Source organism: Falco rusticolus, chromosome 15, assembly GCF_015220075.1.
Source record: "Falco rusticolus isolate bFalRus1 chromosome 15, bFalRus1.pri, whole genome shotgun sequence".
Taxonomy (NCBI): Eukaryota; Metazoa; Chordata; class Aves; order Falconiformes; family Falconidae; genus Falco; species Falco rusticolus.
The window spans coordinates 16,297,737-16,441,915 of NC_051201.1; the positions used below are offsets into that span (position 1 = coordinate 16,297,737).

Here is a 144,179-nt window from a genome sequence, read left to right on the forward strand (position 1 = left end):
CTGAGCCAGCACCATGCTTTCCGTGCTCCTTGGATGAAGTTCTAGAAAACCTGTAGTTTACAGTTTGGAGCTTTTCTGTTTAAGTCTTGTGTAATTCATCACCAGGACTGTCTGTAAGCTACAGGCAGCCAGGGTCTGCTCTGTGTCCAGTGGAGCACCGCTCCTCACCTCTATCGGTTGCCGTATGCCTGCTGCATCACAAGCTTTGCATCAACACCATTCCTTAGTGTACACAGAGTATCTGTGGGGAAAATCAGTAGTAACCAAAGATTCCACGTGTAAGCAACTTACAAATAGACCTGAAGGTTTATTATGTTGTATCTTAATGTTCAGAAGGTGGCATTCTTTTATAGCCAAGTTTATTTTAGAATGATAAAATACTTGTGGCAAGTCACTGGTGCCAGATTTGTACAGTGACATGGTGGCCCAGACATACTTTTTAGAGTAAAGTTTTCTTTCCCAGTATGATACGGTTATGAGTGAGTTTGCCAAAACACTTTGGAATTGTTATAATTCACCCAGAGCTTAAAATATAGTTTTGTTAACATTTTTTATACTTTTCAGACATCTATTAAGTTAAGCACTTCTTATGCTTACTTATTTGTAAGCGCAGCACCAACCCTGCTTACTATAGCAACAGAACTTCAACAAACTTTATGCTTATTTTAAAAAAACAAGCAAAACTAACATAGAAGTGCTGTGCTGAACCAACACACATTGAATTCAAGCCTTTCACATTTAATGAGAATTTTGCAAAGGCTATCATTGAAAATCAGGCCTGGGTGTCTGTCAAGACTTATAAAATGAAAAATGAAAATAAAAATCCAGCTTCATGTACTTTAAAAAAACTACCATAACATTTAGCTAGCCACAGTAGAGTGGAAGAGCTCAGCTGGCTTATCTGACAGTAGCCATTTGCTTTAATGCAAGACAAGTTTCTTTTGTCCACGTGCAATGAGTGTCCTCTAGAATGGATATGAAAAGTAACAGGGAATTGTATGATTTAATGGTGACTCTCAGTGCCATGCTTTGAACAGACCTATGCTGTCTGTGTTGTCAGCTGTCAGGAGCGAGGCTCTCGTCAGTCATCAAAGCATTTAGCAGAGTTTACAGTCTGCTGTTTACATTACTGGCCAGTACTTTACTTTCCTGAATACAGTTTAACTATTCCACCACCCCCGTGATGAGTATTCTTTTCAGCAGCAGCAGTCCTCACAGCCTTGGAACATTGTTTTTGGACACAAACATACACAAGTTATTAGAACACAAGATCAAAGGAGGTGTCCCACTGTCTTCCTTTCAATGCTCCCATTGTGTTTGTATGCTGAAGCCTGCTAGAGAGTTAGAACCGGAGAAGGGGGAGAAGGGGGGAGGAAACCTTTGTACAAAGGTACTTGTCACTGAGAGAAGCCCATAAAAGATGATGTGAGAAAAGACACCAGGTGGAGTATAAACCACCCTTATTGTTAAGAAATGCAAATAAAACCCCTCTCCTATATTAAAACTTTCTTACTTGTCATTTCTTGGATGCTAAGGGAAATGTTCTGATTATTGAAGTCATGGCATTACTTTTTGCCTTGCTTCTTTTCTTTTCATGTGTGGCACACTGTACAGGATGTCGGCAAAAGTTACTTTTCCTCTTTCTCTGCATATTGTTATAGCTGTTAGCAAATTTCATCTCAGCAAAATATTCACTGGAAAAAACCCTCAGAAAAATCACACTTTAAAATATCTCAAGGATTGCCTTTTTAATGAAGGATATCCTTTCTATTTGTAAATAAACTGCAAGTTAATTTTATTTGGATAGAAACTATGTTTTCCTTGGGGGAACTCTGACAGAAAAATTCCTGGTAATTCTGTATGATCTTTGAATTCTTTCTGGTGGATCTGCAGCGAGATTCCATGCAAGTAGATTCTAGATCCAACACCCATTAAAATCCACTGAAAAAGCCAGTTGCTTCTAAATTGCTGTAAGCCCTGGTCCAGCTTCCTTCGCTATAGAGAGATATATGGTAGCAACAGTATCTCAGTTGTTCTGAGGCACCATCTCTTGTTTTTTTCACCTTTCCACTCTTCTGATGAGCTGAAGTCAAGATTATTGAGTTGGCTATGCAAGGTCCTTTGAAAGAAAAGGTACAGGACAAAACAAGTGACAATTAGCAGTTCACAACAACAAAGCATTTCTGACAGAGAAGTCTTCCAGCTGCACCAAAACTCAGGCCCTTTGGTGAAGGCAGTTGCTGATGTGGACTTTCAGAGTAATAGATAGCGAGAACAAAGATGAACCTGGCATGACCCTATTTCCTCATCATTGTGGATTCTTCCATGTTAAATGTCTTAGATTAATTTACCTGAATACAATGCAAAGAAGATATGATACTACCTGAAAAGGAGTATTTTAATGGAGGCAGTACAAAGGACACCTAGCTAGCTGTCTCTTGGTGGTTGTTGTGGGAAGCAATTAATCTGCTGAATCAGCACTTGTCATCCTGAACTACCAAACCTTAAACAACTATCTGTGCATGATGGGTTTTCTCCCCTTTGAAGAGAGGTGAAAGAGGAAATACTTTGATGATGGAAACTATATCCACTGGAGTATGGAGACATAGTGTTTTAACAGTTGAGGACCATGAAGTTTGTGAGGGTTTTCTCCAGCTAATCATCACAGGCCCTTTGAAGAAATGTAGGGATAATCTTGAAGAAAGCCTGGAAAAATTTCTCATGGTATCTGAGCATGTGCAATATCTGGCACGCTTACACAGAAGGACAAGTGATGTAGTGAATGTGCTCATTTGTGATAGACATCTTCCTGCTGAACAGACAATGTTTGAACTTGCTGATCAGTCTTTCTTCCCCCCTAGGGTCAGGGCAGTTGCTGACATCCTAAAAAAACCCAAAGAAAACCTGTGAAGCGAGTAGGTTTGGAGTTGAAAGGATGCCACAGTGCAGACTCATGCCAAAGCTTTGAGGGAATAAGCCAAGGCTGCAAAGTTGCTAAAGCTAGTAGGTGCTGACATGCCAGATTGCAAAAATGCCTGAGGCAAAAGTGCTGAAAAAACTGCCAAGACCATAGGTACCAAAGACAAAGACCCAAAAGCTGAAACTGTGTCTTGTGACAGGCATCCCATTTGTGTGTGTTGGGAATGAAAGAACAAAGCACTCATATGGTCACCAAAACAAAATTTAAATGTCATTAGAAGGATCATTCATACCTGCAAGAGCAGGATTGTGACACTAAATGCATCAGCAGGATAGTAGCTGAAGGAATTGTGAAAAGGTATAATTGCTGCGGGCACTTCATTAACTGAGCAGCCTTCTATAAAATATAGACATAGATTCACAGAATCATAAAATGGTTTGTCTTGGAAGGGACCTTAAGGATCATCTAGTCCCAACCCCCCCCCCCCCCCCCCCCCCCCCCCCCCGCCCCCCCCCCCCCCGCCCTCTGCCATGGGCAGGGACACTTACCACTAGACCACATTGCTCAAAGCCCCAGCAAACCCAGCCTTGAACGCTTCAAGGGATGGGGCATCCACAGCTTCCCTGGGCAACCTCTTCCAGTGTCTCACCACCATCACAGTGAAGAATTTCTTCCCAACGTCTAATCTAAATCTCTCCCCTTTCAGTTTAAAGCCATTCCCCCTTGTCCTGTCGCTACATGCTTGCATAAAAAGTCCCTCTCCAGCTTTCCTGCAGGCTCCCTTCAGGGACTGGCAGGCTGCTGTAAGGTCTCGCTGGAGCCTCCTCTTCTCCAGGCTGAACAACCCCAACTCTCTCAGCCTGTCTTCACAGGAGAGCTGCTCCAGCCCTCTGATCATCTTCATGGCCCTCCTCTGGACTCTCTCCAACAGGTCCATGTCCTGATGTTGGGGGCCCCAGAGCTGAACGCAGGACTCCAGGTGGGGTCCTCTATGAGAGAGGAGCAGAGGGGGACAACCACCTCCCTCGACCTGCTGGCCATGCTTGTTCTGATTCTGCCCAGGATACGGTTGGCTTTCTGCGCTGCAAGCACACGTTGTTGGGCCATGTTGAGGTTTTTGTCCACCCCAAGTCCTTCTCTGCAGAGCTGCTCTCGACCCATTCTCCACCCAGCCTGCATTGGTCCTGGGGGTTGCCCTGACCCACGTGCACCAGACCTTGCACGTGGCCTTGTTGAACTTGATGATGTTTGCTCAGGCCCACCTCTCAAGCCTGTCAAGGTCCCTCTGGGCAGCACCCCTTCCCTCCAGTGTGTCAACCACACCACACAGCTTGGTGTTGTCAGCAAACGTGCAGAGGGTGCTCTCAATCCCGCTGTCCACGTTGCTGACAAAGATGTTGAACAGCGCTGGTCCCAGTACCGACCCCTGAGGAACACCACTCATCACGGGTCTCCACTTGCACAGTGACCACTGACCGCAACTCTTTGAGTGTGACCGACCCAGCCAATTCCTCACCCACTGAGTGGTCCATCCATCAAATCCATGTCTCTCCAGTTTAGACACAAGGATGTTGTGCAGGACTGTGTCAAATGCTTTGCTGAAGTCCAGGTAGAGGTCATCAGTTGCTCTTCCCTTGTCCACCAACACTTTAACCCCACCAAAGAAGCTTTAGAGATAATTTAATTATATATTATATATATGGATTTTATATATTATATGTACATATAAATTACAAACTATAGATTATTTAATGCAGAGGAGGAGCAGCACAGTTTTCACTTTACTGTCTCTGTGTGCAAAATTTGTTTGAGTTACATGGTTTTTTGCACTTTAAAAAGCACAGGTCTAGCATGATATTGTGCCACTTCCAGGTGGAAGAGAACTGCACCCAGCTGAGACCTTGGGGGGCCAATGCCAGACTTCTTTCATCTTCAGCTGGATAGGATCATGGCAGAAGAGGGGAAGAAAAAGGAAGGAGATAAAGCTGAAGAGCTGGAAAGCAGTATCCTATCACTTACCTCATTACCCAGACAGGAAAATCAGTGTGATTCTTTCATCTATCATATGTATTCGTCCTCCTCCCTCTGCTCCTACAAGTAGGAAACAGCCACCTGGTGGAGGGGTGCATCACTGCTCCCCTGCCTTGGGCACTGAGAGGAGCCGTGTCAGTGGTTCTGGCATGTGGCTTGTGTGCTGTGCAGGGCTGGGCCTTCTCCTCTGGCCCTGTGGACTCTGGGTGTGTCAGCAGAGCCTGCATACTGGGGAGGCGGATCCCATCAGCTATTTATGTTTGCTATGATACGCTGCGTCTCCGATACGTCTACGATACGATCCATGTCTTTGTGATCTCTGACTAAGTTTACCGGTCTAAAGCCAGGTACACCATTAGTGTGTAGTGTACTATTTCTGCCCTGGCCTCTAAACAACTGGTTTTAGGACACTTGCTTTCATGCAGCCTTATACCATACCTAGTTATCATTAGGTCATGTTGAATTGAATCCGAACTTCTTCAGTGCTGGTCTACTTTACCATACACTAGGCTAGCATGTAGCTTTGCCCGCTGTGCTGTAGCTAATATGCAAATACAGAATAAAACTAGACGTGTTGCTTTGGCTGGTACCATTGCATAAAGTACTCCCGGTCAGGATATCGGAGAAACCTTCACTGGCACATACAGGGCTCTTCTCAATCTAACTGACGATATAACTCTTTCTGTTGCAAGTGTTGTCATCAATTTCATTGCACTATTGAATATTGAAAATTAATTTCCAGAGTGGTCTTATTCACTTGTTCCTTGGCTAAGATACATTTATTTCCTATCATCAACTAGTTTATAGTATATCAACGTTCAAAAGGGTTTTCCATCCTCTGAAAATGTCGAGTGTAGTCAGCACTAATGAAAGGGCAATGAATAATACTCTACGTCATGGCTTTCAAACTTTAAGAATTCCACTGGGGTCACTGGGTTGAATTAGAGACCCTTTAATCATTAGTACAGTTTTATGAATGGTGTACTTTACTCTGATATTTTACAAGACGTCACTACTTAACACACTTCTGGCTCCATGGAAGGAAAAACAAAAGCCTTTGTGTGCCTCGAGGTCCCTGTAGTTTTGAGGATCATTATAATTCTACTGAGTCAAATCCTGAGGTCCCTGTTTAGTTGTTATACCATGCTAAATCCTTCTGGAATCAAATGGAATTTGTCTGAGCAAAACCATGCTAAGAATCTCCTGATTTGGCCATTTAAGAGTAGCTAAAGATTTCTCTTTCCCAGATGGAGGAAGAAATAGCTGCAGTTGTGATTCCTACTCAATGTAATGTAACCAGCTTGTATTTGTGTTACTCCTGTGCCCAGGCATTGCAATCATGAATCCCGTTGTATGTGGCACCAGTTGCTGACATTTGGAATTCTTCTGTCAGATTTGCTCTCCTGTGAAAACCTTGGTCTTGTGGGGTGTGTCATTGAGTGTAATTACAAAGGGCTTGCTTTAAACTCTAGCAAATGTTGTGTACGTGAAAGCAGTACTGTACAACAGCGGATGTGTTACAAATGCAAGTCCCTTTGTCTCCGTAGCTGGGACACAAGTGGACCTCTGTAATCTGCTGTGAAAGTGAGGGCTTCTTCCCCTAGTCACTTGTTCAGACCTGCTGAACTCATGACATTTCCAAGGCCTTATTTTGTTCCGAAGAGCTGAATGATGAGGGCACCATTTCACAAAATAAATGAATAAAGCTGTACAATTTCAGGGGTGCTTCCACTGAGGTGTTCTCTATGTCATGTAAAACACTGAAGATAAGCGATATGCCAAATAAAACATTTGCTGATGAAATTACAAAAGGGCACTCAGGTATATGCCAAGCTGAGGAGAAAATAAAATTGGTATTACAATTTTGAAGTTCTTAATATGCATCAGAGAGTTTTTACAGGTTTTCATAGTCTAGGTGAGGCTCACACCCCAAGGAGTCTGCTTCATCTAAATCACTTTCTTCCCCTCTTTTTCCTCCCCAAAACAAGAGGCAATCTTCAAAGGAACAAATATGTCACTTTAAATACACAACATAAAAAATGGGCCAAATAAATTATTAAAATACATAAAAAAGAGATTCGCAAAAGATGCATGTTATTAGCTATTTGACAAGCAATTGATGCTGTTGCAATGGCTGCATTTCACAACACAAGTGTTTTCTTTGCTAGACAGATAAATAGTCAACATAATGTGAGAAATGACTTTGCAGTCATCCAAAGAACAATTTGGCTTTAAATAGTTCATTTAATGGCTTTCCACTGGCTGTGCTGCGCAGTCATTTCATACCAGACCTTCACCACATCCATGTGCTTTGGAATTCCTTCTAAAAATGAGCTCCAAGCCTGACCCTCCTCTCCCCGTCCCAATTCCCTGCAGAAGTGTTACCACATATGCTTTGAATCTTTTTTTCAGATGAGCTCCCAAGTCTAACTCCTTCCTCCCTGTGCTTGAAACGTATGGATTTGAAAGCACTGATGTAGCCTTGAAGTTTTTGGACCAGGCCCATCTGGGTCAATCCCTATGTAGTTTGACTAGTAGTTTCTGGAGTAAAATTCTCAGAAGCCTTCATTTTTTCTTGTTCTGAATCTACTACGCACTCCCTTTTATCTCTCCTAGTTGAACTACAAGGATCTCAAGGGAGATGTGATTTTCATAAACAGAAAAATAATGACCAGCCAGAGGAAGGAAACAAATTTTTAATGACTGGGAGAATTGTCTTTATGAAAAAGTAAGTTTCCTTTTAGTTTATTATATATGTAAAAAAATACATCATTCATCAACTGTAGAAGAAGGGGAGATTTCAAATCTCATCTACTCAATAATAATGATTTTAAAAAGCTCATAGAGACTTTGTCCTACTGCTGCCAACATTTTGAATCACTGAGAAAGGTTTTCCAATCTGCCCCTGAAAACTGCATATTGGCATTAACGGTGACTTCGGAAGGATCACCCGTGTGTGCAGAGATGCCCGTGAAAAACAGTTTGCAGGACTAAGTCAATAGAGCAGCCGCTTTTCCAGGCATGCAGGCTTCCTTCGCAGTCAAGATGCTGCTAAGCAGGGACACGAGGGGCTTCCGGAGCGCTTCAGCACCGCATCCGCGTACCAGGGGCGATGGAAGGCAGTTTGCGAACGGCGCGGAAGGCGTGCGGGCTGCCCGGTGCCCGCATCCCCTCCGCAGCCCTGAAGGGGCGGCCGAGCGGCAGCCACAGAGTCGCGGCTGGCCCGGCGACCCTTCGGCCCGGGTGGGAGGGCTGCTCCGCCGCCGGTACCGGGGGCAGACCCGCGGGCGGCGAGCGGCACCCCGCAGCGCAGCCTGCGCAGGGCGGCGCGGCCCCGGCAGCCCCCCGGGCCGGGCAGGGGCAGCCGGGCGGGAGCAGCTGGGCCGGGGGCCGGCGGCAGCGCGGGGCTCCGCGGGCGGGCCGGGCGGGGGCCGGGGCAGCGCGGCGCATTGTCTGCCCGGCGCCCCCGGGGCTGCGCGGGGAGCGGAGCGGAGCCGGCCCCGCCACCCGTGCCTGGCTGGAAGTGAAACGCGCCCCGGCTGCTCCTTTTTCTTTCTTTCTTTTTTTTTTTTTCTCTCTCTTTTTTTTTTTTTTTTTTTTTTTTGAGCCTCCAAAAGGCTCACTCGCCCCTTTCATCTGCCGCCGCGGCCCAATGGGAAGGCGGAGGCTGCCTGCAAGTGGTCTAATCTCAATGAGGTGTCAATCATGTTCCCCGGTGGGTGAAGTAAGGTCTTTTGTAACCGCCTCTGTCTTTGGGAAAGAGAGGCGAGAGGAGGAAGGCTGGAGCGGAGAGGGGGACGCCGGACCGTGCTGCAGGAGAACTCAGATTTGATCTCGCTTGTGCGTTAGCAGGGAGAAGCGGAGCACATGGATTTCTAAACACGCTGGGATTTTTTTTTTTATATCTACAAAAATAACAACAAGCGAACCTGACCCTACTGAAAACAGTCAAATGAATCGTAACTGCAGATCAATGCAGAGAGATGGGGAAACTTCACTCGAAACATGGTTAGTTCCTTTCACTTGCTACTTCCTTAGTCCCTTCCCCTTATTCGGCTTGTTCTCGGTTTGTTGCTGTGATTTCTGTACTGGTGTCTAATGATCTTCCTTTATTATTTCCCCGCACACTTTCCTCCGGATCTGCCTAGCTGCCGTTTGTAAACCCAGAGAAAGTCCAGAAGGTAGGGATGGCTCTTTACTGCTCGTAACTTTGAACGTGTTCCCCCGCTGCGGGTGGCTGCCCCCGGCCCCCTGCCCTCTCCCCTCAACTTTCCGGCGCGGTTTGCGAGCTGCGTGCCGGGTCCCGGCTCCGGTCCCGGCTCCGGCGGCGCGCTGGCCGCGGGTCCGGGCGGGCTCCGCGGGCGGCTCAGCGGCGGCATTGTCTCCTCTTCTCTAGGTGATAGTTTTGCGGTGAACGCCTCTCTGGCTCGCAAAGGGCTGGAGGACTGGATGGTGAAGCAGAAATACTCCGGGGGCAGCAGCAGCGGAGGCAGCAGCTCGGGACTCCAGCAAGGCTGCCAGCACCGGGCTGTTTGCAGGCTCTCCAGCGCCAGGGTATGTCAGCTTCCTCGCTGCTCCCACCCCCCCGCCCTGTCTTTTGGAAATAGGGAATACCAAAAGCTCTTTCTACATCCCTCTCACCCTCCCAAGGGTCGGTTGTGCAAAGGAAGGGTTTTCTTTGCCCTAATGCTGCTCCAGGGGGCTGCCCCGTGGGTGGTTTCCTTCAGTCCTTTGATGAAGTTAGGAGCTGCAGAGCAAACTTGGTGCTGGTACAAAAGCCAGAGGAGTAAAGGGACCTGTCCCCTAGTGTCTGGGCAGCGCGATTAGAACAAAACCCTTCATAAACAGGAACAAACGGAGAATCTCTGGGAAAAGCCCAGAACCCTGCCAGCGTGTGTAAGCTTGTGAACCCTGATTGGTGCACAAGTTTGTCTGTGACTTTTTGGCAGAGGAATTCAGGAAAGAAGTCGTCCCCGAAGAGTGTATTTTTATTTACTTGCTCTTTGCTAGTAATGCGTGGCTGACTTTATCTGTAAGAGTTGCTGCACATGTCCCTTGCCCTGGCTGTTACCAGACTGGTCGCTTTCCACCCTTCCTCTTTCCTCTAGTCCTCCTCCCCTGTAAAGCTGGGCTGAAGGAAATGTGTAAATTACCCTCGCCCCCCGCCCTTAATGTTGTCTCTTTAAACAAAAAGGCATGATGGGAGGTAAACAATTCTTAGATATGGTCCTCATAGTGTTTCAGGGTATGATCCAGAGCTTATTGATGCTTACTGAAAGACTCTCATTGACTTCCGTGAGCTTTGGATCAAGCCCTGAAAGCTTCATCAGTGGAAAAGTAACCTGAGAGATGGGGAGATTGGAATCTGTGGTTCCCAGCAAGGAATGTGGCTCTGAAAGCACAAGCAGAGCAGGGCCACCAAACCTCCTGCAGGCTCTTTGCTTTGTTAGCCACCAGTTTTATTGTCAGAAGCCTGGACTTCTCGTGTCTCAGGAAAAATTAACTCGCAAGTGGACAATACTTCATTTAAGGTGGGGTGTTGAAGTGCATAGAAGATGTATAGCTTGGGAAAAGCTAATGATGACTTTTTAGATTTCACCAGTATTGTATTTAGAGGAGGATAAATTGGGAGTCACTGGAAGTAAGGCAAAGGGGGTAAGATAATGATGTGTTTGTAACTGATGAGCATAATCACTTCACATTCAACTTGCAGGTATGTCTGGTTGAAATGATTCTTAACGTGCTTTACTTGGAGACAATGTGCCAAAGAAAGAAGTTCTCATTAATAACGGTACATACATGTATGATACAGCTGTGAAGAGTAAACCCGTGTGCTTTTAATTATTTTTCATTATGCCCATTTCTGTGAGTCAAGCTTTTTTAGATATATTCTGCCTCTCACATAATATTTTCTAGGAAAGAGGCTCAACTTACCAAACTAAACATAGGTTTAAATTCAAGAGTTAAAGGTCAAAAACTCTGACTTCAGCTTTGTGAAATGTATTTTCTTCCACAAAGACAGTTTGCTTTTTGAAAACAAGAAAAAAATATCTTTTGTCAAAGATACTTTGCTATACACTGAACTCTTCAGTTTTCAGTTTCATGAGTTCTGCTCAGCTGGAATGGCAGTGGAACAGTATTTCTCTTCTTACTCAAGGTGTCCTCCTCATGATAGCTGAGCAATTAGCAAGCCATTAGCTAAAAATTAATCTACTGGTTTAGTACATTATAAAACTATAAATACATTTAAGTATGTTTAAAAGCACTGTTCCCATGAGGCTTTTTACTGTCATCCTGATAGAGTTGTTTGTGAATGTTTGAAAATATTCACAATTTATTGCCTAATATATTTGGTAGTATCTGTATGCATATATAGCCTGCTAATAGTTTTATTTTAATTGTCATCCTGTCACAGGCACACTGTGACAGCTACATTAAAGTTCCTTTAAAATACGAACTTTTGGTACTATGGAGGGATGCATTTCTAATCCTCCATTGGAACCAGATGTGCCATATGTACAGTCTTTTTGACAAGGATTATGGAGTCGCAGCTTTTGACTCCATAGCTGGGATTGCATGACTGTTTCCTCGTCTGAGATCTTTGATCTCTTGTATAATTATACCAAGATACAAAGTGAATTGTAGTCTAACCTCTTGGCTCTTCATTCACCTCAAGATGTAAAAATACTAGTTACCTCTGCTAATGGTTAGTTACATGGGATTGTGTGGGACAGTTGTATATTCCCCAATAATGTAGTACTGTTACGTTGAATCGACCAAGGGCTTTTATCCTTACTATTTCAGAATACCTCCTAAAATGTTCAGTTAGCTTACAAGGCTCTGTGGAACAGTACAGTTTTATTGTGTCACAGTTGAAACTTTGGCTTCTCATTAAAACACGTTTTTTCCCCCTGAAATAGTTCCTAATTGCTGTGTTTGTGACTTATGGCAGAAGGAGTTAGATCAAACGCTGATGAAAATATCTGCATTCAGAGAAATAACCAGTTGAGCTTAAAAAAAATAATGGTCCTAGAAATAATTTTCCTCCTAGGAATCCTTAACCTGAGTTTTGTTGATGGTGGTTTCATTAGTATGCAGGGCCCTATTTGGTGAAATCCAGCATGCTTCCAAAGACCTGTTGATGGGAGGGGAGAGCACTCAATTGCTTCCACAGCTGAAACTTCAAAGATTTTAATAATTTTGATTAGAACTTGAATGTAATAGTGAAATTTTACTTACATTGCTGTATATAAGCCAAAAATTCTGTCTTGGTTGTAGTTGGAAGACTGTTTTCCTCAAGAACAGAGACACTGAATTGTTAAGTTAGTCATCCAGGGGAGATGACACTGAACTTCAGGGGGATACATGTAGCATTTTACAAGAGGAATGAATGACTAATACAGGAAAGCCATAAAATTTCATTTGTGCTCCTCTCTAAAATGATTGAATTTACAATAGTTCTGGAGGGGAGGTCATTATGTTAGTTCACTGAAGGGGTGTTTGACACAAGGCGAGGGGATTCAAGAATACAACACTTTTCCTGAACTCAAGTTTTGAGAGTTTCTTGGTTAGAGCAGATTTCCCTCAGCAGATGTATCATCCATGTTGTATCCCATCCATCCATGTCTCCCCCTTCCAATTCACTGGAAGAACAGTAACTAGTGTCCAGCTATTGCCAAATGCATCAGACATCTGAGAAGGATCTCATAGTCAATTGTTGGGTGAAGGCAGGAGCCAGGGGAAGGGGAGTGTATCTGAAATATGCGCTTCTGGTGCATATACAACTTTTCTGTTCTAGCTAAGAGCTCTGATCTCATTAAACCATTGCCATCCACCCAGCAGGGGCTGCTCTGCTCTAAATGTTTTAATTACTGTGGAGGCTGAGGGCTGGGCTGCAGCCTTCCATTCCACATCACGTAGAATTAAAGAAAAAAGGAATTCTGTTGCATCTACGAAAAGTATGAGGTCCAGAGTCATCTTCTAGTTTCAAAGCTAATTGAAACCACTGGGGCTGTAAATCCGTTGAGGCAACCGAATACACTTATTTTGCTGCTTTATGAATGAGTTAACTTGTGCCCAGAAAGGTTTTCTGACACTGTGGATTATCCCATATAATTCTTAAGTTTAAATTTATTCAGTGTGTTTACTTTTACAAACTATTTTTGGAGATCATCATTGTTTGCAAATATTCATGTATTTATTTATTTAGCTGAAAAGTAGTGCTGTGCTAGAGGGGAAAATATTAAATATGACATTTGCTTAGTTCAATTTACTTTTATCTTCAAAGCCATGAGAAATTTTACTAGTTTCTTGCATGTCTCATTGAGATCTGTGCTTGGGATTGGAAAAAAAAATCCTATTTTTAATTTAATCTCAAACCAGCTCACAGTAAGCCAAGTTGTAAGTAATCATTTTAGGTAAAATAGAGCAGTCTTTAACTTACCACTTCTGCTGGGCTCTGGTACTAGTGATCTTCATGTTCAACCCTAACTGATATTACAGTTGAGTATCTGGTCTGGGAATAATACAGTATGAAATGCTGAAGCACATCACACTACTTCAGAGGTGGGGCTTGTTCTCCATTTGTTCTGTGCCTGTAACTGCCAGTGACATTAATGGGCATTCCTTGCATGGCTGAGAGGAGACTACACCAGTGTCAACTTCACTGCATCTCTAGCATGCTCTTTCTTAAATTAAAAAAAAATAAAAATAGGCCTTTCCCAGTGCCTTTCTGTTAAATAGCATTTGTGTGTGTGCATGTAAAAATATATAGCTTTATGGAAGACACAGCTGGGTAGGTCATTCCTCCAAAATAAAAATAATGAAAGGAAAAGAGACTTTTTTTAGCGATATGTATATGCTATGGCTTAAAGGCTGTTGAAGTGGAAGATTTAATTGTAGCACTACTTTGGGGTCATCTCATGGGTAGAATGACATTTGAAAGACTGCCTTCTTACAGATATGGTGACAAGAGCAATTAAAATTTCCTGGGGTGCTATCTTGTGTTACTGCTTGAAGTAATCTTTCAAACTGAACTATTTTCAAGTACATTAATGTCAGTATTGTATAGACAATTATTTGTATTGACTCTGAGGATTAAAAGAAACAACAGACTCAACAGTGCTAGATACTGGTATGACTAAAAAAAATATTTTGATAAACAAAATATTGTGTATGGCATTTAAAATAAATTGCCAAACTTTGTATTGAAAGAGAGAAGCAGAATCTTATTTAGTGTTGAAATTTGGTGCCAACAAACCAAGATAATTTAATTAGTGGTGTACATAGTATATCTTGACAGCTCTGGTTTGGGAAAATTATAATATGAATATTAACAATCAAAGAGTCTCTGAAAGTATTAGTGCCATGGTGATGAGATTAGTGAATTGGCCAATACTGTAGCAGAAAGCTGGATTCCAAGGGAATTATCCTTGAATGATACCAGTTGGTGCAATTAAAAGCCACAATTCAGTTGCCATATGGAAAGTGTTAGGCATCCTTACATGGTTTCAAAGCTATGTGCCGGAGGTTAAATTGACATGTGAAGAAAAGCATAAATTAAATATTTTGTGTTATGAAATTAAAAGTTGACTTTGCTTGAGCCATATGGAGGAGGTGGATGGAAGACAGTCTGTATTTCATCAGGGCTTGTTTTATAGGTGTTTCAGATTTAATGTGGCACACTTTTAATTTGGCATGTTGATTGGAAAGCTGAATGGCCCGTGAAGTTTCTGCAAACAATCTCATTAACTTTTTTTTTTAAATCTCTAACAACCCTCTTTCTCCTACCCCCTCTAAACTGGAGTTACTTAGGTTGATGTTTGTAAGAAGAAAGTGTATTCTGTATAGTAGCGGGGTAAAGGCCTCATCTAATTATTACACGCTATGTCTCTTGGGCTACTGATAGTCCCTCTTGGTTTAGTGAAACCTTAATTCTTCTGAATGAGAAGGCCTTGGTTATGGAGGACATTTTCTTCTGTATATTGGGATGAAAAGTACTAACAGTATATTATATTCTTTAATGACTTAAATGTAAATAATGTAGTCCAGACTTTACACTAAAACTTCGGTTATAACAAAAATGGGAAATTTGTAGCACATGATTGTCGACATATGGGAATGTTCTTTACAGCAGCATTCATTAACAGAAGGGTTTTCTGTAGGTTTTTGTGAGATCTGTAATAAGACCCAGGAGGAGCTCAGTAAGTGGCTATTTGTAGGCACCCTTCAGAAGAAGATCTTAGTTGACTTTTATGGTTTCTTTTGAATTGGGTTATGAACAGAGAAAAGAGAAGTCTCATGAGTATTGAAACTTTGTAAGAGTTAGTTTTTCCAAAGTTGGGGAAATAATTGTTCAGTGATGATATTTAAATCAAAATGGAACATTGCTCCCTGTGCTGCAGATGTTGGCCTTTATAGAAATCCTTGTGGATGGATTTTGCTTCGTGAATGTCAGCATCAAAACCTGGTTGGAAAGTAAATGGTAGCTGTTGAAATGTACAAAATACTTGAAGCATTTTTTTGTAACTAAACCACTTCTCTAGTTAATATACTAGTTACTCTGAGTATTTGTGAGTTTTCAGACTATGTGATATTTATAGATATCTTTTCATGGAAAATGAGGTATAGTTTTAGTTAAAAAAATTACTGTGAAGAAATGGTGCAATGGACTTTCTCTGTGAATTTATTTAGTCATATCTGCCAACATTGGCAGCAAAACTAAGCTTGTATTTACTCCTACGGAGTAACTACAGCTATGGGAGACTTGAGTTGGCCTGTATGCCATTCAAGAATTATTAACCAAGTTCCAAATGCAAAATCTTCATTGTGTCTGATTTCTTAGCCAACAAAGCGTATTTGTGTTGGAATATCTCATGACATTTGTCTTGCAGTGGTGGAATGCCAGTGGTGTTAGCTGTGGTGAAAGGGCTGTGCTGGCGCAGATATTTTTACTACTGCGTAATCTAAGAGAGAGGGGAAGTTGGCTTGTGTAGGTTCAACTATTGCTGTCCTGGTCTCTGCAAGGGGTACAGCCATACAGTGCACTTGCTTTTTGTGAACTTCTGGATTTATTGTCATCAGAGCAATATGGCATATATTTTGTCTTGTAATTTGCAGAATAGCGATGACACTTCTGAACATGTGAGACATCCTTTCTCGACTCGGAAAGTCCTGTATAGTTAGTGTCCTCCAAATAGACTACTGTCATGTAACCACATGTCCACAGTTCATTAAGGACCAGTCCACTGGCTTGCCATGGGAGCTGGCATTCCAACAGGCTTACATCTGCAAGTAAGTGTTCAGCCAGATCCCTTAATACTTATACATGTGTGTCTCACATGACCTGATATGTGCCTATCGTATGTGAGAAATACTTCTGGTTTAGTCATACAGAATCTAATTGTTTGAGGAAGGGAACGATGCAGTCTCTTGTTGGGAGGTCCTATAACAGCTGTGAAATTGACTACCCCTGGTTTTGTTTGTGTGGTGTGGCCTATTGTATATTATAGGGCAATAAATGACCCTATTGTTTTAGTGTATAAAACTTCTGGTGGAGTAAGTCCTTTTGCTCCTCAGAAGACCAGACTGTGGCCATAGGAGACTGAAATGCCATCAGTGCCTGAGAAGCTCCTTAATGGCCAAAAGGAGCCCTGTAAAAATATACCTAAAAGATCCCAACACTAACCCCTTGGCAGCAATAACGAAGGACCCAGTGGTTCCCTGGTTCAAATCAAGGTCCCTACCAAATGTGAATGAGAAGGAGTTATTCCTTGAATGTGAAGCTGTTGTTAATAAAATTTAATACTTGTGAACAAGACTTATTAGGCAAGCAGCTTCTCTGCTTTTTGTCAAAGTTCTAATAGTTTGATAATTTTCTCCCATAACCCTTCTTGAACTGAAAATTCAGTGGAACTCTGAAACTCAAGTTGACTGTGAAAGGGTGTCTTTTTTTGTACCTTGAGAAGTGCCATCTACCAGTCTTGCTTTTGGTTTTAACAGGTTTGATTTAAATGCAGGCTGAGTGGACTGGTCCATTATGTCATTTGTAATGACAATCCCTTGAGAATATGAGATCCTTCCTTAAAATGTGGGAGGAGATCAGTTATGGTTTGCACAAAATTTGTAGCAGAGAACTTTTGAAGTGCCTGGAATTTTCAGCCACGTATCCTTGGACTTCAAACTAACAAATGCGGGCAGTATATGTTGCTTTAGCTCAGAGATGGATTGGCATGTGGTCAGAACAGTCTACGGACTGTCCATCTAGAGAAATACTTGGTGTTTTGCGATTAGGGTGGAATTTAATGCATTTGGGGGCATTACTGTGGCAGCTTTCAAGGGATTAAGTATATTGAAGTTCCTATTAAAGTATAACATTGTGATTCAAGATCTGTGAAAGAAAATCATGCATGGGTGTTTGATCTTGGGGTGCAGCCACACATGCTGTGAGGCATAAAATAAGGGGATAGACTCAGTAGGGAAGTGACAGAACAAAGTACTGTCTTGCAGGAGAAATGGGATTTGGGAGCAGCCTTGGATCTTTTGATCCATACTCTGATGCGAATGATGAGTGGTATGGAGGTGACAGATTTGTCTTGGGGGAGGAAGGAGAATGGTGGGTAGTGTGTCGCATTGCCCTCGGAGATAGTTTGCTGTCTGATTCCCCAAAGGTTTGATGTGGTAGGTAAGGACTAAGCTGCTTCTTGTCCTATCATAAAAATCTTTTATAATTCCAGAACAGTTAGTTTCAAGAGAGTCAGGTAAAGAAGGTAGTAGCTGTAAAGTTAAGCCTTATGCATTACATGCACCTAAAGAACAAATGCCTGTTTGCGGGAGCAGGAATTTTCTCTGAGCATAGAGTGCCCCAGTCCTGGGCTTACAGAATAACAAGCAGTCTCTGTGTTGCATAAGATGCTGTGGTTAAGCCTGTATCAGTGTTTCTGTAATAAACTACTCTTTTTGAAACAATAAATAATAATTTTGCTTGTGAACTTCCCAATGTTCACATAGCGTACGTGTGTATATACTACAGACACTCATTCCCCTATGAAGAGAGAACATCATAGTCTAGCAAACAGAATATCTGTCATTCCAGCTGAGCAAAGGTCTAAGGCAATAACCCAAAATATCCTGGAAGAAATTCTAAAAAGCATTGAAGAAATCAATCGTCTGATCCTAGAGGAAGGTCTTTGATGTAATCCTGGTAAGTTTATACTGGGAGCCTGCCTATTTCTTTATGGTCAGCCCTAGACTTTCTATATGAAAAGTGGATCAAATAATTTCATATGCTCCTGCTTTAAAAAAAGGTGGTTGATAGTTTTCTAAAGTGTACACACTGTTTAAATGTAGATTGTGGCTTTTAGCCGAAGCCCAGGTGGGGAGGAAAGGCTTTTCAAAACAAGTACTTACAGGAAAATAAATAATACTTTGATATTTTTCCCATGGAAAAACTGTGCCTCATTTAGCCATCACGAATATTTAATTTTATTTTGAGGATAAACTTCATAGATTATCTCAGTTAAAGCCATTTTTATTTATGCAAAGCTTATGTGCATGGTCTTGTTCCTGATGTGGATATGTATGTAAAAGGAGTTTTTCAGAATACCATAAATAAATTACTTTTAAAGGTGTACTTTTAACTAACTCAATGCAGTTAGGTAAGTCTGGTTTTATCCTCTTGAAAAATTCTGCAATATTTCTCTGTTGTGTTTTGATGCAAAAGTCCTGCTGTAATAGAGGGAAAACTTCTCGTTGCTTTCAGTGGTTTTGTATCAGGTTCTCGGCCACATCAGTGGGAGATGAGGGAAGGTTCAAGTGGTGAGACTAACAGTCTTTTTATGTAGCAGCTACATTGCTGGTGGAATGACATCATATTTTCCCCTGCAGATGCAGTTTATCTGATCGTTTTATGACAGGTTCACAAAAGTTTTTCCCGGTTGTACTGCCACTTAAATTCCCATTTGTAATTAGCAATGTAATTTTGCAGAGAGGTTTAAAAGCATGTTTTGAGAGAGGCTATTCCCACAGCACTGCTTAATACCCATTAAAATACCACATTTTTATTATATGAAGGTGTTTTTTTATCTAATTAGGTTGGTTTATTAATGTACTGCACCACAGTCTCATTCTCTCCACCCCTGACCTCCACTCGCCCTTTAAGGCTGTTTTTAATTGTTTATTTATGACCAATAGGAAGCATGCAAAATCTTTAACACTGGACTAACGCACAGTGTAAAGAAGTAAATGAGATATCTGCCTGTCTAAGCTATTGTACAGGGCTTTTCTTTGAAAGACAGTTGCTCTTGGATTAAAACATGGTGATGTGTTACAGAGAAGACAGGAAAAAAACCCCAGCATTGGAAAGGAAGTCTTGTATTCATTGATGCTACATAGACTTCACTGGAATGTGGTCATCAACCTTACCATGGCACTTTTTTCCAGATGTGCTGTTTAATTTCTGGGGTTGGTTTTTTTTTTTTAAATTCAATTTAGAAAAAAAGGAATGAAATAATTTTCTGTGAGAACTGTGTGATGAAAGTCAAAAGTAAGGCATGTTCAAGTAGCTCTGTGTCCTTGGACATTTGCTGTTATCCAGGAGGGACTAGTAGTCTGCAGCATGCAGGTGTTGCCTGTGCTTTGTCAGTGAACATACATGTGCTGTTTAAACACAGAACAAACCTCTGCTAAACCGATTTATTCTTAATCTGTGGCCACCTCTGATTTTCCCCATTTTGGAAAGACTGAAACCGAAGGCACTGCAGTGAGAAGTTCCCTAGATTTGCCAGTAAATGAATAACAGACAATGGGTAATGCCCTGTGGGAGCAGCAAAAAGACTGTGAGGTCCCTTATTAGCTCCCCAACAGGAATCTGACCCTCCTGGTGCGTGTCTGATGGCAACGCTGACAGTCTTGGTCTCCTCAAAAAATGAGGAGGATTTCACCACCATTGGGGAAAATAGGAAAGCTTGTCACATACAGAGCAGAACAGTTAGACAAGAAAAATGTTAATGTCATGCCTTTAGGGGTATGTTTTAAGCAAGGAAGGAGTCCTGGCCTACTGCACAGTCAGAGTGTCTCCTCGCATCAGCAGGAGCCCTGTCCAAAGGCCGGGTGAGGCTTCCTCCTTCCGTGCTCTCCGTAGACACGGGGTCTAGTCAAAATCTGCTGTTCTTGTGTATCCATTCCAATAGCCAGTACTCGCAGGAGAGGATAACCGGTTTTGCTTTCAGTCAGAAACACGTGCAGAGACTTTCCTGAGAGGTGTGCCAGCCTGAGCGACATGCCAGATCAGGGGCAGGATTTGGCTTTCAGCTGCGTTGGCACAGCTTACTGATGCCGGCAGGCGGGGAGCTAATAGCTGACGGCAGGACTGGGTGGAGGGAAGTAACTCAGCTGAAAAAGCAGACTGGTGATGTTCAGTCTTATCTGTCCCTACGTGTCCCCACGTAGTGTGTGTTACCTGGACTTGGCCGTTCACAGCCAAGAATCTTTCTTCTCATGATGATGGTGACTAATGGTGAGTATTTTTTGTCACACTTGGCTGCGTGCCAAACTATATTAGAAGTTTTGTGCACCACTGGTTTGCAGTGGCCCTTCTGGCGGAGTGACACACGCCTTCTGTGTCAGTGCTGCTTCGTCCAGGTAGAGCATCCTTTCTTCTGTTGACCAGGTTCTCCTTTAGCAGCAGGGTTTTCCCAGACTTTCACATGCCTGTTGGAACTGCCTGCCTGTCTTGTACAGAGGGTGGAACGGTACAGGGTTTGCCACACAGTTTTATGACTGTATGCTATTGATAGGACAGATACTGGAGTGAGTGAACTTTGTGGAATATAAAGGGTTACGTTGTTGAAGTTACACAGGCGCCAATCCACTGGCACACCGCAGGTGATCTCAGAGTGAATGTTGTTTAAAGCGCCTGTCCCACGGTTTCACAAATGTGCTCTGACCAGAGGATGTTTTTCTAACTTCAAAGGGCTTCTCAGGCTGGCTCGGTGCCTCACAGACTGAGTCCACAATTCCTCTCTGCTCGTGATGTGTTCTAACCATGTGTGATTTTTTTGGTATGCAATGTTTTCTTAAAGCGGCATTGACCTGTGTTCAACTGAAACTTGCTCTTAAGCTTGTAAACACAAACTTGTCGTGTGGGCAGTTTTCATCTTAACCTGATGTGTGTATTTTTTTTAAGAGCAAGAATAGACATCAAAAGGAGGGGTAATTTATAGGAAAAGAAGGAAAAAAAGAAATAAACTTGCAGCAGCCTTTTGAGTTGCACCATCCAGAGGCTTTTCCTTGAAGATCGAAGTGTGGGTCCTTTGCTGGCCACGAGGAGAAGAGCATATTTCCACCTCAGTACTGGTAGTGTTACAGTAGGCTTCTTTGTCTGAAATGTGCCTCTGCACAAGGGGTGTGCAAAGGAGGGGAGAGCAAGGCAAAAACGAGTAGAAAGTAGAAAGAACCTAGGACACTTAGCAGTGACCTGATTTCCCCCCCTTCCCTCTTTAGCAATGTTATATTAAAGTAAACTTTTAGGAACATGTTTTTAAATATTAAAGGTTTCTTAGGTTTCTTTTTCTTCTGTAGTACTTTGTAGTGTAGTTTTCTGAAGGGGATTATTTTCAGGTTAATGCAAAATACACTTTAATGCTGAGAATTAGAAATGACTGAATCTTTATGGGCCAAATTCTTTTACTGTTGAAGTCCAGTAACCCTCCATTAACTCTGCTGAGAGCAGGATTCGGCCCTGAAACATCTCCTGAGGTACGCTGTGCTACATGAGCTGTGGTTGTGAATCTGGGAGGATGTCGTGTTCCTAAGTTGCATTGGTGGGCACTGGTTTTTGCAATGCTTGTGTGTTTGTTAAGGCTAGAAAAAGTAGGCTGGTTTGAGATTTTGAAGTCATCATTTTTAGTTTACTGTTATTGCTATTACGGATGGGTTTGAGTATATTTAAAAAAATCAAACCACCAGCAAAACAAACCGTTTTTTCAAAGGAAACAATACCTTACAAGTCAGGCCATAATGCTTGCTGTTTGCCAAGGGATTGAAAAGGATCATCTGCTGTGGGAATAAAACATCGTAGTGTGAATGGCATGCCGTGAACAATATATCTCAGCTGTGCAGTGAGTGAAGTTTTGCTCCTCATGAGTAACAGTACTGCGATCTAGCACGTAATAATTAGTCTAGCTTTCAGATGCAGCTTGATCCCAAGGTCCTCATCCGGATAAGATCCTGGAGAAGTTAGTGATGTCTAGGACCTAAGCCCTAACAGCAAACAACCTGTGCTACCCTGCCATCCCATGGTTATCGACAGGAACCATCCCACCACATTTATTTTGGCTAGTTTTAAAGCAGGTGGCCAGGATGAATTCCTAGTTTCAAAGTCACAGCTGCTGCTTTGAAATTGTGTAAGAAGGGCTTTGGTTTCCTAACACAAGATAACTGAGCTGCTGTTTGGTATTAGAGCATCATTATTCTGGGAAATGCACTCTTAATTTTAAAAATATCTTCTGTATGGAAATTGAAAGTTTATACCTTACGATTCTAAGGGCAAAGAGTTGAAAAGATTCCTTGTTTGATTGATGATTGTAAATACTTTAGAATTCCTCAGTAACCTGAGTGAATGGAATCTGAAAGTAGTGTTAAAAACTAATATCAATACTAGAAACACAGAGTTACTGCAGGGATCTCGTTTGTTGGTATTAATTAATTAGTGGGGGGTGGGGGTGTAACTATAATTTAAGATTTTTCTCTTTTAACTGGATGTCCTTATGGCAATTACCCCCAAAATGATATGTCTTTATCATTAAATTGATTAAAAGGACCAAGTGGACTTTGTACCATCACAGTAATGATGATGTGATTAAGTAGAAGGAAATGTTTAGTTACAAATCCCCATTTCCTCTCCTTGTAAAATTTTATTTTAAAATGAGCCTTCTTGGGTGACTTTTTCAGTAGCGTCAGCAACAGTGTCAGCAGAATGGTGAATTTGTGTCGCTGGAATTATAAAGAGAATTCAGAAGGAGTTTGTGTTAAGCATAGTTTTCTTTTTTTATAAAAAAGGATTCTGTTCACTGTGGGTTTTTTCTTTTGTATTCCTTTCCATCTTATGATATTATAATGTTTTTTGCCTACTTTCAAAATTTCATAGATCTATATTTATAAAAAATATATGTCATGTAAGCCTTTTTCAGTGTAAGAGAAAGTACATTTTATGCAAGGTACACAGCATGGGGTTTTCTGGGCCTTCAATCTCATATGATCCTGTCTCACAGTAAATATATGAAACAGGAATAAGCAAAATGCAATCCCCTCAGGCTGGGTGAAAATGTGCTCTTAAGAAAGAAGATGCGGGAGGGCTGTTTAGAGGCAAGTCTAGACCTTTCATCCAAAAGGAGGCCTGAGAAAAGCGAGTAGGCAGAGAGTGGAGTGTTTCTTTAGCTGATGTAGACAAGCTTGGTAAAGGGTGGAAAAGGCAAAATCAGAGTTCAATTGGTATTGGGGACATGGTCAAAGAAATGAATGTAGGATTCACGCATGCATAGGATATAACAAAATTGTTAACAACAATTGGTTGTTAAGGGGAAGAGGTGAGAATGGGCACATTGGTACAGGCAGTACAGATGAGATATCTGGGCTGTGCCCTTAATCATCTTCACTTGGATCACAGAACAATTTTTGTTCATATTTTTATCTTGTAATAGTAATTGCTGGTAGCTCTCTTGTCTGTTGGAAACTACATGTTCTAGTGCAGCACTTAGATTTATCCATTAACAAGTGGTGCTGGACCATATTTTATGTACAGGTATGGCAGAAAGATCCCCAATAAATTAAAGCTGTCAGTGGTTAAAACGCGGGCTTACTGTGCAATCAATCCTTGCATCTCTGCTAACAGGGTGTGCCGTTGGGGGCTGGTGTAGCCCTTGGGTCTCTACGTAGTGGCTGGGATTTCCTTGGGTAGGATGTCAGCCCTGTTGTACTTAAGGGTAATAGGTTAAATACAGCTTTCTTAAGCACTCTGAGTCACAAGGTAGGTAGGCTTTGAAGTCATCTGAGATTAGCAGACTGGTCTGTGGGCTTGGATGTGAAGGTGGGAGGTGTTTGTGATGTGGGTGATCAGAGATGGATAGCCATTGCTGTAGTGCTGCCTGGTTCTGAAACTCTGAATTAATGGCTTAAGACTGAGATGCAGGAGCCGTGTATTCTAGTCTAGACCCTACCTTTAGCTGTATATCCTTTCTCAGGTTGCTCAAATGTGAATCTTCACAGAGACCCAAGATAGCTAGAGCACTTGCCACTCATTTAGTCTCATTTGTCTTCTCTTTGAACCTACCAGTTTTATCCACTTCTTCCCACTTCCTCATCAGGGAAGTGGGGATAGGTCTCATCCTGTTACCTACCCATGCTGTTGAGGTAGACAGAGAAGTATTTGAAGTTAATGAAGAACTTCAATGCTAGCTGTAAAGTTAGTTCATTGCTATGTTTCTATGAATAAGCCAGGTATTTATTACCTACTTTCCTGAGCAAAGTAAGAAAATAAGAATGAAGAAGAATGTTTGAATTCCCCACAAAGTGTATATAATCCCCGTTTGCAGAAAACCCTCTTACATTGTTTCTTCTTTTGCTCTACAGTAATCTTCCTAAAGTCCTTTTGGAAAAGGGCCTTTCTGAACTGCCCAGCTCTCATCACAATCCAGTGGCCCAAAAAGCCTAACTCTATAAAAAGGGATTTTAATATACGGAGAAAAAGACATTTTACTTCCCGCTCATCCAAATGAGTTTGGACAAGGTTAGAAAGTGGTGGAAGGGACATGTCTTTAATGTATGAGCTGAATCTCCACTCCTTGTGGAGGCCTGTCCAAGGATACGTGCATCCAAGTGATGTAGACTTCCTGCTTATTGCTGTACCTTGCTTTTGGTAATGCATATAAATTCAGTGCAAGATGAGCAGGAATGTAGGGATAGAGCATATGGCTAGCATATGTATAAATCATATTAGGTAAATAATATAGGATGAAGAGAATGCCAGACTTTTACCACTGTTACTAGATGAAGGGGACTACACAGACATAACTAAAGGGTGAAGGGAAACATTTGTTAAAAATTCGACTGAAGATGAGCTCTGATGGACCATCTAGACTTGAGGCTTTGCTGGGGGATGAGCTTTTTCCTGGTGTTTACTTGAATAATGAAATTATCCTCTCTTGAAGGTTATTCTTTGGAGCAGCAGAGTTTGCATATGAGTGAAATGCATGTCAAAATGTTTACAATGAACTGAAGTGGAGCACTGAGTCAAAGCAGCAGGCTTTTGTTTGCACTGGCTTTGTAATGGAGAGCCTTATAATGAGGGTGATCTATGCCTCCTGTTCTGGTGGGCCTTTGTACTATCTGGAGCACAAAGTGGAGCAGGTTTGCAGGTTAATGAACACCTCTTCCCTCCTCCTTGTGATGCTGGCAGTGATGTATCGCCCACAGTCATGTTTAGAAATGGTGACTGATGGTTAGTGATGGATACCTCCAAGCTTTTTAGTTGTTGCCACTGAATTCTCTGTTGGGAACATCATGTGTTCTCTTAAACAATAGAGAGCACGGTTAAATGTATGGTGCTGAAGAGGCACATATTGTCTGATTAGCCTGGCAGCAATGAGCACACCCATACAGCTGTGTGTTTGCAGCCAGGGACATCACAGCCTGTAGCTCCCCTGCTCCCCCCTCCTTACAAATGTGAAGAGAATTCAGGCAAATTCTGCCCGTCTAAAGAGGAGTTAATGGCATCTTGGAACCCGTTATTATGTATTTAAGGATGATTTCTCTGAATATTGAAATGTAAGGATGACTTTAATCTAGTGGCTCTGTGGTTTTGGACAGTTTGGTCAGTCTGGCTGGAATTGTACTTCAGGCTGTGTTGGATATAGGCACTTGTTGGTTTTTTTTTCCTCTCCCTTTGGAGACTTAAAGTTTTCTTTGTCACCTGTTGCCCATGGATGATACTTTCTCAGCAGCTGCCCAGTGCTTCTTTCTTTCCCTCCGAGTTCCTCTAGATGATATGTGTTAGATACCTCTATTTTAACAGCTATTGCCTTTGCCTTACCTTGATTTAAACGTGACATTGTTCAGAAACCAAATCTTGGCGGAGAAACAAAGCCATGTCATGGTCTGACTAGCAGGGTGCATGTCTGGGTGTGGAATATCGAGAATCCTTTTGCCACCTTGCATTGGCTGTGCTGTAACGTTTGAGGCAAGTGTGCACCATACATACTGCCTAATCATACCGTACCCGCTCTACAGATTGCTAACAAAAACCATGTGTAGCATATATGTATTTTTGGAGCTTAAAGAACTTCTCACATCTCCTACTTCCTTACTTGCCTGTTTGTAAGTGGAAAGACAGTGGAGCGGAGCCCAGCTCAGGAGCAGAGTCATGTTGGGAAGAAGACAGTGCAGACGCAGTGCTTGCTGTCTTCCTTGAGGCAGCAGGGAAATTGGAAAGGAAACTGTGATTCAGTGAATCAGTCATCTCTCGGACAGCTCCAGGGGCAGTGCAGCTCTCAGCTGCTGCCTTGCTCACAGTGGATTATAGGGTCATAATACAGCCCACTGTGCCGAAGCAGAAAAGCAGTAAATTCACCCTGGGGAGCTGCTTTATGTTGTCTAGAAATGAAGAATTCCTCTGTAAGAATGTAATGCTTTTTATCCAACTTCCCAATTCCCATGCTTCAGCAGTATATTTATCTTCACCGTTTTCATGCTGTGAATAGAGGAAGGCCAAGAAACATGTATAAAGGACTTCCTTTACAGCCAATGATATGTACAGTATAGCATCCTATAAAGTTAACAGGGATTAAGGTGAATGACCATGTGAGCAAGGGAGGCATCCCATCAGGAAATAATGTCTCTTTCTGTGTAGCAACTAAAGCAATACTATCTACAGACTTTGAATCAAAGGCTTGGACAGCTAAACAAAGCTAATCCCCAAAGATGTACTATTAAACTCATTTCCTATGTATGGAACAAATATTGCAGGAGTTTTGAAAAGCATTTTCCAGATATTGTTAAGAGAAGAGTTGGGGTGTGAGCTATAAAATTCTGATCCGAGTTCAGACTTTCTCCGTATTTGTGGTTTTGGTTTGAGCCTGTCTCTAGTTAGCAGGGATATAAATGTTAAAATTTACCCATGTGGTTTGAGAGCTGTGCTGTGTTAGTAGTGTAAGTCTTGCGTTTTCAGTGCGTCCTTATTTTAGAAAACTTTTCTTTCTGCTGGAGTCATATCCTTTCTTTTACTGGGCAAACTCTGAATATTCTGGCAAATAAGGACAACTTGACTAGACCTAGTAGAGCTGCAAACGTAAAGTGTTATTGTCTTTGAAAATTTCTCTCTCATAAATTTGCTTGAGGTGCAAACTCAGTTTTGTATGCCCTTACAGAGAAGACAGTAAATGTTTTATCATGTTATCTTTTTAGGAAAGCTTTTATTTCTTTATTTCTTTGTTTCAGCTTTGATAGCTTGTTATATTTCATTACTCAAGCAATTGAAATTAATTGGTAGATGTGAAAAGGTTTAAACTGAAGAATGAATATCCTTGGTTTTGGAGAACTTTAAGTGAGAATGATGAACACGTAAGAATTGGGTCCCATAGTGAATGGAACTTTTTTTATATTTTACTTTGAGCCTAAATGCAATAGCAAGAACAACTCTCGCTTTGGGTGAAAGAGCTGTCTGCTCAGATCTGTTAGGCTAGATTTGACTGGGCAGTATGTTTACAGAGTGGGAGGGTAGGGCTTTAAATTTAAATTCTTGTCAGAAGACATAATTTATGAATGGGGCAGTGAGAAATGTTTACCCACATGTGAATAGAACAAATAAGCTAGGCATTGAACATGCTTTCTTCTAGGCTGCTACCCATTGTATCCGTAGCCTGGTGTGTGGCACTTAGTGTAATTTCAGACTGGCTTCATTCTGAGCAAAGGCTGATAATGTGTGAACATGTGTGATGGTCCTGAGATGATGGCAAGCAAGCCCATCAGATGCTGCATGGTGTCCGTTTTCAGAGGGGATTTTGGTGCTGACTTCTGTAGAGGTAGGCTCCGGCAGGCATAATTGCGTAGCAGAGGATATTACAGAAAAGGGTATACAGGCGCTCTCAAATGCTTGGCACTTTGTCATAAAGTTAATCTATTTGCATATTTCCTGTACCTCTGTAAAAACAAACCAGTGGGCAGAGTTCTGAAACCATTTTCTCAGGCAAAGTTCCAGTTGATACCAAAGAGGTCAGGATCGAAAATAATCACTTGTTTAGAAGCATTTGAATGTGACCTTTAGAGAAATCCTCTTTCCTTTTGCTGACTTTTTGAACTCCTCATTAGGGAGTTACTGAAAATCCGTAGGATGTTTCAACGAGTTCAGGCTACAACCCCAAGCTGTCTTTTGTTCCTTTTGGAGCATTGCAGGGGACATTGCTTCTTCAGAAACTAGCATAGACCTACAGCATTGTTACTCTTCACTGTTTCTCATTCCTTGTCAAATTTGCAAGTACTCCTCTGTTAGCCTTGTTAGATCTGGTGGGTAAAATTTCAGCATAGATGCTGAGGCCAATCCAAGGCTGGTATTTTGCATGCATGTAGAGATCTTATCATGGAACCAGTATGGGTATATGGTTCTCTGCCACCATTACAATATCCTTTTGTTTCCAGAGAAACCCCGAAAAAGATATTGGGTGAGCTTGAAGAAATTAATAGAAATGCTAAGGGTGGTTGATCTAAGGTGGCTGAAAGAGTAAATTATTCACTGCTTCTATACTTAGGGAAACTGATAAGAAGGCTTATTGTTACAGACATGGAGTGAAAGAATCAAAAGTACTTTTATTTGTCAGCAATTTTTGTGCTTACTTGTACACACTTGTACAGACTTTTATTGTCATACAGAGTGTTTGTGCAGCCGCTGTTCTGGAATATCTATTGCAATCAGTTTCCATATGTAAACATGCCAGTAAATACTACTGAAGCAATGACCGAATGAGAATTAAGTCTGTATTTTTTGAAGCTTAACAAAGATTATTTAGAACTGTGAAGAAGTGTCACTATGAATAGCAACGGGGAACTTCAGAAAGATTGTGTGTAAAGACATGGTAATTGAGGTCTGTTTGAATGCTGAATAATTATTGGAAAATGGTATAGTTTTTTTTTTTCTCTCAGAATTGATAAAACTGCAAAGTTTAGATCTCTAACTTTCTGAACTATGTAACATATAAAGGTCTTCAAAGTTGAGTCAATTGAACTCAGTCCATTTCCGTTTGTTCTACTGAAAACATAGACTAATCGTGTGCATCTACATCAGTAAAATTGAGATTTATGGAATTTTTCTCCCTTTCAGTGAATATCTTGTGCATGATACCATTCAACATAGAAGTGTTGTTACATTAGTCACGTCTTTAGCAGATTATGCAGACAGCAGTTAGTTGTAACACAGAGCTCTGTCCTTTATAAAGATTAATGATCCTTGAAATAATAAATATATCGGAAATGCCAACCCTGGAAGTTGTTTTCAGTTAATAAATAGAATTGTTTGTGTAACAGTAGACATCTTCCCCTGCTATTTCCTATAAGAGAGCAGAAGTAAAATACTAGAGCAGTAAGGTTTCAGTATCTCAAAGGTGCTATGGGAGAGAAAAGATCCTTTCATGAGGAATATATGTGTTGGGAAGGGCAGGAAGAGGGTGATGACAAGCCATTTTGCAATATCACCTTTGCTTATGGCTTACGGGGAGTGCTGCAAAGAGCTTGAAGCTTTTAACACGTCTGAGTATTGTTGAGTTTTATTCTGGTTGCCATCATTCCGTAGGCAGAAAACAGGTCAGCAGGCACAGGGACCAAAAGCTTGCCTTCTGTGGGTGGGCATTGTTTTGGTGGAGAACCATTAACTTATTTTTAAGTTTGTTACAGTATAGACTTAGCAGTAAATTAATCATGACATTAAGAAAGAATGTATGTATAGACATTACTTCACAGAGTTGTCATAAATTCTGCTCTTGCCATATTTTAATTTCCAAAGCTTTTGAATCTCAGACAAGGTGCTATAGATGTAGTTATTAAATTCTGCAGAAATATTTTTATTGGGTAAGACATTGCTTGATGATGTAGCTGTGAAAGCCAAATTCAGAGACTAGCAAAAGGTTCTTTATCCATGCATTTAGGAGGAAAAATATTATTTTGTAACACTCACTTATTGAAATACTTCTTTTAAATTTACCTTCTTTTTCCTGAATATATGTGTGCGTGTATATATTGTGTCACAGTCGTGACAGTGTAGGGTTCATTCTCTTTGTTATTGGATCATCAATAATGTTGTCACCAATAACACATAGGTGGGAGCACACCTTTGGAAACAGTGATTCTAACTCTTGTGGCTCAGCAGACGCTTGCTACTGTAGAGTGACCTGAGGACATACTGCCCTTTTTCAGCATTTTTGAATACTCCTGGGAGAAGACACTGGGTAGGATATAAAGGGGGAAAAAAGCTCTTAAAAGGTTTACACAGTGTACTACTTTCAGTGCAAATGTTAACTTATGTGGGGGCTGAGTTAGACTAAATATTGCTGAAAAAACAGTGTCTAGTTCCCTGCTTTTCCAAGATTTTTCTTTCATGTGCACTGAATGGAGAAGCCATTTCTCTGCACCTTTCTGCACAAAAACACGTCGCTAACTAGTTGGTTTCTTGTGGGCCTGTTCTTTTGGGTGGTGGTTTGCCTTTCCCTTCAAGCATATAGGGACAGAAAATGTGAGAGGAATCTTAAAATAGGTTGTCTGAGCAGAGGATGAATTGGCAACCAGGCAAAGCATGGAATGGCAAAGTGCTTGAAGAATGAAACCCCACCTCATCCCACCTTATCTGTGTAGCAGACTGTGCCTGGCTGTGGTGGAGATACCTTAGGATCAAGTACCTTGAAGACTGATATGAGGATTTGGTTGCGGTTTTGGACAGATGGTCTCTGGATAAGTGAAGCTGTGGACACACCAGTAACTGGTTGTTCCATGGGAGTCCTGTCTGCATTCCCTCATACCCGTGGTAAATACAAGGTAATTTGAGGCAGCTTATGCCTTATTTATCCCAGTGGAAGTGTTGACATGAGCTATTACTGTGGAATGCCTGCCATGTAGCCATACTCTCAGATGTCCTAATGTTGAGAAACTAGCCCAAAGCACTTGGTTGACGTTCATCCAGCGAAATTTCCTAGCTCTTAGTCATTTGCTCCATAAACTGTGATAGCAGAGCTGTATCAGTTGGCAAAGTCCTACGGCTCCTTGCTTATGGCTTGGAACAAAATTTAAGAGTTATGTATCGAGTTTAATTTGATGTAATAATAATATATATAGTGTAAACACACTAGATATATATTCTGTTGCTGGATTTAATCAGGAAAAAGTCATGTATGTAGAATTCCCCTCTTCATCTTTCTTTTAAAACCACATGCTTGCTCCTGGTTTGTATTTAACAGCACTGGTAAATGAAGTCCTCTGCCACAAAACAGGTGCAAGCCACCGTCCTGCCCTGCCAGCACGCCTCTGTCATTGCTTGGAGAGCCAGAGCTTGGCCTGTCTGGTGAAACTGCCAGTTGTGTTGCGGACACCTACTTAACAGAAACTGGAAGTGAAATCACGTTTTAATTGAACTTTGGCCACCTATTGGATAATTACTTTCAGCCACCATAAGACTGGGCTGGATTTGAAACAGCAGCCTGTTACTGAAAGACACCATTTCCCTTTCTGATCTGCCGAGCCAGCTCGTCCTCCAGAAGCATTTGAAAACATGCGAGCGGAGGGTGAGAACATGAAATTTCCCTGCCTCCTCAAGTGTGTTTGCCTGGGTCTCGTTCTCACACGCACTGTGTAAGCCTTCAGTTCATTGTTTGATCTTTAGTTCTCAGGTGCTGGTCGACACCAGTTTTGATACAAAATTCTTGGAAATCAGAGATGATTTGGAAGGGGATGAAACCCTTGTCCTACCAGACTCTTCCTGAAGCAGGCGGATGGTTTCCTTTCTTGTAAGGAGCAAGCGAGTACCTCTGAGCCTGTGAGAGCCAGCTCGGTTCCTCGCTCTTGACACACACGAGTCAGGACACGTCTGCCAAGAGTTTTACTTGCACTTATGTTAGCGGAAATGTCCCTGATAAGAAGTAGTCGTCGTTGAAGTCTCATCGCTTCAACTGTGAAGGCTTTTCATTTTTTTGCATGAAGACTGCCAATCCATTTATATTTTTTGTTGTTGTTATATAAAAATGTGAGTGAGTGTTTATCTTTTCCTTTGAGATGTATGGAACTAGCTCTGGAATTGCTTCCAAGTTTACAAAACAAGTCTGTGGTTTAGACCTCTCTGATAAACATCTTTTTGTTGCTGTTGCAAAGTTGGATCAGACTTTTATTGTCATAATGGTTGGTGCACTTGGCAGCTTGCATTTTAAATAATTAGGAGATAAAATTGGACTGTGCTTGAAATCCAGCATATCTGTTGTTTTCTTGCTTTACTTGGTGATGTTTTTAATCCCCCTTTTAACTTTGAAGACTAATGTAAAGCAGTTAAGAACTGAGGGTTGATAATTTTTTTTGTCATTTTTGAAACCTAGATCCAAGCCAGCTTCTCTTGCAATTTTTCAGTCTCACCCTCCCAGGACACTCTGAGATAAATCAGTGTCTTTATCAAAAGAAGTAGGCCTTTTGTGGTGGTAGCATTGTAACATAAATATTCATCCTAATTTGCAGAGTTGAGACAATTATATTGAAGTTCCTGATAAACTTTACTTTGGGTTTTGAAGATTTAAAAATATGCTACTTGCTTGATTTCATTCATCAGTAGCCAGTAAGAGAGATTACTGCTCAGATGCATGAGAAGTGAGATGTTCTGAAAAGCTTGTGGAAAATCTTCAGCGCCCTTCATGGCACATGGAACAATGTGACAGAATGAAAGGCAGGCATTGGAGTTCTGAGAGTTTTATCTTTTTCTCTTATTTTTTTCTTGTCCTCTTTCCCTCTTCTTTTTGCTGGACACTGCCATGGGGGTGGTGAGGAAGGAAGCACAGCAAAACAGCAGGCTAAATTGGGAAACATTCTTCCTGCTTAAGGAATTTTCTGTGTTAAATGTATATGTTGAAAATATTCTTTGTATAATTTTGAATCCAGCACACTGAGGAAAAGGATCCTCATTTGCAATATTGTTCAGCACCTTTTAAGGAGCTATTGGTTGCAGTTCTGGTCTGGAAGTGGAGGCATTTTAACAGCTGGAGAAGTAATTTGCTGTATCATTACAATCAAAATTTAAAAAAAAACAACCCACAAACAAACTTGGTTTAACTAACAATAATTTGGCAATATATTCTGCATTCAGCAGAGGATTAACAAGACAAAATTTGTGACAGTGTGGCTCAGGCTGTATCTTCAATATCCAGGCTTGGGAAGAGAGGTGTATTTTGGAATTAAGTAACATACACTGCAAGCATAGAATTCTAACTCATATGCAGATCTTTTTTTATTATTTTTTATTATTATTATATTTTTATTGGGCAGCTTGTGGGAGGAGATCCAGATGCATAGGCAACTGGCAAAGCAGTTTTGTTCTGCTGCTGGTGGCCTTAATTAATCATGTCTAGATTAATTAGCTGATCCATTTGTGGATGCAATGTTTGGGGAAGAAAGTAACTGGGAGTGTTGTGAGCCAACAGTTAGGGCTCTTGCCTAATCATGAATAAGAAAACATACACTAGCTGATATTCTCAGAGCAAATGTGGTCCCTCTTCATGCTTCCTTGTGCATACATATGCAAATTTTAAATGGTGAAAATAGATGTTAAAAAAACACCAACTGAAATTTGAATGATAAAAGTATATACATAAAATCAAGCTGTTTCCTTGTGGAATGCGACTTCTGGGGAGGAACACCCAAGTTTTAAACTTCCTCCTTCAGAATTTATGGAAGCCTCAGAAACTTTACTTTTTTTTTTCCTTTTTTTTTTTTTTTTTTTTTTAATACATCAGGATCTCTTTCAGGATTTGACTTTTTTTAAAAAAACGTGTATAACCACAGTACATTTCACAACTTGATTTAATGCAGCTTCCATGTGTCTTGAATACAATAGTAAATTCTGAAACCAATATTTCTTTAGAGAGCAGTAAAGTTGTTTCTTCATGACACCAGTAAGTAGTTCTCTTGCCAAGAAGTATATTGTAAGATTTATTAGACTCTCCATTGCCCTCCCTCAAGTAACCCAGATTTTAGCTTCAAGTAAAGCAAACATGTTCAAAAAGTACTCTTTAACTTCAGGCTAGGCGGATACAAAATAAAATCCTCCAGGGGTATATTACAACTAAAAGATTCACAAGCCCTCCAGGGGGTTTAACTTTTTAAGTAGGCATTTCACAAGTATTTGTTGCATAAACCATTATATGCTCCAGGCTGGAGTTCCTGGAGATTTTTTTTTTAATATAAGACATGCAGCAATAAATGTATTTTTGTGAAAAATAATATCTCATCTTTGCTTAGAAGTGATGTTCTTTGCTTTAGAGCATGTGTTTTCTTGGTTTAATGTTTAATATCAAATTTCTTGGACTGTCATTTTAGTCCACTCAGTACCTTGAGGTGCTGCTGTATGGAAGTGGGGAGCACACATTCCAACTAACTTCCTTCAGTCGTTTTTCGAAATCAAATGCTTTTGGTCTACTGCAACTCCATCTTTGGCAGTTGGAAAAACAAGTTTTGGAGACTGCAAAGGCAAGTGACAGCCATTTATATGTTGGTGTCACATAATTGAATAGACCAGATGGGCACAAATGCTCTGGAAAATATCACATTGGAAAGAGGAGATAGGTAGCCTTTCAGTTTTAGGAGATCTGACCTCACTTTTCATATCTGTCAGAGACTTCCTTGTAAGCTTGGACAAGTCGTGTGTCTGTATTTTCCATGCTATTTATTCTTCTCACAAAGATAATTGTCCTTTATTTGTTTCTTTCAATGTCTAACTCCTGGGGCAGAGTCCCTGTATTCCAGTACTGTAATGTGCAAACCATTGTCTACAGTTTCATTGGAACCTCCAAGTGCTACTGAAATGCAAATGACAAATAAGAATATGAAGAATGGAAAACAAGTAATGCAAGACAACAAAAGGGTCCTTTTAAAATTGTAACAGAAAGCAATATAAGAAGTTTAATCCAACTTTGAGCCTTCCAGAAGTGAATGAGGAGCTGTAACTCAAAAGAGATGTTGGAAGAGAAGCCCTTGAGTATTACAGGCTACCAAGTGACTAGGAGGAGTCTTGATTGGCTTTTTAGATACCTTATTAGTGGAAATGGTGCATTTGAATAAGAATGATGATCAGTTTGAAGTAGAAAGACTAATAGAAACCCTTGTAAAAAGGGAAATTATGTGTCTGTCAGAACAGTGATATTCAAATCGTCAGACATGAAGGATAAAGACAAAATACCGAAAGCTTCAGAAAAGCAGGAAGGGAATGTAAATCCCAGCAAATTTCTCTCTTTCCAGATCTGAGTCCCTTACACAAGAAAAAGGAGAGCCCAGATACCTGTAAGAATGCCTTCTTGAAAGACGGATTGAAGCCAAAATATTGTGTTCATCAGAGCTGAGAATTATATAATAGGTTAGCGGTTTGATAGACTGACAGGGCTCTTGGTGGACAGAGATAGTCATCCTGTATCCAGAGATATTTTGAGATCTGGCAGTAGGAGGATAACTACTAGACGTTACTAAAGTGAAATAGTATTTGTCTTGAGACTTCAGTGTTGGAAAGGCACTCGTCAACACAGTCTCTCGAAGTGGTCACTCCCTACACCTCCATTTTCCAGAAGAGACTACTTCTGCCTGTTTTTTGCAGGAGCATCCTTGTCTCCAACAGGAGCTCATCAAGCTCTGACAAGACAGCTATAAGTTTGCTTCGATCAACCACTGCTTTCAAAAATCGAATCCAGGAACAATGCTTGCTTTAAAACCCCAATTTGTAGGAGAAAGATGAAGCTCTGCCTGCACTACAGTTCAGTACTTCTGCACCGGCTGCATAAAGTTTAGTGCTCTATTGCTGATTGCCAAAGGGCTTTGCTTATGCTTTGTCTCACATAGAAATTTGAAAACTGTTCATGAGAGAGCAGATTTGCACAATTATTGATTCATTCCAAACACTGCATACTTTTTAAGATGTATTTTACATAAAAGCACATGGCTGGTACAATCATGAAGACCTCACTAGTTAATCTAGCTGGCATGGTAACCTGCTGGATTTGTGCACAGCATAAATATGATTGGCTTTGGTGCCTGGAAAAGTATGAAATTTTTCCTGGTGTGGGCATGTGCTGACTGGGGAGGAAAGAGGTGGCAGTAGAAGGTTACCATTAATTAGAAGATGGTTTGATTTTTTTATTTATTTTGTAATTATTTTTTTTTTTTTAGTAAAAGCACACCACTTGTGATAAATCACTTTTTTCACATCCCATCCTCTGTACTCTATTTTAAATTTCCTGCACTGGAGGAGTTAATTATATTAACAGGCATATACTCAATTATTTATATGCAAGGATTTTTTCTGTAATTTCTGTAAATGTTTTGATGTCTATTGCAGATAGTCTTTGAGGTTTTAGTGTTCTGGCTCTGTCATTTCCATTTGCATTCTTCTATTTGGACCTGACAAATGATATCCTTTTCTGTTGTGGTTATAGCTGATGCTGGTTTTCCATTTTATGGGCCCAGTAAAGTCCTTGGATGCATGTGTGCAGTTCAGTCATCTATATATTTTTTTACAGTCTTCTTCCCCCTTCAGATGCTCATCATTTCAACATGACAGTATTCAAATGTTGCAGCTTCTCCTGGTCTCCTATGGACTAAATAAAGTGAAAATGAGCCAAATTCTTTTCACGTTTACACAAACACAGTGCTTCACTTTGGGAGTGAATGTGTGAAAAAGAGAGATTTGTTTCAACATGCCTGGGACTTTTATGTCTCATACCTGTTCATACAACTTGGGCAATTTTTGCGAAGTCTAACTACATTAATGACAGAGCAAATTTCATTATTAGGAAGCAGTGCTGTTAGTCACATAATATGCTGGAATCAGACAGTTGGCAATAATAACTGGTATTGTTTCAACTCTTGTCTCACTGAAAATTACTAAAGTGAAATGTAAATTACATAAATAAAATTACTAGAGGGCCTTTGAGGGCATCATTGTTACAGAGCAGTTCATTCGTTGTTCACCTGGGATGGAAAGAAATGGATTTGAGAGGACACATATACTCATAATTCAAGCTGTCCTGCTTCACAGGTAGAAAGAAGGCATAGCCAGCTGAGGGCTGATCTACTTGTTTATTTATTTCTAGTGTCTTAATGATCCTCTGAAAGTTTTTTAATTTTTTTTTTTTAAACCAGATGCTAACTAGAAATAAAACCCACTACTAACACATTTACTTTGCATTTAGATTGGAGAGTGTGTTGTTCATGACATAGTTTACAGACAAATTGGAGATCAGGACGCATGATCAGATTTTCTCCATCTGTGGGAAATTCATTGGAAACTTAACATGGAAAGAGGCAAAAATCTTAGATATCTTTCTGGTAGCTTAGATATCTTAGGCATTTTCCTTGTAGCCATAGAGGTGCTAGGATGCTGCTCCGTCTTTGGTTCCTGATAGCTCACCAGCTCCTCTGTAGAATGTTGGGATAGTCCTCCTAGAGAGCTGATGGAAAATCTAAACCAATGTTAGATTGCGTTATCTTTTCTTTGGGGCTAAAGAAGATTTGGAAGGGAGCCAGGGTGATGAACCATCATGGGTTTTCTTTGATCTCTTCCTGACAGTGTGATATGAAGCATTTCCTTATGACTGCAGAGCAGCAGTCAGTCCTGTGGATGCAATTGAAACTCATTTTTGTGTTGCAGATCCAGCTAGTCTCCTTCCTACATTTACTTACAGGAAAAAGGGAGAAGATTAACCTCATTTTGCTGCCTGCATATTACCTTGAACAGGATGGACTGAAATCTGAATAGTGTGCTGTTGAATTCTTGCTGGTTGATTTTTGTGGAGAGCCTGCATGACTTATTTTAATTTTGCTTCATTTTTTTATTTTTCTTTTTCCCTTGATTCTTCCTTTTTTCAGTCATTTGAAATAGGGAATGTAACTTGAAACTGGAAGCAAAAAATTTGCTTTGAGAGATCAAGAGTCTTTTAAGCAGCTTACTGGATCAGCAGTTGCAAAGTTATCATGAGGCCTGAACTCTTTCTATGGGTTTAATGGAAGCAGCACAGTGCAAGAGCAAACATCACAACTCTGTATCCTCAAGGGAAGACTTAGTGCTTTACACATACAAGCAGAACTAAATACTGTACTTTGATGTACTCCTTTTTTTTTTTTTTTTTTTTTTTTTTTTTTATTAGTTTCAACCTGTTGGGAATAAGTTTTTCTGCACTCATGGTGAAGATTTACCTTGATGTTTTGTGGATTTCATAAACATTATATAAAACTGGAAAGAAGGACACTTCTTGTAGATGGTAACCATCCTAATAGCTAGAAGATACAGATTTGTGTCAGTGTGAGTTTGATACAGTTCCATGTGTAAAACTGTAGTCATCATGTGACGAGATTATTGCAATGTGTAGTATTTGGTCTTTGCCTGGTACTTTTTTTGCTGCGTTTGGTGAAAGCAGAATGGATGCCCGGTGTCCATTTCGCAGAGGTGGGCTGAGCTGTTCCATATGCTGAGTTAGACCCAGTGGGTCTCTGATCGGATACAGTACCAGGACTCCAGTTTTCAGACTGTATATGGTGGGCAGTTACCACAGCACACTGAACTCTGGTGCTAGTCATTATATTATCTGAGTGTAAATCTGGGTGTTGACAGGTGAGATACGGTGGGCTTCACTCCTGTGAGAGTCTCTTTTTAAAATTCTGGGTACTAAGTTCTGTGAGCTTTCTCAAGGCAGGAGCACAGTGCTTCAGCTTTACCAGAGGGTTGGCTAAGCAAGGTCAGCAGCAGCCAGGGAGCGACTCTATCTAGTTTGCCGTATGTTTAAAAATCTTGTTTCTCTATCTAGGATGTCTCATGTGCATTGGGAAAAATGAGGCAAAGAGCTGGTGTAATCCTCTGGGCTGTCAAGGTTATCCCCTGTGGTTCCAGACAGCCATGCCATATAAGCACATTTATAAACTGACCAAGATCCATTACAATAAAATAACCCAACAATGCTCCAGGGTTTTTGATTGTTCATTTTGGGGGTGAAGGGAAGAGAAGATTGCCCTGTTTTTCCCATTGAAAAGGTGTTCTGTTGCTGAAATATGGGTAGCAATGACGTCTAATTGCAGCCTAAATTAATTACCCTGAAATACAGAAACACACCTTTTTAGCAGCAAAAACAAAGCCTCAGAAAAGGAAAACTAATGGCTCGTTCATAGAAGCATCAGGTTTCAACCACTGAAATGCCCTGACACAACAGATCCAAATCCTGGTAATGCCTGTGCTTATCCTTCAAAGGTAAATAAATTAAGCACCATGGACTTCAGTGGCTGGAAATCTGTCATGGAAGGGTAGAATTTCCTTTTGTTCATCTTCTTTAAATACAAAGTGTCTCGATGTGCCTGATGTAAATTCCCCCCCCCCCCCTACTTCTCCACTGTATAATGTACTAAACTGATTTCATCAGCTCACTAAATGCTATATGTCAGATTAAGGTATGTTTAAAACTTTCATAAAAACTCCCATACCAGCTGGTACACTGTGGAAATTCAAGTGCAAAATAATAATTTTAAAAAAATCTTTGTTGTAACAGCTGAAATACTTGTATTTGTGTCGACATAACAAAAAGGTATTTTGAACCTTTCCTAGGGTTTTTGTGGAAGGGAAAAATCTGCAGTAAAAAAATCTGTAGGTATTTCTTGTGAGGTTCTGCAATACGTGCAGTACTTCTTCATATCTGGAAATCTGGACTTGAACCAAATTTCCTACTGAAACCAATAATCGTGGTTGAGTAATATCAGTAAAGACAGGGGGACAACCCAAAGCTGGTTTGGAATCCTACTGTGAATTTTATTTCCTAGACAAAGACACACTGTGATAAAACTTAATTTCAAAAATAGTCACATTTTATTCAAAACTGCTGAAATGTTTGATTTTTATGTGTATGAAAAGAATATTTCTAATGTTTGAGCAATTTTTTGTTCAGATATTTCATTTATAGCAAGTAAACAAGCAGAGAAGGTTGAAATTGAAACTTACGTGTTTGAAAATTATCTAAATAAATATCTAGATGCTTTGAATGACCCAGGAAGACTTTTTAGAAAAAGATGAATATGTCACTTGTGGCTTTTTTTTTTTTTTAATCCTTCCTTGAGAGGTAATTTTTCTGAAGTTTTGAAAATTGTTGTCCAGCTCTCCAAGGTTTTTAGCTCACATTACATTTATGGAAGTCCATGTTTAAAGTCTGCTTTGATCCTTCCTTGTGTATAGAACTATATGCTATGAACATTTTACAGTTTGTTACCCAAAATAATTGGGACCTGCAATAATTGTATATGCAACAGCATTGTAGTGAAATAATGCTGAACTTCCCATGTGCAACACAAATGTTGCCTCAAATCCAAGGACTCACGTGACAGCTCTTCAAGAAGGTTTAGCAATACTTGGCTTTAAAGGGTGTCTTAGCTAATTAGTGTATTAGAGCTCATGGGCCACGGCTTGTGAGTTCAGAGCTTCTGCTAATTAAGTTTTGAATGTAATTTTAGTTAAACTATTAAAGCTTTGTCCCAGGGCTGTTCTCATTAAGCAGCACTCCAGCTCTCCTGGATTTTCTTTGTTCAGAGCTCTCTTGCAAGTGCATGGAGGCACATCTGGTACTGGCTATGGCATTCACATGGGTCTAAAACTGCTGCAAAAGAAACAATGCAATGAAATTTATCTGGGAAAACAGTGAGATCACAGCATAACATTTCCCTGGAGAAAAGCCTGAACCTTTTTTATGATCTGGCTTAGTACTTAGTACAGTACCCTTAACCATCAAACTCCAGGGCGTATGAAATCTCAAAGGATGGAAATGGAAATATTTTTTTGTTTAGTGAAGGCTAGAGTACACCAAGATAATGATTTCATCTCCTCCTCCAGGAATCATTAAGGGCCTAAGCCCCACTGAGTAACACGTACATAAAAGAATAGTAGGTAGGTAGTTCCTGCAAATGGGTATGGGATCACATACCATGAACCACCTGTGACTTGAGTTACACTGAAACTTCGCAAATCTCTGTTACATTTCTGGTGTTATAATATCACTTTGTTTACCAGCTTTGGGCTTTTAATTAAATTTTACAGGATACTTGCCCACAATATGGATTAGGCCCATTATGTTACTTGGGGGGAAAAAAAAATATTACCAAACTCGAGGCTTTAAAATTGGCAGTTGCTCAAATTTATTTTTTCTTAAGACTTAACAGGCATGTCCAAATGAACATGGCAATTTGTTTAGAATAGAAATGAATACACTGTTTTGTTGTATCCGAGATCTGTGTAATAGACTGTGACATCTCCTGCTGTGATACCAGGTGAAAAATCTCTTTGAAAAGGGCCAAACCCCACCCGTTCCCATTGGCCTATAATGCATCATTTTCTAGCTGGTGGCCATAGCCCGCTCGCGTGCAGTGGGGGAGGCTGCAGCCTGCTGAACTCGTAAGCTGGCTGCACTTTCACGCTAGTGTTGCTGCATAGCATGCAGATATGGAAAGGTAAGTGGAAAGATAAAACTAAAATGGATACTTGGGAGGTGGCATTCTGTGGAGGTGAAGGGAAGTAGAGGCAAAATTTTTCTCTTTGCATCTCAACAGAGCACCCTATGTAGCAAAAGATAACCTGTTGTTACTGTTTTTCTGTCTCCTGATTTATTTTTTTCCCTCTCTATCTGCCTTTCCCCCAGTCTTTCTTTCCCCCCCCTCTACTTCTCATTTTTCCTTTCTGTCATCATTTCTTGTTGCTTATGGAACAAGAAGCTGCAGGAGTGACAGGACAGAGTTTGGACTGCTGGGCTAGGGCTGCAGCTGCTGGTCACTGCAGCGGTTCACCACTTGGAGGGAGCTGGAGGCAAACTACCAGCTGGGAAGTGGAGAGGGAAGCCAAGAATGCGTATTTGGTTTGCCACACACAAATACTTTGCAGCAAACAGTGCCCAGCACCTGTGCATGGAGATCCTACCCTGTAGAGATGCTGATAGATCTTTACCTGTTCCTGGGTATAACTTCACTAGGGTGTTTAGCTGTGTTTCTGTGTGTATGATGAAAGTGAGATTTTTCTTAAGTGTTGGGTTTGGCTTGGAGTTCCTGGATTGGGCCAGTCTGAAACTCCAAATGAACCTCAGAAGCTTCTCCCTGAGGAAACCATAGCCATGGTCATGGTTTATCTAAACAGTGGGAACTTGGAGTAGTAAGCTCTCAGAGAACCTTTCAGTCATGTTCAAGGACAGTATTTGCCCTTACCCCTGACTCGTGGACCTGTCCTTTTAACTTCTCTTCCATGCCAGTTATAGTCCTCCCAGTTCTTCCTGGGGCAAGAACTCCGCCTGAGCACCAGCATCATTTCAGATTCCAGCTGCTCTTCCTGTTGTTTCTCTGTTGAGAAACTTGTTGAGCAGCACTTGTTGAGACTGTGGCATGTTTTACTCAAATCCTGGTTTTCTTTTTTACCAAGGAGAAACCACCATTCCCTCAGTTGGCTTGGCAGGCTACCACAGTGAGTTAGCAGTAGGAAGCTCTGTAAGGCTCCTGTTGCAGCTCAAATTTTTAACCCTTTTACTATGTGTCAGGGAATAGTTGCTGCTTTTGAGACTGTAGCAAGGTAGCTCAGGGCTCATCCTGCTAGGCTGATGGACTGGCTTTGCATGTCTTTGCTTCCTCTAAATCAACACCGTTGAGAAAGTTTGTCAGATAAGGTTTATCTATGTCACCTTGTATTAATTTTTCTTTTCACGTACCCCAAGCTAAACATCAAAAGGAAGATAATGGATTGTGGGCATAGTTTAAGCTGTAATAAGTCTTTACTTATGTCTTTGCTATTAATAAGCTTTGATTACTTCTTTTGAGGGGAGCAAGTTTTCATAACCAGCAGAACTTGGTGAATGTGAGACCAAACGCAAGGACAGTGCTTATACTTCTACAAAGGAGATTCTTTGCATGATGGATACGTTAGTGTGTTTATTAGATGTTGCGTTGGTATGAGGCTATACCTCTTGGAGGTAATAAACAATTCAGCTCTTATTTCCTGTCAAAGACTAGCCCCGTGGGAAAAGTGAATGCATCAGCAGATATGTGTTTTATGTAAAATCCAGTTACTGTATTCTTAACTTGCTCTAATGGTTGCTTCTAAGGAGTGTCATGTCTATGTTGAGGCAGAAGCTTAGGTTAATTTGGTGGTGAGATTATTACTAATAGTTGTATCTAAATAGTATTTGGCATGATAGCCTGAAACGGTGAGTGGTGTGGATGATAAGAATGCTACTGTGTCTGGCAAAGAAAGTAATTTGAATGGCTACGATTGTGGTCAGAATGGGCCAGCATACACTTGTATGCTGTCCGGACTTTTCTAATGTAAACTGCGACTTGCCACGGAGAAAGAATGAGTTTGAGCCAGGCCTGTTTCCCCAGGCTTTTCATTCTCTTATTCCTTCCCCCCACTACAGTAAAACACTGGATATAGCAGTACAGCAGCAGGTCTCTCCAACGACTTGATTACTGTGAGGCTGCTCATCCCTCACCATGCTCGGTGCAGAGCTGTTTCTTACAGCAACCCGGTGTTACTGGCTTGTCATTGAAAAATGGGCCACAGAAAAGGTAATGCCTTGCTGAAGTTGTCTTGGGAGCCTAGTATTAATAAGAGAAGTTATCCTAAAGCTGTGGGCCAATACTTTGTTTAGCTATATTAGGTCTTTGAACTGGTATTTCCCTTTCCTATCTGTCCCCACTTTTTGTAATTGTTTTTTTCCAGCTCAGCCTCAAACCTCAGACTGCCTTGGACATTTCTTTTTCACTTTGTGTTCTATGTTTGCTCTTTTCTCTCCATGTTCATCTGCGTCCACATCTTTGTTCTCTGAAAAACAGCAGAATTTCTTCTGTGTCCTAGAGCAAAGTTGTACCGTAAGAGATTTCTGCTCCAACACCACCAAAGCTAGACGTAGGTTTGCCTTTTCTCTCTTCCTCATAGACACAACATATCCAATATAGAGATGTGCAAAAGAAGAAAAGTTCAGCTTTTCTTTGAATAATGCTAAAACTGCTTGGCATTGCCTGGCATTGTGTCTGTGTCCATTCAAGAAGGGTGACAAAGCAAGTATTATATGGAACATTTTATCATACTTCTGCAATTATATACAGCCTTAAGGCCATCATTCAGGAAATGGGATGAGGGGACTTCTACACTATTTTCCGTGTTCTGTTGAACCCTTATGGGACTGGGAATAAGTAGTTTCACTTCTTTTGGATCATTTTTCCATTACTATGTTTACTTACATTTCTCACCTATTAAAAATGTGTAGGGCAGGATATATCTTCCACTTGTATTTAGAGTCTGAATATTATTTGGATTTTTAGACACTTTCAAAATGTAACTGGTATTTTCAAAGTTTGCTTAATTGTGTAATCAACTGCATATCTATGATCATAAATTTCTCTGTTGTCTTAGCCATGAAAGATATCATTGAATCTCTCATATGTTCTGTTCATTTTGGAGGAAATAGACTCCCTTTTGTATATATCAGATTTGTTTAATGGAATTAGCTGTCTTCCTTACCAGAATTATTTTGATGATTTAATCCCTATGGAATTTGATAGGAAATGTAATCTTGTTCTTGTATGTAGCACTTTAGTTATGATGTTCACAGCTGTGAACTGGGTTTCCCTTATGCCTGTCTTACTTCCCCTGTCTTTGTTAATATGAATTTGGCCAAATGTGGTTTATAGTTAGATTTCATGCTCATTACAGTGTGACATGAACTGGTAGCCTGCTGAAATGGGCTTTCAGAGGTTTAAGAGATGGGAAGCCTTACTAGTGTGTTCGAAAAATAAACACTGCAAGGAAGTTTCTTCATTAGATGGTGCTGGGAACTAAACCCTGGGAATTTGAGAATTATCTATGTACATATCTGAGCACTTAGAGCTAAACCAGGAAAGGTGTGAGGTTTCAGCTTAAGTCATACCTGTCAAGGGTTAATGGGAGTTGAAGCTGGGCTACTTCCTTTGCAGCAGTATCCTTTTACATACCTGCTTTTAAAAACCTGCTAACCAAATACAATCTGGCCCTTCCTCAAAAACCCGTTCTCACTTTCCTAAGGTTTAACTAGGGCTGTCTGTCCAAATCTGCTCACATAACGTTTTATATCACATGGGAGAATCGTAACTACCAGTGGAAAAGGCCACAGATTTCTCCTAAGAGCAACGTCTTCCAAGAGTCCGTATCTTACGTGACACCTGAGCTGAGAGCTCAGGATTATACCCACTTGGAGACATTCATTTGTAACTTCAGTTTCTCTTAAATTTGGTATTTGTATATGAACATGCCCAAAGTTTTATAAATACATTTAAAAAATCCTTTTTTTTGGTGTGGTTTCCAGAATTTGCCTTTATCATATATGTTGCTCTGCTTATTCATTTTTAATGAGGACATCTGATTGCTTGCATGATTGACACAATGAAAGGAAAACTCAAAATGGAAATGCAAAAGCACACAGAAGTTGATTAAAAATAAGTAGATTCTAAAATGAATTAAGAATTGCTTTTATTTATGTATTTTCATTTAGGAAAGATATTTTAGGAATTTAGGAAGATATTTTATTGAATGGGGGAGTAGGTTTGTCTGTTACAGCCTTCTCCTATGACTAACTTTGCTTAGAGGCAACTGTTCTCTTTTAAATCAGATCCATGCCTGTTGAGAAGAGCCGTTGGCCAGAAGAAAATTGGGTTGTAAAAGTAAGAGTTCTACAGGTTACCAGATGTGTGTGAGTTCACCCTCATTTTTAGGTCTGAGGTTTGATAAACCCTCCTCTGTGGCAGGTATAAATGACTGCTCAAATAATTTTGAGGGATGCATGTTAAAATCAGGCTGGCTCGCTGTTTTTCGTTACGGTGAGTGGCGGGTTAGCCTCTGAAGCCCGTTATCTTACTACAAGTCCAGGGTGTGCCAGAAAACGTGTAGTGCCTGAGTGTACCTCTAACCATATAGGGATAAGAGTTGTTTTCCCTTTTGTGAACTAATTAAAGATTTTCCTTCCTAACTTTTTTCAGGCATCTTGTTAGTTCAAAAAAGTTGCTCAATGTTTGTAGAAAATGAGAGGGAGTTTGACTTCTGCCTTCTATTTAACCACAGCAGATGCTCTGAACTGTACTCTTCTTCCCAGTAAAGTAATTTACCTTGAAGATGAGAAGTGGAAACATATTGTTTAAATAGCTGACTTGATTACTCAGAAATGAGGCTGACCAAAATGAGTTGATGACTTGTACCTCAAGACTAGGCTATTAAACAAAACTAAACATACAATGGTATCAGCAAAAGTCTGGGAGAATCAGACCTCATTGTAATGGGGACGTTAGGAGTATTTTTTTAAAACAAATAAGCACGCTGAGTCAAGGAATAATGAAAGTGATGCCGCAGTTTGTCTGCAAAACTGCAATTGGAGGTCAGGAGTGAAACTAAGTGGGTAAAACAGCAAAGTGCCAAAAAAGAGGGTACTGGAGGCATGAATGTTGTCTAAAACAATGAACAATGAAGACAAATGTGCTGCATATGACACAATACAGGAAATTATTCTGAATTTTTTAATGACTTGAGCTATCAAGAATGTTGTAAATTACAACTAAGCTGGAAAAGTTTCAGATGCTCAACTTAGTAAAGTTGAGGTCAAAACCTGCAGTACCGACTTGGCTAAATTTCCATAGTTATCTTTCTAAGGTATTCTAAGACTTCCAGCTTTCACAAATAGGAAGTTCATTACTAATTTGGTAACAGTTTGGATATCTTATTTAAATAAAACAGGCATAGGAAAACTTGCAGATTTTATACAGCTTGCATGCAAAATCTGCATTTTATTTATGGTTAGCCTTTGTCTTGCTAACACCCCTTGTCACAACTGCTGAGGCACCGTGCAAGTACTCTGTACTTCTTGTCATGTCCTGAGCTCAGTTCATCTTGGCTAACTTTAGATGTCTACAAGGTAAATGTTGACATCTGAGCTAGTCATGCTGGCTCCTTTCATCAGTGGAAAGAAAAAGAACCTTAAGTGAGGTCAGTTTTAACACTTGTGACTCTTTCTGGTAAGCCACGTGAGCAGGGATGTCTATTTTGCTGTTTGTGTTACGCAGAGCAGAATGAGACCTCGTCTCTGACTGGCTCCTCTGGGCAGTACTGTTATATATAGACCATGGGTGAGAATTTTCTTATAGCATTGAGGACGTTGTTATTTTTGAATATATAGCAGGAGGTAAGTAAGGTAGGATTAGCTGCTCAGTGTCTAGCTGCTTTGAAATTTTACAGTTAGTTGTGCTATTTTAACCAGAGGAGATATATCAGGTTTCTAGGGATAGACTTATGTCCACTGTGTGCGCTGGAAGTCACTGCTGTGTCCAAAATTGTCACCTTCTCTCAGGAAAAACAAAAACCCCAACCATGTTCAGTGGCTGAGAAGGAAGAAACTTACCAAAAGAAACACTGCAATAAAAATCTGGGAGAGGGTATGTGTATGTATAAAAGGAGAAGAGCAGATGACAGAAAAAGGAGAAAGGAAGGCTGCCGACTGTCTTTATTCATTGCTGCTTTAAGGAAGGCCATTAAGCTAGAGAGCAAATTGGAATGTCAGCAGCAACATGCAAGCATTAATCTTGCATATCTGAAAGGGAGTAGATTTAGGAACCATTGGCTGTGAAGCTTGGCCTCTGTTGCACTTCATTAAGTGTGGGTGTTTAAGGGACAGCGTGTTTGTGTGTGCATGTGTCAGAGAGAGAGAAGACAGAGGCCAAGGGGCTTATCTTGGCAGAACCAGAACATGACACCCACTATCAACAGTGGGTGCATCTCCTCTACAGATAAGAGGGGGTTTGTCCCTTGATCATCTTGTTCTCTGTGTTTTCAGTGTTTGCCTGTGTGTCACAGCACTGGATAAGCACTCACAGTACTTCCCAGCCTTGTGCTAAAACTATGAATTATCCCGTATATCTTGGTATCTGCTTTTCATATTGATCAGACAGAAAATCCTTGGTTTTTTCCCTAGTGGCACAACTCAAAGTAACAGCTCCGTTATGTTAGAGGTGAGATGTGTGCCAGTAGGAAGAAGTGTGTGTATGTGTAAATAACTTGAGCAACTTTTTAACTTTTCCAGACTGGTTCAAAATATTGAACATCTTTTTCACCATATGTACAACCAGCATAAGGAGCAGGTAGTAACCCTTTCACTCTCCTTTGGAAGGATTATTGGCCAATGGTTACAAAGTAGGTGAGGTTATAAGAAGTCCTGGGTTCTTTGATCAGTCCTCTTGAGCTCTTTAACTTCTGTGTGCCATGCTTTATCTGTCTTGAAAATACCTTTAAAGTTTTTCAATCCGCCTTGTGTCTCGTACCATCCTGTCACCTGCTGCCACTGCTCACCACCACAGCTAGTTGTCATACTTATTTTACGAGGTTCTGTTAATATCTATAAAGCAGTTTGTACTTACTTTCACTCATGGATTTCAGTGTTTTCTTAGTATCTTCCTGATGGCATGGTATTTAGGGACAAGGCTTTGTCTGTTAAATAACTTTTCATTTGAGAGTGAGTAATGCTAGTACATGAGACTTTCTTGAACAAAAGATGATGTCAGCCTCTTGCAGGAAGGAAGAAGCCTTGCCTGTATTTTAGTGGCACAGATAAGAGGAGGGGAAAAAAAAAATATCCCTTCCCTGAATACTTGTGCTTAAAGTAGAAGGAACTGCTATCACTCAGATCTTGAGCTGCTTTATTGTAGCCTGGTCTTCCTCTTTGATGCCTTTTTTTTCCTTTAGAGCCCTGTAGTTAATTAACTCACTTGATTAAAAGCAAAATGTCCAAACTCACGGGTCACCACACTTGGGAAGTTTAGATGTCCCATTTAAAAATAGGCATCAGCACCTGATATGCCTTTTGAAGACAGCGGGAGCCAGTCCTGCATGAGCTGGCTAAATATAGCGGCAGCCCCACCACTTGCCAGAGAGATTAATAAAGAAATTCCATTTGAGCAGGTAGGGTGCAGTAGATCCAGAAGATCTAGCTGTACTGTCTGGTGGCATGGGCTCTTGGAGGAGAATTGCTTTGATTTTATTGTTTCAATATAGCGGTATAGAGAAACTTGCTCAGTCAGATAGTCAAGTTGTGAACGAGAAGGATTTTATGTACCTTTTACTCAGTTATTACTTGGACAGCAGAAGTACTTGAAAATGGCTTTTTTGCTTCACAGCTGCTTGCACAGCTTAGCCCTGTGTGCAACCTTCACTTAGTGAAATAATGAGAAAGCTAAATGATCCCAATTGCACAGTGCACCGTGACTCCATGTTTCAGCTGTCCTGCATTTTAGTTTTGTATTTACTATTCCACATGCACTATTTTTTGCTTCATTTGTGTTATTGTAAATGATTGGCATCAGCTAAAAGGGATGGTGTAAGTCTAGTTAAAGGAGCTGGACTGGCGAATTACTTAAACTAAAGTTTAATTCCACAAATTTATTTCTTGTGTTCCTTGGTTTAGGCATATGTTTTAAGTCTGTGAGATTTGGAAGGTTGGAAGGTTTTGATGTATGTTGATTTCTGTACATAAACACAAGCCACCAGCTGTCCAAAAAAGGAGAAGCTAATCCAGTGAAAAGGCTAAGATCTGAAATGTGAAATAGAAACAGTGGGTAAGAGGAGAAAGCGGAGAGATTAGCCAAGTTAAAGATGCAGGAACAAATTCTGAAGGCTGCAGATAGCTTTTGGAGTGCTTTTGCTCCACGTACTTACACTAAGTAATCCATCCTCTGAAATGAAGCCTGAAAAGTTTTGCTTGCATCAGTCAAAAAAAAAAAAAAAAAAAAAAAAAAAAAAAAGCTTTAACTGAAGGAGAGGAGAAGTACTGTTGTGGAATCGTTGATCTGTATGATCAATATAAACTTCCTTTGCTTGACTGCAAAGGTACCTTCCAGTTTTGGACAGGGCTCTGCTGAGTGTAATGTCTTAATATCTGCCTTGGTCTGCAGGCAGCACCAGAGCTGCTTGTTGCTGCCATTGTACTCTTACATTTCAGAAGTGTGAACAGGAATTGTCCAGGACAGTTTGGAACAGCATCAAACAGACTTCTGCTGCTTAGGAGAAATTTGTAATTCCTTCGCGTGTCACTAAAGATGTAAAGTAAATTCAGTGTTGACCAGATTTTGACACACACAATGTAATAGTCCACTGTTAAAATTCAAGTTCATCAAAGATCAGTCAAACACAGCAAATATCTCCAACACAGGAGGCCCTGAAAAGCTGCTGGAGATAGTGTGCCTCTGGGAGTGTGGCACCTCCAGCAACTGAGAAAGAGAAGGTTGATTCTGTACCATGACATTGTGTCTGTACAGGTATAAAAACTTGTTGATACCCTGTCATTAGACCTTATCGCTGCATTTGGTGTGTAGTGAGCAGCATAGGGTTACCATGTATGCCTTGTAATTATAAAGCAGGTTCCTTAGGAAAAAGTTGTATCTGAAAAGCAACTTTTTAACCTTGATTGGTAGGGTTAGTATTTCAAGTATGTGGTATTAATAGATCTTTCACCTTTGTAGATTATTTCATCTTGTCTCCAAAAATCTGATACTTAGAAACACACCCACTTACTGCATACAGATGTTCTGATCTGGGGACCCTCTTCAGGTAATAATTTGGCCTCTTTGAACATAAGAGCTTTTTTTTCCCCACAGGCCACTTGAAGCTGAAACAGATGCCTGCCTGACCAGGAGGGCATACTGATGAACACCAGACTGTCTAAATACTAGCAAAAGAAGGAAAGAACAGTGACTTGCAAGAGTGGGAGAAAACATACTCTAAAAAACCTTCTATGGCCTCTGTATCCATGGTCAAAATATGCTGAGAATTACTCAAACACACCTAACACAAAGGTGGCACTCCTCTCAGTGAGCTCTGTCCCGTATTTCGTCCCAGTAGGTGTGTGATGCAGGCAGGCAGATTCAACATTTCAGGTGGGGCTGAGAGCCAAAATATCTTTGCTTTAATTTCTGAGCTCACATTAATGAGCCTCAGTATCAGTTGCTGATGGAAAGTGTTTACCAATGTCACCGTCTCTCTCCACACTGAAATAATGCTGTTGAAATAATGCCTTTTAGTAATTAAAATAATAATAAAAAAAGAGATATGGAGCTAATTTTGTTTTGTCAATATTGTTGCTAAAGATGGGTCGTTTCAGCAGTTGCAGGAGAGGCACAGGATCCAGATGAGTACTGCAACTGAATGGAGAAGAGGCTGAAAGAAGTATGTATTCCGTAGAAACCCATCAAATAATTCTCACCCCTCTCTCTAAGAAGGAAAACAAAAGCATATTCCCCAGATTCTGCTGCCATTCTCTCCATTCTCTATATATTCCTTTAGTATGGAAAAGATAGAGAAGCTCGTTCCAACAACCTTTTGCATTAGGCAAAAAATAAATTTCTTTTTAACACTTGCACTGCCCTGGGAGGGGCTTGTCTCTGGAAAGCCTCATGTAGAGATGCTCCCCTCGGAGATGATCTGGTGAAATTAAGGCAGGGAGGTGCTGATTCCTGGGGCTTGCTTTTTGTGGGGGATGGCAAGGAGTCCTTTGCACACAGGACAGCTAGAAGCCCACAGGCTCGTTTAAATGGTAGTTCAGTGCTTAGTGCAAGTGGGTTCCAGCTCATCGTCGGGGCATGGAGGCATAGCTGCGATGCAGATAATTATTGTTACTGGCCTGTCACGTTTGTCGTGGATCTGGCTGGGCTAGAGTTAATTTTCTTCCTAGTAGCTGGCACAGTGCTGTGTTTTGGATTTAGTATGAGAATAACGTTGATAACACACTGATGGTTTAGTTGTTGCTAAGTCGTGCTTACCCCAAGTCAAGGACTTTTCAGTTCCCCGTGCTCTGGCAGGGAGCAGGGGCACAAGAAGCCGGGAGGGAGCAGAGCCAGGACAGCTGACCCAAGCTAACCAAAGGGATATTCCATACCATAGAACATCGTGCTCAGTATAGAAACTGGGGGGAGTTGGCTGGGGGCCAGTGATCACTGCTCGGGGACTGGCTGGGCATTGGTCAGCAGGTGGTGAGCAACTGCATTGTGCATCACTTGTTTTTCTTGGGGTTTATTCTCTCTTTCCTTCTAATTACAAATTATTATTAATATTATCATCATTATCGTTATCATTGTATTCGACTATTATTATTTAATGATTAAACTGTTCTTATCCCACGGGTTTTACTTTCTTCTGATTTTTCTTCCTCATCCCCCTGGGGTGGGGGGGAGGGGGAGTGTGTGAGTGGCTGTGTGGTACTCAGTTGCTGGCTGGGGTTAAGCCACAACACATTTCAAGAGTAAATAGAAGCTAAACGCCATATTAAGTGAAGTTTGAAATAGAACCAGCAAGGAAGAGCTCTACAGCTGGTGTTGCACAGGGGACCACATAAAATCTTGTCTATCTCATCTGCTTTCAGGGGTCTTCCTTTGTGCAGTATGTTTGTACAGAAAATTATCTATAAAAATCTACTTGTGTTTGAACCTTCTGGACTCTTTTTGTTAAAAGCTTTACTGTTGGGAAACTTGAAGAGGGGAAAACTCCCTTCCTTTTCAGAGTATATGCCAGTAGTGTCTTCTGGATACTCAGTCGCCTCATTCTTCCCCTGTAGTTATGTCCTTTCCCCTTTTGTGGAAGAGAGATATTTTAAGTGTGTTGTATTAATTTTTTTAAAGAAAAGAATATGTGGTTGGAAGTAAGCAAATTTCAGGTGGGCCTGGGTGGTTGTTATTCTCCTAAGATGTTGACTGTGTTTCTAATGTCGGGTTCATTTTTACACAGATATTATTTAAAACATAAAAAAAACCCCAAACTTTCTAGTTTCTTCAAAACCATATTGTCCTTCTGCCTGTATTTCCCTTAAAAGTTGTCACCCAACTCTCAAGTCTGAAACTGCAGAAAGTAATTGTTTCAAACAACATCTGGTCTTAAGAAGACATTTTCTATTGTCTGTGCTCCATTAAAAACAATATTTCCCTTTCTGAACTCTTCAGCTGCTTTTCTTTCTGCTGAAAAACTTGGCCAAATCAGATTTAAGGGGAAGATTAACACAAACAAGAGGCTAGAAGGTCAAGGGGGAAGGAAAGTATTTAGTGGTATCACCAGTTTTAAGAGCGTTGTACAGCGATACTGTTGTATCAGTCTTTGGGTAGTCTGTGCTCCTGTGTAGTTTCTAAATGTGTATATCGCATGAGTTTACAGTAAGGAAACTAATTACTTAGTTTAACAGGAGTTGTTTCTTTGGAGTCTTCCCCAGCTTTATTTTGGGTCCTGAAGAAGGTGGATAGAAGCTTTTGGAAATCTGCAGCGTTCCCCTATGCTGACTGTGGAACAGATAGGTAAATCCTGACAGACCAAGACAAATTACATGCACTTGCCTGTCTGTAAGAGACAGTAATATATTGGAAATATATTTCTTTGCCAGCACCTTTCCCACATTGATTCATCTCGTTCCAGAAGCTTAATCATAGCCATTTGAATGTGCCATTGCAGATATTAATTCAGTTTGACACATCCATTTTCCATACACTTGGGAAGGAAATCTCTTTCTACTGGTTCCCTACTTTAAGACACAAAGCAAAACAAAAAACAAAGGAACGTTATGTGATTGGTACCAGCACCAGTTGCTCTATTTGTTTGTAAGTTCTTGTTCTTTTTGAAATAAGCTTTAGTGGCAAGAGAGGCCTTTAGACAATCTGGAGGGGATATAAAGAATGTGCTTTGTTTATACTGAGCAAAAATAATTGGGCTTTTCTGTTGCTGCCTGAAAGCCATGTCTCCTGTTTCTGGGACCTGTTTACTGTGTACTGTACAGAGAGCCTGCAGCCTTTCTGCAGCAGATCGGGACTCCCCTAGCCTTTCTGCTGTTTCCTTTTTTATGGTTGGGCTTTTGAGCAGCATTGGTATGCCCCAAACACCTGCCAGATTTGCATATCATTCTTGCTTGGCTTGAGCATCCACTGCAAAGTTGGCACATGAACTGTGGAGAAGCAGGGCTAGTGTTTTGATTGTATGCCAGAGCCTGATACTGAAATAGGCAGTGGGAAGGAATCCAGTAATTGTTGGCCTCTGATCAATGAAAACTGTCATTAGGCCAGTAAATCGTCGGTATGTGGGCTTAGTTCTATATATCATCTTTGGGCTGGTGTCACCCTGACTCCAGGACGAGAACATTATCAACATGTCATCAAGTCTGCCGGGAGCTTTTTATTACTTTTTCTCCCTTTGATTTATATCCATTCTCAAATTTCACACAGGTCAGGTTCGACAACACGCTGGAGGGACGTTGAGGGGATTGTTTCTTTGGTGCAGAAATAGATTTGCGAGCGCCGACTAGCAGGGAGCCCCTCTCCCTCTCCCCTGTACACCCCAAGTTGCTGCCGGTAGAGCTGTGGCCTGGCAGAGCCTCCCTCAGTCATTGCTAATTGCTGTGGCAGGAAGCAGAGCCTTCCATTATCTCTGCTCGGACCGTTCGCTGGGGTTGTGGCGAGACAACACCTGATTAGCTTTGGCCTTGTCCACACACAAGAGTGGCACAACTTCCGTTTAAATAAAGTGCTACTTTAATTTGGATTCAATGGTGAAGACTCTGTTGCGGGCATTAAGGATTCTGGCTTTTTTGTTTGGCTTGAAATGATTCTGAAGCAATTAAGCCAAATAAAAATAAACCATACGAAATAAATGTCCACGTAGCTTTTTGCACTTTAAAGCTAAGCCTCCAGTTTAAATCCAGCACAGCTTGCTTTTGCAGACAAGCCCGTGCCACCTGTGGTGCTGTGGGAGTAACGCTGGAGCAGCCCCCCTGAGCAGTGCAGATGTACCAGCTCAGGCAAAACTCTCCCATCTTGCCGCTGGGAAATTTAAATCTGTACTGGCCACAAAAGCTGTAGCTTCTGTGGCTTTGCTTATATTTTTCTAAACAGAAAAATGGATGATCATTACTATATGTGGATGTGGGGTGATGTTAATTTCTTCATTAAGGTAGTTGTGAAATAAAGACTTATTCTGCAGTAGCACCTGCAAGAGGGAGATACATTGCTAAAGCAGCAGCAGAATACTCGTAATTGTGATGAAGGCCTAAACCTGCTTTAAAGGAAATCATGAATGTTCTCAGTGTAAAATACTGGCCTTCTCTTTGAGCTGGAGATGGGGAACTAGCAGGTGTTTCCTCAGTAACCTTTTCCGTTAGTCCTAACTATCCTGTATTTTCAAGGCAAAGTAAGGTTATTTCTCAGTTACTGCTCATGAGAACGATTAGCGTTCAAAAGGATGTGGTGTAGGCAATTAAAGCCTATTGTAGTATAAAGTTCTGAATTCAACTCTGAATTGCAACTGAATGCACGTGGTGACTGAAATCTGGAAAAGATCACAGCTGAAAAGAATTTGGCCAGAAAATATGGAAGTTGCCTGTTGGATTACCAGAGCAAGACGGCACATTCAGAGTTAAGGCTGAATGCACCAGTGGCTGTGGTGTACCAAGGGGTTACATGCTGCTGCCTTCTACGTACAGGCACAGCGAGGCCCGATACGGTTAAGAGTCCAGGCCCTGATTTTTCCCACATTTAGTTGAACTTATGTTCTATTTAAAATACCTCTTTGTGGATGCCTTCCTTATATGTCAGATAGCTTTATTTAAAGGCCAAGTTAGATAAAAAGTTGCTGGTTAAGGTGAATGGCTAGCTTTCTATAGGCTGAGTGGCTTTTTTGGAGACCTTTTATTCTAATGAGTAAATCCTCATTAAGGGACATTTTGTTTAAATGTGATCATGGCCCCATTTCAACAAAGCACTTAGCATGTGCTGAAGTATGTGGGAAGTCAGTGAGATTACTTGGATGCTTAAAGTTAAGCAAGTGCAGTACTGAATCGGGTGTGCATGAGCACAAGATTAGTTGCTACACAAGTACAGACCTTATTACTCAAAGTTAAATGTTTTGAATTCTTTTTTAATCTTCTTAATGGGAAAGTGAGTAGGCTGCCTTGAAACTCCTTTCTTGCCAAATTCTGTTTCTTAAATCAAAGCTTGCATTTGAGTTACATGACCACAAAAAGCATTACAAAGTAATAAACCTCTGAATTTGTTTACAGTTGTGTAAATTGAAAAACAGAGAAACCAGCTTAAGATTTCTTTGTTCTTATTTTTGCTTTTCTTCTTCTTTTAGTATTTCCTTTCAGGCTTGGGCCTTTCAACTGTGTTCTTTCCTTGGCTGCATTATGCTCTTCCCTAGGTTGAGCAGGCAAGGAGGGCTTGTGACAAGCTGCCTGTACCGAACTACACAGCTAGCCTTGTTACGTCCGAGCACAAAAACTCTCTTCAAAGGAGCCAGTGTCTTCTGTCAGTACAGTTTAATATGTACAGAGTGACGTACCTGCCTGGCCCAGTCTGTTATCAGAAGGCTTAAATGCAGCCCTGGTCATCGAGGGCTGCACAACTTCTTCTAAATGTCACAGTGTGGTGACTTACTCTGTGTATAATTAGGAAACTTCTATTCTCCCCAGTTCCCCTCCTGCTTTGGTGAGAAGAGCAGAACGCACGCTGTAAGTGCAGAGCTAAAGGCTCTATGTGCAAGGGCATAACAAAAATAAATACAGTGATAATACATTCAGAAAAAAAAGGCAGAGGTCTCTAAACAAGCTTTTGTGTGTTATCTCCAGCAAGCTTATAAGAGAATTCACAGCGTGAATTTGTGTATGTGTGTGATCATTGGCGTGATCATTGGCTTGAGTATGTAGGTTTTAAAGTCTGGTACAAATTGTATTTGTTAGTATTGTCTCTTGTCCTAAATTCTATCCAGAAAGTGAGATCTTCAAGCTATGATAGTTTCTTGTTCCATTTATTTATTTATTTTTAAATCTTTTAAGTTTGTTACTCTTAAATGGAAAAGACACCAAAGCAGAGGAGAAGGAGCTCTGCCCATCAAAACAGGCCTATGGAAATATCCCTAGCTAAAATAAACAGAGGTTTATTGGGCACATTAAGGATTCAGTCAGGATGCAAAGGAGTACCCAACCCATAACAAGCACAGCAGCTGCAAAGTTTGCTTTGTAGGCACTGTGTCAGAGATTCACAAAATTAAGCTGTTAACAGAGATTCTGCTGCCACATTACAATTGGTAAATATTGGGTATGCATACTTATTTGCCATAAGGGCAGAGAAACGTGAAATGAAATGGTCTGTTAATAGTACAATGTGAGCAAATGGAGAATACCTCGGACTCCAGGGCAAAATCCATATGCTGCCAGCCTGTGCGAAACACCTCAGCCCATCCTAGGGCAGAGACTTTTTAAACTGGTGTGCTGAAACTATCCCAGCCACTGTGCTTTATGATCGAAGCCAGGCTGCAGGCATGTTTCCTGAAGTCAAAAGCTTGTTCCATGTTAACAGACGCTCTCCTCCTAGGCTTCCCTGCAATATTTGAGTCTACAGTAGTCATCAATTCAAACGGACCAGGAGGCTGTGTAAAGCTCTGTTCTGTGCACCGCACACCCCTCTGTGCCTTGTTTGCAGAGCCTCTAAGTCTGCAGCAGGTGGCTTTTTAGGGACACTGTCCTCTAGCTCAGGCTGCTGGGGCTGCTGCTGTGGCCCTGGAGACCCTGGAGAAACTGTACAAATAAGGTTTACAATGAACATCTGAGAACTGCATTTTTCCATAAAGTTGGTCTAACTTTCAGGGCCTTCACTTCCATTACGAATGTGTCTTCCCAGCCTACCTGTATGCACTGTTCCTGCTCCTCAGGTTTTTGCTTTGTTGTTTTCTAGCACCCCTGTTATGGATTATCGCCTTTGAGCAATGTCACTAGAGACAGTTTCTCCTTTCTGCCTTGTACAACGCATCTGAAGGGAATGTCTATACTATAAACACTGGTGTAAGAGCAGCTCATGTAGAAACTGAGGATTGCTTTAAAATGTTGCTCAGGACGTACAGGCAGTGCATGGCAGCACGGTGGAGCTTGGGGGGGTGAGATACTGCAGTCAGCTGGCCACACTCCTGCAGCAGAGTGACACTTTGCAGAAGTTTAAATGGATGGAGAATTAACCTGCCTTTTTTTCAATAGTACAGACTGAAAAAGCTTCACTGAAAGACATCATCCACAGATTTATCTTCTTCATACCCAGTTTTCTTTTAAATTCTTGATTTTACTTCTTGCAATGCAGCTCCATGTGTATGTGTGTTGATACCTAACTTTATTTAACATATACACGATCAGGGAAAAGTTCATTTATATGTTAAAGAAACCTGTCTCGCTGGGGCGGTGTTCTCAGTGCTTTCTGAAGCAACAAGGCAGCAGCACATCTTATTTCTGTCAGATAAGCAGTAGAACATCTCCAGAATTTCTCAGAAAACCCAGTCTTCACTGGATGTCTGTCTATGCATTTATGCATTACACCCCATTTTGTCCCGTTCCCAGCAATTCATTCTCACTTGGATAAAGGCTGTGGCTGTTGGAGTCACATTGTAAGAAAAATGAAACCCTGAAAGGGCTGTGAGCTGATGACTAAATCTTGCAGATGCACACGGGTGTGCTCATTCAGAAGAGAAGCCCCTACAACTCCAAACCTAGGAAAGTGTTTTAAGAGTTAGACCCAGGTTATCGTTGAAATTCACAGCAATGGCCATAGCTTTAGTCTTTTCATCAGGTGTTAAATGTTTGCAGGTGTGGCCCTGAATTAGGGGATAAAGACATCTGGGCATGCCCTTTCTCTTCACCCATCCCATTATTCTTTCTTGCTGTAGTCCTGTCTTCTTTGCCTCATTTTTTGCTTCAGTCTTTCTGATTGCTCCCTTTTCACTGTGTTTTCACTGCATATTCCATTATATACCTTAGCCTAGTTTATATTATGCTTTTAAATCTTGCCTATATTACCATTTGGATTTCTTGTACCCTTTTGAAGTTTATTTTTAATGAGGGATAATTAGCATTAGTATTAGTTTAATATGATATTTCATATGCTGCTATTATCTTACAGTGATTTTGTATCTATTTTTCATTGGTTTTAAACATTCTTTTTGTATGATTGATCCTGCCAACTATAAAATCTACCCAATTATGGAGTCAAGTTGGTTTCAAAAAAACTATTCATTTCAGTAAGCTTTAGTGTCTGTGTTAAGGTTTCCATGACGGAGTACTTTTAATTTCTTCTGTGCATGCTTTCCAGTCTTCTTTTGTCATTAAGCCTTGCCTCTAACTTCTTCTAAACTCAATGTCTTTGGTGTTTTTAAAAATAATAATGACAATAATTATTGTTATATATGTGTGTAACTTCCTCTAGATTTCTTACTTTATCTTCTTATGTTATCACCGTCCTGGTCCGCGAGAAACTGCCTTGCTCCTTCAGGTCAGTTGGTAGTTTCAAGTAATAACTGTAAGATAATTGTTAAAGCATATAATGGCAGATTTACAGTACTTTGGGGTGAAAGACAACCATAGTCTAAACTGAGACCTGAAAGGCATGACATATGTTCTGGGATGTTGATCTGCAGATGGCCTATGCTATGCAATGGAAATAAGGTCTCCTTCCATTAAAATAAACGGCAAAACTTCCATTTACTTAAATGGGAGAAATAGCAAATCTACAATGTGTTTTTTCTATAATTACACACATCGGTGTGATTCAGACATTCAGACTTCTGAAGGAAATACCTTTTGAGGAAGGTATGTATTTTCCAGTGCAGTGCACAGGTAAATTAGTATGATAAGATTATTGGTGGCTCAGCTAGGAGAGTGTGGAGGCAAGCAGCAAGGTTCCAAGTTGTGCTCCTCCTTTTCCACAGTCCTCAAATGTCTGCTTGCTCCACTCAGCCATTCCTCTTTTCCTCCTTCTCCCTCTCATAACTCTCTTTTGTAAGAGGAAGAGGAAGGCAGGCTTTTATACAAAGCAGATAAGTAGAACAAGGTCTGCAAAACTCTGATGCTGATCGTGGTGAAGAACGCTAGCTTTGACGGCTCAGGTATTGTTGTCCTCTGTTTTTTAAGACCTGAAAGTGGAATTTATGTAAGAAATCAAACATTTGGTTAGGGATAAGTGTTGGTGAGAAGCTGTGTTGGAGCTATGTCTACCTTTCTTCAGTTATGTCTATCAGCTCCAGAATAATTCTTTGTACTTTCTATAACCCTGTGCTCACAAACCAGATTGTAGAAGGCTTGATTGAAGTCAATAACGAGATAAGAAATCTTTCAGGCAATCTAACAGTCTTCAGTCCGTGTGGGGAGAATTGACCTGTCCTTGTTCTGCTTTTCCCATAGAACACTGAAGCTTATGCATTTGCAATATTGAATCTTAAATTCTGTGTCCCTCTAAATCAAATCTGCAATTAGTTGAAAATGCCGGTGTATCTTCAGTTGGAGAGCAATAACCTTTCAATAATCCTTGCTGGGATTTATGAATTAATTTTATCTTAAGGCAATACTTTGTTTAGCTATTGTACATGGTTACAGCCCTGGGCTGGGGCATTGTTAACACTAGTGCTGGGACAGCTGATGTAAATCTTAATAGCATCAGTAGGAAAGACTGATCAAAGTTTTAGGTTTTTTGCAGCCTTGTGCTTCCTTCTTGTGTATCAGGAATTTCTTACTCTCTGCCTTCTTTCTTTTTGTTTGCTGTACTTTATGGTCAGAGAGGAACTGTAGCGTCACAAGAGGTAAAAAAAAAAACAACAAACGAGGAAGCTCTTTAGTGACTAGCATGAGCAGACGACTGTTTAGATAATGAGGTTCATTAAATATGGTGCAAATAGTGGTGCAAATGCCTTCGTCAGTCAAGTGGCCCTTTAGAAGACTTTAGAGCCAGGATATTTCCTTTCATCATTGGAGCTTTGTCAAGGTGCACTGTTGATTAGGGACACGAATGTCAGGCTGTCAGGGTGCTGAGTTGGGAAAGCGTGTCTGAACAGACTTCCAGCAGGAAAATCACTGAACTACACTTAATAGGTGAAATAAGGTGGGAACGGAGAGAGAAAACGGCTGCCACACAAGGCAGCTGACTAGAGAAGAATAGTGGTAAAACCCCTCATTATTATTATCATCATTATTATTATTATCATCATTATTATTATTATCATCATTATTATTATTATCATCATTATTATTATTATCATCATTATTATTATTATCATCATTATTATTATTATCATCATTATTATTATTATCATGATAATGTCATCTTTTCTCATTGCATAGTAAGTGTCTTCTGAGGAAAGACACTGCACAGTAAACAAAGTTCACTTTTTGCACCTTCTCTAAGACTGCACCAGTCACTTGTGCAGATGCTTGGGATGCTCTAAGAAAGCCTTTTTGCAAGGTGCCTTTCTCCATTATACATTTAGCATGTAGAGCGGCTGTCCTTGCAGACTGTGAGAATTACAGACACTGCTGCACTGCCTGGCTACTCACTAAACTTACATATGAGGATGAGTCCTGAACAATACAAGGTAGTAGGACTTCAGAGTCTTTTAAGGTCAAGTCCCATAGTTTAAAAACAAAAACCCTGTTGTATGGCTTTGTGATTTTCACTGTGTGTCAAAAAAGAATGATCTACTAGCTGCAATTACTTTGTAAATTTAAAAAAAAAATGGGTGGCACAATTTTTCTAACACAGAGTCATCAAAATGCAAACCTTGGTACTGGGGCAAGGTGGTGTGCCTGGTGTCTGTGCCATTGCTCGTGTCGTGTTACAGTATGCTCAGATTGTAAGGCTGCTACATGTGGCTGGCAGGACAGAGTCTAATACTCACCTGTGCTGTCACATTCATGGGTTACTGTGTCATTTGGAGGTACGGACTTATCTCTAAAAGTATTTCTGTCCCCTGTTATGCAGTTAGAACCAAAATTTGGCCTTGTAGTTGAGTTAGCAATATGAAGTGTTGCAGACCAGAGCACAGTCGAGTGCTGTTTACACTGAGATCATTTTATGGGATCTTTAATACAGGTATCTTAATCTCTCTGCTTGCTGCTTCTGACTTCTTTGGTTGTGTTGGCCTGTGTGCACCTCTGGCCTTGTCAGTTACTAAATAACAACCCCCCAAGCGCAGATGGCAATCTGAGCCATTAGGCCATGTGCGTGGCAAGATAATGGCTATGACACACTTGAAGTGGAGATGACTCTTTAGTCTTTGTAAGATAATGAGAACACGGTGGCTGAAAAATCCTGCTTGTTAAACCACCCTCCCTGTCTGTGACAAGTGTGGCAGCTGAGGTGCTTTGCAGTGGCTTCCTACATCTTCCCAGCACGTGTTCCTGATTGCGCAGCAGCAGGCAGAAGCCCAGCAGACAGTGTGAAAGGCCTGGCTATGCCGGTGCTCGCTGTGGCACGTGTGCTGTGCTGTGACCATGGGGCGGACGGTTGTGGTGGTACCAGTAGGGTGGGCTGCTGCAAGGGATGAGGGTTTATACAGCAGCTTGGATTTGAAGCAACATAAGGGTGTTGGCTTTGTGCATGTTTAATGGAAACAGCTTCTTCAAATGGCTCCTAGCCCTTATTTTAGTAATTTTTAAATAAAAGTTTTCCATTTAAGAAAGGATGTTGCTGTCTCTTTTGAATGCACCTATTTGCAGAAATGGTTTTCATTCTCATCTGCTTCTCCCTGCCCTTTTTTGTTGTGTGGTTTGTTTCTTTGCGTTGTTTGTTTGTTTGTGCCAAGATCTTTTTTTCCTTTGCAATTTGATTGATCTTCCTTCTTTCAATTCCGCATTGGCTGGCTGCGTATGGAACCCTGCCTGGCTTTAGCCGAGACAAAATCGACTGCACACGATTTCTCTCTGACAGCTTGTACAAGAGCAAACATTTCCGAAGAGCTGAAAGTCTAGAAATTCAATCAGCGGAAAACCTACTGTGTGGAACAGCTTTGCTAGTGCTACAGCTCCCTGCTGGGTAGAAAAGCAATCCAGTTACAATAAATCCTTAAGAGTGGAGTCATTTGGGTAAAAGGAAAAACAAAAGCTGGTTTATACAAACTGATTGAAGTCAGACGTTTTGACTTCCCATTGAAAAAGGAGTCAAGGCCCGGGCTTGCTTGGTAATTTAAAGGGGAGATTGGCTCCTTTCATCTTTCTCTAGAGCAGGGTTCTTAATGTTTTGCTTGTGGAAGAAATATAAAGAGTTTTCAACTTAAGTTAAAATATCTACTTTGATACCAATATTGATGCTGTAGCTGACTATAAAATGAGTTGGTCCTGAATGCTCCAGCAAGAGGTAAAGGCACAATTTTGTTTCCAGCCACTCTGATTTTGTTCTACTGTAGTTACAGAACTGTGAAACTAGGGTAAAACTGGGATGGATCAAAATCAAGGCTTGGATGCCATGCCATGCCAGCTTGGGCAACGATTTGTGCTGTGTTGCTGCTGTGTCGTGAGCTTATGAAGCTGTTGATGCGCTCCAGGCTGCATTCTAACTTCTACCGGAAGTTAAGAGTTGTGCCTAGTGAGTGAGATCTGTTCTGTTTATGTTAATTTTCTTTCATGCTTTAAATACAAGGACTTAAAAATTAGCAGCATTAAAATAATAATTATAATGTAACCTGAGATGCCAGTAATGACTGTAAAGAAATATTTCTCCTAGTTTATATTTAAAAAATTAAATGAAGGTAGCTTGGGGGTAGTAAATTCCCCTGTCGTTTTCCTTTATTTTAATAATTATTTGCACCATTCCTCTTTGTGCACCTTTCATACTGGAACACGTTAAATTGACCAACAGGCTTGAATCGAAAAATTAAGGAAACAATCTTCATAAAGTCAACTGAGCAGAGTGAACTGACTGGAAATGCTGAGGTTTCCTGCCTCTAATGCCTTACAGGTGTTTGCATAAGACTAGGTAAAATTTTTCTGGGCAAACGTGAATGTTAAGATGCTGCTGTCCCTTTAATAGCTGCATAGGGTCGGTCAACCGTGCAGCTCTGCATATAGTCTTCATTCCGCTGTCATCTCTCCTCCCTCCCCTCCCAAATGCATCTGGTCCTCGTGGAAAATATTAAAGATTGTATAAACATTGTAAAGGATTTCCACTGGCCTTGCTGTTTAAATAAGATGTTATAAATCATAGCAAATGAGTAGAAAACCTTGCCACAAAGATGGAGTTAAGTTGGCTTTAAAAAGAAAGTAAGGCAGGATGGTAACCTGGTAAAACTCTTAATGTTCCCATTTGTGTCACTTGCTAGTCATAACCACATGAGGAAGACTTTGTGGACCTGTGATGAAACCGAAGAACCCTCAGTTTCTCTTCCAGCTTTTTCTCAGCCTCTCTGAAAGGAGGAAGTGGCCGTTGATCCCAAGTAATGCCACTTGTCAGAGCGTTTTGTGCTAGTAAAGGAGTTGTGTTTCTGATGCTACCTGTTTCAGGGCCGCCCCCTTCCAAGGGGAGCACATCAAGGACTTGCTGGCCCTGGTGATGTGCTCAGAACACGGAAATGGTGCTCTTAACAGCTTTTGACAACATCCAGTATCCTTGGTTTGTTGGCTTCTCCCACTGCTGATTTTGACCTCTCCCGTTTTGTGTCTGACGCCAAGGCCAGCTTTTGCCTGATACATGCACTGTATCTGAAATTACATATAACATCATGCCTGGAGATGGATCCCTGGCATTTGGGGTTGATCTTGGAGTACCCGTGCACTTGTGGAACCTGGACCAAAAGATCCAGTTTAGTTGCCTGAGACCTGTGCACTCATCTTCCTCTGGCCTTGGCCACCATAAGAAGCAAACAAGAGAGCTGCTCCAGATGCTTGGTGGGGTCTTCTGTACTGCAAGCACCTGCAGGTGGCAAGAAATAAATCTCCACATACTTTGTGGAGGGCATCCTCCTGGGCCAGGGGAGGGTTTGTGGGTCTTCATAGCACTGGGAGGCACAGGCAGTGGTCTCTGCTAGAGTATACTGCAGAAGAAGAATAATGACAGTCATACTTGTTCACGGAAATAGTGGAACAAGGTAAAACAAGGCATTGAAGGAGGTCCTACAAATACTAGCTCCCGTAGTGCTTCAGAAACCCGGGCTTGGCTTTGTCATTGCAAGATGAATTCTTTTGTTTCAGGCTAAGGAACTGCATATATATTCTGTAAGACTGCATTACGTTTTTCTATCAGTGTTTCTTGAGAGGAAACCTAATGTTTGGCAAAATTATCTTTTTTTTTTCTTAAACTTTATGTTCTCTTTGCAAAACACAAACACCCCCTATCAGAAAACCAAACTTTTTCCCTGAAATGGTGAAAAACAGCCATAAAAAGCCCTTCCAAGGTTGTTGGATGTTTCTGGGTATAATTCTACCCAGTTCAGGAGACAAAACCATACCAGTGGCCCAATGTTCAGAATTTGGCATGTCCAGAATGTCAGTTGTATCAAAATGAGGATCTGCTCCATCATGGCAGACTGAAGTAGCTTGTTGGAGGTTTTTTTAATTCCTGTCTGTAGCACAGCTCTCGCGTATATCGGCAGAAGTTCTGTTTGAGGAAGATACGCACATCTAAAAGATTTCTGTTTAGGCCTTAGTGTTCAGGAGGACATGGCTAAAAATACATTGATGTTATCTTTGACAGTCAAAAAAAGAGAAAGAATTTGGCAAAAATGTAAAGAATTTTAATTCCTTTTAATTTGTCTGCTTGAGATTGGAAAGGAATTACGAGATTCCAAGAGCAATCAATAGTGCTGGGCCCCTACTGCTGAGACCATTTGTAGGAGATGCACTTGAAAGATTTTGTGCTTTGGCTTGTCTGTAAGTTGTTTTTTTTCTTTGACAAATTCCAGCAAAAGTAACTTAGCCTATTGAATGCAAATTTTCAATGTATAGAAACAGCTGAGAGAATCTAGCCAGCTTACTAAAAAGCTGGACGTATCAGTTCCTCTGTAATTATTGTTTCAAGTATAGAAAGCAGAAACATGGTATAAAGTCAAGGGTATTGCTATAGGTGCAAATTTTTAAGTCTTTTTTTTAGGCAAAGCATCACCAGCTTTAGGAGGAACCTCAGACTGTAGTCATACTATATTAATACTATATATACTGCTGACTGCTCTCCTGCTGAAGTTTCCTGCCACCTTGAAATGTGGTGTATGACCTCACTACATTCAGTGTTTTACTTACAAAGCCACAAGGCTTGAGGATGCCTGCCTTGTTATTCCCTAGAGGAAAGGATCCATCCCCAAACAATGAGGCAGGAGAGATAATAAGGAATCATTTTATGACAAACCACATTTTATCCTGAAAAATTCTGATAGAAGATTTTAGTTCTGTTTTTCCTAAGCTGTTTACCTGTGTGGTTGGGGGTAATTATTCTGGAAAGAAGGTGTGCATGGGAGTAGCATGAAGTGGGGAGACCATTGAGCTGCTACGAGGAAAAAATTTATGTAGATCGGAGTGGATGAGAAGTGTGGTGCTTTGAAATGAGTGGCAGTGAAAAACTAGTAATTCTGCATATTGTGTTATGGTACTATTGTTTAGATGTGAACCATTCAGAAAAAGAGACCATGTGTTTTTGCTGCTGCAGAAGCAGGGCTGACTGTTTCTCCTCTTCCACCTAAGCCCCTGGAAAAAAACAAGCAGGAGAACACACCTGTTTGTCTAAAACCCTTAAAACTCTTTACATTTTAATTGTTATTTGAGAGATGCCTGTGATTGTGTAGTGGATTAGATTCTCCCTGCCCCGTCCCCTGATATTTTATTTCTTATTGTTACTTGTTTTGCGTGAAATCTGCAGTTCACTGGTAAGGAACTTTATACAGACTTTTATACAATAACTGCAATAGTGGATTTTTAAGGGGTTTGTGTATGGGGGCGGGGGGGAGAAATTTAACATCATTGTTACATTTTCATTTGTTTTGATTTGATATCCATCCTGATGGAGGGCAGAGCACCACCGAGAGAGGTGCTGCCAGGTGTGGCTTCCTACTGCTTTCTAATTCTGTGATCACAGAATACCCGATTCTGCAGTCCTTGCACAGACAAGTCTCCCACTGATTTCAATGGGAAATTTGCCTGCATCAGGGATAAAAGAGCAGGCCCCAAGTTGTGTACAATGATGCAATCTGATCCTCCTGCTGTGGAAATTGATGTAATCGCATTCTCGCCCTCCCCCCTTTTCTCAACCCTTCTTCCTACCAACCCCTGGTGACTCCTGGGGGGCTTCTCACCAAACGGAAAGGAGGATGCAGCTGTGTGCTGAAGCAGCAGGGGAGGTGAGGAGACCTGCTAGAAAAATCTGTGAAGGGTTGCATCCTAGATGTAACCCTAGAAAACAGCTAAGAACACGGACCTGCCTGCCCTGAAAAATGCAGTCACCTGCTTTTGCTACATGAGCAAATGTTTCTTCTCTAGAATTGTGACATTCACGCATGTCCCCCTGCATATGTTGTAAGGCTGAATTCAAGTGCCCTGTGGTTTGAGCAATGTCATCGCTGCCCGCATTCATTCTGTGCAGAGGGACAGGGTTCGCTTTTTTTAGGGCTGCCTGTATTGTTATTGTTGACAGTCTCCGCTTTTCAGCGGTGCTTTTGTGCCCTGGCACGGTGCAGGTTGCTTGGGAATATCGAACGTCGAGAATGCTGCACTTTGTTGCTGGGCGAGCCAGGCGACCTCTCTGATGCTTCCCTCTGCTTTGCCATTTGTATGGGGTTTGGTTTTCTTTTTTTCCTTTGGGAATTCTAGGCTCAGCTGAATTTGTTCTGTGTTTTGCGGAAGAAAGAGCTTGTTAAAGAATTCCCTGATGACTTTGAAGTGAACTATTTATTTTCTCTCAAGGCTTATTCAGTGTAGCCATTTGCCCCCTCTCCTCTGTTTTTTCACCCCAGTGTTTCCTGAGCTACAAGCATTCTTGGAATATATTAGTTGTAATGAGTTATGTGGGCATCAAAAGTTTTCTTTGAAACTATATGGCATCAACATCTGTTAGCTCTTAGAGAACAGAGACGCAGACAAAGGGGCTGAGGGGGGGAAGGAGGAAAAAGATATTAAATTCTGGAGTATGAAGTCTCCGTCTCAAAGACTCAGGGGGAGGGGAAGGGGAAATCTGCTAAACTCCGCAGCTTTGATGTGGTCCTCTGGCCCTCTGATTCCTTTTATGGGAATGTGCGTGGCAGACAGTCCCGCACGGCTCCCTGCCTGCCCTGCCCGCCCTGCCTGCCCTCCCTGCCCACCTGCCTGCCCTGCCCTGCCTGCCCTCCCTGCCTGCCCTCCCTGCCCACCTGCCTGCCTGCCCTGCCCTGCCCTGCCTGCCCTCCCTGCCTGCCCTCCCTGCCTGCCCTGCCCTGCCTGCTTGCCCTGCCTGCCCGCCCTCCCTGCCTGCCTGCCCTCCCTGCCTGCCTGCCCTCCCTGCCTGCCTGCCCTCCCTGCCCGCCTGCCTGCCTATCCGCCTGCCCTGCCCTCCCAGCCTGCCTGCCCTGCCTGCCCGCCTGCCCTGCCCTCCCAGCCTGCCCTGCCCTGCCCTCCCAGCCTGCCCTGCCCTGCCTGCCCTGCCCTGCCTGCCCTGCCCTGCCTGCCCTGCCCTGCCTGCCCTCCCTGCCCTCCCTGCCCTGCCCTGCCTGCCCTCCCTGCCCTGCCCTGCCTGCCCACCTGCCTGCCCTGCCCTCCCTGCCCTGCCCTCCCTGCCCTGCCCTGCCTGCCCACCTGCCTGCCCTGCCCTGCCTGCCCTGCCCTGCCTGCCCTGCCCTGCCTGCCCTGCCTGCCCACCTGCCTGCCCTCCCTGCCTGCTTACCCTGCCCACCCGCCCGCCCTGCCCACCCTCACTGCCTGCCCGCCTGCCCTCCCTGCCCACCCTCACTGCCTGCCTCCCTGCCCGCCTGCCCTGCCCACCTGCCCTCCCTGCCCCTGCCCTCTCTGCCTCCCTGCCTGCCCTGCCTGCCCCAGCACTCCCTCCCAGCAGCCTGCCCAGCCTGCAGCCTAAATCCTGCTACAGCCCTTGTTGCTACAGTAACATTTTCAAGGAGAATGCGGTGTGCTCAGTTCTCAGCTATTGAGATGGAGAATCGAAATTCCTAGTAACAGACGTAACTCTTAAGTAAAAAATAAAATAACATAAATGTTTAGAAGTGAAGTTTTTATTTGGTTGTAATCCTCCTGACCCTGTGGATCAACATGCAACTGTTCATCTAAATCAGGTTTTTAAATGGTGTGTGTCTGTGGTTTTTTATTGCCTGTAATTAAAAAACATGTGTCTGTTTCTATGAACGCAGCATCAATCTGCATTCAGGCATGGTCACTGATGCTGTACTACTTACAGGAATGTGTGGGGTCGGTTTCTGCTTTTTCTTTTATCTTTTCCTGTAGAGCCTCAGTGTTTGTCCTACGTGCCAGGGAGCAGAGGGGAAGAGTAAAAGAAACCTCTATGTCTGTCTTTTCCTCTTATGGGCTCCATTTTTAGTCGTAATGCTGGTGGCATTGTGCTTCAGTGTGACTTCCTGGCCCATTAAAACCCTGACCAGTTATAAAATGATTAGTTGACATACCTGGGCTTTGGGGACAAAGAGGTGGTTTAAAAAGGAATGTGAACCATCTGTTTTGCCAGCACCTCCTGTTGACAGATTTATGGATCAACATTAGCATATGTGTCCAGGGTCACACACCTGTGCTTCCTAACAAGGTAATATTATTTAGCAGGGTATGTTTTCATCCTGAGGATTCAGAGCTTTTTGCAAAGGTGGGCATCAAGCATTCCGTTTTACAGTTGAAAAATGAAGGCACAGAGAGATTTAAGTGACTTACCCTACACCACACAGTGAGTCTGTGGTGGAGCAGTTATTGAATCCAGGTTTCCTCCAGCTGCATAAATATACGTCATCCATTAGCAGGAAAAGACTTAGAGCTATAAACATAATAGAGGAGCATTGATTATCATTCTAGGGGAGCTTTAAGCCCTTGTGCTCTATGAAGACATAAGCCATGTAGGAGGACACAGGCTGTTACCACAAGAAAGGTTCAGAATGCAGTATGTTAAAGCTTTACTGATCACTGAAGTCAGTGGAAAGAGCACCCATGATTTGAGTGATCACATCTTAAATGAGCAAGTTATTCTGTAATCAAACTCTGTAGCCGTTTTCTAGACACTCGTTCCCCAGCGCACGCCTGGGTAAAATCACCTCAGTGCTCTTAAGTCTGTTTGTTAAAGAGTTTCTTGGTAACCCAATCTATCGTGAAAAGAAGTTGAACAGAAAATCAGATTTACTATATAGCTACACCCGTCTATCTGCTGTGGTGAAGAAGCCCAAAATAAAGAGTTTGGAGGAGTTATTGAGCTTCTCCAGGCTGGAAGGTAGACGAAGATTTGTCCTTTTTTTATTTGTGTCCATAGACTTGTCTGTCAATATAAGCTATGTTGAGGATAAGATCTTGGGGGACATGGGACAATTGATTTTCCAATCAGCGAAGAGATTAGAGGAAAGGTAGAAGAACAAAATAAGGTAAATAGCTGTATCTGTAGAGTAAGTTCATTTATCCTTCTGAAGTAGCTTCAAAGTAAATTTAAATATAGCAAACCCCAGTCATTTCTTTTTTCACTCCTATTTAATCTCAAAGACTGATGATCTTTCTTAGCTGGAAATGGTTGGACCCTTCAGCTGGAAAGTAACTGCTGAATCCATACGTCTATTGATAGAGTTGCTTTCAATTATATCATCTCTTATCTGGGAGAAGTCCTTGAAAAACTGTCTCACCCTATCACACTAAAAAGTAGAAGCCATAATAGTTCCAAAATTCCAATAATAGTGTTAATGGAAGATGTCACTTTGCAACACCTAGCAAGGGTTTCTACAGATTGATGGAATCCAGGGTGAAAACATCACAGAAACAGGAACGTTCTGCCTTGAAACTGAAATGGCCTAAATAAAACTGTCCCCTAAATGGGTCTTCTGACTGTCTACAGGTCATTTGATAATTTTATCTGTTAATGCTTTTTTGGTAGCTACAAGTAATATTAAGCAAGTCCGCAGTATTTTTAAGCTATTATTGCTGGGGTTTTCTTTTTTCCTCTCTAGATATTTTTTTTTTTTTGTATGCAGGATATAAATATATATTTATGAGCATGCTTATCTTCCACAGCACACAACATCTTATGATTCAAGTTAAATGTGCATTCCACAAAAGCTATCAATATGCTCATTGCAGTGATTGACCACTGAAAGAGGATGCTTGTTTACCCACTACAGTAGCGATGAAAAAGCTACCTGCAAAGAGCATGTTTCAGTGTTGCCACTACCTGATTTTCATGGGCTGGGGAAAAGAAATATATCAGAAGAATAAAGAAAGGATTTGTGTTTTATCCTGCTGGAAAGCCAGATCCGTGTGTTGGATTGGGACAAAACAAATTCACCTGCATGTTGCAAGCAACCTGGAGCAAAAAGTACATTTCCTTTCACACTTACTCAGACGTCCGTCATGAAGGCTTTTGTGTAAGTGTTCATCTGCTTTGCGCTTCACTTCCTCAACAGCCTCATGTTCGTGTCCCTGTGGATGGGATATCCTTACAACCATATCATGCAACTAACTGTCCCTTGTACCCATCTGAGGGTCTGTAAGAGGGATGTAAAGATACTGGGGATATTTGTTGCCTCATAAGCCTCTAATAGTCCACAGTCTTCTGTGACTGGAGATTAAGAGGTGGGTTTTTTTTGAGGGGGGTTATCCTGTCTTTATCTTCACAGTATTTTACCAGCAGCTGGAATTGCTCTACAGTCTCCTTCTGTAAGATGAGACTGCAGGGGCTCCAATTCTGTCAGACTGGTGGAAAGAGATGCGGTGATCTCAAACACCATTACCATGTTATTATGGCTGGGAATTACTGATCCTAGAGCAGAGACAGCCAAGCCGAATGCATTTGTGAGCTTCACCATCATAGTTTTTGAGCTGGTATATTTGTGCGAACTTTGTGTTACGGTACCAAAGGATGAATTTCAGTATCTGTTGTGCTACACACACTGTGTTCTGCTATCTCTGTTAGGAGTGCTGTAACTTTGGACATAGAAGCCATCATGGCAGATAAAAGCACTAATATCCTAAACCACAGCAGCTAAACCTATCCAAGATCATCTATCAGACATCTTAGAGGAGAAATATGTTTCCTTAACAACTCTACCTGCTGTGATTATATTATGAAGAAATTTTATCTGAGAGAAGCTTCTGTGCGTGGTGGAGGAAGAAAAACCCATCTGTAATGGATCACAGAGCACCAGGTTCTTGTTTCAGAGAAAGAAACATTATAGAAGTTGAGCTTGCTGCTTCTGCTTAACAAACTGCATTATTGCAGTTGCAATGTATATTTTAATGTTGGTATAAAAGTTAAAGTCACCTTGACTTCTTCTTCCAGTATGAGCTGCTTTACACTTCCTTTACAGAAAGTTGAATTGTGGTGAGTTATGTTTATTATTAAATTATCTGGAATGGCAAACACAAAAAGAATGAAAAAAGTAAAACCTTATGGTTGCCAAAGGAAAGGTAAAATATGCTGCAGGAGAAATAATATTAGGCTTAAACCAAGGCATAGGTGTGTATTGCTCTATAGTGTTTTTCTATATGGTATATGCTTTAATTCTTAATTGTATTTGCCTGTTTTCAATTTTTGTTATAGTGAGGCTTGGAATATATATTTTATTTGTGTAAGGCTGTAGGTATATAGATTACTTATGAACAGGGAAGGAAAGGAAGCTCTCGTCCTAAAAAGGACACTGTAATACAGAAGCATATATTTTATTTGAAAAGGCTTTACGAGTGGGATCTTCAAGCATTTTTGAATGAGAATATTAATATGAAGGCTTCACTTCCAAATGCGGAGAGAGCCAAATGCATGCCCAAAACGCATTCCTATCTTTTGCCTGTTAGTCATGATCACACAAAATTGTGTGCACAAATGTCCATTCCTGTGATATTTGACTGTGTGGATTTGTATGCATGGAAGCTGCTTACTAGCAAAATTTCATCTCCCAGGTGTGTAATTTTCTTTTTTAAATTCATTTATTTATTTATTTAATTGGAGTTTTAAGCCTGGCTGTAAAGCTGTATTTGTAAAGAATGATGATCACCTTAGATGACTGAATATCTGTTTTCACCTGCATTATCCTAAAATGAACGATACTGGTTTTTGAGGTGTGAATAGGTTTCCTAGCAGTGAAGACTAGGCTTGAGTTGATCATAGTTACACAAGGCTATGTTTGTAGTCCATGGGAAATTTCAGGTACCCCAAGGGGTACTAGGTTCCTCCCATCAATTGTTTTTCGAAAAAGTCTTTTACCTCTTTATCTTCAGGTCTGGACAAGATTAAAAATAAAGTAAAACAATAATAATGACTGCTTTGGGGTTTGGATGGGTTTCCTGAAGCATCTTCTAGAGACTAGTTTTCAAAATCTGCCAAGTGCTTGCTATATGAAAATCAGACTCATTTTGGCAACTTGTTTCCTGCAAGTGAGACTGAAGCATTCAGAATAGCCACTTAGCAGTCGACAGAGCCCTCAGTTGTTTGGGTGAAAGGTCAAAGGGCATCCTCATCCTCTTGAACCTCTGTTTCTTGGGATTGCTTTTTGTCTATGTCAAGAATGGAAGCTTGTGCATAGGTGACACAGTGTTCTTGTTGGCAGCTACTTTAAAACCATTATAAAATCTACTCTACAAGACGTTAGAGTTACCACATATCTTGCCCCTTGCAGTCCTGTTGTGAAATGCGTTTCTTCAACTTTGCTCTTTCCAAAAATACTGGAACTTTATTGCATCAATCTGAGAACAAAGAGAGAAAAAAATGCAAGTCTCAGTCCAATGGTTAAAAATAGGGAGGAAAGTGTTCTTGGTTGAATTTGTCATTTTGCATTTGTCATACTTGGAGAAAGTGGTGGATATGATACCTTGATAAGAACTTCACTAAAACAGGAAATGTGTGCATATTTTCTGCCAAAAAATGTGGAAAATTGGGTATCTTAAGGCTAAATCAAAGGATTTTAATGAGGTGCTTGAAGGAGGGGTAAAGCAACTTGTTTCTACTTGTGGAGAACACCTTTTAGAAAAATGTTAATTAACACAGCATTGACTGTGGTGTAATACAGCGAGTAGGAGGGTCCAAACTTTAAAAATGTACTTGTTATCATGATAAGCTACCTAAATCAAACCTTCTCCTTTTACAGAACTAATACATTTATGGATGTAGCCATCTCTACTTACACCAAAAGCAGAACTATTTAACACCATGCTAGTCCAAATGTGAGTTGCCAGAATACACACTCTGTTTGCATTCTGTAGCTTTGGCTCTTACATGCTGGGTGTCTTGGAAGTGGCACAGAAAGGCAGAACCAGGTCAGGGAGAGTTATACTGATGACCAAGATTAAAGGATTCGGTGGGCATAGGGGCTAGGAGGTAGGGCTCAGGAGCGTGAATGCAAAAACAACTGTGTAGATCCTGGAAGGTGAAGACAAGGAGCTTAACCTCAATCTAGGAGCAGAAAGGAAGCCAGCAGAGACATGAGAGGAATAAAGCAACGTAGGCAGAACGATGGGTGAGGATTTGGATGTCAGTGTTTTCAGATAGCTGGTGAAAACTAAGTCAGTAGCTGGAAGCCCCAGAGTGAGTGCCTGGCCTTTAGTCTCTAGAGACTTGTATTAGTAAGAAAACTGCACAGGGTGGTTAGGGCTGACGGGGTTAAAAAAATAAAATTCCCAGTGAGTTGGAATTCATTGGAGTCTGATTGCACAGCAAAGGTGGGAAGCGAGTGACGATTGCCTGACTTGTAACCAGCTGAATAGAAGCCCTGGGGTGTGGGAGATTTTAGAGATTGTTTTTCTTCCTTGTGTATGTATATACTCAGCAGCATTGCTGAGGGAGTTGCAGTAATTAACTCTTCTCTCCACCCCCACCCTCTTAAATCTGAGCTGGGTACAGCAGCACCTATCAGAACGGGATATATGGGACACAGGGTCCTTTCTACCCAGGCCAGGCCACCAGCTGTTCAGAGTTTTGAAGTAGATGTTTGAGCCTGAATCTTAGTCATTTGTGTGATTTGTGTTGGTAACTAATGGAGGCCAATTTATTTCTCTGGGAGACTCCCAGTGAGGTAGAGACGCTTACAGTAGATGGGTTCCTGTTTAGCCACCTATAGAAATAGCATGCTGGAATAATCCTTCTCCGTAAATGTTTCTTTGCTTTATTCTTTCAAGTGCTCGCTGACCTCGTTTATATAGTATTTCACAGGGTACATCTGGTTTTGGTTGTTTCATGACTCAGTGTTCCAGTCTGAAACTGCAGTGTTGTGATTTAAAACATCGTGTCAGGACAGTGATATACAACTACCTATGACCTAAATGTTGTTGCTTTTGCTCTCGGACACGGCTCCTGCCACAGGCCGGGCTCCCGCAGCTGCGCGGGGAGGCCCACGCCGCAGAGCCCGGCTGAACGGCATTGCCGCTGCTGGTTATTTCATCCCCTGGGGCCTGCACTTCCTTTGTGCTCGAACACGCTTCTCCCCAGTGTCAGATATTCCTACCTGGCTCTATGGTGTTTGCTTCTCACTAGAATTTCTTGAGCTGTAAGCTGTGTCTTACACATTGGCCCTTTTCTTGCGCTCTCATCCATTGGCTGAACTTGGGTCGCTGGGGGTAGATGCACTATTTTATTCACGTTAAGGCAATTTGTACAGGTTACTGTGAGAATACTCCATTATATGGTATGAGCTGCAGTAAGAATTGTTTTCTCTGATGCTTGCTCCGCTCTTGTACTTTTCTTTGAGTGTGAGTTTGCATACACTGTCCAGAACCCTTTTCTCAAACAGGTGCATTTTGGTATTTAGCCAGGTTGTGATGTCTGTCTCAGTGGTACTAAAAATATTCAGGTAACTCTCTGCAGGATTTTTGACAGAGTTAATGATAATAAGATGAATGATGGAGTTCGTTTTTTCCTTCCCCGCTCCCCCCCCCCCCCCAAAAAAAATAAATCTTAGAGTTGCCCATGCTGTTCACAGATACATATCTGTCTATCAAAGATAATACATGTCATAATCTTAGACATACAGAGGAACACATTGGAATGAGAGCTGTGGAATTCTGCTTATATGTGCCACTAAAATGTTCAAATGATACTCTCATCAGTTCCAGGATGGATTGTCAGTTTCTGTGCTATTCAACAGTTACATTAGGGTTCAACATCATAAAAACACTTTTGAAGAATTTGGTAATTTATAATAATTTGGTTTAAGGCAGAAACACTTACTGGAAATTTGCTTGCATTAAGTTACTACTTTAACTTAAATAACTAGGAGCTAGAGAAGGAGTGAAACTAGACTAGAATATAAAACATATTTACTTAAGACCCATGTAATGATTAAAAGTGAGAAAATAAGGACGCTAGCTTAATGAATATTAATGCTTCACTCTGCTGTTTTACACTTGTCTTCCACTTTTCTGTTGAGTTACTTGATAATGCATTTTACGTCAAGAAATGTTATGTTCATTTTTAAGTGACGTCTTTTGAAAAATCATAAAAATTAATGACTTGTGGGTTTTGTAGAGGATGAGATTAATGACATCATTTTAACAGGCAACATTTGATACCCAGATGCACTGCTTGCTTTGCTAAAATTTTAAGAGATGAAGGCTACCAGCTAGATAGTACTCTTCTCAGAGTTACATCACAAGTAAGATCGTACCTACTCATTGCATATTTGCTGGTCAGGTTAACAGAAAATACACTTTTTTTCCAAGAAAGCAGTAGGAAACAGGAATTCTGAGATTAGTTTAAAAACAAACACACGCACACCCTCCAAACCAGTTATTAAATATTTACCATTGTGGGAGAGAGCACAGTCACTTCTATGTATCTCATTATCCACAAGAGCAGTCAGAGGTGTACTCACAGAGCTTCATGGAAAATGATGATATGGAGGAATGTGATCAAACAAAAGTATACTAACTTTTACAAGGCCCTGGAAAGACCATTTTCTTGCAGAAATATGATAAGTTATGCCAATATTTAATGGCTTCTTTTCCTTCACTGTCCATTTCTTCCATAATTTTTAAGGTAATGATTGATATTAATCAGCACATACTCAAAAAAAGAGAACTTTTTTTTACTGGAACAAAACCTCAAGGAAACAATGCAGGTTTTGTGATTTGCTTCTTGGAAAGCTAAATCTGGAATGACAGCTTTTATAGCAACATTGTGCTGTGCAGAATCCTAGCATTCTGGCCAGGTTGCCAGCATTTCTCAGAGCCATTTGGTCCATGAATTCTGACTTTATTTCAGGGTATATGTTCATGGACAGAACAATATTTTCGGGGTCTCTGGGGTAGCTATCCAGTAGTGTTTGTAAAATCTAATTTTTAAAATGCTGTTGCAGAAATTGATACTGAAGAGTTCCTAAGGTATGCTTTTGTGGCTTAGTTACTTTTTGATAACTAATCTCAAAGAATAACATCTGGGCATGTGGAAGGCGGAAAGAACCTCTGTCAGCTTTTTCAAGAAGAGGTGAACCGCTTTTATCATGATAAAATTGCTTAACAATAAAGCTAATGAATACAACCAGACATTAATTTTCACAGGTTATTCCCTTATTCTTATCTTGTACAAAAAGCTCTGTGCTGACAATTTCCAGTTCCCAGACTGAAGCTGAGAGTGCAGGCTCTGTGTTCCTGCTATGTTTTTGCAGGTGAAGTTGAAGTGGCCATGAGTGCAGCATGCCACCTTTTTAGGACCATATCCTTCCTTATTATCGTAATTATTTTTCAGTTGCAGAGAGTGTTTGTGGAGAAGCTGGGGAGCCAGAGAATATAATGTAAAGTCAGCGACATTATGGTGATGCTAGAGCCTTCAGAATAAATGGGAGATGGCAAAACATGAGGATAGCTGTCATTGCTTATGGTTTAGCCGGGGTGGGGGGCCGGAGCTGGAAGAGTCTGCTAATAAGAGAGTAAGAATGCTCTTCAGGGTCTTTGTAAGTGGGATTAGCTTCAAATCCCACACTGATGCCCTTTATTACTACTTCAGCACCATTAAAGAAATGTTTTTTTGGGTCTGAGATAAGATCATCTGCATATCTATAGCATCTGCTTCTGTGTTGCTCTAGACATAGTGGGACTGACAAAATTTCATTAATTTTGGGACTGAAGGATCAGGCAGCTCTTCAGATTGTCGTATCTGCTTTTCTTGGGTGACCTCTGGCATATGAAAGTTTTCTGTTTGTTGGTGGAACCAAGTGTTAACATTCCTCTGTAGGTACTGAAGGGCTTATTTCTGCTTTATCGTTTCCATTTGGAGTATTTTTATCTTGCTTGATTGACAGAATGTTGAAATGCTGAATATTAATCTACTTTGTCAAAGGCTTTGAATATGAACTTCTTTTTTTCTTCCCCCTGTACAATCTATTCATCTCCATTAAATTTTTGTCTGAAAGTATGTCCAGAACATTGTAAAATAGCACCAAATGCAGTGACTACCACTAATAAAGTTAATGACTTCTTTCCTGGAAAACAACTTCTGTGCTCTTGTTAGTATTTTAAATTAATCCTGGTGATAATAAATACATATTCTTAACACCTCAGCACTTTGTATATAGTATATTTGTCATTAATTTCTAATTTTTTTTTTTAAACAGGATTTATCTGGGGAAGGCTACAGAGACACTATTGGTGATGAACACTTTCATCTAGAAGGTATTTAAAGAACAAAATTTCTTGGTTAATATTAAGGGATTTTGGAGTATGTCAGTGAACAGCTCAGTGTGAGAATGCATATATGAGAGTGCAGTTCTTGATAACACTCATGTACAGTTTGCCTGGCAAAACTGTTAAGATGGGAATAGGGTATTATTTCTGTATCTCCCACCACTGTTCTTGTATCAAAAGAAGTCACCCAGTTGTGTCATAGGCACCAAGTGTTTTAATTCAGGGTCTCACAATTTTTTCCTAGGTACCTATTTTGGCATTGGTAGTGGTAGTGAGTATCACTGGCCCCAGCAGAGGTGGTAAATGCATTCACTGAAGATGTTAGCATTGGGGTTTATGGTATGCTGCACACCTTTCTGTTACACAAACCAGACACAGAAACTCCTGCATTAATTTCTGATAAAGACCAGAGACTCTTATTCAATACATTTCTCCTGAATATGAATGGAATAATTATTGCCTCAGACAGTGTATTTCCAAGGCTCATCTCTTCCTCTATGATCAGGCTTCTCCTTGCAGTGGAGATGGAATCACTGTAGTGGGAAGGGCCTTTGGGGGTCTTAAGTATGGACACTGTATCCTGCGTGCCAGAGAATACATCTGAGGTACCTTGAATTTCAGTTGGGCAAGTGGGGGTTGATGAATGGAAGAGATTAATCTGAGGACATTGTTGCTCATTCTTTTAAAAAAACAAGGAAATAAGACATAGAAACTGTCTGGGATATATATATATATGTATATATGTATATGTATATAAAAAAAAAAGTGGTTGCATGTGCTGTGTGCTAGGTTTATATTATAGGATAGTGGAAACAATGTGCCCAACTTATTTAGAATGATTAATCATGTCAAGTTTAACTTGGAAATTTTCTGTCTTTTTATCATCCAGTCATTTGTTTTTGGTGGTAGGAATTTCTGTCTACACAGAACTTGAAAGATTCTCTGTGTTAAGAATGTCTGTCTTGCAGTTCCCTACGTGTGAAATGTGTTAATATACTGTGTTTCTTGGATCCCATATTTCTATCATGCCGGTAGTGTACAAAGGATGTTCCCTTGTATGTACCTGTAACATAGGAGCTAAATTTCAGCTGGTGCTTGTAGGGTACTTTTACTTGTCAGTGTTTGTTAAAAGTGTTTCAGCATTTAACTTCACCACAGTTTTCCTTTCTGCTCACAGTAGGACATAACTCTAATAAAGGGTGGGTTTTTTATTTTCAGAAGTATAGGAGAATCCACTTAACACAGGATATGAGATGTCAGCAAGGTGAATAATTTCATTTTTCTGTGTCGCATTCTACATTTCCTTGCTACTAATTATTTCTTACTTTGTTGTATAGAATTGTCTTGCATAGCAAACATAATATCCAATATATAATATTTCCAAACTAGTCGGAAGCAAGATTGTTTTTATTAGAGTATAAAACCTTTTAAGCTACTTTAATTTCAGTCTTTCAGCAATTTTACATTATTACTTCTGATGCGTCTCTTTCTTATGAAGAAGCTGAGTATTGAGAAAAGATTTAGACACCAGGAGCAGGTCCTTTCTCTGTGTGCTGCCACTGGGGAAAAGCTGTTCTGTGGCGTCTTTCCAGCTGGGAGGCAGGTAACTGTTCCCACCCAGTGCTTAGGCAAATGCGTGCAGATTGCCAAGGCTTGGTCCTCATCCCTTCTGCTCTCAGGTCTCCAGGCTATGTTTTCCATGCTGGGGACAGCGTTAGCCACTTCATTCTGGAGTGGGATATTAAAAGTCTTATAATTAACAGATGATCCTGGAAGCATTTGTATTAAAGTAGGTTGCTTTCACACTTTTTGTTTTAGTGGCATAATATTTTTGCATGTTTGTGATAGTACTAGCATAAAATTGTGAATATATAGCAAATAAAGCGAAGCTGAAACATGATTTGAGACCTTTGTTAGGGCACAGCTTGAATTCTGTGTGGTACAAGATGGCCACTGTCATAGCTCTTTTCTGCATAGAAATATTTTGTATGAAAATGCAGTTAATATTCAGGAAAGATACTACTCTTTCCATCTAAAGTAGTTGTTCTGCCTTTATTTGGCTACTTCACAATCTTTACCTATGTACTGGTGTAACATAGATGCTGCATGTGTGGTAACGTTAACATTACTGGTAACTAGTTTCAGAGGCAGGGAGCTGTAATGCGCTGAAATGTGGTTGGTTGGGCTGAGCTCACAAAGGACAGGAATGGCAAAACAAAGACTTGAACCTCACTCTACCAAGTACCAGGCAAGTGTCTAGTCAATAAACTATATTCTGTCTTCATAAATGCATGGTGGGGATGGGAAAAAAAGAAAAAGAAACATTTCTCAGATTTGCAAAAAAGCACAGCAGGTGCCACAGTTCTTCTGGGTTAGGGGAGAGTTACAGCCTTCACACTCAGAGACTTTATTGGAGAATAAATCAGAGTTCTTTAGAAGACTCTCACTGAAAAGACAAAGTGGCAATAAGAGAAATAATTGAATTCCTTATTTTGTTTTACATAGCCAAGTTCATTGCCTTTTTTTTTTCCTCCCTCTCTTTCTTTTCCCCCCCTCTTAGCCGTCTGAGCAGTACAGATAAAAAGAACTCTCTTTGCTGGATTTAACTTCTGTGTTGTTATGTAAAGCTTGATCAAATCCTTTCGTCTTAACAGACTTAACTGGCCAACAGCAAAAGGCTCGGGATTCTGGGATTAAGATTGTATTTGGTAAGAGGACTGGTGCATTAGTGCTTTCTTTTGAACTATGGGAAGAACAAAGTAAACATCAAAAGCATTAAGCCATGAGAGCGGATTGTTGACTCAATGTTGCTGCATGACAAGAGGTTAGAACTCAATAGTGGCGACTCTGTTTACCGAGTGCTGTGCAGAAAGAAACAGTTTGACCAGTATTGTCTATTATGTCCAGCACCTGCCTTTGATTTTGCTTCGGGACAAGACACTAAACTGAAATTTTTTGGATATTATTTTACATGTTCCGTGATTTCCTTAGATAAGAGACACCAATGAAAACCTCAGTCTCTTCTTATATTACTCTGTTTCCCTTCTTCCTCTTTCAGTAATAACTCCACAATCGGGCATGTTGGATATGGGTTCTGTAGTGGATTCATTTGCAACTTCCATTCCAAGTTTAGTAGTGCTTTCCCACTGCATTTCAGAGACTTCTACTCATCAAACTTAAGAGTACTTGTGCAGTCTGCTGTGGCTGTGTACAAACTTCTTGTGCTTCAACTTTCTTGTCTAGCATCTGCGCAGGAAGCATGTGCTTCATCCCTCTTCACGTGTAATATAAAAGAGCTTGCTTGTGTTTGCTCTTCCTTGTCCCTAGATAGAATAGTAGGTCTGAATGACTGGAGGGGCTCTGGAAAAATTCACAAAAACTAGCACAGACATTGGGAGATACTTTTCATTTCATTTTGATGGAGAAGCTAAAATGGCTGGCAGGAATTGAATGTAGCACCAAACAGCAAGTCCATCCATTGTGGAGACATGCAGGTAACTCAGAAAGATATCTATTAGTGTATTCAGTGATGACATCCAAGTTCTCTCTGCTCTTCAAGGCGTAAGTAAGCTTTTTAAGGAATCATTCAGGAGCCCTGCTCCTGTTTTCCATAACTTTTTTCACCTCCTTTCCCCAGACCTTTTGGGAAATTTTCACAACTGAAGCCTGCAGACCAGGAGAGCTTTCATACCTTAACCACTCCATGTCTTTATGAAGTGAACTGTGTTTCCTCCATCGTATCACTTGAACATTTGGGTTTTTTTCAGAGCAGCCTGTTTTCTCCCTGCTTGTGACATCTGAACCAGAAGCAGGAAAGTCTCCCTCTGACACAGACTGATCGTGGAAAAAAAGGCAATTTCCTTCTTGTCTCAATACAAGCTTTTTAGAGCCCAGTGGGATATAGCTATCAGTCTACTTCAGCTGCCTTTTGGAGTTCAAGGTGAAGTCTTTAAGCTCAGGAGGCACCGAACCTATCACCCCTATTAGTTAGTTATGTGATAATGTGATTTCTCATGTCACTGTTCTGAAAAGTATGACTAGTTTTTCTACTAACCAGAAATCTTGCATCTCTGTGAGATCAATCTAGTCCTGTACCTGTCAGAGGAACTGCCTCTTATGCTGATAGGAATCTGTTCCCTGTTGCATTTGTCAAGCGAGGGTGATGTCTTGATTATTATTCTCTCAACAGAAGACTGGAGAAGATCCAAGCCTTCCTGGTGCCTTATCTGAACATGATATCCACAGTCCTGCTGAAAGTAGTGACAGAGCTTGACCTGAATCAACAAACCCTTTTTTTGATATGTTTCCCAAACCAGATGTATCCAAATCCCTAGATGTAAGATGTTGCCTTGTCTGGTACCAGAAAGGACAAAATTATTCAGGTCATCTTCTTGCCCATAAATACTAGAGAGCCCTCCAGCAGAGTTCAAAGCACATGTTGTTGCTGAAAAAAAATTCTGAGATCTGTAAAAGAGCTACTTGTAGCACTTTCCACGCACTTACACAGAATTTCTAAACCTGCAAGTAAGGCATGCTGTATTCAGCAAAGCAGAAAAGTAATTAATTATGTTCTTAATATTATTATATGTTTTTCAAGATGTTACTAGTATGTCCAGACAGTCCTTCATCTCTTCTTCCCCAGCATCCACGGAATCTGTGGTCAAGTGGGAGCTGAGGTGTGGTTAACTGAGTTCCACCATGCAGAGCTGTGTTGTCATTTTTGACTTTATTAAGAACTGACAAGCAAACAGGGAGCCAATAGTAAGGAATGAACTAGTGGTTTAAGGGTGCTGATCTTATGCCCAGTGCTGGTCATCCTGCTTCCCCTGCTGTACACATCCCAGACTTCCCAGTAAAGAGATCACACTGGCTTCCACATGGGTGCTGCTGACATACCCATGCTTCCACCTTGCTAGGGCTGCACAGTTGCAAGGGAGGGCATGGGGTGGAGTGTGCCTTCTCCACAGTGCCCTGCAGCAGGGCTGCGCTCATGCATTGCCAGAAAATTCCCTCTCCTCTGTCTCTCCATTTGGGAAAAATTCAGTGAAGGCTTTAGTTCCTGGAGTTGTTTCTACAAGTAGTAATTGAAAGAGTATCTGTTGGGTTGTCCACTCAGAGGAGGAGTGGCAAGGTATGGTGCTTGGGCCCGAATTGTTTAGAAAATTGTCAGCAAAGGAAAAATTGATCAAGCATTTTAACTAGTTTTAGCTAACCTATTTGCCTGTGAGACACTTTTTACCATACTTTGATCATCTCTTAGCTGTAATAAATTCATGTATTGTGCTAGACTGAGCTATGAATGGCTAATAAAAGGCAGTTATTTCAAACTGCATGCTCCTTTCTAGTTAATGCCTTCAGTTATGATGGTTATTTCATTTATTTTCTAAAGCTGAAATAATTTTCTATTATGTATATGAAATTCCAGTGTATTTATAGAAAAGACATAGATTGGATCTTGCTCACGGGCAAAGGTGCTTTATCTCAGCACCATTGTTATTACCTACCTAGTGCTACTGATGGAGGCTTGGTGCTTTGCAGAAAATTAAGGTGCCTTCTCTGTCATGTTCTTAAACCAGATACCTATTCATCGCTGACACTGCAGAGTGCCAGTAATTCTACCTTAAAAGTGCTGTTGTGGTCAGCTTTCTGGGACATTATATGGGAACTCTGCATTTTAATGACTTGTTGCTAATCCTATGCACTTACCATAGATTTGGTGTGCACGAATATATGCCACGTGATCACCTCAGCCTGGTGATCATTTTGCTCACTGGCTGTATTTTTTCAGCTGCCAAGAGGTTTCTGCTCTACCCTTTCCTACTACTCAATATGACATGAAACAACTCTGAAAAATACCTTCAGCTTCAGGGTGACCCACTGGCACCAGCCACCCATTATCTGACAAACAGCTAGTCCCTGCTGAGGCTGGAAGCTGATAAGCTGGTTACTGTGAATTGGAAGGAGTACCAGAGAACATGGGGTGGAGGGGGAAGAAAAGGAGCAGTGGAGAGTGCCAAGAGAAAACTGCTTAGTTTGGCAGTCAGAATAAAAGTCACCAAAGAACATGAGACTGGTAGGATTAGCAGAAGTTTTCCTGTGGTCGTGCACAGATCCAGGAAATTATAAGAAGCAGGTAGGCTGTTTGCCATGAGTGGGAGGAAAATCTTATGGCATAAGGCACTTTAAAAAAAATATTAAAAAAAATAAAAATTGTACAAGTGTTCCTTAACATTAGCTGTTCCAGTTGAGGGGGGTTGGTATTTGGATCAGAAGCTTTTACTTCTAGAGCTGCTGTTTCAAGTGCAGCCAGGTCAGTAGTGATGAAAGACTGTTGCCATCCAATGGTTGTCCATGGCCTGTGTGTAATGAGTTAGTGGTCTCCAGGTGTCTCCAAATGGACCTTTACAGTGTCTAACAGCTCCCACCCATGTTGGCAAGCAGAGCACAGAAAGGCAGTGAAAAGTGGGCTGCTATGTCACCTTGGAGGGCGAGCTTTCCTCCTCACACTGAGCCGCTGCTGTGCGGAAGCTGTGTGCTCTGCTACCAGTGCTGTGCTTGTTCCCTGCATGTTGGGTATCGCTCTCTTCAGCTGACAACCCACCAGCTCCTGCTGGTGCTGCCTAACGGTTTTTGATAGATGATGTGTTTTGTCTACGGTTTGAGAGTTTTGTTCTGAGTTATTAATCCTCTGCATTAGACTGGGAAGATCATACCTGCTGTAAGTAATAGCTTCACGTTGAGCTCTGTATTCAGATCATTCTGCACTGCTGGAAAGTTGTTATTCCTGAACACAAGCAGGTTGTGTGTTTGGTTCAGGGATAAGATAGCAAAGCTGAGAACAGAGCCTGGGATTTCCTGCATCCGTGTCTGTCCCTTACAATATGACAGAGAATAGGTTTTTAACTGTAGCACACAAGGAAACCGTCCAAACTTGCAAGTGGTCTCTCTTCTTCATGGTGGCTGAAGAAAGCCAAATGTTAATATTAATATAATTGTGTGTAACGTATAGAAAATATTTTAGTAAAAAACCAAAATAATGAAAAGGGAAGTGTACTAGCATCTCAAAAAAGCAGTTGATCCCCAGTGAACACCTTAAACATGGAAAGCTTCAAAATAATATATGCCTGCTTGGTATTTCTAATAATATTGGTTTTCAATACTCTTCCTTTCTACTTAAAACTGTCAACTTTTCTTTCTTTCACAGAGAAGCTAATGATCTTTCTGAATGTTCATTTAAAAAAGAATCCATTAACAATAAGAATATTCATTTACTCTCAGTTCTAGGGTAGTCGTATACTAGTTTGCTAGCAGGCAAAATTCACCTGTGGGTATAGCTGTTGAAAAACCTCTGTCTGCACATCTCTCAGGTTGCTTCTCGTAGCATGTGAGAGCCCACCATCAGGGTGCACGTGGGAAGCAGCAGAATCAAAGTGCAAAAAGGGTGTAGCTTAGGGACATCTCATCAAAGGCGTGAGAGCTCTTGTATTTGCCTTCCATATCCTGAAGGTGAGCAGAGCATCACGGCAGAGCTCAGGCAGCAGACTGTGGGCACGCAGCTGGTTGCTTGCATTGGTGAGTGAAGCTCAAGAGGAGCTGCCACGTAGCGCGACTGAGGTAGGTGTGAGAAATGGGTTCCAGTGATACAAGGCTCATGCTCTGTGCATGAGGTTTGAAAGGGCTGGGCCTCAGTAACCTGGACTCAGCAAACTGGTCTTAGTCATTGGTGTTTCCCTTGGGCTGTCAACATTGTGATTCAGAAGAGGAAGGAACTGGTGGCGTGTGTAGGCATATCTGGGTGAGCTGTTCATCTAGCTCAGGCTGGGTAACAATCGCACAGGAATGCAGGCTGGTGCACAGCTCTGCAGTAGCTGCCTCCTGTGAGGCTACGCCTGTCAAACCCTTACCTCCACCCAGGGCTGGCTGGGTTATAGCTAGCCGTGTCTATCTGCACGTCCTGCTCTCCTGCCTCTGCAGTGGTGGCTAATCTGGGAAGCAGGGACTTCCATCAGATACACCTTGGCAAACTGATGGACTTGGACATATCTGTGAAGGACAGCTGATGTAGTGTGTATGGTACAGAGATAAAGCTGCATTACTGTACATGTGCAGCAGGATAAATGTACTTGAACTTTGCCCCAGGACATCCACCACCAAGAACAAAGAATGAAATATGGGAACAAGTCAGGAGTTTGAAAACAATCTCTCTGGAAACATGATGAATACCAGTGGTTTCATTTATTCTACTTGAAGAACAAAGGTCCTTTTCTACTTTTAATTTCCCAGCAACGATTATTACCAGTTATTTTTCTTGTAGCTTTGACCACAGTTCATGGAGGTTTTATTAAACATGTTTTTGTAAAGTAAGTCAAAATGCCATTCTTCTCTGACTCTCTTGTGACTCTCTTTTTTCCCCTTTTTCGTTTTGCTTTCTTTCTTCCATTTTTTTTTTATTTTTTATTTTTTTTAAACTCATATGAAACTAGAGCATATTTCCAGGCAAAGATTTGGGGCCAGATAATACTCTCATGCTGGTGTTCATGGAATTATTTCAGTTTTGCAGTCCTGTAATTGAAAGAAGTTTTGGCCCTTGCTATTTCAGAGGACAATGTATTTGTTTCAAATCCCTCGCCTTTTCAGGAAACAATACATTCATTTTTAGAAACCTTGAATACTGCATTTAATAGGCAGTATGTCCTGCTGCAACTCTGAAATATTCCTAAAGTTGCCAGTTCTCTTGTGTTTGGCTTGACATTGACACAGCCAGGCAACTGAGTTTCAGAGTGCTCTCTGCTGGGTTTTTGGTAGCTTTCTGCAATAAGCTTTTGTTTAGAACCCGTGTGCATCCTCCTGTAGGGCCCTTCTCTCCTACCCACAGGGAGAAGACCCAGAGTGTCTCATGTGAGGATGTAGTTTATGACAGAGTTAAATAGTTCTTGCATTTCTGGGATTGAATTTAGAAGCCATCATTTCATATAGACAGCTAGATCGATGTAAAGCCAGGTAGATACCTGAACCTTCGGGCTGGATATTTTAGACACAACAACCTGTCATCCTGCTGAACCTTACAAATACACAAGCATGTACATGCAGACTTAGAGAGGCAATTTCAGTGAAAAGCATATTGCTTTTGCCAGTTGCTGTTCCAAATTCAAAGTGTGTATCAGTCAGGGTGCTTTTGTGTGCTTCAACTCCACTTCTGCTGCAGTAGCTACAGAAACCCAAAGTTTTACCTCACCAGGCAGAACAAGTGCCCTTTGTTACCTAGACAGATTACAGCTTTTTCTAAAGTCTGCTCTTCATAAAAGCCCAGCTTGAACAGTGGAAATTCTGACTTGCCTCAGATACTGAGGAGACTTTTATAGTTTCAAGTAGCTCCAGGGTTATATTTTAAAAGTTGAATTTCATCACATGTTTCAAGTTTGGTGGAAAAAAAAAAAAAGGCATGATATTTTTAGCAGAAAAAGGTCCATGTCCCCCCCCCCCCCCCCTTTTTTTCTTAACAGATGTTTCATCTCAATCATATCCAAACCTCAAAGCACAAGTAGCAGTCAACCTTATTCTCCTGTGGAGAAAAAGATAAAATGTCATTTGTTTGGAAGAGGGTTTTTTTCTGTAACCACAACTAGTTTGTGAGTAAAAGCAAATAATAAATGCAGCACTATGGGGTTGTGGAAATGAACCTGAAGCAACATTTCTGCTCTTGAAAGAGCTCGGAGTCCAGCTGCTCTTGTTAGATGGAAAGTCCCAACCCCCGAGCCTACCAAAAAAATAAAAATACCAGTAATCACGCTTTTCTTGCTTTATAAACCTAATCCAGCAACCCAGGTCCTTTCACCAGTAAAATATGTTATACAAAGTGCCCAACTTTGTACCAGAAAGGATTTAAAACTGTAAGGGTAACAAAAAGAGTGGAAAGGAATAGTAGTTGTAAAACAAAATATCCAGAAGTAACAGAGCTGCTACCCGAGGAATTTTCACAGGGCTCTGGAGGAGCGGAGAGCTTTGCTGTGCCTTGCAGCTGGGGCTGCGCACAGGGCTCGGTGCCGTGGAGGAGTGGTCGAGGGGAGCCAAGGCAGCCCTGGACTCTGTGCGCAGATTTGTTTAGGAGGGAGTTATAGTCCCTCTTAAGGATTTGGAGACATAAAGCTAAAGCATGTGGTGCTGCAGACCCTTGTTTCGTTACTTTAATGGAGCCTTTGCAGAGCATGGAGCCATCTGGGTGTGGAAGGATATTCTTGGCAAACTGGCCTTCAGGGGAGGACTGCTCTCTGTGCCCGCTACAGGACCCTCTGGGAGCTGCACTGAGCACCCACCCACCTGCCCTGTCCCAGGCCACCTGTGCCTCTGCAGGGGCGGCTGCCCAGGCCCCACGAGCAAGTAGTGATTGCCCCCCAGATGTTAAGATGCTACATATGAACGAAGTTCACGGTGATACTGTCTAGGAGGATATTGCAGGGGTTTCCACCAGAGGGGTTGCTCAAAGTGGGAAGCTGAATCTTGAGTTGCAAAACACATGGGCTCTCTAGAGCAAAGGAAAGGCTGGCTTCTCCCAGCAGCATGCTCCAGCCTGTCTCCTTTTCTGCATTTTGAGCACTACATAGCACAGTGGACTTCCATCTCTGGTTGTGGTCTTTAGGCGGTACAATACTTATAACGGTGAGCAGTTACCTGCATTTGTTCAGTGAGAATCTTTTCTTCTGATGAGATCTTATGTGCTCTCTAGACTTTAAATAAGGTGGTTGGGTCAGGCCTTGATGAATTTTATTTCTCTGCATGTTTTGCAGTATGTGAACTATCACCCCAGTACCATTTCTCACCCATGTGTAGATATGAAAAGGAAGAGACTTCCTTCCTTCCCCACCTCTCAGAGTAAGGTGTAGAGCTCTGAGGATGGGAACCGTGAACCTGCTACTGAATATTAACTACAAGAGCGTTGTCAGATGTGCAACTGATTCATCACAGCCAAAATAATGTGTTACAGTACAGGCCCACAACATTGCTCTCTACAAAAGGCTAGCTTTGTGAGGGTCAGAGTGACATTCTTCCTTGTGGGCAGCAATTCTGATGAAACGAGTATTACAGTTCAGATACCTTTAGCAGCCCCGTTATCACTGCAGAGGTGGTGGAAATACAGTTTTTCCTACTGAACATCTAAGTTAGATGGGAGCAAGTTGATATCAAAACCTACATTATTAATAACATTACCTACTCAGCCTTCATTTGAATAAAGGTTTATGTAGTCACTGGGTTTTTTTCTTCTTTTTCTTCCCTTGTGCATCCCAGGGGGAAAAAAATCCAGAGACAAAATTTAAGATAGAAAATCCTATGTGAAGAGCAATATCAGCAACTTACAGTGAGAAGGAATTTTTAAAAAGTAAAGTTGTTACCAGTTACTAACCAAAATCAGTGTATGGCCATCTTTAGAGAAGAGAGGTCTTTCTTCTTTTGCTTTAAGTCACAAATGATCAGCTGGTGTCCCCATCTGTCACTGTTCAGCAACAGAATTCAACACTTTGCAAGCCCATTCAGAGCTCCAGGGATACATAATACTGTTGGAAAGTAGTAAGTGGTCCATATGACAGTAACGGTTTTCACTTAAGAAGTACTTAGCCATGTTAAATGACACAGATAGTTATAGCAGATTGCATTCTGTTAATGTGGCTTTTGATATGCTCACTGATCAAACAAGTCTTGCTGCTACAGGTATCATCCTGAACTATTCTGACCAAAGCTTATGGAGATTCTTCCCCCGTGTCATTCCCTGTCCCCCCTTCCCTGTCCCCCCCCTTTTTTTTTAAGATAGGGGAGGGGAGGGAGAAATGATCTTCTTTGATCTCCGATGAGGAAGGGAAAAAAAAAGACTGTTCTGTTCAGGCTTTTGGCTAACACAACAAACAGTGTTTAAAATTTAACTTTGCTTAATTAATTAGTGATTCTGTTTAGTGCTGTCTGATCTTCATCCAAAAGGTATTTTGAAGCTTGAGAACTGAACATCAAAGTGTGTTGGGTGAAGATGGTCAAGTAAGGCATTTAATCTGGCAGTTGCTGTTGATGAAATACAGCCAGTTGGGGAACTAATTGGAAAAGGGAATCATAATCTGGCAAAATTCAGCAAACTCCCTCCCTTCAGCAAACTCACTCCAGAGAGAGTGTGAGAAATCTAGGTTTAGTGTTTAAGCATGTATGAGTTACACCCTAGCTAGCAGAGAGACTGTATTGTCCTTTGTGTCTGCATCTTTAGCACAATTTTTTTTTTCATAAGGAGATAGTAAAAAATTCCTCCCCACCCCCCCCCACCCCAACCCAACAGCTGAAAAAAAGATGCCAGACCTAGACAGAAACCTGTGATTCTGTATCAAGGCTTGGAAATACTTCTGCTTAAATATGTGAAATTATTGGTGTTGACAAAAGGAATTGAAGCTTTATGGGAGGTGGTGTTGCACAGACCTGGGAGTTTGACTATTTTTTATTCAGGAGAGAAAATGTTGCCTGAACATTTGAGTGAATTTCAGTTTAGCAATTCCCCAGTGTCCTAGTGGTGACTTGTTGGTTAGAATCATTATCTGATGCCTGAATGATTAAAACATATTTTGGTTGTTTATTTTTGTTGGGGTTTTTGCAAGCCATCACATGGTCTGAGTCACTATCCGTCTGTTTTGCGCTTAACTGTCTCCCCCTGGTCGGGTGCTGGCATTAGGTCTTGTGACATCACAAATTTTATTTTATTTTTTTTACTCTGTGGTGGGCAATTGAACCTTTCATTTGTGTTGTGACCAGCAACAGGAAACAGTGAAATAGAAGAAGATGACTTCTGTCTGTATTTTCAGGTTGAAATACCCATCCCAGACTAGTACAGCACTTGCTAAATTGGTTTTGACTTGTCCCACTGGACTTAAAATGGACAATTAATTTCCCTACAGTAAGTTTCAGAGAAGGCAGCTTGATCTTTGTTGTTTTGAAGGGTGTGTCTAATTCATCAGCTTCAGCTTTCAGCCAGAGAAAGCTGAATACATGCTTTTGGCACTGACCCAGGGTGAGCCTGTTTTCCTATGCGCTTGTTCTGGTGGCTGTGGAACAGGAATGTTACTCCCTTCCTGGTCCTGTTCTGCCTACATTCATTTGCCACTGGAGAAGACGACCTTTGCTCAAGCAAAGCTATCTCCATCGGGGATGTATTTCAGTCAACTCTGTGGAATAAAACCAAAGCGTGTGCTTAATGGGGGTGGTATTTCTTAATCCATGGCCTCCAGGAGAACTTAAAAGTGAAATCTGAATGTGAATGTAATTGTTAATTAAAGGATGACTTCTCAATTTAGGCTTTCAAACATAGTTGTTACTGCTCTGGTTGTTGTCGTGCAGTCAGCGAAGAATGTCAGTTATGTTTGTCAAACCTGATTTGCAATGAAAAAAATGTTGACAGAACCAGATAATTTAGACATCAGAGACTTCAGGAAAAACAACACAATTAATTCTTTTTCTACCCCTTTGGTCCTCAAAGTCTCTGACTTGTAAGTTCTGCTGCATCTGCTGGATCTGTAAATTGGAAGTGAAACCCTTACCCTGTTGACGTCAATAAGAATTTTACTACTGAGCTTGGTTGGACCAGCTCTTTGACGCTCAATCCCATCAGTCAAGTATTGCTATGAAGTTAAATTTGAGCTGTTACAGAAGTACTTCTGACTTCATCTTCTTGCTTGATATGTCTGTTTTTCAGTTTTCCTTTTATCCTACTCCCCCACAAGTCTCAGGTTCTAGTGTGTGGTTTGGTTTTCCCCACATAGAGATAATTCAGTCCCTTTGTTTCTGGTAGTCGTTTTAAAGAATTGCCATGCAATCCAGTCTACCCGACTTGAGGTGAAGGCTAATATTTCATTTCAAAGGGTTTGGCTTCATGTATGCCAGATGCTGACTTGCATAGGTGGCATTTTTGTCAGTTCTCCAATTTTACCTTTACTCTGCTTTCTCTCAAAAATTATTCAGTAATGACCCTGAAGTTAAGATAATAGTCACTAGTAATGTCCAGTCGTAATTTATCAGTGTGGAATTACATAGCTTCTCCCATAGTTCTGCATTCTGAGTTAAGGCCCTGTGATCCATCACATACCTTTTGGAATGGCTGTCATCCCAAAGAGGCTCCGAAGCAGTTCATCTTTAGCCCGAGTTCTCCTAACTACTGTGCAAATTGGGACATGGTAGCTGTAACTGAGACCTGAACATTCATCAGAGTTGCATCCTTTTTTTGTTTCTGGGCACAAGATCCTCTTAATCCATCTGACTGAAACGCTAAACACAGTTGAACAACAGAGTGAAACTGTCCTTGCTTCGAGAAGGAAGATTATTTGCTAAAGAGCAAGGTGCCACGGTGCTTTGCTTGAGATGAGGCTTTGAGAAATCCAAAATGACAAGCCACCTGAGCGAGGGTGAAAGTTTAAGCAGTCACTTTTCCACCTGACTGCAGCTCTAGTCCAGCTCTCCCCCCCAGCCCCTCTCAGAGCAGGGTGGAGGTGAGTGCAGGACAGCTTGGCTGTCTGAAGCCTAGTACTCCGTGCTCATTCAATACTTGCAGCACAGCAATCAGTTTTACCTTGTTTCTGGGATTTTTTTGGTGATTCCTAAGAAGCAGTTGGAAATATAACCCCCATCTTTTCTTAGGAATGAATAAACCCCTGCAAAAAAGACTTAATTTGAGTCTTAATACCTTTAAAGTGGTGTTCATTCTCCCTCTCTCTTCCTCCCCCACCTCAATTACAAGCAATTGGGTGGTAGTAATTAACAATCTTAGAGACAAACATCTGCTAGTACACTTAAGCCAGTCAGTTTGTTTTTCATGAAAGAATGGTATTTCACAATTTTTCCAAGTTAATATTTTTTCTTTATTGTCTTTCCAATTTCAAATATTGTCCAGACACATTTTTATAGTTTCTTAAGGTTATAGAAGTGAATACAAGACCATTAATAATGAACAAGAACAAGAAAAGAGAACGTCGTAAAGAAAACATATGCAGTATTTCAACTCATGAAACATTCTGTTAGGGAGCATTGTTTTTGAGAACATATGGTTATTCCCATGAGAAGCAACATATATATACTTTTTTTTTTTTTTCCCTCCGATTGTGGATTCCCACAACAAGGCTACGTTTCTCTGTGTATTCATCTATATAGCGTGTTCTCTTTGTCAGGACTTGTTATCTGAGCGGGGAGGTAAGCAAGTATTTTTGCACAGATGATATATTGTACGTGGACCTATTTCTGATGGGCTAGACTTTGGGAACACAAGTTTATAAATTCTCCACACTCCTTTGAGATAGCTATCTTGTCTGGTCTAGTTTAATATCATTGGCAGAGCTGAAAGGAAGTTCACATTGTGAATATATCTGAACCTTGGCATGCGGCTCACTGGTGGATCTCTGTTTACAGGCTGCCAGTTTTAACTGTCCCAAGCAGACATTCTCATTTTATTTATAAGTAGGTTCAGCATGTGTTTGTATCCTTCATGAAGCTGAGCGAGCGCATGTCAATAGTCAAAACTAAGTATAGAAACAAGATACCAAACACTTACCCTTCTTTTCTCAGACAAAACACTCGTACTCCAGTATGTATTTTTAAATGTTCATTGGGTTTGGGTAAGGCACACAAGGATATATGCACAGACACATTATTTGATCACTCGTAAATATTAGTTTAATACCTCCATATTCCCCTTTAAAGTTTCCTCATTTAGATTTAATTTTTCTTTGCTGAATGAAACTTGACATCAGGATGAGATCACCAGATTTCCCCATTTCATCTGAGCTCCAGAATGAGTAACTGATTTCAAAGGATAATTCCCCAGAGCAGCAAGGCCAATGAGTTCTTCAGATCAAAGGTCAGCGAAGCTCAAAGAGGATAATTTCTGGCATACAGTATTTAAACTCTCTCAAGGAGTGTACTGCAAGATGTATCCCCTCCTTCCCCAACAGTTGAACTCTTGTTTTTTGAGAAGACTAATTTGTCAGAGCACATTTTTCCTCTGGTATATGCATTATACATTAAAGTGAAAGCTTCCGATCGGAACACACAAACTGTATATCCAGAAAGGTTATGAAATGTGCCAGTGGAAGGGCTGTTCCTGAACCCAGAAGGTAACTGCGCTGTTCCTCTCTGAAGCACCCTGTGGGCTGGGGAACTCTGGTGCACTTTGCACACACCAACAGCTTTCAGCACAGTGCAAGAGCGCAGTGGTGGAAGGGAGAGAATGGTCTGTAAGACGTTTCATTTTGACAGAAAAAACCCACAAAGAGCATTGGGGCAAGGAACAGTCACCTTGTGCAGGATCAGTTCTCTCAGCCTAATGTGGTTTGCCATGCCAGTGCCATTTGGGATGCTGTTCCTTAACATATACAAGACCACTGTAGAAGTCTTTTGGCCATTATATACATTTAAAACTGTGTGATAACAGGAGTGGATTTTTTTTTTCTTTTCAATTGGTTGTCCACTGTTTCAACAAAGCTAGGGGTCATACCTGCCCAGCTTTCATTTATTTCACATTCTCTAGAACAAGTTGGTGAAGGATTGCAAGAGCCCCTCATACAAGTCTATCAGCTTAGTTAGAAATGTTCATGTGAGAAGCTTATTGCTGGTACCAATGAGCCACTGAAAATCTAGGGGCATGTATAATAGTTATGAAGAACCACCGTCAGTGTAACTGTCCTTGTTGTGAAGGTCTGTGCTACCTTTTCATTTCTTGTTGATTTTAGAAGGAAACAACAGGGCTGGGCTAAGGTAGACAAACAAATGTTGTCTTTTGTTTTACGGGGGTCTTTCTGTGGCCTTAGTTTGAACTCCCAAGAATATGGAGTAGTATTTATGGACCGGGTGAGTACAAAGCAAATGGCCCTTCTTCAGATATACTTCAAAGTTCTGCATTGTAGGTAATATTTATTTTAGTATGTGCCTTCATTATGATAAACACTTTACAAAAACCTCCTGAGGAACAGTCCCTCCTCATCCGACAACATCAGGTTAAAAGCACAAGGGAAGAAACTGCTGGAAGCAAACTTCTTCTTCCTTCAGCTGACCTTCCTGCTTAGCTTATGTTTGGTGTTAGGGAATCCTGGCGTGGCTTGGAGTAGAAATCAAAGTGTATCAGTGTGTCAGTATGTGTATAGTAAATGCCATGTCTGCTTGCATTTGCACAGTGCAAATTACAGGTGTGTGTTGGGAAGCTTGCGTCAGTATAATATCAAAACTGCAAATAAATATCAAAGACAGGAAATTCCAAAGGTTAGGGTTTCTATCTCATTCCCCCTTTCTTTACTGCACATGCAGAATCTTCTATAGACCACTGTTTTGAAAACAAAACAAACAAAAAAAAGTAATACAATAATGTTAAATTTAAACAAAGAAATAAGACTTGATGGCGTGATATATATCGCAGGGTGGCAATGAGAATGTTGTGGCAGAAATCTTAGCTTTTGGAATTTCTGAGTACAAAGCTATGGTACGGGTAGTTTTTTGTTGTGGTTTTTTGTTTGTTCATTTGGTTGGTTGGTTAGTTGGTTTGGTTTGTTTTCCTAAGATAATGGCTCTGTTTCAAATTTGAAAGAAAATGCTGGAAAGTGGCTAATATAATATCTTAATTTCTAGTGTGTTAGTGACTTGTTTTCCTGGGAGAATGATTGGGAGGCACCTCAGTAGTGCTGAACACCAGGAAGGCCACAGAGTAAACCCAGTTTGAAATGGGTCATCCTGAACTGGAGGGCATTATGTCTCCGATTTTTCAGGAGTCTGACTTTACTGAACTGGCACTTATATAAGATCTTACTTACAAAGGCATCCCCAAGAAACAGTTCCTGCTTAGCATTAGGATAAAGGATTTGGGTAAATGCAAACGTGGCAGTGCAAGAGAAAAAACGCTCACTTTTAAGACCGGCATTTTCACAGTATATTCTATGTTTTGGGGAGCAGGCAGGATTGCTGCTGTGCCTAATGAAATATGGGCATAACATTGTTGGCACAGGTATGGATGTATAAAAAAATCATCTAAAAAGTTCAAGGGTAGGGTTAAAAAAATCTGTGTATATTTTCATAACGCTAATGAATACAGAATTAATTTTCTTCAGATACAGGGTTTCATCATGTGCAAGGCTGAGTGCCTCTGCAGGAGACGAAGGCACAGCTATTAAGTTCCTGGGTATTTGTCTTTTAATCCATGTGAGAAGTATATGTATATCTTTCTGTATTATATCTGATATGATATGTTGTGATATATGTCTGAAAGATGTTAATATTGATGCTTTTTATGAGTGCTATTGAATTGTGCAAGTACATAATGTTTTAACTTGAAACTTAGGTGAAATACACTTTTTCATACGTACATGAAAAAAATGCAGCTTAGCCTTTTTGGCAGGTAGTGTTACCTTCTTGGAAGGTAGTAATGTTTTGTGTATTTGAAGAGGGGAATTGGAACAGGGTGAAGACTTCATTTCAGCTTCAGTACTTCATTCACTGCTGGTGAATGCAATGTGTTTTTGCAGTATGTCACAAACTTTCAATATTTTGCAAGTTATTAAACTTATTTACAGTAACAGTTCTGCTGATTTATATTCTCATAATACTGTGTGTGAACTTCCTGTGACTCTAGTGATGTTTGTAGGAGAGGCTGTGTACCAAAAGCTGTTGATAGATTGTCTGCTGAAATTATCCCAGATGTATAGTGAACACAAAAGCAAATCAAGTATAATGATCCTCTCATACAAGTTTGCTGAAATCAATTTCACCCTAAATATAAAGACAGATTTGCAAATATAAGGCTGCTTTGACATTTCCTTGTAAGTGTTTTTTCTTAAATATATTTTTTGCAGTGGCTTTGCCTCCAGAGAAGACAGATGGAGTTTGCAGTGGAGATGAAAAGAAAGCAGAAAAAGAAAGTGACACACGCACAGGTTCCAAGAAGCAACTGAAATTCGAAGTAAGTCCTCTATATTTTAAAGTTTCGCTGTACTGACATAATTATGGTAGAAAAATAACCTGTGGACCAAATAGTGTCCTCTGATGCATATATATAGCTACCAACAGTTGTAATGGGTACAAGAGGAAGTAGAATTGGCACAAATCAGTGTCTTACTATTGGTGCTTCTTAGAGAGTGATTAGTGACATTTATTTCCAGGTACGGAGAGAGTCAAATGATGATCATAGGATCTGTAGGATCTGAAATGTTTAGTAAGAGGCAGCATTCAGTTTAACCCTTTATGGATGATCCTTTCATTAGTAATTTATTATGCCAGCTACCATGTTATCAGATCTTTAGATTGACTTCCATGGACTGTTGCACTTGATTAAATCTGCCTGGTGCAAACGGTGTAAGCTTCTTTAACCATCGGTCTTCTGCGCCTGGGCCTTCAAAGCGAAATAACTCTGGCATGCTTCACAGGAAATCCATCTGATCACATGGCAGAAGGAAAAGGATTCTGGAGGGCAATGAGTCTGATGGTCTGTTTCGTTTAAGACTTACAAAAATCATAAAACTGCCAAACAGTGTGTGCAGTTGGCAGGTTCTGTTTATAAAGGGAGTGATTTAATAAATATAAGTATTGAAACATGCTGTCATCCAGCTAGAGGGTTGTCTGTCTTGGTGAGGAGGAAGATACTGTGGTACCGGCAAGAAACAGCGTGATTTTTCATCTCTCTGCACTCCAGCAGACATGGCAAACTTCTACCTTTCAGTGCTGTCAGCCTGTCACAGTAATGAGCTTTGCGTTCCTCAATTGTTATTTAAAAGACCATGCAGCCACCTTGCAGCATGGCTTGAGTGTTCATTTCCTTCTCTAGAGCAGATTCAGTCGTCTGGTATGATTTATTTTTTACTGTTTTAAGGCTGATTAAAAGGACGTAGCTTTCCCATAGGCAGTTCAGGTGTTGCTAGGTGCTTGTGTGCCTTCTGGGGGGAGGTGACTTTTCCTGCCTTTTTTTTTCAACCCTCCTTTCTTTTTTTTTTTTTTCCCCTCCACAGCAATAACTTTTTCTAGGCACATGTTACAGCTTACCTTAAGCAGCAGACACTTGCAGACAGGGAAGGCATGATAAATTGCAATTAACAGTGCCTTGATATTTGACCGTTGGAGGACACCTGTCAACATGGCTGGTGCCAGAGTAGCTGGAACTCCACCATACCAGCAGAGTCGGTGTTTGTTCCCAAGTAGCTCTTGGCATGCCATAAAGGTTAGCACTTGGTGCTAGGCACCATGACTAATGCAGGGAAGGTTGCCATGGCTCTTAACTAAGCAGGGCACATCCTCACATAAAGATGTTATGTTAGGCAATGTGGGACAGGGAAGTATTAATATGTGGCAAGAAACCAAGTATTGATATTTTTTCCCTTGTTCTACAAATGAAAGTTTTCCAGCTATATAAGCTAGGAGCTAAGAGATCGGTGAATGTTTCAAAAGTATAAAAGAATCCGAAACACAAGTGTTGAGACAAGAGGTCTAAATCCGAGGTGGATGTGATTTGGCTTTTAAAGGTGCTGGGAATGTTTATGTAATACGAAACTGTGTTTCCACAGTAGAGTGTGGGGCACTTGGCAGCTTTCAGCCAGGCTTGTTATAACTGAGAGCAGACTGCCTTTGAACTCAGCAGGGGACAGGGGGTACCCGTAACTGCTGTAGGGAATTGGTTTCAAGTCAGAAGATCAACCAGGTATTTTGAGCTCTATCATGCTGAAGCTATTTGGAGCTGTTTATTTTACTTGCATACAGTGGCTTTCATTTTAATAGCACTGTAACTTTTCTGTTTTGCCTTGTTGTGGCTCTGGATAATTCTGATTGCACAGGTTTTGAGAGAAAGCAAACGATTTGCACCCAGGTGACTGGAGTCAGTCAAAGTGCATCCTTTGTTCTTGACTGAAGTCTTGGTTTTGGTTTGGGGATTTTTTTTCCCTGTAACAAATTGATTCTTTCAGGCTTTCCACAGATCACGCTTTCACTGACAGGAGCACAGTTAAAATAAGGACGAGGCATTGCTCCCAGGTTGTTCTTACCTGCCAGTTCCTAGGCAGGCTCCATTTTGGGAGCCTCAGCGGTGTGATGCTGTACTGCACGAACTCTTTGGGTATCTTTGGGTATCAAATATCTGTGTCAAGGACAGGTGCCACTGGTGGGGATTTGTGCCGCGTGTCCACTTTGTGTTGATGACTGCGGGCACTGTGGTGTACCGCCTCATTCTGTGAGTCTCTTTCTCTTATCTTTCTCTGTCTGAGTTAAGCAGAGTTTTCCTTCTCACTCTTTAGTGGGAAACCTTATTATATTTCCAGAGCTTCAGGGAGTCGTTTTCTTGTACCTTTTTGTGCTTTCTGCAATGAGGTGGAAAGCATCTTGCAGATTCCCTGAAGTCTAGCCCAAGGGAGTTAGGATTATCGTGTGACTGTGATGAGACTCCTTCCTTGTGGTGGACAGAGGCCTCCCCGGGACATATCCTGAAAGCTTCCTCCCACGAGAGAGGGAGGAAGGAAGCAAGCAAGCAAGCAGCCTCCTTCCACAGGCTCTCCTCTGCAAACAGGCCGTTCGCTTTAGGTAATCAGCTGCTCTTTGCATGTTTCTTAGGAATTGCAATGTGATGTGTCTGTAGAGGAAGATAACAGGCAAGAATGGACCTTCACACTGTATGACTTTGATAACAACGGAAGAGTCACACGCGAGGTAAGCAAAGTACAGCTGCCCCTTTGTGTGCAGCGTTTGCTAACAAGAGAAGTGTTTTATAACAGGAACATTTTTTCTTATATGAAATAGAGGTGTCCTGCCAACTTAAACAGCAGTTTCCATGGACCCTTCACTCCTAGAAACAATCCCACCAGTAGTTTACTGTTTTCAAATGTACTGTACCACTTTTTAAGCTGGTCGTTGTTTAATATCTGGGATTAGCCTTTAAAAAATAGTACTGGCATTTGAGGACAAAAAGTATCTGAAACAACTGAACAACTAAAGACATTGTCAAAATAAACCCCTGCAAATGTATATTGTTCTGGCTTCTATCCTGCTTTTCAGAGTTAAGCTAACCAAATATCAAGGTTGCTTTCTGACATTCTTTCCAGTAGGACTAACTATACTGTTCTGTTGTTTTCATGAATATTAGTCTGATCTCTGCCTTCTCCCTCCAAGTATAAACAGCATTGATGATATTTGCTGGAGGACCATAGTGAATGCCTGTCAAAGCATACCCATGTGTATTTTTTATTATCAGGATGTCTTCAAGACGCATTTCCTGTGCAAATAAGAAGCCAAATAAGAGGATGTACAGATTACATTTTCAGAACTTTTTCTATCTCAATTGAATGATACTTCTTCTAGAATAACGTCTTTTACTGACGTTTACTGCAATGTGCTGTCATTGATTTTTTTTTTTTTTTTGTGAGGTGTGTTTACAGGCTCCCATGCTTTCAGATAATTAGCCGAAAATTGACAGATTTTGTCTCTCTTGGCTCTTAATGCTGGTTACTGTGAAAATTACTAAGAAGTGGTTGAAAGGAATAGGGTAAATACTGAAAGTGTAGTGGCCTTAGGCACCAAATGAGGGCAGAATTTTTTCCTAGAAGACTGAAGCAAATCTCTTTTGGCATTTATGAACAAATTGCCAAATGTGGTAGTTGTTCAGGGGTTTTAATATATATATATGAATATCATTACTAGGCTTTTTTTAATGTCTCTACTCTGATAGTTCTTTGAATATCCAAATGAAATCTGTGCCCCTCATGCAAGAGAATAAGCAGACGAAAAGTTACAGGCGAAGTCCAGAATTCAAATGGGAAGATGAGACAGAGAGAGGGGGCAAGGAGAAGGGTGGGATGGGGTGAGGAAGTAGTATTGTATTTGTTAATGTATGGGGAACAGAGACCAGAAAAATGTAAATAACTTGCCTGAAGTCTCACAAGAGCGTAGTGGCAGATTGAACCCAGATCTTTCAAGACCCAAGGCTAAGTCTTCGTTACAAGATTATCGTGACTCTCAAAGAATAGGGGAAAAACACACAAAACCCAAACCCACACACATGGGTGTCCTTTACATTCAGGCATGGAATTCCCATTAATGTCAGTGGGAGTTCCATGTGCTGAACATAACAAGAATATGCTTTTAAGTATGTATACAATAATTATTTGTGATTATGTGGTACACCGAAGAGCTTAATTTGACTGTACTTAGAGAATATGTTACAGCCAAATTCTACCTCTCCCTGCTACAAGAGCAGACTGCAGCTTAACTGAAACCAAATCTGTGCAGGGATTGGAAATTATACTACTCTGAGGTCTAGAGGTTGCTATGTTCAGGCTTGAACCTGTGCCAAAAAAAATTCTTTTAACCAAGGGACCAAATAGGTTGATAATTTTCATCTCTTTACATGTGACCAAAGATAGAAACAAATAGTATGCACCATTGCACTTACCCAGTTAAGTTTCACACTTCTTTTTCAAGCTGTTCCAGTGCCATTTGTATAATCCATCTTGATGGTTGTCTTCTGTTGAATCCAGATGCTATTTAAGAGTTGTTTGTGCAAGAATGACTAATGATAGCAGCTTATAGATAATCTTGGCCACAAAAGAAGAATTTCAGTCTCTTCATATGACATAGACTTTCTCGTTCTATTAGTCCCTGAGAGACTGGCAGTCAGCATAGTGGGTCTGATACTGTTGTTTGTTAAGCAGCTCTGTTCCTGATCTACCAAAGGCCTTAATGATGGCGAACATTAAACATGTGAATAGTTTCAAATAAAATGAATGGGACACATGCTTTGAATTAAAAGTATCGGAAGCACATTGCTGGATCAACGGTTGGAACAGCCAGTCTGAGGAAGAGGACTGATCTGTACTAGTGCCATTTAGTGAGCTGATGAAAATGCTTTCAGAACTGGTCAGCTTTTCTAAATGAAGGTCCAGTGTTCTGGTGAGAAAAGCTAGTGTGGACCTTTTCTCCTTCTTTGAAAATTTCACTGTAATGTCTCCTGGATTTATAGCTGGATCTAACAGAGAGATGAAATTTCTTAAGTCATATTTCTATCTGTAGACCTTAAGCTTCTTCACAAAAAGAAGCTAGCCTTGTCATTCTTATTTTTCATGTTGGAAAACTGAGACGCTGGAAAAGGAAGTGACTTGCCCACCCACATTCATTTAATTTGATTCAAAGTCATGGTGTTTAAAACATTGGACTTCATGTCCAGAGACTTTCCAAAGTAATACAGAGTGTTAAGTTTGTAAGAGATGTGTAGGTGGGGTGCAATTTTACAAGCAGTCTAAATGTTTTTTTCATTAAAATGTTTGAAAATTGTAAATAAGAGATGGGTTTAGTTACTGGATAAAATTTCCCTTGGGTTTTACATAATGACAGATCACCACAAGAGCATTCAAATTCCATCATAGTGAAATTTCTTCTGGACCTTAACAACATCTTCAGAACTTAATACTGCTTTGATTTCCTCCTAGAGTCTGTATGACTTATTCCGTAGTCCTTATAATTAGAAATTCAGATCTAGTCATGCTTCTTGAAGAGAGACACCCGTTATGAAAGCATAATATTGGGATGGCAAATTATAAAATTAGCATTACTGTATGTTATTAAACTACTGCTTTTTCTGTCATAGACGACCGTTATTTTTCAGTCCTTTTGGTGTAGTGGGTGATAACTTTTCGTGCTGTGATATGTATATTAGAAAATTTGGCTATTAGTGTTCCCCTTCATTCCATAAGCCAGAAGAGGACAATTCATTATGTACTGCAGGCCTTTTCAGAACTGACAGCTGCACTGTAATTATCTTCACATGGATATTTGTAATCGGACTTGAAACTTGGATAATTGAACTAATGTGTTTTGATCCGGGAGGTTTTATATTGAGCTCTCTGAATGTAATTATACTTCATAAACACTAGCCTTTTTTCTTTCTTTTTGCAATCAGGTCTTTCTTAGGAAATTGAGTTTCTTTGGTGAGTGGCTGCACAGGAATAAGCACACAAGAAAGTTGCTTGTCAGGAGTTAAAAAGAGGGAATTTCTTCTAGTGTAGTTGTTGAGTAGATAGCAAGTGAGGCTCCTTTCAGGTTCCAAATAAGAATTATTCAACAACGTATGTGATCAAACAAAGCTGATGTTGCAATAAAACCATCCTGCTGTATGTAAAAATCAAACTACAAACAAAGTACAAATAAGACATTTGTACTTTTCTTTTTCTGCGGGAAAGGTAATGAACTGATATTGATGTTTCTCTTCATGCATTTTTAATGGTAAAAATGTTCTTTGTATCTTAAATACCCAATTTTTCCTCTTATGTTTCCTTTCTTCTTTTTTCTTTCCCTTTTTAGTTATTTTTGTTCATATCCTCTGTAATGAGTGAAAGGGCTTGAGGTTATTTCTGCATTCAGAACTCAGCACTGAATCTCTGACTTTGGGAAGAATACTGGCTTTTTGGGGGCTACTGTTTAGCAGTCTGACCCTTACATGAAATTTGCTAGTTTTCAGTTTGTCAGCACCGTATTAAGTCATGATTTAGAAAGAGCAGTGGAACCAACGGGTAGAGGAGTACTGCCTGTCTGTGTCACAGGGGCTATCATTTCAACCATTAGATTTGGTGGATTTGCATCAGAGAGAGATATTAAGAGAAAATACCGCTTTTCCTTTTGGTTTTGAGGGGAGCCAAAGACATCTCTGCCAGCCAAGTTACAAAGAATCAAATTGAAGGTTTTCTTTCAGTGTTATTAAACTCATTGGGGTTTTTTGTTTGTTTGTTTGTTTGTTTTGTTTTGGTGGGGTTTTGTTTTCGTTTTTGGAGAGGGGTGGGGCTTGTGCCAATATCTCATTCTGTTAAATTAATTCTGCTGGAAAAGCCTCGTAGTTTCCTTTACAGAATCTCTAGTTTGCTAATTAGTCCTAAAATGAGAAGCTATGCTAATACTGGAAAAACAGGGTTGTCCCTGTGCCACTAATGTTCCTTAGAAGTAAAAGGCATAGGAACCTTCTCCGTCACATGAGTTCTGTGAGGGATGAATAATATTTCCATGTAATTTACTCTTGTTCTTTTTTACAGACCCATTAGTTTCTCTGAGTATTCTAAATTCCTGGTAATCTCCTACTGGAGATCTGTAAGGTATTCTGTGGATAAACATGTCAGTTCAGCATACATGTGTGGCCTTAACTGGTCACTCTTAAATATTTCAAATGAAAGGATTTCTGGCAATCTATTAAGGTTGCTCTTTTTAATATACTTTGTTGAATTAGCTGCTTGATAAAATAGCATGTGAAGAACACACAGATTAACACTGTTAAATCCTTCAGCCCTGGAAAAACCAACTGTAGTGTTCAATAAGCAAGACACAAATAAATCTGGGTATGACACATGGTGGCTGCTTGGATACTACCCAGCAAACCTGTGTTTTGCTCTTTGAGGAAAAATATCATAGTTTCAGTTTTCTTAATTGATTAAACTAGCTATCCCAGCAGAAATTCCACATGCTATCAGCCCTTCAGAAGTTACGTTAGATTCATGCAACCTACTTCCCAGCTAAATATAGTCTGTTTTCTGTAAAGGAGAGAAAATAATTTAAAAAAAAATTATTTCTCTTACCCATTTAATATATTAGTTTAAAAATCCACAGTGATTTGTAATTAGAAATGGTTTAAAAGTACATTTCAGTTATAAAAACAAGCAAATGATATTTTTGGAAAAATGGGAAACACTGAAAAATCTGTTCTTGTTTATTTTTCATGTAAAAAGGGAGAAAGTTTGAGAAATGTGGGATGAAACTTCTTGCGTGGGAAGTGCCAAGCAGTCTTAAGCAAAGCAAAGCAGTTGCAAAATTATGTGACTACTAAAAATCTTAACCATTATGCAGAAAAGTTAGATTCTTTGGTAGCAGTTCTCTGAGACATACTAGCTGGTGAACCAGAGAAGAGGAGAATTTAACTACCTTTTATTCTTAATCTTTGATGCTGCATTTCTTGAGGACAGTGAAATGTGCAAGCTGGTGTGTAGAAGGTAAAGCTGTCTCAATGGTTTTAGGGAGTTCTTTAAGGAATTTAAATACAGATAATGTTCAGTGGGATAGCTTTCAAGGGGAACATAAATTGCCTCAGTCTTCTGGCAGGCTACTGGAAGATGAAAATTCTTTTGGGGGTAAATACAGACATAACTATAAAATACAAATTTTGTACCATATATTTTAATAGTCTAGTGCTACTAGTTTGACAAGAAGCCATTACCATCTTAGCTGCCAAAAAAAGGGCTGTGAGACAGTAGTTTTAGTCACAGTTCAAAACTTGGTGACGAAGACCATTCCTAACAGATCAGTGCCTCAGCAATTCATATGTTATGATTGTGAAGCAATAACTGGAAAGCAACAGGAGGCTCAGGCTGCCTTGTAGCTGGTACCTGCTTGGCCGAGACCCTGGCAGATGCCAGAGTAGCGAATGACCCAAGCAGAGCTGTTTGACCAAATGAGAACTGTCAGTTTGCTAGAACTCCTAACCTCAAATTAGGACCACAAGTAAATGAATCCTATAATAAAAATGTTGGTGTTTAAAAGATCAGCATAAGCATCCCTGACCTCAATCTTGGTATATATCCAGTCTGATGACCACGTTTGTTCAGTGCTAGAATGCAGATCAGTTCAGATCATTGTGGAGGAAACTGGTCATTAAACATGTAATAAAATGCACAGGCAGCAGAGCGTCCTGATACCTCTGTGCAGCCTCTTAAACTGCTTGGAGCCTGGACATCAGTTTGGGTTAATTTGGGCCTGTTTGGCCAAGAGATGTAAGTTGTGCTGATGCGGTACATGCGTGCACATATTTCTGACTTGCCAAGTATGTGTCACACAAATGCTGCATCTTGGGCTTCCTTGGCAGAGTTTGGGAGTACTCGTTAAACTGCCGAGTCAAGCGTCTTCTTGAGAAAGACCCTCACAGAACACAAGGGGCAGATTGTATGCCAGTTAGCAAGTTAGACTTCATCACTGGACAAAAATCATGTGGAAGGACAGTGGGAGTAAAGACTTCTCTTGTCCTTGCCTATTGGATTTAAAGTAGACTAGATGATCAGCTTGTCAAAAGTCTGGTGTAGCAGAAAAAAGGAAGGAGGACAGATTATGGTGAATGAAAATGGGGCTAGTAACCTCCTGATAGGAGCTTTGTGTGGAAAAATGCCATGTTGGCTAACCAGCACTTGTGAAGGAATGCATGGGAAAGGCTCCATTCACCAAAGCGCTGAGTATATGAAGCCCTCTTAAGAATAAATATGGTGCTTAAGTATTGTGCTGAAGGGGAAGGTCTGGCTTATCAAGGTGCAGGATTATAGCACAATGCTCCTAGAACATAATTTATGGAGGGCATGTAAAACAACAGATATGTTTTGTTTGTCTGTCTGTGTTCTTGCTTAGTTGGGTGTTTTTTCTCATAGATAAAAAAGATGCAGCCCTTCAAGCTGGCTGTCAGATACAACTGTGTCTATTTAGAGGCTGGCTGGGTTTCAAATTAGGGTGGCAGTGAGAGAAGTGAGATGTGTTAAAGAGCTGTGAGGTGTCCACCAGATTGTCACTGAGCAGTCTTTCCCTCATTCAAGCTTTAGACAATAGTTCTTGTCAAGAGGATAGAAAGCAGCTACTGACATGGTAGTAACAGCCCATACGTAGAGACTCTTGCAGCAATGGTAGAAAAAATATGTCAGTGGGGAAATAAAGGAGACACTGCAAATTCTACTCTCTTTTTATGAATATATTGTCTTAAACTCACAAGTCTGGAGAAATTCCAAAAAGTTCAGAAAAGTTAGGGTGCATGTTAAGGCAAAGTCTGGACCCTCTAGGATTTAGTTATTCATTCTGTCTTTTGAGTTGGAAAATCACCTACTGTAAAATCATTTGTCCTGACCATAAGGTCAGTATTTCCGTAGATTCTGTGTGACTAGAAATTAGTATTTCTGTGTAACCTTTAAAGCTGGTTAGCTAATGAGGACTGTGTGCTATATTGACTACTAAAGCGCTGGTACCCAGTAGGGCATACTACGAGCTGCTGTTATTATGGGCAAGACCCCTGGGAAAAGGAAATATAGTGGAGGTTTTGAATTTTTATAGACCTGACTCTTGATCCTCAGAACCACGTGTACTTACAAAATGATAATGTAGATATTTCCGTCATGCTCACAGGCACCTGGAAAGAGGTTATGTACTGGGATAAATCAAGGAATAGGGAAGACCAGCATGGAGAAATTCTCAGATATTCATTGAATGGGATCTTTACAGCCTACAATGATCAGTAGTATGCTTTGGCCTTAGGTTGGTGCCCAAGATCAATTTAGGTGAAATCCCTTTGAGGAAAAGCAGTGAGCCAAGAGATCTGCTTTTCATCCTGGCAATTTAAGGCAGTACCTTATTTGAGACTGGCTGGATTAGATCAACCTGAGAGACCTCTGAGCATCGCCAGCTACCAAACAGTGTTCCTCTGCTTTGAAACAGTTGGCTTATTAAAATTAGCTAGTGTTCTTTCTGATATAGCCAGACATGAAAGCATTTGTTCACATCCCGTTGCCTTCAAAGAGAAGTGTGAAGACTGTTCTGTAATAGGCCTAACTGGATAATCTTTGCTGTTCAACAATGTATGCTTAGAACTGGTTTGAATTTTGCAAAATAAACTAGACCCCAAAACACATATAGTGGTGACATTCAGACATCATTTATTTCCAAGCCTAAGGTTTACAGTTCCGCCACTTCCCTTACTGGTTTTCCTCTATATAATCAATCATTTAACTATCCCAAGAAAAAAATCCCACAAAGTAGTAAGACTGTGATGTCCAAGATTTTCTTCAATTGCTGTATTTGTTTTGGTCCTGTGAACTCAATTTTAAAGTGCAGTATGAATTCCTGGGTTCTGTTGAAATCAAAAAGAAGGGGCAGAACACAATTTTGCTGATTCAGTTTTGGGAAACCTGCATACCTTGTGCTGCTTTTCAGTGTTTTGATCTGGTTTGCCCCATTTCATAGATCTTATCCCACTTGATGAAGGTTTTAAGGTTCTGTGCAAGTTCGGCTCTTTTAAATTCAGTGAATTCTGAGGATGTTTCAGCATTTAATAGTCCCCAAGCCCAAAATAGTTATAAGTATCAAAGCACTACGCTTCACACCATTTTCACAATAGTTTGTCTTTTTGTGTTTCAATCCAACTATAGGATATTACCAGCTTGCTTCATACCATCTATGAGGTAGTTGATGCGTCAGTAAACCATTCTCCTAGTTCCAGCAAAACTCTGCGAGTGAAACTTACTGTGGCACCAGATGGCAGCCAGAAGAAAAAGAGTATCTTGTTAAATCATACTGGTAAGGATGCGCAATCAGCCATTGGAAAAAAAACAGGAAAAACTTCAAGACTCCCTTAAAAATCCATCTTCGTATGTTGTTAATACAAATAAATATATACTTAAAGGAAAATAATTATGTATTTTAAACCCCATGAACCTGTTTTAAGACCTTGGGTGCAAAGTTGCCTACCCTTCTTTCAGTATCTCTTAAGGAGATTAGGGTTACCTCTTCTGACTGACTGTTTCTTTTTGGAATCAGCAAGTGTTGTCTAATTGTCTTTGTGTACTGCAAGGCCTTTTTGACTTGTACCACTTGAACTCTGCTGATATTACAGTGCTCAGTTTGTGTGGAAACAAGTGTAGTGATATAAAACGTTTTTTGCAAGTGCATAGTTATCACTGCTGCTGAATAAGAATAAACAATTCAGCATAAATAACTTTTATGCATCCATGCATAAAATTTGCACATTCTTCTATACTGACAGAGCCTGCCATTATAAAATGGCTTGTACTCTGATGGCTTATTCACCTTATATGCACTGTAATAATAGTTTTATCAGCGTAATTACCTCAGTAAGTAAAGTAGTACGAAACTGAAATACTTTAAAAAGTAATACTTCCGTAGAAAATGTGGGTACCTTATCCAAAAGGAGAGCCTTTTTACCTCAGTTTTAATATATACATCCACTCAGTCAAGTGCAGACATAAGCAAATTCACACTGCTGGGGAGCTAGGTGTTGCACTAGTACAGTGTCAGGCTCCTGACTACGAGCCCTCCTGAGGGGCAAGTCTATCCGTGTGAATGTGGCTCCATTTAACCTGCCACATGGCTTGCAGCCTAACCATGAGTAGTGTCCTACAGTCAGGCTGCCTAAAATCTATCATGTGGACAAAATTACTTCTGAGAAGTTTACGCAAAATGATACATTACATCTTGATCTGCTGACAAGAAAAAAATGTATTTGCAGTGTAGCATGTTGGTTATGCTGATCAGCAGGGACAGTAAGGTGAGAATAATGTACTTTCTCTTGGCAGATTTGCAGAATGCCAGACACAGAGCTGAAAGCAAAGCTAATGAAGAAGTAAGAAGCTCTGAGAAGAAGCAGCGGGCTTCTCTCAGGTAAGGGGAAAGAACCCTGCCTCCTGACAGGCACTGGGTGCCTCTGAGGAAACCTCAACCACTGCTTGCTTGGTTGCTTTTTAAAAACTAGAGGAATTACAGGATTTTTCACTGTGGAACTGCCAGCAGATTCCATGGATGGATAGTTTGTATATTAAAACAGAAAAGCAATCAGTAGCACCCATTACTCAAATTTTCTTCTGTTGGCTTTTTGGAGGACATGCAGTGTCTTTTTAGATGCCATCTGCAAATATTGGACCTACTAGTGGTGTTTATAAGCACAGCCTTTTGTCTAAAAGTTTCCTAAAACCTTTCCATCTTCCTAGGGGCCTTTCTCTTGTCCTCCTTCCAGCCCTTCTTTTTCACTGGTCAGCTCAGTTAGCTCCAAGCTTTATTAAGTCAATCTTGTTTATTAGGTCAGAACAGACCTGCTTCTCCTTACCACCTTTCCATCTAAAGGAGGAAGCTTTGAGCTGGCGCTGGGTGTACAGTACCTAGCAGAAGGAGGAAAGAAGGGAGCTCACAGCAGAGCAGCAGTCAGCTTTACAGCAAGTGGGCTACGTAGGCTACGTCCCACAGAGTAAGTGACAAGCAAGAGCTTCCAGCAGGCTGCCTGCTCCATGCTCCATTCTGCTGAGGTGGTTCTGGTTTAGAGCAACTGGGGGATTGCTCAGCTCCACTTGCAAAGTGTGTTTGCACGTTCGGTAGAGGAAAATTCATCTCCTTCTTGCCGCCTCACAGTGACTTAGCAGAGCGGTCATCTCCGCTGGCTCCCATCTGCCAGAAACTGTGCTTCCCCGATGCCACATCTGCTTTAGGTCAACTTCTCCCTCACAGAGTTAGTCAGTAGGTAGTACCCCTGTAGGAATTAGCCTGCTTTGCTTAGAGCCAGTATATTTAATGTAATCTTGCGGGACAACTGGGTTAATTTAATTTCTCTCTTTTAAAAAAAAAAAGTTTCAGAATTCATTTCACCATTTGAAAAAACACCTGTCTGTTATCTTTCAATGGAATCCAGCCTGTGTGACTCAGAATGCATCCATTTCCAATAAAGCACAAGCACAGTGGCTTCTTTTATGAAGGGCTGCAGGAACACTTGCAGTCATCTGTTAGGTAAAAAAAATGTTTTGTTGAATGTACAATCTTATTTTGGATGCCAGTCCAGAACAGGCCTTTCTCCTCTGAAAATGTGTAATCTTGTGTATCTATCCTGTTATCATGAGTTCTACCTACCTGATATTACCTGCACTGAACTTCAGAGTACGTGATAATAATTTGCAATGTATTTTTCAAGTAATAAAACTTTTTAACAGCTAAGGAAAATGTTAATCTCTCAGTCACATGTAGGTGTGCTATTCCTTTTCTGAATTTGCTATTTTAATAGATAGAAAAACAAATCAAAAGCAGATATTTTTGGTGCATTTTAATGTAGATCAGTTCATCCAAACAGGTTGTCTTGATGTATAGGTTTGTTTTAGGATTTTGTGGTTCATGCTGAGGCAGAGGGAAGTGTTTGCTGAAATGCTACAGTAATGACATTGAATCATTAGTTGTGTTTGTTTCTTCAGCTGCAAATTAAAAAAAAAAATAAAAAATCCACTTTTGGCATTCCTTGGATTTAGGGATATTTGTCCAAATACATAATACATTTATCAGGAGAAGGAGCATTCAGTCTTATTAAAAATGACAACAAAACAGTGCCTCCCTTTTTTTGAAAGAATAAAAATGCTAGTGAGTTATCCCAGTGAGTAAATCCCAGTACAATCACATTTCAGATTAAAAGAAGACTAAAATGACTTCTAATCTTCTGTTAGCAACTCTGTACAAAATCCTCTGTGAACTAAAGAATGCTCCATGGCTTTGCTTGCTGGCCTAGATGTGTTGTTCAGATCCCTCTGCCCATTAGCAAAGGTTTGCCCTGTGTGAATTGAATGGACTGCTTTTGTTTGATAACCTATCAAACTAACCTAACAAAAGCAAAAATCCCCTTTCTGTTTGAAGTTCCCCTCCCATCCACCTTAAATTCCTGGTTTTGCAAATGTAGTGGTCTTATGAACAGCAGCCATTTCCACTTAAATCCAGTCATAGAGGCATCAAATGTTGGGGTAGAATCTTGCCTCTGCTGCATTTGTCCTTCTCACCCCCTAGACAGTATAAATCTGTATCTTGAGCAGAGTATGTCCGCATCAGACAACTGTCAGCATCTGACAGTTTTTCTTGCATCTCATTAAATGTGCACAGGATAAAGAATGTCCTGTTCACACTGTGTATGTTGCAAGGATGTTTGTGCACTCTAGCCGAATTGCTAACCCTCAGGAAAGCTCCCTGAGGCTCATATCAGAATCTCACGATATTAATGCAGAAGCTTCCCCTTTGAAAGCAGCAATGAGGACTTGTGAGAAGTGCACAGATTTCACAAATTCAGTCACTTAGGAATTCTAGGCAAGATGTGATTAATATTCAAGATAAAATGGATTAAAATGTTTTTATCCTGAAGGCGGGAGATAGTTGGGTTAGATTTTTCATCTGCTGGAAGCTACAGGCAGGAGCTTTCACCTGTAGGGCTAATGCAAGCATCAAGATCAAGTAGCTAGATTCATAGCTAGCGTGTCTGGCACATGTGGTACGAAATGGATGGTGGGAGAGCACTGGCAGGCAGCCTTGTGGACTGAGTATCTTCATGCCATTCTAGTTTATATTTTGTGTAGTGCAACAGGGAAAATATGATGCACACTGGCCTCTAAAACATCCTCCTTTTACCTGCACAGATACGTTCTCACTCTCATATTTTTTTTCTGCTTAAGTGATTTCTCCCTGACTGACTTAAACTCTGTTACCAGTGTGCGTAGCTGTCAGGAAGCGTCCTTGCTTTTTTCTACCCAGTGCTCTGTCACTGCTCTGTTCCCCTCACCTACTACACTGCTGTGTGCTTATTACCATCAGCATGACACTCCAGTGTGGGAATTTTAAGAGGCGCTTTCATACACGCCACAAACACTTAAGCAGATGCCTTTTTTTATTAAAAACCAAACCAAAGCAAAGCAAAAACCAGTAACAGTACTACGTTTTTACACACTGTGCTTGATACATGGCTGATACATGCCTGTGTCTTCCCATGTGTATGCAGGAGAGAATTGTGCGGCTGGATGCCAGACGCTTCAGTTCTCAGAAGTATTGAAAGTTCTCTTTGACAGTGGAGCCCATCTCTCATCAGTATATAATTGCTTCACCATGTATATGTGCATGAATATTGTTGAACGTCATCTTGTATGTAAGAAAGCTATTAGAATGCAGGGCTGTGGCAGTACTGGCGTAGTTTTCTCCACTGTCTTGATGAGAGATGGAATTTATTACAGTAACAAAAACCCCAAGGTTCTCTGTTAACTTTGTTTTCAACAGACAGTGCTGTATACAGTGTTGCTTAATTGTGTTGGATGAAATGCAATGATGTTTTTTCTGGGTTAGCTGTGCATTGTCTTCCGCACATGTGTGCAAGTCCCAGGGTTTCTGTAGGCAGTTCATGCCTACAATTTCACTTAGCCAGGTTCTAGCCCCAGAGGTCTTTTATGTTGACCTGCTAAAGTGTAACAGCCTGTAAAGGTGTTATGGAGTTGGCTATGTATCCAAAAAAATAAAGAATATCTGGACATTCCTTCTTTTTTTGACAGTACCCCATGTCACTTCTGGAGTTCAAAGCAGACTCAGAGTCTTTAAAGCTTACCTGCTTTCCAGGCAGACTCTCCTCCATTCAGGAGACTCTACCTCTATCAAAGTAGAGCAAAAATGATCTTCCAGGTAGGTCAAGTCTTACGACTTTTATCAAAGAAACTGTAGACCTGTATCTGACAGAGGCATGGGGGACTCAGTTCTGTAATGTCCCTGAACAGTACTACGCTAGACCAGGAAAGCAGTTTGTGCCAAAGCTCAGTGGGATCAGCAGCTTCTGGAAACCTGGAAATGTGTTAATAAACTAAAAGTAGAGTAATGGGCACCACCCATATTTAGCAACTGATGTAGGATGCAAGGCCAAATTCTGGTCTTAGGTTGACATCAGTGCAATTGCAAAGAGAAAGAGCAAAGCCTATCTTTTGTTCTTGGAGGCTGAACTATCTGAATGACAAGCAGAGACTTAATCAAGAGTTTTCTGCTTGTCCTGTGGGTTATATTGAAAATATTGTTCATATCGGCAGACATCCATTTAAATTGCTGAATTAAATTGTTCGGCATTATGGGCTACAATACTGTAAACCTCTGTCTGACTTCTTTTCTGCCTCATAAATGAATGGTATTTCAGATATTCATTCTCAGGAAATAGTTCTGCTATAAATAAAATTGCAAAGCTGAGCAGGAAAAGGAGTTGAGATTCTGAAGCCAGCGGCTGATCTGACCTTATTAATTGTATTTTGGAAAGCGGCGGTTATCTCTGGGTGTCCTACCAACACCTTCCTTTCTCAGGCTCTCTCTAGTTCCTACACCTGTCCTGCTGCCTGTCTTTCTGAAGCAGATACACACGTGAGCGTTTATCTGACACAAGGCGTACCCCAGCGCTTCCTGACAGCGGTGGCAACAGTTGTGAATCAAAGAGCAGTTTTTCTTTGGTGTGTCCAAATTGGAGAACCAGTTGAATGGTTTGGCCCTAAGACAGAATGTAATAAACCCTAGGAGCATTTTTATTTGTTTTTGCATGCATGATGCAATTTGAAAGCCTCCTTTGCCTTTCAACATTGGGGGGAAAGAACAGTCAGTTCAGGCCTATCGACTTAGCAAATCCAGTCATCCAGAATTTCAAGCGTTTGTTGTTTCTTTGTGAACAACTCCTGTCACTTCAAAGGGGCCATTAGTTGTTGGTTTGCAGATGGTGATCACAACTTTAAAGAAGTTCTGCTGAATTGTAATTTTGCTTCCTGCTGACAGATACCACCAGAGTGAGAACAATCCAGAGCAAAGTGGGTGCTATCGTCATTGTGTTGATGAGAACATTGAAAGGAGAAACCACTATTTGGATCTTGCAGGAATAGAAAACTACACATCAAAGTTTGGGCCAGGTAATTTGGTAATTTATGTTGCAATCTTTTTGTCCTTTCTTTCTTCAGTTGCATGTTCCACATCAGGGGCAGTGAATTGTGAACCTGTGTGATTTGTCTGTAGTGACTTACTGGAAGGAATAGGACTGTGTGAATACTGCAGGATAATTATTGGTGAAGGTGGTATCACAATGGAGTGGCTAATGTGCTGCAAGCCTGCTTTGAAGTACTTGTTTGTGTAGCTAAACTTGGAGGTGAGCCTAGAAGAACAATCTTTACATCTGAATTATTAAGTTTAGTCTATGGGTGAGGTGAAGACTGTGATTTTTGAATGCTGGGCTCGTTCCCAAGATGCTACCAGCACGTATTTTGTACTCACTGCTGACCCAAAAATAGGAGAATGTGGGTTCATACCTGGAATTTTGGCTTCTGTTCCCAAATTAAAGGGATCTGGATTTCCTCCCTTTCCCTGTCCTCTGCCAAGATTTTGGTATTCCACTCACAATTATTTTGGTGAATTTCAGAGAGATGATGACCAAGAGAAGGTAATGGAGAGCCTTCTGTACACACACACATTCACTCTTACATAGATATGTACATATATCTGTGTGTGCGTTATTTACTAGTCAGAATTATTAAAGGTAATTAAACTAGACAGCTATAATTGCATTCTCTTCCTTAGGAAAAAATCACTCTGCCGATAATGCTACCCCTGCCAACTGCATGCTATTAATTAAAACTTTGAAATACTAGATGACTAACTCAGCTTGTTATTTCCTAGGATCTCCTCCAGCAGCTCAAAAACATGACCCACCAAGCAGAGTTGTGAATCAGACTAGATCCCGTTCTCATGAACCTGAAACCTTCCATGCTCACCATAGGAAATCTCAAGTGGTTGATCCAAGCCACATCAATCTGGCTGAAAGTTCATATGCCAAGATTGCAGAAATCCAACAGAGGCTTCGGAACCAGGACTCAAACAAGCAATTTGTGAGGTCTCCCAAGGCCCAGGGCAAAAACATTGCCCCTGTGCATCCTGGAAGGGCAGTTAGAAATAAGCCTTTTCAAGGGGCACCCATGCCAATGGCTTCCCCAAGTGCACGGGTGGGCCAGAATGTTCCTTACCTCCCCTTGCAATCTCAACAGGTTCACAAGAAACATAAGCAGAGGGCAAAGGATAATCACCAAATGTGCAAAACCTTCCAGTCTCCAGGGACAGTTGTGGAAAAGGAACATGTGAGAGACCTGCCCACAGTCATTTTATATGAAGGCCAAGTTGGACAAATGATACAAAGACATGAGCACCACCACCACCATGAGCACCACCACCACTACCATCACTTCTACCAGACATAGAAGAAATCCCACCAACATCCTCCAAGAATCATCCCATATGAAGGAAACATGTTCTTGTGATACCAGAACTAAGGCATTACTATGATTAATATTATTGTTACTCCATTAATATTCAGCTAGCATATATTTTAGAGGTTATATGGAACTCTTGAAACTTACCCTATTTATATGTTGTGGAACGGCATAGCTTACTTAAACACCTTGTGGATTTTTTTTTTAATTTTATTATTTTTTAAAGTGGCTTGTAAAACAGCAAACAGCCATAGCTTTTTGAGCTGTGATTTAATACAGGTCGTCAACGCACTTCTTTACAAGTACTACTTCCATTGTAGTAGGAAAGATACTTCAAACATTATTGCAGACATCTAGCTTACCACTCTGCTGTATGTCGGCTGATCGCACACAAGCCTTTTATCAGGGGAGCAATGTTCGAAGGGTTGGACTCCAGAGATACTCAGAATAATGGAAAATACAAACAGCTGCTACCTCTAGTATTATTCAGATTTTATTTTCTTTTTATTGATTGTAATGTGCTACAGGGGGGATTTTAATATACTGCATTCATGTAGCCTGTTTGTGTTCACATCCTTTCAAATTATCTTAATAATTACAAGGAAATATTAGCTATACTTGTCAACAGAGCTACATTTGTTCAACTCACGCTTTAATTTTTTGGAGATTCTTCGCTGACACAAGTACAGTCTGTTATATACTGGGTAATATTTAAATATAGTTCTTTTATTTTTGGTTTTAATCTTGCTTACTCTCCATTCTGTTTGGGGTAACCATTTGAAAAGAGGAGGATGTGAAATGGGGTTTTCAAATGCATCACTAGACTTTAGTGCTTGGGCCATAAGTATCATTCATGGGGGTTTGAGAAGGAGAGGGGTTGTTTGGGTTTTTTGTTTTGTTTCGTTTTGGTTTTTGTTTTGTTTAAATCCACAGTTCTTTGTTTTGAGGAATTGAGGAAAATATACTTTCTCACTTTAAATGTTGGCAAATATATATAAAATATAAATATAAATATATATATAAAAATATGCACACTCTCAGGTACATTTTGTTGTGTTTTAGAAATCTGTGGTTTGTATATTAACTTTTTTTTTTTTTCCTCAACAGTGACTTTTTAGAAACATATGCCATGGCATTTTCTTAGGTGCCTCCATTTTAAATTTCCCCAGCACCTACCAATTTGTGCGTTTCCCATTTTAGAGACAATTCAACATGTAGAAAAATATCATTCACAATCATTCGGGCCTCTTCTGCTTTTTCTGTATCAAAGGGCTTCCATTCCATGAAGGAGAATGAGACCATACTCACAAGAACTTACTGGCTGCTGAGAAATTTGAAAGTCAAAAGCTAATTGGAAAAGTGAAAAAAAGGGTCAGAACGTTGAAGTTTTACTTTCTGTGGGGCCCAGATTTATAATACATTCAGTTGGATTTTGTACAGATCACCATTTTGCAGGTAGACAAACACCTACATTGCTTTTGGAACATTAAAGCCAAGGAATTCTCACAGGAAAACATAATTGTTCTATAAACATACTTACTTTTGGTTTTAATTATTTTAAATGTTGTGGTATTTTGTCTATAGTATATATTGTAAAGTGTAATTATCCCACATTGTTATAAGCCCTTTATGATTGGGGTGGGTTTCTTTCCGACTAGAGTTTTGATCAGTCCAAAATGGAGTATTACCATACTGCTGACCAGTTGTAGAGGGATGTTGTCCTTTCTAAGAACAGGGAATCAACTTTTAAAGAAAAATAGAAACCCTTGCCTTCTTGTGGAATTGGAATAGAATCACTGTTTCATGGTAATTAGGTCCACCTCTTGTCTCCCTGGATCAGCAGTTGTTTAGACTTATTGTCCTCTTTAAAAAATCTGGTTTGTTTTTTTTTTTAGCTGTCAACCATGTGTTCTGTTAAATCTAACAAAATGTTTTTTAAAATGTGTTTGATCTGTGTGACAACTATACTGTTCTGTTTATTTTTAAAATTCCTAAAGTCCAAAAATATTTATATGCAGAATTTTCTGTAATGAAAATATGGAAAGGCCGCAAATTTGGTTAGTTACCACTGAGTTGTTCTAGTCTAAGCCTTTTTTGCTGCTTGTGTATCATTCTTTTTCAATGTATATATAATTATGGACTGCAAAAAAAAAAAAAAAAGGCATTTATATGTCTAGTAGAAGGAATAAGCTTATTTATATTATAGTGTTAACAAAGTCTGATGTATTCAAGTGACTTATGTTATACCGCATGCAAACACACAAGTGTACATTCCATCTAAGAAGGGATGCCATGCTATTTGTTTTGAAGATGTAGTTAAAGCTGTTCTCTTTTCAGTAGAGCATATGCCAGAAAGACTGGGAGGTGGGAATTGTTTCTTAGTCAATCTTTTTAATGCAGATTGCTGCTGAAAACCAGAAGATGTTCTGGAAAGCTAGAATGCTTTCAGAACCGTGGGTTTTTCTCAGAGAGGGCAGCAAAGGGGCATAAATGCTCTTTTACCCAAAGATATTTTCCTGGAAAAGATAACAGCACCAATAAGAAACGATTAAAAAGTATGCAGTAGTAGCTGTGCCAAGTGAACGCTGAAATGTAACACAACTGACTATTGGTTACAACCTTGCATTGATTTATTTTGGTTTGTTGTATTTGGAGATTCGAAAGACAAATTCTACCTTGCTCAGATTCTGTGAAATACAAATACATTTTAATAACGTGGCATCCCCATAGAAAAACTTTACACCAGCCATGTATGAACATACAGTATCTAAGTACTGTGTTGCAGTTGTTACGTGCATTAAGTGTGAATAACATGTAGCACAGTTTCTTTTCACAGAACCTTAAATTTCCGTATCTTCTAAAAATGTTTGCTTTTCAGTATTTTGTATAGTAAATAGAGATGGTTTTGACTAAATGCTTTATTTATTTAACAGCAAAAACTGTGCCAAGAGAACCCCCTGTTAATTAAAGTTTTACTAGTTCAGAAAGTATATTTCCTTCTTCTTGTTGTGGATTTCAGGGGCTTATTGCAATTGCTGTCAGTGCTTGCAGATCCCACTGATCAAAGAACTTGCATTAACAGGATCAGGCCATAAGGTATGGACTGGATATGCTTTGGTTCCATATTTAAACTATCAAAATTCAAAGTTATATTTCTTGTTCCCTACCGTTAGGTCTGTGTTGAGTAACTGATTTTTCAGCTTGTTATTAATTGGCAACCTTTGTGTGCGTGTATATATATGTATATATATATATGTAATTTTAAGTTGCTCAAAACTGTGGCTGAATCAAAATTTAAAATAGATTAGTTTCTGGTTAAACAAAACATTTCAGTTCCAAGGAAAAAAATATTCAGACTTGAGTATATTATTACTGTTTAAAAGTAAAATGGAGTGCCATGAAGTCATTTCAAATGAAAACTCCAGCCTTTTCACTTACTACTTCTGTTTTTACAGAAAGCAATACAGCAAAACTAAGCCAATTCCAAAATTTGCACTACTTGCTGAAAAAATTTTAACAGAAAAATTTTGCTCACCTCTACCAGCTGCAATTTTTGGGAAGCCAGGTTTTTGAAAAGAAGGATTGCTTAGCTCTTCTCACAACTTCATGGCCACCTAATACAAAGTAAATTAAGCTAAGGATTGTGAAGTAAAATCTCTGGCAAGACTGCCAGATTCCCACTGGCTTCAGGGTGCCTATAATTTCATTCCAGGAATGTGGGTTTGAAGTCTACATAATATGCAGACAGTGATTTCAGTATTTATTTTTACGCATCTTACTGCTGATGGTTTTGTAGTAGCTAATATGAAATGGAAGTGTATACTGTAAGAGATCAAGCTAGTAAATTAATTAAGATCAGCAGCAAATACTGTGCTTTACAGTCATGTCATTGGAGGTCCTCAAGGCACCTCCAAATGTCTTTGAAACATCCACACGTCATTTAGTCAGTATTAGAAATTAAGACCCAGTTCTGCCCTTGGATGAGGAAGTACAGGTTCTGCTAGCACATCGGCAGATCAGCCCCTTAAGGCCATACCAAATTAAAAGGCCCAAAATCTCATCTTTATAACTGCCTTCCTACTTTAGCGATCATGAGCACAGAACAGCAAAATATAGCTGGAGAAGTACCTTAAAGGTGTGTGTGTGTATATATGTATGTGTGTATATATACATACATATGTGTGTGTGTGTGAGTGTGTGTCCTCTGGCAGAAGTTAGTGAATGGCACAAGATGGATTCTGACAGAGGTGATCTTTTGTAAAGGGATTAAGTACTGTGTATGCTCAACAGTCTGCAAGTTGCCACATAAGTATACAGATACGATGAATGCTTACTGTTCTCCATATGTCATTGTGTACCTCAATTATTGAATGACAGATTTCATTTGTATTTCAATTAACAGGAAGGTTGGGCCCCTTGGGGCCTAGATTTTGCTTGAGAAAAACTCATCATGCTAGAAAATTTGCAAAAAAATGTTCACCATAATTTTTGCCTGGAGTACAGGCAAGAACGTTCATGTTTGGAAACGTGTCAGCTAATCAAGTCTCACCTTTAATTACCTTGATGCAATTCATCAAGATCTGAAAGTATGTTTTCAAACATGACTTATTCATGGTTTTGCTGAGAACCAAGTTATATTCAGCATCCTGTTAGTTGTCAGCCTTCTTTTTTTAAAAAATGTACCAAGCAGAAACATGTTTGAAAACCCATGAAAGAAAAATTGAACTTAATGTGCTTTCTAAATAGCTTCTGGAAGAAGATTTCTCTTCTTTTCTAGTGCACTTAGCAGCAAAACCAGCCTCGATTTATCACATAATAAATTATTTTATTTGCATATTTGACAGATGTTCAGTTGATTTGACTTGGAAGGGGCTGTTTTGGGATTTTTTTGGCTTCTCATGATTCTAGGTAATTGGATCCTACTGAGCTAAAATGATAGAAATCACATGGATGAGATCTTCTAATGTCTTTGTTTTAAAACAGCAGGACTAAAGGACTATTCAGATGGATTGCTCTGAGGGTTGGAGCTGTAAAGAAAGACTGGCAAGGAAAGGATGGAAAGATTTGAGAAGTGTAGGGATAGCACAGAACTGTCCAGCAGAGGGGTGGGGGAAGACAGGCAAGAGGCAGGAAATACTGTAAGGAGAAGCTATATTCATATTTTTTTGAATATTTTATAGTACATTTGTTGCTCATAAAACAGCAACAGTAGTTTACACAACGCTTTTCACTGGGAGAGCTTGAAAAACTGTCTAGAAGAGGTCATTCTCCAGTGTGCAGCAGGAGGCGCAAGGAAGGGGAGTTCTAGATAATCAGCGCTAGGGCTGTGGCAGAACAAGGAATTATGCCCCAGTTTCCTGAGTCCCTGTCCAAGCTGAGGGAAATTTTTTTTTCAGAAGCGGAGGTGTTTCTACAGATGTTTTCAATATTCTTTAGAATATGTTTTGAATAGCAGCATCCGTTCTTTTTCTGTTTGATTACAAACGCACATAAGTTGGTCAAATGTTGCCCAAGGCTTTGATATCTGTCCTGATTTTTCTAAACATTAAGCACTAACTATGCTTGTGAAATCTACTGACACAAAATACGATCTTTATATCACAAGAAATGGCAGACTGGACCTATCGTTTGCCTTGCCAGCCTAGTGTTTCGAGGTCTGAGAGAAGGAAGTTCCAGAAGTTTTGTAAGAATGTTGGAGACATGATATTAAGGGGCTTCATAAAGTTGGCAATGAGCAAAGATGAACAGTATCAGGCATACTGGTAATTTTGTGCACTGCGCGTTCTGTTTTTTATGACAAGCCTATGAAGTGGGGTTTGTGTCTTCCTTTGAGTGCCTAGTCCATATAGACAAAGCAGCCTGTAATTGCTGCCAGGTAAGAGATGTACTCTCTTGGTGAGCCTGTACTTTGTGGGTGAAGATATGGGGTTCAGATCCTTCTAGTGCTGAGTGCTTATTCTTGCAGTTAATCCTCCCCATACTGTTCTGTTCACAAAGTATAGCACGTTGAGGCTTTGTGAATTTTCTAATAAAGCACCTAACAACCTGGGCCAAATTTGTCTTCAGCTTCACAAATGGAAGCCAGAAGAGCCCCATGCATGTCTTGGAATTTGGACCTTCAGTTTGCTATATGAGTCATCATTTTTTCTTGTATTAATTTCAGTAATTTGATAAGCTCTTTTTATGGTTTACAAGTTTAAAAAGACAAATAAAACTTTGTAGATTAAAACACTGGTTTGGAGATTGTATTTTGTATGTTCTCACTGGAGTCCTGTGAATGGTCTTTTTCTGTGGGCTTTAGCTTAAACCTACAAAGTGACTCTGGAGTGGGTGTTTATAGTTCTTCGCTTGCTTGTTCACAGGATAAGGCTGTTGATAGATGAATAAAGTGCCACTTGAGGTTGTTAACAACCAGGACTGGTAACGCTAGCTCAACTAAGATAAACAGTGAAATGCTATGGCAATTAGTATTAAGGTCTCACTTGGCCAGTGCTGATTTTTAAAGTCGTAGATGTGGTGCCATATAGATACCCATGGCTGTGAGGTCTGGAGCTATTTATTGCGTCCTTGCTCCGAGCGCTGTATAGACTCCCGTGCAGTGCGTGCCCAGGGCATCCTTACATACTCAACGTGCCATTAGGAAGCAGGAGCATGAAAATTGTAGTGTTTCAGTCTGAAGCAATTAACCCTCTCGCCCTGCAAGGGGTGGAGGGGAGGAAAAGCTCAATTAAGGAGACTTGGAGTTTCCAGTAAGTGCGAAAGTATGAAGGGAAGCAAAAAGCAGCACTGTGGGCCTCACATTCCTCCTGTCTCTTTATAGCCTTCTCAGGGAGTATTTTTTACTTTTGATGTCTATAATCGCAACTTCTTGCCATTTGAGTATGCCATCTGTTAAGGCCATAGCCCTCAACGGCTCTGCACACGTGACTTCAATGGGTTTCAATGGAGACTTTGTGTAGCTGTACTGGATCGGCAGATGTAAACAGAGGTAATTCAATTTACACTCGCTTGGAATCAGGGCCCTGGGACACTCATAGCTTGGACTGCTCACGGACAGGTTTTTGTAACAATTTTCCTGGTCTAATAAATGGATGCTAAAATCAATTAATTTAAAGATTACAATCTTGACAACTTAGGAGTCTAAAATAAGCAGTCATTTTAGCTAGTGACCATGACTTATAAGTGTAAGTCATAGTGGTTTTGGGAGCAGGGCAAGACTTTCATACCTTACTCTGCTAAAAACTTAATCACTGCACCCCCTTTCCTTATAACTGAATCATAAATTCGGCGTTCACAGGATACTATGTGTCTGCTGACCTTTCTAACAATAGTTGATGAAGTTGGTTTTTTTACTTGGAGCCTTTGTTCATATAGATACTGCTTTTGTTGCCCACAAATGTAAAGGAAATTCTGTGAACAGCAGGCCTCACCGTGAGCATCCTGCGTGCCCTGCTACCCACCTCCTCAAGGATGTGCAGGACGGAGTGACTCCAAAGAAATGGTCCAAAATTTCTGCTTCCAGGCACACGAGAGGTATGTTCAATATGTCGCTAATCCTGACAGAGAAAATTTAGGAGCCAAGGTGATTCTGAGGCAAGTAACTGAATGTCTTAGCTTTTCCTCAAGAGGATCATCAGCATCCCATACTGCCTAATTGCTCCCCTCAGTGCCAGCGTGCTGGGTTTCTGCAGATGCTCTGGGACACAGGACAAGCAGATGCTTGTACTCAGTGAGGCCTTAGATTCCAAAATGCTCTTCCATCCCTTTAGTCAGTGATAGGAAAAGTTTGGAAAGATGTCACCGTGAAAAGAACTTGAACAAGACAATTTTTTGCTGTTGACTCTCTGCTGTGCCCTTTCATGGGTTTAAAATCCACTTATCTGAAAGTGTGCAGCTACATTTTGTCCTTTTTCATCATTTAAATGCATCTTCTTGATCTGAAGAAATAAAAGCAATTTAAAAAATTAGAGATTTTGTTTTTATATGTGCTGCCAAGTCTGATACTGCAAAGTAACTGCTGAATTGGCACAAGCAGTTTGAGAGAGCCAGCAGATTTAGGAAGGGAGAAGATAAACCTTATTATGTTTCTTTGCCAAAGGAGAAAAGAAACGATATTGACTTAAATGTGGGAAATTTAAAAGGGGCCATATGTTCTCACTTTGTGCTTTGTTTCTAATAGATAGACAGAAATCTTTGAAGTGTGGATTGGCACAGTAGGGTGCATGCTTCTGTAGAGAAAAGATGCTAAATGGGGAGGATGTGAGGGGGCACATGAAACTCTATTAGCCATGCAACAGCAAAGAGAGAAAGGCAAATCCAATGATAATGTACATCTGTTTCAGGGAATTTATAAGCTTTGAACATTTTTTATGTGCAGATAAGTGGATCCTTTTCTTACCATAACTTAGAACTTCAAAGCAGATTGTGTGGATAATGCAAATTGCTGAAATATGAGATTTTCCTACAAAGAGGTTTCCAAAAAAGAAAAAAAAAAAAGAATTAAGGCTAATTGATGCCACAGTCTTTTATGTACAGTGTAAAAACTCTACAAAAATTGATTTTTATGAACTAAGAAATTGATGAAAAAAATGTTGAAGTCTGCTGTTTGCATTCAGAGGCTGTAGTTTGAGGTTCTGTGAATTAAACATTTGTCTCCAATATTACTACAGCAATATTGTAACATAAATTAAGATATGTAGCCAAGCTGTAATTGTATCAAAGTCTGCCATGTCCTAGGAATGTAAAACTCATGAGTGTGGCATGATATGCAGCACCTGACGTTAGCATCACTGTCAAGGTAGCAAAGGAATGTCTAGGATATGAGAAAAAATGATTACAAGTGACAAAAACTAATGAGGGTAAGGCATGAGGTGGAGGATACTGATATGGTAAATCTTGGGAGTAAATGAATGTTTAACTTCTTAACTGCTCAGAAAAATTAGTTGCTCTCTGAACTGGGAGGTTATGGCCAGGCTTTAGGATGCCGGATACATTCCAGCTGGGAGATACGAATGTCCCAGCTGAAAGTGCAAGGCGATGACACCCTGTGTGAGAAATGACATGGGTGAGGGGATGTGGAAGAGTCTCATTTATTGCACGCCCTGCAGAAGTGCATTCCCTTCCTCTCTTGGCAGCCTCACAGGTGGCTGTTTCTTTCCTACACTTCACTCAACAGGCGGTCACGACCTCAGTCCCAGGTTTTGTGGTTTTTTTTATTTATTCCTAAATCCTTGCACAATCTTGGTCACCCATGTGTCATGGCAGGGATCTTCTGGGGAAAGCACCAGGCCTCCATGCCCTGAAGTAAGTTATCTCTTTTTGTGGTTTTGGGATACATTTTCATGTCCAGGGCTTGTTCTTCTGCCACAAGCCTGCCTCAGTGGAGGGGGCCTCTGTGGTACCTTCCAGAAGGCCTTCTGGAAGGTTCCAGAGGCCCCCTCCGCTGAGGCAGGAAGCGGAAGTTGTTGCCACCTCTTCCCCCTCACCTCACGCTGGCGGTGACTCAAAGCGCCTCCCTCTCACCCCGACAGGTATGATTGCCCTCAAAAGGGTGAAGTTTGTGGGGGGTTTTGGCATTTTGACTTTGGAAGGGGCGGTCCTGTGACGGGATGAGCATTGTGGTGCTGCACAATCCCTCCCCCTGCCGCGCTGTTCCCCTACCCGCAACTAAACTCAACTCCCTTGAGGTAATGAAAAAATTTACCTCATGATTTGGGCCAAAACTGACTGGTTTAGGCAATCAGCAAGGGCCCTGCCTTTAGACACGGTTACCGGGTAGTATTTGGGTGAATTAATCAGGCAAGAGGCTGTCCTGTGGCAGTGATGGCCCCAGGGCTGCCCCGTCCCTCCAGGCATGCAGCGCGTTGGTAAGCCAAGGCCGCGCCGGCAGAGGGTTAAACTTGAGGCCATTTCACCTTCTCTCTTTAAAATCATACCCCAACAGCAGGGAAAGGGCAGGAGGCAGCGATGTTGAAAAGAACAGCTGTATGCCATCAGTCTAAAGATAGAAACATGAAGCACGCGGACTAATTAAGTTCCCAAGTGGCAGCGTACAAAGTGTACAGACCAAACAGAACAGTGCCTTCCACTTGTTTTGATCAACTCTCTTTCTATCACTTTGATGAAAACAACCGCTTGATTTGTTGCTCACTGTGGCTGCCAGGGGATTGATCCCTCACACCCTGTGCTCTCAGACGGTCTCGCTCCGTCGACGCTGCCCTCATGGCGAGCAATGCAGCCCGGACACAGAGCCGTTTTGTGACTAGGGAGTCACTGCAGCTCCTGGTGTTTGCAAGTGGGGCCAGTCAGCAGCACTGAGTGTCAAAAAAAAAGTGCAAAAATTGTTCAGAACTTCTGAATTTACTTTCCTGCATTTATTTCCAGCCAGCTATAGTTATCAGGCACTTTCACCCTAACTAGGGTGAAAGTGGGCATGCTCTGACCGGCTTAGCGCAACAGTATGGACATTAGTTTTTTACTTTTCCTCCTCTGATGTCTTTCAGTCATTTCTTTTTTCCTTCAGGGGCCCCAGCTGATTCTTGGTTAAGTCAGTCAGCTTGCTTCCAACTGGTTTGTAGCTCTGGTAACTTACCCGTTGATATAAACTGCATATGAGCTAGAACCCTCTTTTTTTTTTCCCAGAGTTCTGAGTAGAAAATTACCTTAAGGATAAAGATGAAGAAAAAAAGCGATTTGAAAATCATCTCTCACATGGAAAATGAATTTTTGATGTTTCAAAGTCTCTCATGCTCCAATGGGAGGCAGAAGGGAGCCTCTGGGGCAGTAATCCCATGAACTGCTCTAGCAAGTTTGAGAGCAAAAGGCCTGGCTCAACTGTAGTTCTGCAGCAGGTTATAAGTTGTAAAGCTGAAGGGCTGTGACAGGTTTGAATTCTTTGCTTGTAATGATGCTCAGATAGACTGAAAGATGAAAATGCTCAGTGTGAAGTGATACTCTTTCTTTCTTTCTTCTAAGCGTAATAGTCAGCTCTAAGTTTGCATTGCTAAGCTGCTTCAATTAGAAGCATAGGGCTGACTTAAAATTTTCTTTTATTCCAGTACAGCTTGCAGTGAACTCCAGAATTTAAATTTAACTCTTTTTAAATTCCAGACTTAATCTCTCAGCTGAAACCTTGAGTTTTCAGAAGGTAGTATTATTGATGGCTATTTCATTCCTGATCACCAGCAAAAGTCTCCCCCCAGCCCCCCCCCCCCCCAGTTTAATCTTTTTAACAGTCCCATTTCCATTTTTCATTCTTTGAGATCTAAGTGCTAAGCCCACACTTGTTTAACTGCAATCCACAATAACGGACTCCTTGAGGGAATTATGAATTAACAAAGCTACATCTTCATGCACAGGAGACCTGACGTCCTGTGAGCTGTCAGGCCTCACTGTAACATACAGAACATATTGTTAAGGCTGCTGTGTTGTTCATGAATCAAATAAAATGACAGCTATTCTTTACAGTAAGAGCCTAAATTGCTCATGTATTTTATCATGATTGAGTTTCATATCTCTACTGATAGAGAGCTGGACACAGTTAAGTCCTTAATTATTTTGTTTGATATAGTGGTACTTCAATTAGCAATAGGAATGTCAGCTTTAATTTGCTGTATTGGCCACTTGCAGTAGATTGATTTATTTTTTCTTTTCTTTTCCTTTTTCACTTACTGCTGAATGAGTTTGCACATCTAGTTCCTACTTCTGAGCTCCTCAGGTAAGGAGGCTAGTGTGTGGATAATGTTTGATGTTGAGGGGTGTAATAGTTCAAATTGTGATAGCACTTCTTAGGTCTTTAAAGATACATGAACAGGTTTTCTCCCTTAATTGCAACAATAAGTGCAATTGGGGAAAGATACATGAGAGTCTGACATTACAGTGGCACGATGAACTTCAGCTGTAGCGCCAAGCAAAAATACAACATACCGCTTGTTTTCTGGAAGGTTTCAGATATGTTGGAAAGATCTGACAGAAGTTCAGGTCACTGCTGCGTAATGCTTGCTATCTGCTACAGTGGAGGAAATGGACCAGTTTCCTTAACCAGGGTTTACAGCTACATGAAATCAGCTAATTAGGGTAGTAATGAACTGGTTTCTTTATGAAATTTCCAGAAATTGCAATGCCTCATAAAGGTCCCAAATCTACACTAAATAAATATTACCAAAATAGGCAATGCTAGCAGGTACTTTAGCTTAGCATTACAGTTTTGACAGCAGCCAGTGCTACTTGTGTTTACAGGATGGGATTAAAAAAATGAGCATTGAGAAGTTACTCCTCAAGGCGTCTCAGCAGCCAGAGCTTGTCTTGAGGCCTGCAGCAAACAGGTGATCCTGTTCTTTCCAAAACTCCCAGTCCCTTGTGCTGGGTCTTGCTATTATAATTCTGATTATTCTTTTTGCCCTTATTGACTGCACAGTATATAGTCTTCTACTTTTGTTCATAGTTGTATTTTAGTCTTCTAGTAAGGGGTGTGATTTCAGGGAGGGAGAGGGAGGATTGCTCTTTCTCTTGGGAAGCTACTGAGTGGTCTCAAGCAAGATGTTGGGGTGTCAGAGGGTCCTGGCAGGGCTGTGAGGACTGCAGGAGCAGCAGAAACTGCAGCATAGCCTCAGGGGGTTGCAGACCTTGGTGGCTGCAGTTCAGAAACTCCTGGGGCTGGCTGGAACCATCCCTGGAAATAAAGCCTATTCAGACTGGGAAAGTTCCCTAGCCTGAATGCATTGATACTGGTAGAAAAGCGTACAGTTGCTTCTACAGACAAAGGGGTAGTTTGTGTGGGCATGTAGGCATCTTAAACTGGCATAATGGCTGCTTGAGAATTTAATCTGCTTCCTTTACCTTTCTATCCCTAGTCTGCTGCTACACAGCTTTTACAAAACTAAAAAGGGCTTCTTGCAGCTGAGTTGGTATTGACAACTGTTTCTTTAAGAATAGGCTAATGCTGAGTGAGAATTTTTATGGTGATTTGACCAAGCTTTATTTTGGGCTCAAGAAAAAAATAGGATAAATATGACTTTTAGGTGGCGTGCTTTTCAGTGTTTGACCTGGGGAACAAAGGGAGCATGCAGGATTTCACCTGACTAATCCTTACGCCTCCAAACCATTTTTTTCAACATCATCTGATAAGTAGCCTGAAAAAGGTGCCATAGTACAGTACTTGGGTGCTAACAGCAAGGGGGGGGGGGAGGAAGTGAATGTGAAGCTGCTAAAGAGTTCTCAATAATGTACAACCTTCAGGCACAGCACAGCCCTAAATTGTTGTGATATTTCTCATACTGTAAGTGATAGAAAAATCATTATGAACAGTTTTTCTGTTAAACCTTATAAACCTGGAACTCTTGATCGGCTAATAACAATTGCGAAACCAGAAAGATTCACATGTGTCTTAGAGATCAACAGACAGTCCTCTTGGGTAGACTGACTCAGTGCTTTGACAAGGAGGGGATCTCACTGCCATAATGTTGAAAGCAGAGAGCAGAATAACAATGAGTGTCAGGAGCACTGGGTCTGTAGAGGTATTGAATGCAGAGAGCAACAGTGACAGAGACCGAACTCCAAAAGGCAGAAATAAAAAGGTTAAGTCACACACACAACTTCATACAGTCAAAAGGTGCTGCAGAAATCTGCCAAATCTGTCAAAAAACCCCTGTACTAACAATGGTATTTTAAGGTATTATCATTCTCCTCAAAATCTGCATTAATTCACGAATTGCTTTTTTTTTTTTTTTTCGCTGACACTCTAAATATCTGCTGGAAAACCTCTTTCGTTCTCCAGCAAGTGCCTGTCAGCCAAGGGGAAAGGACTGATGCTCTGAGACTTCCATTTTCAAACCTGGCGTATTTCAAGAGTCACCTCTGAAAACTCTGTGCTTTTTGATCAGAGGCATCCATTGGATTTGGCAGGCTCTAGCAGCCCAGGTAATTGTCCAGATAATTTTTCCTGTTTGGTTGCTATGAGATCTAGACTACACTACAAAAAGAAGCATTTTTAAGCACATTATCCCTGTCCCTCCATCCCTCCCCACAAACTGATAGTTTGTGCAGGCAGAAAAAACACAATATAACCATATGCTGAACCATCTTTTAGCCTTGGTACCTACAAACTTGCTTGTTCTGCTGCTCAGTAGTGGTAACAAAGACAGAAACTGTAGCACAAAACAGGCTCAGGCATTTGTTTTGTTTTAACCCTTTGAGCGACATAAACTACTTTTCAGATTTCTTCAGCATTATAAGGTCCATTGACAGGCTACAGGTTTGGATTTTTTCAAGAAACCAGAAGGGGTTATTTGGATTGACCACTGTGAGTAATTTGCTTTTTAATCTTGGTCCATTTTTAGCCTGGTTTCTGCATCTTTCAAAGTAGGCTGCAAACCATATCCAATAATGGAGAAGGGCTTTCTCAAAACCTAGGCTTAATAAAAGGTTTATTTGGTGCAAGCTTAACTGGATAATGGTTGTTTGCTTTTTAATGAAGATAGGCTAACAAGGATTTTCTCTTAGCTCCCTGCAAACTTTGAGCCAGCTGAGATGGTGCATTGTGAGCTAAGCTACTTGGGTTTCATCCACATGCTATCACATCTGTGAGTTTTTGCAGAGCCATCTTCAAAACCCCACTCATTCACTTCTTTCAGAGATGAGCATCGACACAGTTTATGCCAAACTTAATTTTCTAGGTCAGTCAGAACTTCACAGGTTTGAATAAAGTAAACGCAAGGTAGACAAGGTTTAGCTATTAAAGTTCTCTGTAGCAATGCTTAGTTGTCTGACAGAATTAGGATCACCTGGGCTCCACTGGGTAATGAAAGCAGGCCAACAGCCATATAGGTGCCACCTTGGCAGCAGAGTGGTAGAGGGCCCTGGGGAAGCTTCTGTGGTAGTGGAGTGTGGTGACAGGATTAGACATGCAAAACCCTGTCCAAACTTCCAGTAAAATCAAATGGCATCTTTCATTTGACTCTGACAGAAGCTGGATCAGGCCTCCCATGAATTGTAATGAATAGTTATATTAATCCACTGCTATGTAGCTGTGAAAATCCTGCATCCCCTTCACTGGGATGGCAGTGCAAGGCTAAATCACCATGGATATTCGATTGCATTCTGGCTCATGTAGCAGTAAGAGCATTACCAGGCAGCATTTTATCTAAGACGAGTGCTCTCTACAGCACTCACAACAAATCTCAACTTATTGAAACTCTGGTGATTAAATGTTTTACAGACCCCTGCAACATCAGAAGACTCTGTGAAATAGGCATGGCTGCTTTCAATATGATCTCATAGGGATCTGATTACTGTTTTGGCTCTCTTCTCACAGTCATTCAAGTGGACCTTCAAGGAAGTATAACCCTTTCACTTTCAGACTTTCTCTTATGCAAAACACTTGCTCAAGGGTAAAAGCCTTGAGTACAAAACCTATACCACTGGAGCCAAATAGTCAAACTGATCATATCTGTGCTGGTCTTTAAGCACAATACAGCAAGAAATGAGGTGAAGTAGCTATACATGTTGTTTTGGAAAATTTCAGGCCCTAAAATGAAAATAAAAGGCCCCTCTATAGCAGAAAGTCTGGGTTAAACACATTCCTGCTGAATCAGTTGTGGTAAATGTTTGACATATGTTCTTGTGTTGGCACCAATTATTGATAAAATTCTATTTCAAAAGAGTAGCCAACACTAGAGTATGTGTAGAGTCTATTCACATACAGTTGCTTAAAACATAGTTCCTGCAGATTAATGGTGTGACCAAAGTTTTCATTCCCTTCCTTTTGGAGCAGGCACATTACAAATGCACATCAAAGAAAATGAGCTCTATTCTGACTTACAGTCTAGGCATGTTCCTGACAAACCACATCTGATGAAGAGTCTTAAAGAAATAGCACAAGCAACACTGCCGGCAGCAAAACAACAAAAGGGCTGGCCCCTTCCACCAATGAAGAGAGGCTGGTTAATCAAAGGATTTTGTACCAGGGAGAGGAACTGTGTGCTTTACATTGAAGCAATGCAGTCGAATAATACATATGCAATGACCTAGCTAGGCAGCATTCTAACAAATCACATTTAATTACATATCTTTTCCTCTCATGATATTCTTCTCAGTTCCACTGCAGTCTGGGAAATCAATAACAAATGTTCATTTTGACTGTCTCTATTCTCTAGCCTTGGACTAATTATGCACTTTCCTACTGTCCTTATAAGGACAGAGTAGCTCTTAACTTCAAACAATGAAAGAAAACACGCAAAGAAAACCCTCCTCAATAGTATTCCAAACAATAGGAACATAAATTATGAACCAAATCAAGTCTTTCCTATTGTAGTGTGCAGCACCTTCTGATAAGGTACGACTGGCCTCCTGGCAGGGTTATTGGCACTCTTTGTGTCTGTTAACGGTGCTGAGCACCATCACCTTTGATTTCATGACCAGAGAGGGCTGCCCAGTTGAGCACCCGCATAGCAATCAGGACTGCTCTGTTTTATGGGTGGCTATTTGCTATCATGGCCAAACCAAGTAACATTTCTTATTGCAGATTTCTTCACCTACAGCATAGGAATGACCATGCTTTTCTAAATCCCTCTTGGTGACCTATGAATGAAAAACACAGCACGTGCATTGTCATTATCAGTATTAGTGAGGTGACACTGGGGTTCATGACACCTGGAGTGTGTAAAAGTCACAGGTGCAAAACAAATAAGCTCTTCAAATAGTGTGTGTGTTCCTTCAAGCCACTGTAGTTTAGGCACTGGGGCCCATATTTAACAGACTGCAAGATGTGGCTTGTTTTTTTTACCGGGAACAAAATGTTTATACAAGTTTGGTGAAAATGGCAAAGATTTTCACATATTCATGGGGGAAAGCAGCAGTATTTCTTTAAGGGAAAAAAGAGCAAACTACAAGTTCCCCTGGTCTTGGCAAATCATGAGGCGTTTTTCATTTTGTAACATCAAAGTCGGCTCCTCTTCTTTGATGTCTTCGCATGCTGTTTAAGGTAAAGCATGAATGAAGAAATGTCAATCTGCAAGGTGTCCATGTAGTTTATGCTGAACACTGAAGAGGACTTGTAGATAAAAGGCAAACACAAGGTTTGATAATGAATGTCCAACAAGGAGGTGTGCATATCTAAAAGGAAACACTCAGCTGGAGAACAGCTCTGCAAACCTTAAAACTCTGCTTAGCCCAAGTTTAAGAGATTAACAAAAAGTGGATTTTTTTAAAAGTGTGGAACCAAGACGGGAATTCTATAAAAATCTTTGTTGTTTTATAAGAAATGAGTGTTCTTTCATTTGTTTTACTTAACAATCATAAATGCGCCACCCACTGTGCTTAATTTGACAATGTGTCATTTTGAGAAGATACAGTTAATACTGGGAGAAGTATCAGAGAGGAAAGTATAAACCAGCACAGTATATGCTGGAAATTTATAGCCATTGCTTTGTGTCATCTGATGTCTCAAGACTGGCAAAATTCTATGCTGAATTAAACAAAGAAAAGGGTCAATTATTTAACTCAGTTTCTACCTATGATCTAGAGACTGTGATGGAGTGATAGTCACGTGGGGAGGCTAAGCAATTTTGGGATGAAGGGGAAGGTAGTTTCTGGACCCAAACCCCACATTTTTCAGTGACAGAATATCTAATAATGTCACTAGAAATTTAGCTGTATAAGAAGGTGTCACTACTGCATTGTCCTGCTGCTTGCACTCGATTTGTTTCCCGTTCATTACCTCTGAAGCTGGTGAAAAGGTTGGTTTGATGAACCATGTGTGCTTTGCCTGATTTACTCACAGAGCAAGTGCACCAGGCATGCTGCACTGGAAAAGGGAGCACCCACGGGGGCTGCAATGGGAGCTCGGGCTCTGTGCCAGACAGCCTTTTTCTTTGCTGAGACAGCCCAGCAGGGTGAGTCTGAAATATATCGGTGTCTTAATGTTACCATCTGTCTGCTAGAAACTGGACTGAGACTGCAAAATAATTTTGGTTAATTAACAGGGCATGAAAAACCTGCAATGGGTGCCTGTTGCGGTGGGGTGTACCTCAGTAATAACACGTAACGGTGAGTTTGCAGATGTAGCCAGGCTCCCTTTGTGTGTATTAACCTGTATGACACTAAAATGAGCCTTGCCCATTAGGATCAGAAATATTTGTCAGAAAATAGAGATAACTGGATGTTTGATGTGTGATAGTTGAGGAATGGATATTCACAGGAATCCAGGGAAGCAGGAGCTAAAACTCCATAGCTTTGGTCAAGGCACTTAAATGCTTATCAGTCTTTTCTTCTGTTAGTTGGGAATAATTATAAGAAAATAGTATTTCTTGGCACTTTGAAGACGGGAAAGAAACAAGCATAAACATGGAGTGACTTTTTCTGTTTAAGAAAACATATCATTCAGAGCTGACCAAAACTCCCTGGAAACTTTGCAGCCTTGGGATGCTAACTCATAAAAAAACCATTATGTACTGTAATGCACAGGAACATTGGCACCTTGCCTGTTTTCATTCTTATGTGTGGGACATCTTGTGAGAAGGTAACAATATTAGTAGTGAGGATGCCTACATTTTGTCTGGAAAGCAATCTATGACTCCTAAGAATCATCTCTTGCATTTCTTGACTTTTTCTCCCTCTCTATTCTACTTCAACAAAATAATGTGCAGAGACAAAAAATACGATCTGGATAAAAGAGGACCTTTTCTTTCATCCAGATCTCCTTGCCAGATTCAGGGTTTTTTGGCTGAGGAGGTTTAGGTGTGGAAGAAGCTCAGGGAAAGTCCAGAGTCAACAGCCATAAATACCTTTTCTCAGTCAAGGTAGGACAAAAGTGAAGAGAGATTATCTGAGTGTGAGTACGGTCAGCTGGCTATAATACATGCTAGTTTACAGATCCACAGATATGAAAGTGAGACCTGGCATCATGCTAAGACTCAGCTGTTCAATAACTTCTCTAGACTTGGATTTTTTTTAGTTTTATCATCAATCTGTGGTTTTCATGCCCATTAAAGAAATGTTCAAGAATGGGGAAGCTTCCCTGGGGATGATGTACAACTGCACTACCCTTTGGTGAACTCTTGGAAAAATTCCTACTAAACACCATTGTGCACAGGTAGAGCTTCACTGAGCTCTCCCCTTCAAAAGTTCCAGGACATTCTTTTGGCGTTTGAACAGATCATGGGAAAAAGAAAGAAGATCATTGTGCAACAGTGGGTACAGGAGCAGAACTAAAACTGGCAGTTGTATAGGAACAGAGAGATGCAGGCTGGCTTCTTTATTGTTGCATCTAACTCTCCCGAAGTTTGATAATCAAATCTCATGCTTTCAGGTTTACTTGCAGCTGCAAAGCGGAAGAAATGCTTTTGTAATAATCTGACTCATTAGGCAAAAGAGACTACGCACAGCAACAGGGGCAGCTGAAATAATGTGTTTTCAGTTAAGCTGGTGTGCAACATCTGAGGTCTTTCTCCTTAAGATCTAAAAGAAATGGCTGAGGTCTCTTGTTGCCATTTGAAATTTTGGCGTAATTTGAAGTGAAATTGGATTGTACAATTCTAAAAATTAATAACAACATATTAGAAAAGAGATGACAAAAATACTCCCAAGACATTTTCAAGGACTTCAGAAATATTTCTAGTGCGGTGACGGGATCCCACATACCCTCAAGTTTTCTTCAGCTACTTCTGGTGCAGGTAGCAGGGAAGCCATCACAAAGTGGAATTTAACCCAGCCTGTTAAATCCATCTGGGCTGCTGGGCATACTCAGGTCTACACTGTCATGAAAACAGCCAGCCACAGCCAGGCTGGGTTAAGGACAATTTGGTAGTCTGAACACAGCTGTCACACCTCTCATGGCGTTGTAGATATTTTCTTCACTGCGAGCCATGCTAAACTGCTAACGGATTTGATCCACTATTCATAGAAACTCTGGTCTCAGCACACAACAGCATCAGCCTTAATATTGCATTTACAGAAGTGAATTTTTAATTCAGGTGTTTTTGTTTTTTTTCTTTAAATAGTTGCAGTTACCTATAACTGGGGTAAAATGGACATTATTTTGTCTCAAGTGTCTTTTTAGTCAAATAAAGTCCCAATCTTATAGTTTTTACCTTTGTGGTTGAACTGTTACAAGGAGACATCCACATTCACTTTATTTGTCTGGTAGATATCCAAATATTTGCTGGGAAATATAACTTTTGAGAGTAGAGATTAGCTTTCAAGCTCTGAGTCTTTTAAATGTCATCTCTGTGAAAACTACTGACAGTCAGTAGGTGGAGAGTTAGTATTGTCTGACAAGAATATTCATGGGGAGCAACTTCAAAATGCAACAAGAAGAAAAGAATTTCTGGACCTCAAAAGACTTTGGAAGCAAGAAAGTTTTACCCCTCAGCACTTGTGCAGGAGGAACTGTATTTGTTCTAGGAGGCTTAATCACCTCATTTTGTTATGATCCTCAGTTCAGTTTCTCCAGTCACAGGGAACTGAAACACGACTCTTGGCATTTGAATCTTGAAAAGACAGAAGAACCAGTGGATTAATTTGTTCAAAGTATATTCTCTCTCTCAGGCTGTTGGACTGTAGCATTCTTCGATGTGGTGCTACACTGCTTCAGCTTACAACAGTGGTGGTGATGATTTTTTTTTCATCGTGTGTGCTGTAGTTGGGCCTAAAAGCCCTATTCAGCTTCACTTGTGTGAGGCATTTCATACAAACCTTATGCAAAGATAATCCCTGCTTAGTACAAGAGATCTGTTACAGAATCACTTTTCTCTTGTACTCTAGCTCTGAAATTCAGGGCTGTTGTCACAGGAAGGCAGATGTCTCTGTGCAATAGAGAGAAAGGTCGGGTCTCAAATGGTTCTTTCTTATGTTTTCTGACATAATGAGATGCTGAACATTAGAAGGTATGTGACAACCAAAGCTACCACCCCCACCCCCCCCACCCCCCAATTTTTGAACTTTCAATCCATTCAATCCCTTTAATGTAAATTTTAATTTTTTAGCCTCAAGACCTTTGGTCTGGTGTTGGGTTTTTTTCCCTCAGGAGAGAACAGCTATGGTTTTGTTCTGTCCCTCCTCTTGTTCCTTTTGCCCGCTTCACACCTTTCTGTCTTTATATCTCCTTCCTTGTTCAGCACGGTCTTCTGTGTTGTGCTTCCTGAACCCACAACCTCCCTCCTTGCTCAAAAGCATGCCTATTACCTGAGTGTACAAACACTGTCCTCCTTGCCAGTTCCCTGAAAACCTGCTGCAACTGCAATGCAGCCAGTGCCTGGGGAACACTTTGAACAGGAACCATAGTGCTCCTGGGTCATCCACTGCATGTTGTCTCCAAATGGTTTGCTGCTCTGCTTGGACTTTGGCTCCTTGGATCTACCTCTCTCTCATATGGTGCAGAAAACTCTGACAGCACTTAACAAGCAATGACCTGGTAACAATAAGAAGAGTCTTCAAAGAGTTATATTTACATGTAAAAAGACACAGGGACATTTATGTATACCAGATGGCCCAAAGCAGGTGGATATGATGATGTAGTTATGGCTTACTGCAATGCCAGACGAGGAGAGTGCATGTTGTTACTAAAGCAGCACCTCACCTCAGGGTCCTAACCTGCCCTGTGCTATGACTCCCATTTTACTGGCACTGTACAAATGTATCATGTCAGTCACTGACACGAAGAGATCACAGTCTAAACAGACAAGATAATTATAGACTGCAGTGGATATAGAAAGTCTTTGAAGGGCCCTGCAGCCTGTCAGAGGCAAAGCTGGGACCCCCGCTCAGGGCATCTTAGTACAGACTGAGCCTTTTAGATATTAGTCCTTGCTGTTGACTAAATTGGCTGGTTTGTTTATTTGGCCTGGAACCCCAAGCCTTCAAACCCCATCCCCTTCTGTAAGCAAAGGGACCATTAGGAGCCAAGCACATTAATCTTTTAAAGGCTCTGTATATTAGTTCTGAAGAACCTTGTCATGAAAAATAAATGGTCTTCAAAAGGGACTAATCTGGGCCAGCAGTGAAGGTACAAGACTTTGGTTTTATATCATACAGCCAGGTGGAGCTGCAAGCTTTCTGACACCCTGTGCACCGCTGAATGGTCTGAGGCCACTGGATGCTGTGAATTGTACTAATGCTCAGAGACCATTCAAACACTAGCTGTGGCATTCAGTGAGTATACTAAGCCTCTAAAGTACATGAGAAATTTCATACTCCATCTGAGTGCCTCTGTCTGAGCTTACTCACTTGGTGTGTAAGTGAGCTCTAGAGGGGATCCTGGGAAAAATGGGACAGCGAGAGCAGAGTCTGTCATACAGAGAAACTTCAGTGAACACACAGAGAAGTGTGGTGCATTGGGCAAGAGCTTCTGGAAAGGGAAATCCTGCCCCTAACCTGCTGCAGTTCAATGAGGTGTCAATAAGCATGTGCACATCAGTACTTTGATTTTCAAAAAAAAATTATCAAGGTTCCACACAAAAGGTTTTTGAATAAACTAAATTGCCAAGAGGTTGGTGGGTAGGTTGCTTCACTGAAAACTGGTTAAAAGACATGAAATAAAGGGTTGGTCTTAAAGGTCACTTCTCCCTTGCTGGAGGGAGAATGCTAGTCTAGATGCATTAGTGGCCTAATCCAGTATTTCTAATGTTCTCGAATCAGCCACACTCTCTTTCCCAGGATAAGTTTGTAAAGTGGCCATATGAATGTCTTCTGCATTACCTAGAAGCAACTGGGAGTATTCTGTTCTCTGTGTTTAGTCAGGAGTGATTTGCAAAGGAGAGGTATGTACATTATGCAGAACTAGAAAGAGTCAACTTTGGGCCATCCTTGTTAGCTTAATTTAGAAACTTCTGAAGTAAAGCGTTAAGTTCCAGCCCTGTTGGATCTGAATATTGCTGTCTTGATCTCGGAGCAGCTAATTTACTTGTGGGGAGAGAGTTCATTTTTACTGTTTCTAAATTTTTGTTTAAAACTGCATTAGAATGTGTAGCTTTTTACCACTGTATTTATTATATGCCTTACTGAAGAAATAATGGGCAAATGAGCTGTTGGAGACCCAAAAGGGATGATTGTAATTTTCAGTTTATTATGAGGAGAAAATACATCTGGAGTGATCAAAGGTAAAAGCTTTGCCCTCTGGAGCAAAAGCAGCCCCTATGATGAGCAGGCATATTGTGGCACACCTGGAGGTGAGCCATGGGTCGGATGCCTGAGTCCTATTTTTGAAAATTTCCATTTAGAGGAGGGGAGTAAAAATGAGAGCAGAGCCAAAGGAGGGGCAGGAGCCGAAAGGAAATATAGTGATTAAAACAGACCGAAGGAGTCTATCCCCAGCCAGTGTAGCTTTGCTGCTGGGTCTCACATGCTGCCACAAGTTTTCAAAACCAACAACCTTGTCTCACTACAGAAGGAATAAAACAAACTTTAGCTCCCGCTTAATCTCTCTCTTGGAACAAGATTTTTCAGTGCCAGTTGAGCTGGGGTTTTTTTGACAGAAGCAAGATTTTTCCAACTTGATGGAAGAGAGGAGGATTAATGTAGAATCAGCTTCCTTGTAATCTGAGGCACTGGGATCTGTATTTTTAAGTATGTTAGTTTCCCGAAATGGGAGCTTGGGAGACAAACAGTAGCACATGGTTCTGTGATACTGAGGAAGCTGGAACTGTAAGTATTACTTTAAGGAACCTTGAGCACAAAATGGTCATTTGATATCACATTGTATCATGAATAAAGGGAAGAAAACCCTAAATAACCTGAATAGAAGAATGGGACATCCTGAGCTGTGACTAGAGGTCTCTGAAATTATAGGAAAGAATTGAATTAAATAATTGAAGTTACAGAAAGCATTTACCATCACAGAATGCCAGTGAAAACCAAGACAAGGAAAAGACAGCTTTATTTGTGAGAATTAGAGGTCTTCGTGCTCTCGATGTATTTAACAGTTCTTAGAGAAATTCAAGTAGTGGAGGCATTCTGTGAGCCCCTAGTACATAAACAGGATAATACTAATTCCTTGTAAAAGATGTGTGTGAATGTCACTTAAGCTCCTTCAGGTCCAGCGGAGAAAAAGCTGCAATAGTGGAGAAGATTGATGGAATTAGAAAATACCTGCTCAGGATGATGAACCTTTAAGAGAATTGTCTTTTCCAATGGCTTCATTCCTTGAGGTGTATACAAACGAGGTACCTGTGGTATGTTCTGGGCTATAATGGGGGGTAAGAGTCCAGCAGGTAGACAGCTTTCTATGGGCTTCAGCAATAAGGTCAAAAGGGTGCTGTCCATGAAGTCTGCGATAGCAGGATGGACAGCAGTGCTGCACAGACTGTGCTGTACTGGAGTTTGCACAACTCCAGTTTACCATGCTCTGTTGTTCTGTGGAGGGTCAGTGGCTCTGGGTGGAGAGAGCCCTAGAGCAATCTGGGCTTAAGGACCTCTTGACTGGAGTGAAAGCAGTAATCTGTTTGCAGCCTGACCACCCACTCCAGGTATTTCTATAAGAAGCAGGAGTGCTGAGAACTGACAATGATAATAACTGGGTTATTGCATACTGGACATACCACACCCCACAAAGTTGATACTTGTGTCTCATCAGTGCTAACAGCACTTCCTGGCCCTCTGCACTTTCTGGCTTCCAGTGTCTTGAAAGCAGGCTGACAAGAGCTAAGCCGGTCTATTCTGGTGCTTTTAACCCTCTGATTCTTTCTCTTTTCATTCCATAAATGCCATATCAAAGAAAGGGAAACATCCATACAGCTGCAGGCTTGGGAACTGGGGGAGACATTCAATGAAGGTGTCCTAATTTAAGTTCCAGTTTAAGCCATGGAATAAGCCTAAAACGAGGCCAGAGTGTTCAGAAAGAGCTTTGGAGATGTTTGTTTCTTTAGATGTGTTGTAACTTGATATTAAAGATGCTCCTGATTCTTCAAGTACAGTGGATGCACACTTCCAAATCATTTGGCTCTATTCATGCTGAATTACTGCCACATGGAGTGGAAGCCAGTGAATAACTCTCTTCCCTTATTCTCCTCTTGTTAAGCCCCCTTCGCCCCCTGCCTTGGTGTAAGGAATACAGCACTAAAGTTTCATCAGGTCTAATGAAGTCTTGCCCTTTACAGATCCAAATTCACCTTTTTTTTTTCCCCTTTCTCTCTGAAGCACTTCTTGGTAAAACAACTAAGCTGAATTAGGTTCTATTTTAAAATGGTCTGCCGCTGACAGCTTCAGTTCTACAAGCAGTTGAAAATGGCTGGCAAACCTTTATACAAACAGCATGCAAAACATCACACAAAGCCTAGGGAAGAAATGGTTTTAGATGTAGGGATTATAAAAGAGTGAACACAATTTTAAGATAAAATACAAGTGATTAAGTTAATGATGGATAATTTCATCAGTTTGAAAACTATAATTAATAGGAATTAATTGTATATTTAGAAGTTTAGGATAGCTCCACTAAAAACACTACATCAAACATAATGATATTGGAAGCCTATATAATGAAGAAATGATCCAGATGTTCATAAAAGCTTATAAAGCTTTAGAAAAAAAGTGGCTGCATGAAGAAGCTCTAATGATAAAAAGATGCCACTTGCTGTTCTGCTCTTCTTTTAAATACATCCTTTCTGAAATAATGATTATCATTTGCACTTTCATCTTAAGTTAAATAGCATATGGCTTTGGCTGATTAAAGCCCCCTCCTGGTATTAATCAGCATCTTAGTATCATGTTTCTAATGGAAGCAGCAGTTGCCCTGCTGATATTGTAAGCTTTTTAACAACATCTAAAGTCTGTGGATCACTGCTGCTGGCAAGAAATAGCTTTGAGCCTCCTATGTACAAGAGTATTGCAAAGATGTCACTTACAGGTGCAGTTTATGTGAGCTTCTACAACATACTGTATTTTAAACATTTGCTGAAATGTAAAGTTTAATAATTACCTTTAATACATAGTTACCGTTTTTTAAAAGAAAACCAGAGAACTTCCGTGTATGGTAACATTTGATACATAGAGGCATCACGGAACCAGAGATTACATGGCTGGAGGGAAGTGTCTGTGTGCTTTTGAATGTCTATAAATCATGAAGTCTGTCTGTGAGGCCCCTGCTCTAGCCTCAGTCCAGGCCAGCAGTGATGCTCACCAGCTGACCTGAGAGCTGTGGCATGGCTTCATACAGAAATGGCCTCCTCCAATGGCTCAGCTCAGTTTAGGTGTGTTGTAGATCTGTCACATCATCACTACTACAATGCAAAGGGAGAGCTGCCGGCAGTGCTGTGGTGGCCGTGCAGCTGCTCACATTAACACCCAGGGTGCGGTGGCTTGTTGGAAGCACCCTGCTCCTACAGCACCAGGCTGGAAGGAGCGCAGGCAGCCTGGGCTGTGTGATTCAGTGGAGATCATGCTGTTCTCCACCACAGAAATGTATAGAGATGGGGAGGGCAGGGGGCTGCTTGAGTCTGGCATTTCCCACAGGGACTCTGCCTTTCCCAGCTGGGCTGTAAGGCAGAAGTGGAGCCCTGGGGCAAACCACAGGGTGCAGAATGCTGTACCCCGTTTCCTACATCTGGTTGTTGGGGTTTTTGTTCTCTTGAGATTTGCTTGCAAGAGCATTGAGATTTAACAATGCCCCCCAACTTAAGCTACCAAACTTGTTTTGTTTGTGCTGAATGGTAAACCAAACACAAAACCACAGAACAGCAAGAAAACTGATGTTAACAGAAATGTTTAATAAACCTTACTATTTCAGAGATTTTCAAAGGGAGGAATATCCTGGTAAGGCTGACAGGCCAGGCAGGTCTTCAGCACCACCTTTTCTATGTATGAAGCAGTTCTGAAGACTTGTTATCTTGCATGTTGTAGTGATAATAGAGTTTACATATATGGATACTTTCCCAGATCCGGTTTTTCTGTCTTGGCACCTGGGAATCGTGTTGGACACTGCTTCCGTCTGTTGTTTGATGTAGCTACCTTAAGGCATTCTGGATGCATGAAATCCTACAACCCTGCACTCCTTTTTCTGTCTGGATTGCTGTTATTAAAAAAGTGTAGCATGCAATGCTTAATTCTGTCTTACAAAAAAATTTAGTGAAATTACAAATAAATTTTAGTGAAGCAATACTATCATAGCTGTATTGCTGCCACCTTCTCTTCCACTAGCTCCCATCTTTTCTTGCTACAGTCATGTGTTCATCCAACAACCTCCTATATGCCAAGTGGACAATTAGTCTCTGTCCTTTTGTAAATGCCTGTTATTAAACTGTTTGTCCTTGTCTTTTGGAGCTTCTGGGCTCACTGGATATCACCACCCGCCACATTTTTGCTGATTGTCTAACATGGTTCACAAGAGACTTGGATGCTTCAGCTGTCGTGCTTCATTTATCTTGCACATTTTACCTGTACCTTCTCCCAATGGCCATGCTTGTCTACTGCTTCTGCCCCACAGGTTAATTTAAATTTTGAATCTTTGGCAGGTGTGTTTGAATTTGATTTTTTAAAAAAAGGTACAGTTGTTTTCCTTACTTGCATTCTTGATATTTAAAGTAATCTAAGACTGTGTTTTTTAATTTACAATTTTCCCATACTCCATTC

General features: G+C 40.8%; 1 protein-coding gene across 2 annotated transcripts; it reads left to right on the top strand.

The window, feature by feature from the left end:
- Positions 1 to 8,594: 8,594 nt before the first annotated feature.
- NKD1 (NKD inhibitor of WNT signaling pathway 1) lies at positions 8,595 to 119,617 on the top strand. 2 transcript variants are annotated; one of them, XM_037409403.1, is made up of 10 exons: positions 8,597 to 8,959; positions 9,100 to 9,132; positions 9,348 to 9,505; positions 78,750 to 78,807; positions 97,662 to 97,768; positions 100,399 to 100,494; positions 108,987 to 109,134; positions 110,151 to 110,235; positions 115,150 to 115,280; positions 116,041 to 119,617. In XM_037409403.1, the coding sequence occupies exons 1-10, from the start codon at positions 8,935 to 8,937 to the stop codon at positions 116,613 to 116,615; spliced, it is 1,416 nt and encodes a 471-aa protein (XP_037265300.1). In that variant the 5' UTR covers positions 8,597 to 8,934; the 3' UTR covers positions 116,616 to 119,617. The 2 variants fall into 2 exon arrangements, with proteins under 2 accessions (XP_037265301.1, XP_037265300.1); XM_037409404.1 differs by lacking the exon at positions 100,399 to 100,494 and having other exon boundaries at positions 8,595 to 8,959.
- The last annotated feature ends 24,562 nt before the right edge of the window (positions 119,618 to 144,179 follow it).

What these genes read in the sequence shown, in the direction of transcription:
- NKD1 (XM_037409403.1), top strand. Translation starts at nt 8,935, where the DNA reads ATGGGGAAACTTCACTCGAAACATG. An exon ending in ACGGAAGAGTCACACGCGAG is followed by an intron (nt 100,495 to 108,986) that starts GTAAGCAAAGTA and finishes ATCCAACTATAG; the next exon opens with GATATTACCAGCTTGCTTCA. An exon ending in TATCTTGTTAAATCATACTG is followed by an intron (nt 109,135 to 110,150) that starts GTAAGGATGCGC and finishes TTCTCTTGGCAG; the next exon opens with ATTTGCAGAATGCCAGACAC.